Source organism: Loxodonta africana, chromosome 3 (genome assembly GCF_030014295.1).
Source record: "Loxodonta africana isolate mLoxAfr1 chromosome 3, mLoxAfr1.hap2, whole genome shotgun sequence".
Taxonomy (NCBI): domain Eukaryota; kingdom Metazoa; phylum Chordata; class Mammalia; order Proboscidea; family Elephantidae; genus Loxodonta; species Loxodonta africana.
Window position 1 is genome coordinate 67,322,611 of NC_087344.1, and position 119,672 is coordinate 67,442,282.

Consider the following 119,672-nt stretch of genomic DNA (forward strand, 5'->3'; position numbering starts at 1 on the left):
AGGTAGGACAGAACTGTGGCAATGTGGGGACCTATTACCCACTGTGCGGATACCGTACCTGCCCGAGGACAAAGTTCTGCCTTAGGTTTCTCATAAGGCTTTCCTCCTGGGAGGCAGCACATTTGTTCTGCTGAGGGGGGTGTGTGTGTGTGTGTGTGTGTGTGTGTGTGTGTGTGTGTGGCGGAGGGGGGGGACACCGGACCCCTCCCCCACCCAGTCCACCTCCTACCCGGCCTATGCCTAACAGCACACTCCCAGTTCCTTCGTGGAAAAGAGCTTTGGCTACAATGGGGAAGATGGAGCTTACACCTCACTTCCCAGGAGGGAAGGAGAGTGTTAGAGGGTGAGGGAAGAGGGTGAGGTCTGTAATGTTAGGAAGGTTCTATCCTGAGGCAGGGGGTGGCCAGGGTGACCGCCTCATGCCCGGGAGGCCACCCTTCACCTACTTGTGATTTCCAGAAGGTTCTACCTTTGTACTCCTTGCTTCCTCTACCCTACCTACCTCCTCCTCTGCCATCACAACCCACCCTGCTGGGCTAACTTCTCATTCTCCAGGTCTCCTGGGAAAAGCAGATGCACCTGCTCCAGGAAGCTTGTCCTGACACCCTGGCTGGCTCCACAAGCCCTCTGAGACCCCACCGCCCCCTCACAGCTGTCATTATACCATTGGTTATGTACCTGCCTCCTGCCAACCAGCCTGGGAGCATTTAGAGGGCATGGTGCTGCTGTCTCGTGATTGAAGCCAGTAGATCTGCAGAGGAGCACAGGCTTGAATCCTAGCTCTACCTCTGTGGAGTGACCTTGGGCAAGTCACTGAGCCATGGGAATCTAGTGTCCTCATCTGTAAAATGGGAACAGTAACCACCACTCAAGGGGTTGATACAAAGATTAAATGAGGTAATGCCTCAGGCAGACTTTTTAAACAGCAGCTGTATTATTATGCGTCATGGCCTGACATAGGGTTGGGAGGCAGCTTAGAAAATATTTGTTGAATTAATGAGCCCCGCTAGCCCCATCCCCACCTTCTGTCTCAGTCTTGGGAGAGGAAAAGTAGGTATGGCAAAAAGAAGGACTGGGGCCAGACAGAATCGGCGACTGCAAGTTGGGCAAGCAGGGCCTTCCGGCAGCGCTGGGAGCTGCTCCAGCAGCAGCGGGAGCTCGGCTGGAGGCTGTGACCCACCTGTGCCATCATCCTCGTCAGCGAGGTGAGGCAGCGAGGAGAGGAGAGGAGAGCTGGGATCCACCCTGCGCTGGGGTCCTCCGCGGCTTCGCAGCTCGCCGGCACACAGTAGGTGCGCTCTGCAGGCGGAGTTGCCGCGGCATGAATGTGGAATGAACGCGGATAGCATGAATGAAAGCATGGACGCTTGAATGGAGATGGGTGGGATGGAAGTGTGAAGTGGGAGGCGACCAGGAACGAGTGTCCCTCCCTCCGCCCTCCCAGACTTGGGTTGGGAGACACGCAGCGGAGACCGGCCGGGGCTCCCCTCCCTCCTGCCCGCCCTCGCCCCCGGCGCGCAGCCGGCCAGAGCCCCCGCCCGCCGGAGCCACAGCCCGCACCCCCCCGGAGCCACAGCCCGCACCCCCCCGGAGCCACAGCCCGCACCCCCCTGGAGCCACAACCCGCACCCGCCGGGGCCACAGCCCGCACCCAGCCCAGAGGCTCAGCCAGGCAGCGCAGCCCTGGGCGGGGGCTGCCCGGCCCTCTCCCCTGCCCCGGCCCCCCGGGACCAGCCATTGGGACAGGAGGCGAAGTCCGGGGGCAAGGGCCAGAGTCCAGCAGCCAAGGACGCAGGGGTCCCGGAGCCAACAGGTGAGGGACGCTGGGGGCCCCAGTCCGGGGGTGGGGGTTCCAAATAACCCGCGGCGGCGGACGGCGGAACCAAGGGTCACCAGAGGATAACGTGGGCGCTGGGAGGCTGGGTCCCCAGCTGGCGCTGCCCTCCACCTGCAGGCTCCTTGGAACCCCCAGCGCCCTTCCCTGCTCCGCAACCCCTCCAGTTCCCAGATGCAGGAATGTCCCGCTTAGGGAGCGGGTCCGCTGGCCCGGTGGGGGTGGGTGTGAAGCAGTCCAGTCTCCCTGCCCGCAGGGGTCTCCAGGGACCGACCACCCTCCCTCACACGCCGGGGGTCATCCCTGCCGGGTCAGGGAAGGGAGTATCTGAGGGAGGCAGGAGAGAGGGGCGGGGAGCCAGGCCGGATTTATGAATGGAGAGAGCGGCCTGCGCGCCGGCCCAGGGACCCCTGGCGGCCGCTGAGGCGCATCGCGGCCCCTGGCATTGAAGGGGAACTGGAGGGGGGATTGAGGGACCCGGCCGCTGGGCGAGGGGCACTTCTCTAGCTCCCAGGGAGGTCGTCAGTCCCTCTCCGCCCCCTATCCGGAAAGAGAGAGAGAGAGAGAGAGTGTGTGTGTCAGAGAGGGAGACAGGAGAATCCCCACGAGGGAGGAGCCAGCAAGTCTGGCGGGCAGGGCCTGGGTCGTTTGTACCTCCCCTGACCTTTTTTCAACTAAAAATCCGGACTTGTGAACGGACTCGGAGAGAATATTTGCAATTAAGGTGGCTTCTCCCTTCCAAATCTATGGTTTGGACCTGACTTTGTAGCTTTGTGACCTTGAGCAAGGGGTTCAACCTCTCTGAGCTTCCATCTCCTTGTCGGCAAAGCCAGCTCCCTAAGAATGGTAACCCACAACTTCCGCGAGGTCCCTCCCCATGCCAGGTTCTGGGCGAAGTACTTAGCCTGCATTAGAGCTCAGTACTCTTCGTCGCCGCCCTGGGAGGTAGGTACGGTTATTGCTCCATTTGACAGACGAGGAAAACGAAGGCGGGAAAAGGCTCGGTAAGCCACCCAAGGGCGGCAGAGCTAATGTGTGTGGAATTGGAATGGAACCTGAATCTTCCACCGATCTCAGGCTTACCCTTAACCCAAACGAATACGAGAAATCAGAGGGAAGCGATATGCAAGTGCCTGGCATACTCCTTACTGTTCCCTTCCTTCCTTCAGCAGGTTTAGGGCTGGGATCCCAAAGGCCTAGGCACAGACTCCGGTCCCCTGAGGGGAAGGGGCTGAAGCCAGGCGCGGGCTTCCCTCCCATCGCAGAGCCCAGGATGTCCCTCCTCCGCGGCGCCTCCTGAGCTCATGGAGCCCTCCACCACCCCAGGGGCCCAGACAGGGGTCCCCACTGGTAGCGGAGAGCCTTCCCCCGTGCCCCCTGACTACGAAGACGAGTTTCTGCGCTACCTGTGGCGCGATTATCTGTACCCCAAGCAGTACGAATGGGTGCTCATCGCAGCCTACGTGGCTGTGTTCCTCGTGGCCCTGGTGGGCAACACGCTGGGTAGGTCCTGGTCTAGCCCTGTGGTGCTGTGAGCTTCCCCTAGGGACTGGAGGGGGGCCCTGGGCCTCTCCTGCCCCTTCTTGCCCCTTGCTCCCTGGGGAGGGGGGGGAGTGCTCACTGATGGGACAGAGCTAGAATGGGTGTGACTCTATCCCTGCCTTAACCCTGTCTCTGGCTCCACCCTGCAGTCTGCCTGGTGGTGTGGCGGAACCACCACATGAGAACTGTCACCAACTACTTCATCGTCAACCTGTCCTTAGCAGATGTGCTGGTGACAGCCATTTGCCTGCCAGCCAGCCTGCTAGTAGACATCACTGAGTCCTGGCTCTTCGGCCATGCCCTCTGCAAGGTCATCCCCTATCTGCAGGTGAGCTCTGCCCAGGCCCCCCTCACCACCACCCTGTCACACTGATCTCAACAACCACGGTCTCGGGGACCCTGAGAATTGTCTTTCAGACAGAACACGATGGCTTAGGACCTCTGCATGTCATCTTCTACTGCCAGCAAGGAGAGGCCCCCAGGCATGGCCTTGGAGGAGACAGACGCAGCCCACAGATTCACACAGAGGTCCTCTTCTGAACACACCCATAGACATATGATGCACGGCCATGTGTGAACACACGCACATGTGTTGGGCAAACTCCCTAATCCCAAGGGAGCAGATTTGAGGGAGCCTGAAGGAGCCCTGGTAGCACACTGGTTAAGCACTCGGGCTGCTAACCAACAGGTCAATGGTTCGAACCCACCCAGTGGCTCCAGGGGAGAAAAGACCTGGTAATCTGTACCCCTAAATATTACAGACTGGGAAACTCTGTGGGGCAGTTCTACTCTGTCTCATAGGGCCACTGAGTTGGAATCGACTCGACAGCACACAACTAATGGAGACAGTTTTCTCCCCTCTCATCCCCTCCTCTTCTCTCTCCTCCCCTCCCCTCCTCTCCCCTGCCCTCCCGAGCCCTGGTCTTCCCTCTCCCAGCAGTCAGAGTCTGGATACGTGGTGAAGACCAGTCCAGATGGGGTTAGTGGGGCGGAGGGAGAGCAGACCAGGGGCCAATATGGCTTCTCAGTTGCATCCCTCGACCCTGTATCTATCCGTACCTTAGAGGGCAGAGGGCACCCCTGGAGTCAATACCCACGCCTCTGGCTGAGGCTTATCTCTGCCTCCCAGATGGAGACCCCTTTTCCTAACAGTTCTGGGGAAGGGATGACATTCCACAGTAAACAGAAATGCCTCTTGGATTTCCCCATTTTGAGGTTTTCCATACAACTGATTAACTCCATTGACCCTGAGAATAAAGAAATACAAGCGAGAGAATTCATCTTGGGCGAGTTACTTAACTTTTCTGGGCCTGGGTTTCCTCATCTGTAGGGTTGTTGTGAGGATAATAAGAACAGTACCTAGCACATAGTAAGTTCTGTAAACGTTAAGTCACTATTAGTTCTAGTAGGGAGCACTTGTTATGTGCCAAGACTCCAGATGGGCATTTTCCATAACGATTTCATCTAAGCTCACAAGAACACGCCAGGCAGTCCCATCCTGCTAATGATGCTCAGAGAAGGTGAATGACTTGCTCACATTCACCCAGTTAGTGAATGGTGGAGTTGGGGTTTGCACTGTACCTCACTGCCCCATGTGTCTGGCTGTGAGTCCTCTCCATCACCATCCCCATGTCTCTGGGTGGCCTCCAAGAGGACTGACATTGTGTCCCCATGGGGCAGGCCGTGTCCGTGTCAGTGGCAGTGCTGACTCTCAGCTTCATTGCCCTGGACCGCTGGTATGCCATCTGCCACCCGCTGTTGTTCAAGAGCACTGCCCGGCGTGCCCGTGGCTCCATCCTGGGCATCTGGGCTGTGTCGCTGGCCATCATGGTGCCCCAGGCCGCCGTCATGGAATGCAGCAGTGTGCTGCCTGAGCTAGCCAACCGCACCCGGCTCTTCTCTGTCTGCGACGAGCACTGGGCAGGTAATGGCGGGAGCCTTGGGCAGGCATCCCTGAGGTGGGTGCCTCCAGGGCGTATATCTCTAGAGTTGGCATCTAGCTGGGGGCACCACCAGGGTGGGCACCCCTAGGATGGGCATTTCCCAAGAAGACACCTTAGACTGGGCATCTACCAGGTGCACCCCAGGGTAAGTGTTCATAATGGACATTCTGGAGCAGGCATCTACCAGGGCCACCTCAGGAGTGGGTGCCTCCTGAGTAACATCTATAGGGGTTCTTCCAGAATGGACACCCCCAGGTTGGACAACTCCAGAGCCTCTAATCTGCCATGGTTCCTGTATGTGGCCCAGGTGCCCCCAAGCCTTGCTATGGCCCTAGCCAGGGCAGGGTACGTTACTAACCAAGTCAGGCTGGGGCCTCCCAGTTTGGGCCCAAACTTTGCATCTCTTGGTCCCTGCAGATGACCTCTACCCCAAGATCTACCACAGTTGCTTCTTCATTGTTACCTACCTGGCCCCGCTGGGCCTCATGGCCATGGCCTATTTCCAGATCTTCCGCAAGCTCTGGGGACGCCAGGTGAGACCCACTCTGGTGTCACTGTCTGGGCTGGGAGGGGATGGTGGGCATTGGCCTAAGGAAGCAGACAGTCTCCTGCCCTCAGAACATACCATCCTGGCTACAAGCGGAGAGAGGCAAGGTCCAGGGACATGTAGAAGTCAAGGCTGAAAGCACTAGTGCCCGACCAGGAACCAAATAGTAAGTAACGTCGTTATACTATTAGCAGTTGTCATTTATTGCACCAGTCTCACCCTGCTAATCTTGCGTCCTCTTAATCTTCTGAAGTACCCACTGTTATCTCCTTACTACTATTATCTCCATTTACCGTATGAGAAAGCTGAGACCCAGAGAGGCAAAGCAACTTCCTAAAATCACTCAGCAAGCAAGTAGAAGACCTCAGCAAGTAAGAAGAAGTAAAACCCTAATCTGTGGGATTCCAGTGATCAATTTAGTGCCGCAGCAGTAATAACGACAGCAGCTCCGCGTTGCCTGACAAATTAGGCCCTTTGCACACAATCACAACTATCCAGCAAATGCGGCAACGTTACCCACGTTACCAGTGCTGAGCAAGGGCAGCCAGCCTGCTAAAACCAATGAGTGGCAGAGCCTTTCTGGTTCCAGGGCCTTTTTGCTTCATTACAAACCAACCCACAGAGGTTTGGTTTTGTGTTTTCACTTTTGGAGGGAGTGGGTGGGAGTTGCTCAGAGGCCCTTGGCACTAGCGGAAGTGAGTCCTGGGCCAGGGCCTGGGCAGCAAGAGGATGCAGCCTGAACATTCCCAGGCTCCGGAGGGAATGCTTATATGCTGGGATGCTTCTTACATTCCACAGACAGCATGACCCATGCCCAGGCCACACAGGGCAGTGGGTGGTGGAGACACAGACTAGCTCAGACCCCGGCCCTGCCTTCAAGGAATTGCCAGTACAATGAGGCCCTTTCTGGCTGGCCAGCCTAGCAGTCCACCAAACAACTGACCATCTGCTCCTCACAGGCCCACAGTCAAGCCAGGCAGAATTGGCTATTCCCAGCTAACAGACAGAGAAACGGAGGCTCAGAAAAGGAAAAGCGTGCTGACCAAAGTCACACAGCTCACGAATGGCTGAGCTGGCCCTAGACCCCAAGTTTCCTGCACTCTAGATCCTTGCCCCTCTTGTGGGTGATGTGGGGGTCCAATGGTGGGAGAGGCTTTGAGGGTGTCTGTGGTTGCTCCAGGAGCCCAGAACCTCCCTAGGCTTATAAGCACCAACCTAGGCAGGGACCCATGCTCTGAGGCCCAGGCCATCTCCTGCTGCTCCATGCATCTCATGCTCACTCGTGCCCAGGCTCCCCATAGCCTGGATGGGCCACCCCCATCACACCGGCAAAGATGGAGACAGAGATTTAAGGAGGATGGATGGACAGCTGAGAGGATGTTCAGGCCCCAGGATGTGGCACGGGGCCTTGTCAAGGGTTGTCTCCTATCACCAGTGTGGCCTAAGCAGGTCCCCCACCCTCTGAGTCTCAGCTGCCGCAGCTATAACTAAGGGCCAATAACATCTCCCCCACAGCGTTAAAAGGCTATTTCACAAGGAGCTAACGGAGAATGAAAGGATATTGTTAACCCTCGAGACCCGAGTCCCGAGCGTCAGTCTTTATCATGAGTATTAGGTTCCTCCATGTTGCAAAAGGAGCCCTGGTGGCACGGTGGTTAAGCACTTGGCTGCTAACCGGAAGTTTGGCAGTTTGAACCCACCAACTGCTCCACAGGAGAAAGATGTGGCAGATGGCTTCCATAAAGATTAGTCTCGGAAGCCCTATGGGGCAGTTCTACTCTGCCCTATAGGGTTGCTATGAGTTGGAATCAAGTTGATGACAACAGTTTTTTCCTATTGCAAGGGTTTGTTCCCTTCACCCATCCCCACCCTACCCTAGGGTTCATGCTGGAGCAGGGCCCAGCAAAAGAGAGACCCTCCCAAGGAGCCCTGCCCAGCGCTGCTGTCTCTGTCTGCTGGACAGATCCCTGGCACCACCTCGGCCCTGGTGCGGAACTGGAAGAGGCCCTCAAACCAGCTGGAGGAACAGGGCCAGGGCCTGAGCACAGAGCCCCCACCCCGGGCACGCGCCTTCCTGGCCGAGGTGAAGCAGATGCGTGCTCGGAGAAAGACGGCCAAGATGCTGATGGTGGTGCTGCTGGTCTTCGCTCTCTGCTACCTGCCCATCAGTGTCCTCAATGTCCTCAAGAGGTGAGAGCACGAGGGCAGTGGCTGGGGCCTGGGAAGAAACTTGGGGGTCAGAGGAAGGAGCTCTCTCTCTGCTTTGGAGAAAGACCTGGCTCCACCACTTATCCACTGTGTGGCCTTGGGGCAGGACTTTTCTCATCTCTGGGCCTCTGAACCTCAGGTTTTCTCGCCTGTAAAATGGGAATAATAAGTCCTTGGTTCCTAGGGTACTCGTAAGAATTCATTCATTCACTCAGTCGTCAAATTCTGGGGGCAGAGAGTACAGTGGTGAACAAGACAGAGTCCCTGCCTCCATGCAGATTACATTCTAGTGGGAGAGGAGGGAAATAAATAGAAAAACAAATAAATATTTACCATAATGTCAGGCAGTGATAACTTCCATGAAGAAAAATAAAGTCAAGAAAGAGAACAGAGAGTGACAGGCATTGGGTTTTGTTTGGTTTTGGTTTTAGATAACCAGTAGAAACCAGCTGCCACTGAGTCGACTCCAACTCATGGTGACTCCAACTCTTGGTGACCCGTGTGTGTCAGAGTAGCGCTGTGCTCCACAAGGTTTTCAATGGCAGAGTTTTCAGTAGATCCCCGGGGCTTTCTTCCGGGGTGCCTCTGGGTGGTCTCAAATCTCCAACCTTTTAGTTAGCAACTGAGCACATTTTGCACCGCCCAGGGACTCCGGTTTTTCTTTGAGTTTTTTTTTTAAGTCCTCTCTAAGGAGGTGACATTTGAACAAAGGCTTGAAGGGAGTGAGGGACCAAGCCCTGCTGGTACCTGGAGGAACAGCACACTAGACAAAGGGAACAAGTGCAAAGATCTCGAGGCAGGAGTTTGGCATGTCCAAGGTACAGCAGGATTGTATGAACAGCAGTATTACCCACAGCCCCGCTGGTTCTCCAGCACAGGGCTGGTCCGCAGGAGGAGTGTGCTCCCCTCCCGCTGTACACTGTGCCCCAGACTCAATGTTCCAGGCCGTCCACAGCCCTGAGCCCTCTCTGTGAAGCACTTTGACATCAATCATCTTAACAATCTCTGAGGAGGCAGCTGAGGCCCAGAGAAGTGAAGTGACCTGCCCAGGGGCACCGCAGTGAGGGGTCATAGGGTGCAGGGAAAGAACATGGGTTATTTGACATGAGACAATCTCAGTCTGAGTTTGTGCTCGGCCACTTTCTTAGCACGTTGTTTTACCTCTCTGAGCCTCAGTTTCCATATCTGAAAAACGGATGTCTACACCTCATCAGGTTGCTGTGAGGATGTGTGAGAAAGTGGAGGGGGAGCCCTGGGGGATGAGATAGACAGTGACTGAGCGGATGTACCCTGGTCCTTCTCCTCAGGCCCACCCATGGTCACACTCCTTTCTTTGCCTGGGAACCAAAAACTGTGGTCAAGACCCCAGAAAAGGACTGCTTGGTGGATGGTGGGCTGTGGGAACTCTGGTGCTTTACACCTTGCAGCTCAAGCACTGTGAGCAACACCCCTCCCCTCCCCATCTACCCCATTTCTGATGCCCTTGACCCTGGCCCTAGGGTGTTTGGGATGTTCCGCCAAGCCAGCGACCGAGAGGCCGTCTATGCCTGCTTCACCTTCTCCCACTGGCTGGTGTATGCCAACAGTGCTGCCAACCCCATCATCTACAACTTCCTCAGTGGTGAGTGGGCTGCGGAGGCAGAGAGGTTGTGGGCGGCCACCAGCCCCCGGGATGAACAATTCCCCCAACCTCAATCCAGCGCCCAAATAAGGGATGGGGTAGGGATATATCTGCTCCCACCTAGGGATTGTGACCCTGGTCTGGGAAACCCCACTCCCAAGGAAGCCTTGGCCCTGCCCAGGGGCCCTGGTCTGAGTGACAGACAGACCATATCCCAACAGTGGCCGAAGAAAGCTGACCAACATCCAGGATTCAGCTTTGCAGATGATATAGACCAGGGATAAGGGAGGGTCACCAGTAGAGGCAGCCCAGGGCTGGGAAAGGGCTTCCCCATGCCCAGCTAGACACACACTGGCAGAGTGGCCAGACTCTTGGGGACTAGCCCTGTGTCCACCTGCCCCAGTACCAGCCCTCTCCCCTCTGCAAGTCCCCATACCAGTCCCCAGGCACCCCCATACCTCCAGGCCTCCTCTTCCCTCTGGACCATACGCCCCTCTACCATCTCAGGGTGGTAATGCCCCAGCTCCTCAGACTCAGCTCGGCAGAAGTGTGGCTCACCAGACCTCTGACTTTGGGGTACAGACAAGGAATCAGATGAAAACTGCTCCCAAATCAGAGTTCTAGTGAGTCACACTTCTGCTGAACTGAGCGCTCAAGCCTGGACACAAGCAATCTTTGAGAAAAGGTTAAAAGGCTAAAGACGAAGGGGTTAGGGGCTAATATTATAACCCTGAGAGTTGACAAAGGCTGGCTGGCTGGCTGGTTCCCAGCTCAGAGGAGAGAACACGAGAAGGGATGCGCTTTGCAGCAGAGAAAATGTCAGCGGAATTTCTTGCCGCTCATTCCTTTGTTTTGTCTGCTATGTGCTGGGCACCGAGGGGTCTGGCAGGATGATAAAACATGTTCAGAGGTTTCAATTCCAGACAAAGGCTGTTCCCCTGGAATGCTGTGGCTGAACAAGGTGGTTGTGGCAGTCTCTCCCTCCCCACCCCATCCTCCTCGTTAAGAGCAAGGGATTTAGATTAAGAACCAAGTTCAATGTCTGGCTGGGTGACCTTGGGCAAGCCACTGAGCCTCTGTGAGTCTCATCTGTGAAGTCAGGATAAAGGACTCCAGCCTCTCAGGGTGTTGGATGATCTGGGGGGACAGAGGCTGAGACACCCAGCACAGTGCCTGGCAGTGTGAACACCGTGAGCAAGGCTGCTGCTGTTTTCGTTATGACAGGTGAGGTGGGGAAAGCCACCAGCGCCCCTCTGCATACAGGTCAAGATGGGCAGAGGTGACCTAAGGCCCCTGAGCCAGACACCACGTTTTGGGCCAGGTTCTGAGCCAGAGAGCAGCCAAGGAATCAGACGAAAATTGCATTTCTCTTTGGGAACCTGCTCTGGGGCCTCTGTCCTTGCTCTGCCTGGCAGCGAGGTCGCCTTGGGGCTCTCTCTGCCTTAGCTCTACCCTCCCTCCATCCCTCGCCCCCTCACAGGCAGTTTGGCTGGATTTGCGTGGGTGTCCCTGGGCCCAAGGTCCCTGCCTGCAGTGTCTCCTCATGGCTCTTTGTCTCCCAACCAAGGCAAGTTCCGGGAGCAGTTTAAGGCTGCCTTCTCCTGCTGCCTGCCGGGTCTGGGCCCCTGCGGCTCTCTGAAGGCTCCCAGCCCTCGCTCCTCTGCCAGCCACAAGTCCTCGTCCTTGCAGAGCCGGTGCTCCGTCTCCAAAGTCTCCGAGCACGTGGTGCTCACCAGCGTCACCACAGTGCTCCCTTGATCAAGGGCTGCCCTGGGGGCTCCGGGAGGTGTAACCCGTTCTCTGTTGGGGCTATTCCCGTGAAGGCAGGCAGCTGTGCTGTGGTAGACAGACTGCTAGATGAGAGGAGCTAGGCTCCAGGCCTGGTTTTCTGCCTCTGTGACTCTGGGCAGTCACTTCTTGTCTCTGTGCTTGTGTCCCTGAAGAAAGGTTGATGTGAGGATTACCCATGCTAAAGAAAGCAAAAGCTCTTTGTAAACTGCAGGGTGTCATGGACATGATTATCTTGTATTACTCTCACTTGGCCATGCCCCACAGCATCATCCATCTACATCATCCTTCTAGAACCTGGCCTTCCTCCCAAACATCCTTCTCCTACCCAATTACAGGCCTTCCCTGGAGTCTGCTGTAAAGGCCCCAGTGGGCATTTCCATCTGGCCCAGTGGCTCCCTAAAAGCCCAGGGCTGCACTTGGCCAGCCGCTCAGTTGCCCATGAGCGAATTTGGGCCCAGCCCTCCTCCAGTGGTAGCGCGGGCACAGCCCCGCCCTCACCAGGTACCCAAGTGCATGAACCGTAGCTGGACTCTATTGGCTTTGTGATGGGACAAAACACTCTCCATGTGGCCATTTGGCACGGAGGCCAGCCGCCTGAAGCAACTGTAATTAAAAGCCTGGCACTGAATGCTCCCTTTCCTTGTCACTGCACAAAATCTGCGCTGCTTAGGCTAGGAGCAGAGGAAGGTGGGAAGCTGGAGGGAGGGGAGAAGACAAGGAGGGGCTGAAATGCTATCATCTGTGACCACCCCACCACTCGGATCCCAGTGGACTCATAGCCAGGCCTCAGAGCACGTGGTGCTGTCTCCTCACGCGCTGCCCTCTGATGCCCGGGGCCCCGACCCCCAACATGTCTGTCCGCTCCCTGGCCTGATGGCCTGCAGATGGTAAGGTGGGGGTGGGGAGGTGGGTAGACAGCAGGATTTACAGACTGATTCACTGTTATCTTCACCTTCTTGGAAGTCAGGGCTCGCATTTATTTTCTATGAACTCACAGGATAAAAAGAGACACAGACTTGGCCAGACATGCTCCGTCTGCCACCAGGATGATTAGAGGGCTGCCGGAGGGCCTGATCCTTGTTGCCAGAGCAGGACAGGGTGTGCAGTCTGAAGTGCTGCTCTGCTGAGAAGAACCGAGACATCTGGCAGGAGCCAGGCCCACCAAATGCACCACCCGTTCTGCTTAACGTGATTGATCGGCCTGTGGGCTCCCTTGGATCTCACCTGCTAAGTGGGGAGGGCGGGAGGGTGGGGGGGGGCAAAAACACTGTCCTGCCAGGAGGGCACCCAGTTTTCCTGGCACATGTGGGAGGTGTGGTCTGTGTACGTCACCCCTCTCAAGATGACACGACAGCCCAGCTCTCCATGGGCTGCCCTGCCCATTCCGTACTCTCACCGGCCTTTGTAAAGGCTGTAGCCGAGGTTAGAGGTGCGGTGTGTGGCCGAGGTGTGGGGGCTCAGAACCAATCATGCCCACAAGGGTCAACCCAGGTCCTGGGCTCCTCAGCCCCAGCTGAGCCCAGGGGGAAGGTGGGAAACTATGATTGGCATCCTTCTAAAGACGAGTTTTAATAGACAGTTGGCTCAATGGGAACAAAGATGTGACCTAAGCTCCTTCCACCCGGAGTTCTACCATACCCTCTGCTGGTTGAACCCAGCACCACGGTGGGCCTTAGGCATCCACTCTGGAGGACTCAGATGAACTGGAGAAAATTCAGAAGAGGTGACCAGGATGGCAAAGGGAACTGAAATCTTGCTGAAGGGCCTGGGGCTATCCAGCCTAGGGATGGGAGAACTTAGGGAAATGTGGTGGCGGTCTCCAGGTATCTAGAGAGCTCAAGGACGGAAAGGGGTGATGTATATTCTGGATGTCCAGGGAGAGAAAACCAGAGACAATGGTGGTGGTTTCAAGGTGGCAGGATTTAGAATCCACACTAGGAAAAAATTTCTACCAGTCAAGGAGGAAACGGGCTGCCTGGAAAGACACTGAGCTCTCTGTTATTGGAGGCTGGCAAACAGAGGCTGGACTCACAGGGGCATGGAGGCGATTCCAGCTCTGTATGGGCGCTAGCCTCTGGGAGCTGGATTTCATCCCATACAGCAGCTCAGAGAAGAGGGCTGAGCTGGCTGAGCCCAACATACCTGCTGGGCCTCACTGAGCTGCAAGACAGTCACAGCTACTTCCCCCAGCCACCCACTGCAGGAACAGGAGCTCTGCTTAGGGCCTCAAGCTCTTACCTTTATCTCAGAAAGTCAAAGGATAATCCCAGCATTCCCCAGGATAAGTAAGCCCCCCAGGCAAACTAGAAAGTCTGCTGTCTTGGCTTTTGACTGAAATTATGTCAGCTCACTGTAGATGGGTTATCATGCTGATCTGAGGCTCCAACTAGCAAGTACGTATGTCCATGCTTAATAAAAATGGGAGGAAAGGTACAACTTAATAAATTTGGTTTGTCTGGAGTATAAAACCAGGGCCTGAGGTAATAAGAAGAGCATACTGTGAAAAGTTTGGGGTGGCTGCTCCAGTGCCTCTAGCCCAGAATGCCAACCAAAAGACTGCTATGGTACAGCCTGCTTCTGGAGCTGCCCCCAGGCTCTATGGCAATGAAGCTGGCAGGCCCTCCGGCCAACCTGCTGCACTATGCTTCAACTGCACCCTGGCAAATGAGAGCAGCCCCACTTAGGTCACACCCTCTGAGCACCTTCTTACTGCAGAGTTTGCTCTACAGCATGTACTTAAATATCCCTTGAATGAAAGAATAAATGAGTGACTGAATGGAAGAACGATGAACCTGTAGCTGGGAAGGCATGATGGAAAACGTGGAACTTCAGAGTGTCATTCTTTTATTGAAGCTTACAGTTTCACTGGACTTTTGGCCCCAAATGAAAAAACGGCAAATAAAAATGTTGGCTGTGGGACGTGGCAACTGTCCCCTGAGGACTGAAACCAAGCAGAGCATGGCAGACAAGTAAGAATCCAAGCTGGGAGAACAGTAGCCTGGCCAAAGATACCCAGGGAGCACATTGTCCAAGTTCCCCAAGCAGGGACAGCCTCCAGGCAGCTAGAAGTTAGTGCACAGGACTTGTGGGTGTGGGTGATGGCGATGGTGATGTCAAACACACTGGTCCCACAGGCATACCTCTCTCATGCTTGGTCAGATTCCACTTCGGAGAAGCTGGGCTCATCTGACAGGATAACATGGCTGAGGGAACACAGGTGCTAACAGTGTAACGAGCACTTCCCACTGGGGTCAGGGTGGGGAAGGGAGAGCGCTGCACTGACCAGCCTCTCCTGCTCCTGGTGTGAGGCTGTGCCATTTAGATGTTCACGGCTGTAAGGACAGTTGATGTCTAGTCCTGTCCTCATGTCTCACTCCTACCTGTGGCCTCGGTGACACAGGACTCCTAACTCTTTTTGGGAAGAGTGCTGCATCAGGCAAGAGAGAATCTTTTTCTAGGAAGGGCAGGAAAAGGAGAGAGGCTCACATGCTTCTTCCACTCTCATGAGCCAGGACAGGTCCCCAGTGCATGCCACTCTACAGATGGGTGGGGTCAAAGCATCCGAGAGGCTGTCATGGTGACGAAGTCCTCGAAGCTGAGCCGAATGTTGCCCTGTACAGCTGTGTCTTTCTCCCTGAAGGCCTCAGTCAGCACTTGCAGCTGGGTACACACCTGGATGAAGCGGTCCAGCTGCATGGAGGGATTGGCAGAGCGCGGGCAGTAGCGGGAGACCAGGAGCTGGGTAAACTGCGGGCTCAGGTTGTAGCCCATCTGGGACAGAGCTGGAGAGGAGGGGCACACAGGGCAGAGACACAAAAGTCTGCTGTGAGCACCTCCACTACTCAACGCCCCAGCCAGCTCACAGAAGGGGCCGGGTGTGGGGCTGCGCTGAGGGCAGCATTTTGTAGTGCAGCTGGCACATTGGGGAGTAGAAGCTAGAGAAAACCCCCTTCCTTTGCCCTAGGGAGAGAAAAGTCGAGCTCTGCCCTGCCCACCATGCCCCTGCCACAGCCCTCACCTTGCTGCAGCTCCGTGTAGCTGATGGAGCCTGAGCGGTCCCGGTCATACTGCTGGAAGAGGTTCTTCCACTGCTGGATGAATTGCCACAGGGCAGAGAAGCCGTAGACGTCGATGCGGCCTGACTTGGTCTTGTCAAACATATCTGAGGGGAAGGTGGGAGACGAGGGGAAGATGGCTTCGAAACAGAGGGCCACTGAGGCAGCCCTTCTCCCCGGGCTAAAGCAGGAGACATTCATGGAAGCACAGGCCTTGGGCCCAGATCTCTCTCACCCAAGACAGACCCTCACCAAATGTTGCACCACTCTCCACCTCAGCCACCCTCCAGCCCCACCACTTCCAGGGTTGCACCCAGAATTTTCTCTGCAGGCGTGTTAGCTAAGCATCAAGACCCTGATCTATGCTGGTGCCCTTCCTACCATCTCCTGCTGGGACAGGGAATTCCATATTGCAGAATGGGAAACTGAGTCTGTGACACAGCAGGGTCTAGAATTTGAGAAGATCTAAGGGACAGAGCTCTCAGTCTAGGGAATCTCACCTTGAGCACAGCTTCTCCCCTGAAACCCTCCCTAGCCAAAGGCGACTCTTCTGTCAGAGTAGGTGCCCACCCACCTACTGTCAGACCGCAGGGGGCTCTAACCAGCTCAGGCCACAGGAAGGGCTGGGACTCACTTATCATCATGAGGCATGTCTCGTCATTGAATGAGGACCAGTTGGAATTGACCAGAGCCTGCTTCAGTTCCTTGATGGAGATGTAGCCACTGTGATCGGAGTCAACCGATTGAAACCAGGAGTAGGCCTCAGGATCCACATTGGGAGGGGCGCCACCTGGAGGAAGCAGCACAAACAGGGCAGCCAGACCCAGGCCTGAGGGCCAATCCAGGCATCTCAGAAATGCTGGGAAGGGCAGGCCTCAGAGCCTCCTTGGCTACAGGTTTCCCCGTCCACAAAGCCTTACAAATCTACCTACCTGCTGCTTCCCATCAAGCCCACGTCCTTACTCTGATGGACGATAGCCTTAGGTGCAGACTCATAAATATTTGCAGTTGATTTCTTCAGGTGCTTCCTATACTGCTCCAGTCACTTCTCTATTTAAGTTTCTAAGGACCAGGAGGAGTCTTCGGGTGGCACAAACAGTTAAGCACTTAACTACTAACAGAAAGGTTGGAGGTTTGATGCCACCCAGAGGTGCCTTGGAAGATAAGGTCTGGCAATCTGCTTCTGAAAGGAAATGGCCTTGAAAACCCTAGGGAGCACAGTTCTACTCTGCACACATGGGCTTGCCGTGAGGTGGAATCAACTTGATGGCAATTGACAACAACAACAACGAACAGGGGCTTGTTCCCCTCCAGCAGCAGCAGAATTTGCTGAAAAGGAGAATTTTATCTTCTCCACAGACTGGGGACCTAAAAACTTTTGCTGAGCACCTAACATGCACAGCCCAGAGCCAAATATTTTAAGAGCCACAGCAGTGGGGAACTCTCCAGGGTGGGAACCATGTCTGATCCATCCAATTTCCCTGTGCCTGAATCAGGGCCCGGCACAGTGAACATTTGACATCTTCTATTAGGAGCTGCCAGAGTGTGGGGGGCCTCCCAGCTCTACCTTTCCTCCTTCCCCATCATCTCCAAGCATGCCCCCATCTCCAATCTCCCTGAAGACATCTTTGACACCTTCCTTGTCCCAAACATCCAAACAGCTGCCCAATTCTGTCAGTTCCACACGCAGGTATCTCCTCCTCCCTGTTCCCACTGCCCCTGTCCTGGTGCAGACACCACCCATCTGGACCACTGTAACAAACAGAATCTTTATCAAATCATCCTTGCAGCTACCCTCTACCATCCTTCACTTGCTACAAGAGTAAACTTTGTAAAATCTCTATTCTCATCACCACCTCAACTTAAAACTCTTCAGAGGCTCCCTGCTGCCTATAAAATACATCCAACATCTTCAGGATAGCATTCAGGAGTCCTTACCTGGGGTTCACCCTTGTCCACCTCTCCAGCTCTACCTCCTGCTCTATCCCCACTACAGTCCCCTCACGACTCTGCCCCAGCCCCAGTGACGCGCTGTGCTTGCTCTTACAGTACACTCTGCAAGCTCCCATTCTGAGCCTTTGTTCACCTGTTCCCTCCGCCTTGTGTCCACCTCCCCCTCATCTCTTGGCCTCCATTTCCTGTGCATCCTTCGAGGCCCAAACAAAATGCTGCTCCCTCCATGAAGCCTTCCCCATTCTCTCTGTGGACATGACTCCTCCCCCTCTCTTTTGCAGCCCCTCCCCCATCTCTCTTATGGCCCTGACCACTCTCCACTGTGTACATGTCTCCAACCCCTACCAGACTAGATGTAGAACAAGTTGTGGGTGGGATCCCAGCCTAACTCATCTCCAGACTCCCAGGACCTAACACAGGGCGGGGCACAGGAAGGGAAGATGCTCAATCCATGCGCACGGAGTATCTGAGCACTGACTCTGGAGTCAGCTTCACAGTTCAAATCCCAGCTCCCCCATTTGGTGATCTTGGTTAAGTTACTTAAAACTCTCTGTGCCTCAGTGTTCTTATCTGTAAAATGAGAGCAACAGCAGCACCTACTTCATAAGGTTACTGTAACGATTACATGAGTTAACACGTGAAAACCCTTGAATCAGCACTTGGCACAATCCAAGTACTATATAACTGCTGATTATTATTGTTGAGTCATGGTTAAAGTAATTTTCTGTGTAGGGAGATTGGTGGAAAGTTGCATTCATTTGGAAAGATAAGCAGGAGTGGGTTGGAAGGTAAGGGCAGAAGGTGGTAGATTAAAGTGAAATAGAAAAAGAAGTCTATCTAGGAAAAAGCCAGAGTTATGTGGTATTGGTAAACCTACTGACTTTACCTACTGGCAAAGCTAATGGCCACAAACACAAGGGAGTAAGAGAGATGGCTTGAGCAGTTGTGTTGTGTTGTGTTGTTGTTGTCAGGTGCCATTGAGTCGGTTCTGACTCATAGCAACCCTATGTACAACAGAATGAAACACTGCCCAGTCCCGCACAATGCTCACAATTGTTTTTATGCTTGAACCCACCGTTGCAGCCACTGTGTCAATCCATCTCGTTGAGGGTCTTCCCCTTTTCCGCTGACCCTGTGCTTTACCAAGCATGATGTCCTTCTCAGGGACTGATCCCTCCTGACAACATGTCCACAGTGTGTAAGATGCAGTCTCCCCAACCTTGCTTCTAAGGAGCATTCTGGTTGTACTTCTTCCAAGACAGATTTGTTGGTTCTTTTGGCAGTCCATGGTATATTCAGTATTCTTCAACACCACAATTCAAAGGCGTCAATTCTTCGTCTGTCTTCCTTATTCATTGTCCAGCTTTCACATGCGCATGATGCGGCTGAAAATACCATGGCTTGGGTCAGGCGCACCTTAGTCTTCAAGGTGACATCCTTGCTTTTCAGCACTTTGAAGAGGTCCTTTGCAGCAGATTTGCCCAATGCAATGCACCTATGATTTCCTGACTGCTGCTTCCATGGGTGTTGATCGTGGATCCAAGTAAAATGAAATCCTTGACAACTTCAATCTTTTATCATGTTGTTTATCATGTTTATCATGATGCTGCTTATTGGTCCAGTTGTGAGAATTTTTGTTTTCTTTATGTTGAGATATAATCCATACTGAAAGCTGCGGTCTTTGATGTTCACCAGCTAGTGCTTCAGGTCCTCTTCACTTTCAGCAAGCAAGGTTGTGTCATCTGCATATCTCAGGTTGTTGATGAGTCTTCCTCCAATCCCGATGCCCTGTTCTTCATATAGTCGTTTCTCAGATTATTTGCTCTGCATACAGACTGAATAGGTATGGTGAAAGGATACAACCCTGACGCACACCTTTCCTGACTTTAAATCATGCAGTATCCCTTGTTCTGTCCAAACAACTGCCTTTTGATCTATGTACAGGTTCCTCATGAGCACTATTAAGTGTTCTGGAATTCCCATTCTTCACAATGTCATCCATAATTTGTTACAATTCACACAGTCAAATCCCTTCACATAGTCAATAAAAAACAGGTAAACATCCTTCTGGTATTCTCTGCTTTCAGCCAGGATCCTTCTGACATTAGCATTGATATCCCTGGTTCCACGTCCTCTTCTGAATCCGGCCTGAATTTCTGGCAGTCCCCTGTCAATATACTGCTGTAGCCACTTTTGAACGATCTTCAGCAAAATTTTGCTTGTGTATGGTACTAATGATATTGTTTGATAATTTCTCCATTCAGTTGGATCAACTTTCTTGGGAAGCGGCATAAATATGGCTCTCTTCCAGTTGGTTGGCCAGGTAGCTGTCTTCCAAATTTCTTGGCACAGACGAGTGAGCAGTTCCAGTGTGGCATCTGTTTGTTGAAATATCTCAATTGATATTCCGTCAACTCCTGGAGCCTTGCTCTCTGCCCATGCCTTCAGTGCAGCTTAGACTTCTTCCTTCAGTACCATCAGTTCCTGATCATATGTTACCTTTTGAATGGCTGAACGTCGAACAATTCTTTTCGGTATAATGACTGTGGATTCCTTCAGGTGTGGACCACAAAAATTACTGCCTCTCCCAAATAGTGAGGGCAGAGAAGAAGGGTTTGCTTGACCAAGTGACTGGTCTGGCCTCCTTGGAAGGGGAAATCCAGGCAGGCCCCACCCACTGTCCTAGAGTAGCAGCTGTGTCCTAGGGGAGCAAGCGCCCACAGTCCTGTGGAGAGTCTCCGTAATATGTGTGGTCTGGTGATTTGTGTGGAAGAGCTCAGGCTTTGGAATCAAAGCAGAGCTGGATTCAAATCCTGACTCTGGTCCGTACTAGCTTGTGTGACCTTAGGCAGTATGTTTAATTTTCTGACTACTGATTTCCCTGTTCCTAAAATGAGCCCACTTTTCAGTGCTGTTGTGATGATTAAATGAGACAACAGCAAAACAAAATTCTTAGCGAAGAGCTTGTCTGTCAGACACATCTCCACGGAAGAAGGGACATTACAACTGGGTCTGAAAGGATGATAAGGAATCAAGATAAAGAAAAGTGTGTGGCAAAGGCAGAGAGTATGTTCAAAGCATTCTAAAGAGTCTTGGGTTGACAGAAGGGAAGGAAGGATGGCAGGTGAGGAGGCTGGAAATGCCCTTTGGGCTCGAGTGCCTTAGGATCTTCCCTGTGGGCAGTGAGGTACCTTGAATAGCTTTTAAGTGGGAAGGGATATGGTCAAACCTGTCTGCCAGAGCAGTGGTTCTCAGACTTTATATTCTGGATTCAGTAGGCCTGACAGGTGGCCTCACAGGTGGCTCTGATGCAGGTGATACACAAAGCACACTTCAAGAAGTACAGCTCCGGAGTGCCACCAGCTGCACTGGAGAAGAGACAGGCGGCCAGGCGGGAGGAAGCTGCCACAGAGGCCGAGCAGCCACAGAGATCACGGCTGGCCTCAGGCCCCTCACAGTCAGGGGTCCTATTCTTTGCAATGACCTCATGTGGGCTCAGAGACAAGACTTCAAAAAGATGATGAAATCCACCATGAAGCTGCTGAGCTGAAAGCAAAATGCCAGGAGCTCTGGGCTCGGCAAGATAAATGCCACTGGCTCACAGTTCTCAGAACCCCAAGGTTGAAGCACCTCCCTCAGGAATACCTGCCTGGGCATAGATGCTAAGATGCTAGCTTCCCAGCAGTGCCAGCCCCTGGAGGCCCTGCAGATGCACAACAGTGGTCCCAAGTTCCCTTGCTGGTGACTTGGCTTTCCGGGAACAGTCATTCTACAAAGGGGCTGACTGAATTGAGGGGAAGCAAGGGACTGGCCAGCTACCTTCTCTGCCCCTTCATCTGAGACTACTCAGAAATCTTCACTAAAGCTGAAGCCTCGACCCAGGACTCTCTGCTTCTACTGGATGTCCAGCCCCCTGTCCCTCCCCTGTGCTATCCAGAACCTCACCTTTAGTATCTCTGCTCTTTATCTTCCCCCTATTCCACTCTCTTTCTCCCAGCTGTCTCAGCATCTTTTAGTAGAAAGGCCCTTGCCACGTCTGCTACCACATTAAATGCCAAATACCTACTGGTAAACCTTCTTTGGTGAGAATGGCACTCTCACAGGGCATTTTAAACACATAATTAATAAAAGGTACTGTTTACTAAGTCTTTAATATGTGTCAGACACTGTGCCCAGTGCTTGCCTGCACCTTCTCATTTAAGCCTTGTAATAACCTTGAGATAATGGCATTGCCCCCATTTTACAGATGTGAACACTGCTACGTGAAGAGGCTTAAAGAAGTGAAGTCATTCAATTAAGTCAGTAAGTGGCTTTATCTCAAGGGCCCACTAGCGATATCAACAACTAGGCTACCTCGTTCTTCTATACGTAGTGCCAGTCTCCCTTACACAGGAGTGGGGGACTGTATTATTGCCTCCAGTTATTTCCTAACCCCCACTTCCCTGTAAGCATGGTACATCCTCTCCCACCGGTGATGTGCAGAGCCCTCCTCCAGGGGAGGATACACTCCCACCCTGTGGATGTCAGGTATGACTGGAGGAGGTGCTTTGGCCGATAGAAGGTAAGTGGACAAGGCAGACAGTACTTCATGCATCTTGCTAGCCCTCCTGCGCTTTTCCGCTGCCACAAGAACAGCATGTCCCAAACAGGGGCTGCTACTTCAGTCTGGGTCCCAGAACAAAAAGACACGTGGAACAGAACTTCAGCAGCCAACCCATAGCTACCAGTATTTAAGCAAGACTAAATCAAGTGTGAGTGTGAAATGTTTCCTACTGTAAGCCAAAGGGATTTAGGGTTGCTGTCACCACAGCAAAGCTAACCAACAGATATCTCGTTCTGCTGATTAGCAAGCTAAGGCAGGATACAAGATGCTAAGATGCCAGAGACCAGGCTGCCTACACACCCACAAGAAGGGCAAGTGTAGGCCCTGGATAACTCAGAACCAGGTCAGAGAAACCCAGAGTCTAGATCCCTACTTACCTGGAGGAGGTCCGTGCCCATAAGGCCCAGGCTGTTGGGCACTGTAAGAGTTTGGAGGTGGCTGACCATAGGGGCTCCCTGGGGCTGCACCACCATAAGGTCCTCCTGGAGTTCCAGAGGGGAGTCCTCCAGGGTTGGGGTGTCCGTAGGGTCCTCCACCAGCTGGTGGTCCATAAGGTCCCCCAGGGGCAGGGCCCCCATAACCACCACCAGGAGGTACTCCACTTCCATACTGCCCTCCACCATGGGGGGGCGTAGGGTAGTAGCTACCCGGAGGAGCTCCGGGTGCTTGTCCTGCAGCTCCTGGGCAGCCCTGTGAGAAGAGCAAGATATCAGTCAGAATGGTGGAGCCAGACATTAGCCACAGCATGGCACTTCACAGTCATAAAGCACTTTCCCTGCCATTCTCTCCACGCATCCTGTAGGCAGGGCAATGATCCCATTGCTCAGATGGGGAACTCTAGGCTCCTAGATGAGCTATGACTTACCCAAGGTCACATCGTCAACGACTTGCAGAGTTAGGGCTGGAATCCTACCCTCTGGACTCCTTTTTTCCGTACATCAAGGGGCTCCGCAAGGCCTGGGATCATGCCTGGTTTGCCACTTCATCCCCAGCCCCCGAACCCCCAGTGCAAAATGGATGGTCAGTAAATACTTATTATTATATGGGTGAGCAGACAAATGAATAGAATTACAAAGCCGCACCCTGTGGTGCCCAGCTTTAGCTGCAGAACCCACAGCACGAATGTGGTCTCCACCACACAGCCCCTGATCCTTATCAGTATAATCGAAGTATCCACAGCATGGGCTACCTAGAGCACATCTTCCTTGCCTACTCTACCTTATGGAGCTAAAACACTCCCCCATCCTCACTCATGGCTCTGTGAGGCAGGCAGGGGAGAGCCTATCCCTAATGCAATACAGTACAATAGTTAAAGAGTCCAAATGACCCAGTTCAGGTTCAAGTTCTGCCATCTAGTTAACGGGACTAATGACTTACCTTCTCTAAGCCTCAGTACCCTCTGCTGTAAGAAAGGAATAATAATAGCCCTACCACCCAGATTGGTACATGACTGAAGTAAAACCAGTCACATGAAGCACTTCAACACAGGCCCTAGCAGAATAAGCACTCGATACATATTACCTATTAATAATAGCCCCTGCTACGGAGAAGGAAACTCAGGCCCAGAAGTCACACATACAGACTGCAGGGAAGGGCTGGCATTTGTGCATCAGAGCATACATGGGGCATTTCCTCTCTGGCCCTCGGGCTCCCCCCACCCCCCCCCCCACCCCAGCATCCCTGAGGCTCAGAGTGTTGGGCTCCATCTGTCTAAATGGCCAGCACAGGGCCTGGTAGAGCACAGCCCCACACATCTGCAGACAGGCTGGGCTCAGAGGCACAGAGGGCAACTGGGTCTGGCTCTGAAGGCAGTACCATGTAGACATGTTCTGGATCAACCTGTAAGGCACACCAGTGGCCTAACGACTGAGAGCCTGGCTTTTCTCTCTTTTCTGTGTTTGACAGCTTCTGAAACAGTTAACCTCAAGGCTAAGGCCAAATTCACACTTCACTGAAAGGCAGGCCCAAGGAACGGGGGCTTCTTGGGGAAGGGCAGGCAGCAGGCCTTCCACTTCCTACTCAGCATTGCGGGAGCTCTTCCTCCCTGGAAGCTGCCATCGTTAGTGTCAATAAAGTCCTTCACAATAAAGTCAAGACAGATCTCGGTTCAAAACGTGCTCTCACCAGCTGAGGGCATGACCTTAGCCCAGTGGCTTAATCTCCGTTTCCTCACAAGTAAAACATAATAATCCTTTTATCCTTGGACTGTTCTGCGGATTACAAGAAATACATGCAGCAGACTTTTGTTAGTTTAATTTTTAGTCCAAGAATCCTTTTGATAAAATAAATAAAACTGATAAAGAATGTTGCTCTGGCCAAGGCAAGGGCATCGGGGTACAATCTAGAGCGCTGACTGTGTGGGGCCTCCTGCCTTGCTAGACTCTGAGGGGCTTGGCAAAAACCTCATAGCAACTCAAAAGAATCTGAAAATCACTATGATAAGAAAAGTAGTCCTTACAACAATGCCTGGCATAAAGCAAACAACCAGTAACTCATAGCTGCTACTGTTATTATTGTACTAAGTATTATCAGCAAAGCCCTGGACCAGGTAAACTCTGTAGGGTAAACTATAAAGGTGAGAGAGACATCATCCCAGCCCTGAAGCGGCTCACAGTTAACAGGAGAGGCCTGGAAACAAACATAAGGCATAAGGCAACCAGTGTTTAAAATGGACATAAGCCAAAGGCCACGGGGCTGCAAAGCAAAGAAGGTAAAATCGGAGGGTTTCTGCAAGAAAGTGGCATTTGAGCTAGAACTCAAAGAATGAGGAAGATTCCCAGGGGTTTCAGGGAGGTGAGATGGGAGAGGTACCCAGGAGGCCAGTCACTTAACCTCATTTTACAGATGGGGAAACTAAGCCCAGAGAGGGGAGCCCAAGTCACACTGCAAGTTGAAGGCAGAGACAGGGTAGAACCCCAACCCCCATGTCATGGCTCCCACTGCCTCCTACTACAGTGCTCCTTCCTTAAGCAACAGAGCACAGACTCCAGTGTGGGAGGGAAGGTGGGTGGGGACTCTGCAGAGTCTGGGCACGCCCAGAGCACAAGCTGGACACCAAGCCAGGAAGTAGCTGCTCTACTCTAAGTCCCCTGAGCAAGGCTATAAACTGTACCTGGCTAAGCTCATGGGAGGCACAGCTCTCCCACCTGAGTAATGCCCCCAGGTCAGCAAAGCAGGTGCAGCCAGGCAGGTGTCTGACCTTCCCGCTACCACATTCCAGGGACCTGCTGGGTCTGGTGCTGTCTGGCAGCAACTAACCCCTTTCCTTTCTGGCTTGAATCAGAGCCCTCACATATACAGTTTACAAAGCACTCTCACATACACAAGCACTGCTTGCTGAACCCTGCCAACAATCCCCTGACAGAGAAGAGGAAGGTGTTGACCTTGAGGCACAGTCATTCCCCACAATGCAGATGGGCAGAAGAAAGCAAAGGCACAGACCAGTGAGTGAGCACAGTGTGGGCAGGGAATGGGCTAAAGGGCAGGGGTAAGAAGAAGGCGCAGTGTGAACCCAGAAAGACAGGCCTCTCCACACTCCTCAGCCAAGTAGCTCTCCTGCTGCCTGTCAGTTAGCTGGTGAGTTATTAGTGTTTTGGTGTCTGCCTCTCTGTCTCCCCCACCTGACAGTGAGCCCCCCGAGAGGAAGACACTGGGCCTCATTCATCACAGCACCCTGGGGCCAGCACAGTGCCTGGCACCTGCAAGTCTCCATCAATATCTGAACAAATGAACACCACTCTAAAGAGTTTGGGCTTTATGCTGGAGGAAACAGAGTGCCATAGAAGCCACAGAAGCGTCTCCAATAGGGGAGGAACGTGATCAGAGCCTTGTTTAGAGAATCAACCAGCAGTGGTGAAGGGGATGAGCTGGGGGCGTGGGGATGGGAGCTCAGGTGCCGGACAGGCAAGGCTCCAACCAGACAGCAGACGTGGAGATGGGGAGGACGGGGTGGATTCTGAAGCTGTTTCAGAGGTAGACTAGACATGACTTGGCTACTAATTAGACTGGGGAAGAGGTGGAGGAGGGAGTGAGGAAAAGGAAGTGTCTAGAATGACTCAGGTTTCTAGCTTGGACAAGAAGATAAAAGCAAACGGAGCCACCAACTAAGGCAGAATCCAGGATGGGGAGGAAGTCTGGGGAGATGGTGGAACGGTTCCCAGGGCCACCGAGTTGTTAGTGAAAGTCTGAACCAGAAATGAAAACCAGAATCCCTGATTCCACATTCCTCTGTCCTACTCCACGCTGCCAATCCTTTGGAGAGTTTTCCTGAAAGTGCTTCATACTGATAAACACAAGCCTGGGGGAAGGGAAGGGCAGGAAGAGTTCACAGCTCTCAAAGCACCACTGAAAAGCTATCCCTAGGTCTTCAGCAAGGAGCCCTGGTGGTACAGGTGCTCAGTCACTAACTGAAAGGCTGGCGGTTCAAACCTACCAATCAGCACCACAGGAGAAAGACCTGGCAATCGCCCCCATAAAGATTACAGCCTAGAAAACCCTATGAGGCAGTTCTACTATCACATCGGGTCGCTATGAGTCGGAATTGATTCAACGGCACCTAACAACAACAACTGATTAAAAATAAACCATACGCGATATATTGGTGGGGGATGGAGCGGGCAAGGGAGCCATTAACGATTATTGAGGTTCTGCTAGGTGCTTCCAGTTCAGCTGGCTCTCACTGGTCCTCAGTCCTGTGAGGTAAGGGCTTTTATCCCCATTTAACAGATGAGGAAACTGAGCTTCAGGGAGTGTAATAACATGTCGGTGCAATTGGCATAACTGTTTATAAAGAAAATGTCCCACGTCCTACTTTGGTGAGCAGTGTCTGGGATCTTAAAAGCTGGTGAGAGGCCATCTAAGATGCTCCACTGGTCCCACCCCATCAGGAGCAAGGGAAAATGGAGAAAACCAAAGACACAAAGGAAAGATTAGTCCAAAGGACTGATGGGCCACAACCACCACAACCTCCACTAGACCGAGTCCAGTACAACTAAATGGTGCCTGGTTACCCCCACTGACTGCTCTGACAGGGATCACAACAGAGGGTCCCAGAGAGCTGGAGAAAAACGTAGAACAAAATCCTAACTCATAAAAAAAAGATTAGGCTTACTGGTCTGACAGAGACTGGAGAAACCCCAAGAGTATGGTCCCTGAACACCTTCTTAACCCAGTACTGAAGTCGCTCCTGAGGTCCTCCCTTCAGCCAAAGATTCCAAAAACCAAACGAAACCCGTTGCCATCAAGTCAGTTTTGACTCATAGTGACCCTATAGGACAGAGTAGAACTGCCCCACAGAGTTTTCACGGAATGCCTGGTGGATTGGAACTGCCAACCTTTTAGTTAGCACGTATAGCTCTAAACCACTATGCCACCAGGGTTCCTAGCTAAAGATTAGACAGGCCCATAAAACAAAATTAGACTAAAGGGGCAGCACACCAGCCCTGGGGCAAGGACGAGGAGGCAGGTGGGGACAGGAAAGCTGGTAATAGGGAACCCGAGGTCGAGAAGGGGAGAGTATCGACATGTCATGGAGTTGGCAACCAATGTCACAAAACAGTATGTGTATCAGTCATTTAATGAGAAACTAGTCTGTTCTGTAAATCTTCATCTAAAGTACAATAAAATAATGATGTGCAGGTGATCACGCAGCTGGAGTGGGCCAAGCTGGGCTTCAAAACGGGGTCTGCATAACTCAGAAGAACCTTATCTTTTTCCTCCCAGCACCAGACCCAGTTTGAGAGCCACAGTATTTGAAGAGACCTCAAAGACTCTCCAGTAAACCTCTCAGTTGATGACGGAATCCCTGAAGGACCACCTGGAATCTGTTTACACGCCTGCAAGAGGTGGAGAGCTCACCCCTTCCCAAGTAGCCCACTCAGAAAGTTCTGGACTTTCTTTTGGCTCTAAGGGTTCATTCTTCTATCCCAACACCTTTGTGAAGTCCAGAGGTATCAAAAGTTGGTCCATGCTGAGTCCTAATGGGGAAGTGAGGAGGTTGCATTACGGACAGAAGCCTATGTCCCTGAGCTAGCCCTTTACCACGTGCCTGCTGGAGCCCATGCAGACGGGTTAAACACTCTCAGGAAGACAGCAGTGGCTGCAACATTCACCAGCAGAGCCTCCCAAAATATTTAACAGCCAGAAACCTGCAACCAATAAACAGGGAGCCAAGAACTGTCCCATGACTTCAATTACCACCTCTGCTGACACTCCAAAATCTCTCTCCAGCTTCCTACCTCCTGAGCTGCAGACCCACATGTCCAGCAGCCTCCCAGACGTTCCTGCCAAATCTATTCCTCCCTCTCTGCTCCTATCTCAGTGAACGGTACCTCCTTCTATTCAGTCACCCAAACCTAAAACCCTAGTGCCTCCCTGGACACCTCCTCTCCTTCACCTCAGTTAGTTTTTCCAATTCTACCTCCCGAATACTTCCCAAATCCACCCGCTTCTCTCCATCCTCCCCGGGTCACTGTTCTCTCTAGCCTAGATGATTTCAACCTCTTCAAAACTGGTCTCCCAGCCTCCAGTCTCTCCCGCTTCAACCCCTTCTCCACAGTACCCCGCAGTACTAGCTCCAGAGCACCGATGGGACAAAGCCCTTCCGCGGCTCCCTCGCTACTCTTAGGATGAAGGCCACACTCCCCAGACAGGCACGCAGGCCCTGGGGGATCTGGCCCTCGCTTGCTTGCCTTATTTATCACCCTTTCTCCCTCTTTGCTGTAGCTAAACTGATCTCTTTAAAGTCCCTCTGAAGTACTGGGCTCTCTTACTTGCTTTCTGGCCTTTGTGCACGCTATTCCCTCTTCTGGAATACCACTCCTTTCTTCATCTAGCTAATTTCTTCTAGTGATTTAATTTTGGCCTTCCTTTAAGAAGCCTTCCTGTACCCCTAGACTGAGCTATGTATCCTTCCAGTGCTTTCCTAGTATCTTACACTTACCCTATTTAATATCACACTGATCCTACAAGGTATCACTCTGCCATCTGAAGTAGTTCACTATATGTCAAACACCACAGCAAGCACTCTTACATGGATTATCTCACTTAATCTTTGCACTAACTCTGAGGTTGGTACTGTTACAACCCCATTTTAAAGAAGGAGAAACTGAGCCTCAGGCTTTTACAAGAAACTTCTGCAAGAAAGTGGCAGACAACAGTGAATCCCTGATGGAGCAGGAGAACGGTGGGATGAAGACCTCAAGCTCTCGTAAAAAGACCAGACTTAATGGTCTGAATGAGGCTGGAGGGACCCCAGAGGTCGTGGTCCCTGGATCCTCTGTTAATCCAAGACTGGAACCGTTCCCGAAGCCAACTCTTCAGACAGGGATTGGACTGAACTAGAAGACAGAAAATGATACTGGTGAGGAGTGAGCTTCTTGGCTCAAGTAGACACATGAGACTATGTGTGCAGCTCCTGTCTGGAGGGGAGATGTGAAGGCCTAGGGGGACAGAAGCTGGCTGAATGGACACAGGGAATACTGGGTGGAGAGATGGAGTATGCTGTCTCATTAGGGGAAGAGCAGCTAGGAGAACATAGCAAGGCGCGTATAAGTTTTTGTACGAGAGACTGACTTGATTTGTAAACTTTCACTTAAAGCACAAAAACAAACAAACAAACAAAAAAAGGGGCAGCACTGGGATTTGACGCTAAATCTATCTGGTCTTAGAGACCAAGCTTTTAAGCATGGAAATTCACCATGCTGGCTCCCCCACAGGGCCAAAGGTGGTTGGGTTTTATTGCTCCAACACTTGGTGGAGGCTGGAGTGCCCCAGGGCTGGAGGCAAAGAAAAGTTACAGGAGGTTTTACTCCTAACAATAGGCTGGAATCCTCTAGCACCGTGTACTGAGTGTATAAGAATGGCGGGACAGGGGAGAGTGGAGGACAGGCGCCGACTGAGCCTTTGGGTGCTTTAAAACAGCCCACTTCCCTTCTTACTTTGTACCAGTAACTGGATAGGCGGGTGAGGGTATAGTGGGGAAAAAATATTTTTTTCTCTTTCTGTTCCAGATACTTTCTCTTTGTGCTCCTTTTCAATAATTCACCCTGAGCATAAACCCAGGCAAGATGACATGATAACGGCAATCACGGCAGCAAGAGCTGCCACCATGGCTGAATACATACCGTGAATTAACAATGTGCCAAGTTCCCTAGAGACTTTATCTCATTTCATCCTCACTTCAGTTGTGTGGTTGTTGTGAGCTGTCAAGTGGATCCTGATCCCAGGCGACCCTATATGAGAGTAGAGCTGCCTCATAGGGTTTCCTAGGCTGTAATCTTTATGGGAGCAGATAGCCAGGTCTTTTCTCCTGCAGAGCCTCTGGTGGGTTCAAATCGCTGACCTTTGGGTTGGCAGCTGAGCACTTAATCATTGTGCTACGACGGCTAGGAAGTATGATTTCTTTTTACAGGTGAGGAAACTGAGGCTCAGAGCCCTTACATGGTTTGTCCAAGGGTATACAACGAGTTAAGTAGTAGGGTTAGAAGTCTAACCCAGTTAGAATTCTGTCTAACCTGGAAGCTCAGGCTCTTAATTTCTACATCACCACTTCTAGGATGGATAAACATTACCCAAAAAGCTTACTAAAACGCAGATTCCCAGGCCCTTCCTTGGCAGAGAACGGGTCTGAGGTGCGTCCAAAGTTGTGTTTTTTTTTAAACAAGAGCCCAGGGGATCCTGATGCAGAAGACCAACCTCTGAGACACAATGCACTATGGTAACCAAAGCACGTTCCGCAGGATCACTGGTGTCACGAAAAAGTTAACTGGTATAGAAAAGGAAGGTTCCGTGGTTAAGTACATTTGAAAAAATACTACCATATTTTATTCCTCTCTGGCAGATATACAATGCACATTAAGAATTCTGAGATGTCCTGTAGTGAACAGACTTTTTCAGCTGTATTTAACAGAGTATTTCCCAAACTTATTTAACTACAGAATTCTTTCCCTATTAACACCTCACAAAACTCAGCCAAGAGAACAGAGCTGGAGAAACAATGCTAAGCAAAACTTCCTTCCTCCTAACCTCAGCCACTTTGGCCTCTCTCCTTCCTCCCTCTGCAAAGGGCGCAATGAAAGGAGTTCTAGGCTCCAGCCCTGCGCTCACCCTCACCTGCTATGTGTGGCCTTGGGCACATCACTTAGCCTCTTTGGGCATGTTCATTCCTCAGTTGTAAGTTGGGAGTCATAATTCCTGCTAGCATGCCTCTAGGGCTTTGATGACTAAGATAGCAGAGGTTCAAATGTTGGATAAACTGTACAGGGCTGCAACCTAGAAGAGTTCTTGCTACATCTTTTGAACATGACTATACTCAGTCACCACTGTCTGTCAGTTTGTCATACTGTTGCATATTGCTATGATGCTGGACGTTATGCCACCAGTATTTCATACCAACAGGGTCACCCACCACGGACAGATTTCAGCAGAACTTCTAGACTAAGACAGGCCAGAAGAAAGGCATGGCGATCTACTTTCTGAAATTAGTCAATAAAAAACCTGTGGAGCACAACAGAATACTGTCCACTACAGTGCTGGGAGGAGCCCTAGCAGAGCAGTGGTTAAGAGTTCGGCTGCTAACCAAAAGGCTGGCAGTTTGAATCCACCAACTGCTCCTTGGAAACCCTATAGGGCAGTTCTACTCCGTCCTATAGGTCCGCTATAAGTCACAATCGAATCGACGGCAACGGGTCAGGTTATATTGTCAGAAGATGGGCCCCCTAGGTTGGAAGGCACTATACAATGGCCTCAACCATGGACTCAAACGAACATGAAGATGGCGCAGGACCAGACAACATTTTACACTGTACACAGGGTCGCCATGAGTCAGCTGACTTGAGGGCAACTAAAAACATACTCTGTCAAGTGCTTTGTAAAACCCACCTGCTCTTTTCCCAGTTTTTCCCACATGTGTTTTATTTTCTAAATTATTGTGTGAACTCTTTGGGCTTCAGATTCCTCCTCTGTAAAATGAAGGACTGGCTGATATTTGAGGGCCCTCTCAGCACGGGCCTTCTAGGAAGCTAGTAAAAATCATAATACTAAAAGGTAACTCTGTACTCTTACTCTGTACCAAAGGCTTTACAAGCATCATCTCATTACTACTCATAACAGTTCTATGAGGTAGTAGACCCTGTTATTTGGCCCTGTTTTACAGAGGCAGAAACTTCAGCTCAGGAAGGCAAAATAATTTGCCTGAGGGGACAAAGGTATTTAAGAGATAGAGCTAAGACTTGATTCCAAACTGCACTTAACCACCCCACTATACTGTCAACATAGGGTTCTGGACACTGAATCACCTTCTTTTGGTGTACTCGGCTGGATCAAGATGGGCTAGCAAGTGGGCGAGAGATACGTGCAGGCCGCCCCAGGATCTGATCTCAGCTCTGCTGCTTAACTGCCTGGTGACTTAAGATAAACTCTGGGCGTTCTCTGGGTTTTACTTTTGGTATGTGTGAAACGGAGGTGTTGGACTAAGTCAGTAGTTAAAAAGAGCTCACTTGTGGAGCCTGCTAAAAACCACGGTTTATCCCGAACATTCTCAGCAGTACGTCTGGGGCAGGTCCGGGAACGTATTTTTAATCCGACGCCCAATACGACAGCGACTGAACCAGTGCTCTAAACGTCCCGGTGACCGCGCCCGGTAACCCGCCGGAGCCTTGAAAGGATGTAAGGTCCAGGCCTGTCCCAGTCTGGATCTGTGGGATCCAATGTCCCCAAATCCTTGCGTGCTCCACGTCGGGGGGTGCGCGACGCGACCTACCAGACGCTCGGGGCTGCGTGACGTGGACAGGCGGGACTGACCGTCCCTTTTCCCTTCTCTGCCCCGCAAGGCCTCGCTGAAGCGAAACTCAGCGCGGGAAGGGCGCGGAGAAAGGAGATAAAGAAGAGCCGGCGGGCTCCGGACGTGGATCCGCGGGCCCTCACACACTCACCTGCCCGTACGGATAGCTGGACATGGCGACTCTGATGTCACACGTCGGCGAGGGGCGGGGCCTGCCGTTCTCCAACCCACCCAGCGCATGGGCCTGGGGGCGGGCCCGCTTCTGACTGGATGTCTGCAACTGTCAATCGGGGAGGCAGTCGGTCGGCGGATGTGACGCTACAGGACAGGGTCGCGAGCTTCCCCGAGTGGTCCGAGCAGCTAATAAGCGTGCGGAGGTTTCCGGAGATCTTGGTTGCTGAGCTGGCGCATCTGGTCTTCCCTTTCCTAAGCTAGAGTGGGCCCCATGGCTGGTCAGGCCCGGGTATTTACTGAGAAGTCTGGGTGGGGTGTTGCTGCGGCGGCCATGTTATAACCTGGCAAATGGGACGCGTGGTTATGGCGTAGTGACTGTCGTCACTCCACGTTTCTGCCCGAGTACGGCCCCGGCGGTTGCCGTGACAACGAGGAACCGACCAAGGCCTCCTAGGAAGGATGGAGGCCGGTGGCGGAGGCTTTCTCCGATGTCAAAACACCTCGGTGCCAATTAGTAGCATGGAGTGGAATACACACCTGTAGTATTTAGAGAAGAAAATTTCAAACCGTCACACTGGGAGGAAAATTAGGTTATCTTATAACTTTAATGGAGCCCTGATGGTGTAGTGGTTAAGAGCTTGGCTGCTAACCAAGAGGTCGGCAGTTTGAATCCACCAGCCACTCCTTGGAAATCCTATGGGGCAGTTCTCCTCTGTCCTATAGAGTCCGACTCGATAGCAATGGAGTTTTTGTGCCTTTATTTAATAAAGGGGAAAAGTGAGGTCCAGAGAAGCAGTGGTTTGCCCTAGTTCACAGTGGGTTAGTGGCAGTGTGGCCTAGATCCGGGGTCAATGGGTGGCCAGTTTTCAGCAGGAAAGTCTTGACTGGCCCCCATAGTAGGACAAATTCTGTTTACTAAGTGACCTCCCAACACGATGTTCTATGCCTTTTCCATAGTTCAGCCTCTACACTTGTTTGTGTGCTTATTTCATTAATTCTCCCACATGGGCAAGAATTGTGTTTGTTTTTGCTCACCATTATATCTCCAGCGCCTAGAACAGTGCCTGACACCATTTTTGTTTTGTTTTTAATAAATAATTAGTGTTATGAGACGTTACCCAGTCCAGCCTGACTAACCAGCCACCCAGCGCTGATCATACTACTTTCCCGTTCAACAAGCTGCAATGACTCCTCTTCATCCACACCTATAAAATAAGGCCCCATTTCTTCATCCTGGCGCTTCACCATCTGGCCCAAGATCATCTTTCCAGGCTTCTGTCTTACAGCCCCAATCTGTCTTCTACTTTGTATCTCCTATGCTGGATCCCACCATTCAGCACTTTTGCTCCAAGGTAAGGATCTTGGTTTTACCACTTTTCTAACTTTATGACCTTGATCAAGTTTCTTAATCTCTCTGAGTCAGTTTCCTCAGCTGTTAGAAATATGAACATGTAAAGAGGTTTGAAAAATAAGGTTATTGCTCCTGCCGGTGCTCACACCTATGCTCAAACCACTTCTTTCACCTGACCCAGCAGCCTTCCCATCTTCCAGCCCCTCCTCCACATAACCCTCCCACATTTCCTTCCAGAGCTTGTCACACTCTCTCGCCTGTCTCCCTTTGTACTTTGTACCGTCACTGTGCTAGATATCATCTTGTCTGGTATAAGAGTTCTCTTTGATTTTTTTTCTATAAACCGGTTTCTCTCCTCCTTCATCTCAGAAAATTCACCCAGTTGCTCAGTTCAAATATTTAGGCTCATTCTTGAGTCCTCTGTTTCCTAACCACCCCCCCGCCAAAACACATACGTCCCATTTACATTAAATATACCCACATCTGCCCTGCCCGTTCTTCCCTGTTTGCACTATCACCCTAATTCAAGAAACCATCTGTGGCCTATATCTCTACAATAGCCTCCTGACCAGTGCCCCTGCTTTCACTCTTCCTTCCCCTCCCACTCTGTTCTTCATAGGACAGCCATAGTAATGGTCTTAAAATGTAAATCAGACAATGCCATTCCTGGTCTTAAAGTCTTCCAGCAGCTTCCCATTACTCTTACAACAAAATCTAAACTCAACCATGTGACCTTCACAGCCTTATATGACCTAATAATAAAATCTAAACTCATACTTATGACTTTCAGGGCACTACGCAAGCTGGACTGCCTGCATCTCCAGCCTCACTTCCTGCCACTCCTGTCCTGTGTTCACTCCAATCATGATGCCTGCTCTCTAACCCTGGAGCAGAGCAAGCTCATTCTTTGGATTAGCTCTATCCTCTGTCTAGAATGCTCTTCCCTCAGCTCTTCACTGGCTGGGTCCTCCTTATCATTCAAGTCTCAGTTCAAATATCTCTTCCCTGGGGTGCATTCCTTGACACCATATTTAGATAGCGCGTGCACACACACACACACACACACCCCAGTCAGCTATCACTATGTCTTATTTTTTCATGACACTTGTCACTATTTGAATTGTCCTTTTTAAGGTTTACATGTGTATTTTAAGGTTTATGTGTATGTTGCAGGACACTTCTTTTCTTATTCATGCCTGGCATGAATTCAATAAATGTTAGTGGTTATTATTATTATCATATATAGAAGGTTTATTAAGGTGCCATTGTCATAAGTACTACATGCTCAATTTTCACCATGATCCTTTAAGATAAGTACTATGACCCATTTAAAATGAGAAGCCGAGGCTGAGAGAAGCTATCAAATAGGTAATAAAGGAAGAAATCATAATTTGAACCCAGGTCCATACCCTTTTAACTACTCAGTATCTGGTAGTTGATAAGTCATATTTTCTTTACCTTCGTAACCCTCTGAACAAAGACAGGTTCAAAAAATATTGGTGGAATTGAATTGCAAAATCTTGGAAAAGAAGATGTCCTGATGTCTAGGCTGAAATTCAAGGGAACATTTGCTGGGACAGAGAATAGTGACACCTGATTTGCAAACTGGGGTCATGTGACATGCACTCATTTATTCCACAAATATATGTTCTTACTGAGTTCCCACCACTTGCCAGGCTTTGTTCTAGGTGCTGAGGATACGACTCCTAAGGTTAGATAGCTGGGCTGGACTGCGTAACATCTCAAAACACTAATTTATTCACATTCCCCACTCCCTATCCCCCAGCTCCCTCTGCCCAGTAAAGGTCTCTTAGGAGAGCTTTCTGCTGGAGCTCTGTGTTATTGGGGGACAGGGGCATGCGAGTCTTCTCTCAGGTAGTTAGAGACCAGCCCAAGCCAATGCCTCCAGGGCAGTGTCTCTGCAGAACTGAAGCAAGCTCAGCTTGTTTATTTTGGACAGGGCTGGATCAAAGGGAGAGAAAGATCTCCCAAAGACTGAAAAACAATCAACTTGTTTCCAAAGTTTCAACTACCTGAGGCAGACAGAGGTGGGTGGGGAAGTTCCTGTTATTATTTCAGCTTTAGCCAAAGGGGAAAACTTGGATTCCAGCCTTTTTTAGGCTGGAGCTCATGGAAGCCCTGTGGTTGACCCATATGAGGTGAGGCAGAGCTTAGTAATGGAAGACCCATCCCCTGGAGACACATCATCCCCTGGCCTCCTGGCTCAGCTCCAAGCTCCAGTGTTGCTTACTAAGAAGGGATACCAACACCCACCTAATTATTATGGAATTATTTCTGATTCCAACTAGATCCAATTCCCAAATTTAAATTCCAGTTGGATGTTGTGGATCAGAGGGCAAGATGCAGTTTTCCAGAGAACCAGAAGAACAATGAGAACAGCAGACTTGGCAACTAGGCCACATTCCCTCTCCGTTTTGGGATCGTATGGAGAGTCCATTTATACATTCTATGCCTATAAATTATTAAGGACAGCAATAACAACAAGAAAAGACCTACTCTTGCAAGAGGTTAACACACCACGTGTGGAGAAAGAGTCTAAAAAGATTCTGTTGAATTCTGATGATGGGGAAAATGTTATGACAAAAAGCCAGGTTTACATTCCAGAAGGCATCAAATTTGGGATTTTTCTCTGCAGAGCAGATATGTACCAGCTTTCCTCCATCTTACAGAGCAGAGGATCTCTCAAATTAAGGCCCCTCCAGTCCATTCTTCACACTGCCATCAGTGAGCTCACTATTAGGCAAACCTGACTTGGCACATCCAAGTGGCTTCCCACTCTATCTCCCCTGCTCACGCTCCCAATTCCAACCAAACCGCACTGCCTCCAGTCCCTCCATATGCAGGGCTCAGTCATCTCCGGACCTTGGCACATACTGTTCCCTCTGCCTGGACTGATCTTTCTCTTTCCCTCTGTCCAGACAAGGTTGGGTCCTTCAACTGTGTGCTCCCCCGGCACCTGGTACTGTCCCATCAGCCCATTTTTATCATAATTATGTGTTTAACTGTTTGCTTTCCCCCATAGACACTGTGGGGGCAGGAACCCTATCTACTTTGTTTGCCTCTAAATCCCCAGAGCCTAGTGCAGTTCCTGGCACAAAGTAGAAAGAGGAAATGGACTCATCAAGCTAGACTTTGCCAATCTGAATGATCTGTGTGTTGCCTTTAAAGCCTCGAATAGACTGTGAAGACAGAAGAACAATGGCAGGCGGGGGAGGGGGGATGATGAGAAAGGTGCCTAAAAGAATTGGAAGGCGGGCACCCCTCCTTCCTTTCTCTTCAGCTTCTCCAGCTCCCGAACTTATGAGCAAGATCCATGGATTTTTTGCTGACCATGGCAACAGAAGAGACTATAAAATTCAGCTCTCCATCTGGTTCTTCATGATCCAAGAAAATACAGCAATTTCAGACTCCGGGGAGGCAAATACTCAAATCATGAAAGCTTAAACCTAGCCTATCGCAGAATCCCCTAAGAGCAGCATGAATTTGACTCAGGAAGAAAAGTGGAGAGCGCATCATTTACTCGGTAAGAATTGATTCCCTGGTGGTCCTCAGAGGGGATGAGCTGGAAGTTCCCTCATAGTGGTTTCCCCCTCTGGCCTTCAAAGCCAACCTGCTCAACCTAACAGCTGGTCCTTGCTTCTCTTCGTTTCTACTCCCGGCAACATGCTACTTACCACGAGGCCCATTATCGGTTAGCCCACGCAGCAGCCTGGGTTGAAAGTGGGAGCTGGCCTTCCGGTGGGAGCACTAACATCTGTCCTCCTCCGCTATCCAAAACCTGGCTGCTACTTCAGTGCAAAGATGGTATGTTTGCTTCTTAATATGTTACGTTAGGACCAGGGTTAACTGAGAATCGGCGGTGAGGGATGAACCAAGAACTGACTCCTTTATCTAAAAACATCATGTGAGACATTCAGGCATGCTCAGGAGTCTGCCTGATTTCATTCCTCTGCCACCAGCACACCTTGCTTCTGGCAGGAAAAAAAAAAAAAAAGAGGGCAAAGGTTCTGAAAAGCCAGCAATAGGCTGGGCTGATGGTATTTGGGGCCCAACCGGAACAGGGAATTTTCAGAAATGTGCTGGAAATGCCAGCTCTGGAGAGATTTGACAGCTGGTTTGAAGGCTGCAGGCAGTTTGGATAAGCATATGAAATATGGGTGCATTCTGAGCCTGGTCTGTGATCCCTTTGAAGTGTATCCAGCTCAAATAATCCTTCCAGAAATTGGGGGCCAGTAAAAAGGCTTTCTTTGGAAGCCTCTCTGGATGCACTCTTGCTTTCTCATAGCCCACCAGGACGAGAGAAAGTAGAGAAGGAAGAGGCTTGAGACCGGATGTTTCTGTAACATTCTATTTGCTGTCTTGATTTTTTCTTTAAGTCTTTATACAGATGAAGGAGACAGCAGACAGATTACCAAACTCCCAGGGGACTTGTGGGGCCAGGAGCTTAGATCTGATTGTGGCTCTGGCCCCTTTGTACTGATTCCACCTGACTGGTTTCTGAAGGCCTAGGCTAAGATCTACAAGAAAAGCACTTCCCAAGCTAGAATAACAACAAATAACAAAAGGTGCCATCTGCAGTGTAGAAAGCCATTGCCTGAAGCTCCGCTGGAGAGCTGACAACAGGGCCATGGATTGGTACAGGTACAAGAGGTTCCATCTCATTTCCCGGAGAAGCATTCCCTGATTACCTCAGCCAGCGCTGGAGCCTATCTTTCCCCATTTGCACAGCCTCTCTAATCGAAGAATTACTGGAGCATCGAGAAAAGACTGTGTGCTTGGAGGTGCTTCCAGGCAGAGGAACACAACTCAGCACTGGGTGGAATCTCCTAAGCCGCAACCTGGTTTGGTTTTGGGTCACACGTGTAAGAAGTGAAGAGGGTCGGCAGGGTGTGGGTAGGGGACCAAACACCTGCTTCTTTAGGGCAGCAAATAGGGAGGGGCCTTTCTGAGCGGGAACTGGAGTCCTCAAACTTCCCTTTGGCTCACTTGCAGGGGACTAGGGGCAGGCTGAGTGATGCCCCCTCTCTAACTTGAGAGAAGTGTGCTGTGAAGGACAGGACACCAGGTCCCGAGGACCAAAGGGTGACTCAGAACCATCTGGAGAAAAGAGCTGAGCAGCATCCCACAGCTTCACTGGCTGACCACAGACAATGAGGGAAATGCCCTTGCTGACCCTGGGACCAAATGTCAAAAGGAGAAGGAAGACAGGGAGATGCAGCTGCCGCACCAGAGAAACCCCACTGGAAGTGGGACTGCAGATAGTTTTTAGTTCTTTATTGTTAAAAAAAATATTAATGGCAATTAAAAAATAAAAACATTCACAACTCATCACAGAGTCCTGGAAGCTTTGGCATGTGTTTTCAACGGAGTCCTTCATCTAACAGTCAATGGTGATTTCAGCCAAAAGGCCCCTTCATGTTTTTCATGGGTGGGTACTGCTGCTCCATTGGCATAGCCCCAAAGCAGTCGGAGGGGTTACAGTGGCCAGTCTTACCCGGCTGGCCCATGGGACCTGGGGGCCCAGGGATGCCAGGGATGCCTTGCTGGCCCATCGGTCCGGTTGGGCCCATCTTGCCATACCCTGGAGGACCTTGAGGACCTAGGGAGGGAAGAGCCAGAGAAGGAAAAACAGGAGACACAAATCAGAAGAAATAATGGTCATAATACATACTGCCTTACATTTGATGAATACTTCTCAGGTTATAACATAGTTTCATGAAAACCTAATCTGACATTAATCTCACATTAATTCAACAATAGCAACAATGCTACTGTTGTTGTTGTTAGGTGCCCAAAGCACTGGCTGGTCCTGTGCCATCCTCACAATCATTGTTCTGTTTCAGCTCACTGTTGCAGCCACTATGTCAATCCATCTTGTTAAGGGTCTTTTCTTCACCGACCCTCTACTTTACCAAGCATGATGTCCTTCTCTAGAGACTGGTCCCTCTTTATAATATGTCCAAAGTATGTGAGACGAAGTGTCACCATCCTTGCTTCTAAGGAGCATTCTGGCTGTACTTCTTCCAAGACAGATTTGTTTGTTCTTCTGGCAGTCCATAGTATATTCAATACTCTTCGCCAACACCATAATTCAAAGGCATCAATTCTTCTTTGGTCTTCTTAGTTCATTATCCAGCTTTTACGTGAACATGAGGCGACTGAAAATGCCATGGCTTGGATCAGGTGTACCCTAGTCCTCAAGGTGACATCTTTGCTTTTTAACACTTTAAAGAAGTCTTTTGCAGAAGATTGCCCAATTCAATAGCTAGTATTATTGATAGCGTCTATATGCCAGACACTGGGATAAGTGCTTTTTTATGCATCTTTCACTTAATCATCACAACAATTCCCTGAGAAAGGAACTATCATCTCATTCTGTAGATGAGGACAAAGGCTCAGAAAGGTCACACATCTGGTACATGGTGAAGCTGGGTCTCAGAGCCGGGTCATTGGGCGTGGGCATCATCTTTTAGGTTATACAACCAAGCATGCATCTTAGAGAGCTACTCTGAGGGGTTCAGTGACCTCCTCAAGGTTACACAGCCAGGAAGAGTCCGAGCAGGACTTGAACATGCATTCCCTGGCCCACATCTTGCCTAGCTCTCTTCCACTGTGTCATGCTAGCACAGCTTAAGACTAGAGGACAGGGGCTGGACCTTCCCCTTTTTTCTTTCTCCCACAGGTCCTAGCAGTGTCTTGCACACAGCAGTATTACCATAAATGTTGTTGATTGGCCTGTAGTTATTTGGGATTCTAGACAGACCACAAAGACAGGGGGTCTCTGCTGCTCTGGATTTGTTGCCTCAAATGTTGGCTTTTCTTACCCGGGGGGCCGGGGAGACCACTTTCTCCTGCGATGCCAACACCAATGTCTCCCTTTTCACCTTTGGTACCGGGTAATCCTGGGACAAGATAAGTAAAATAAATTTTATTCCTGGGCAGAAAAATGACACACCCACTTGGATTATTTGAAACACACACACACACAAATGCTATAGTCACAACAGACCTCAGGTAATGCTCACGCCTGTCCCAAAGAGCTACGTGGGCCCCTCAGGGAGCCAGAGGGCAGAGGTACCTCTCATTCCTGGCAAGCCCTGCCGTCCTTCTCTGCCAATCTGACCAGGGAGCCCAGGCGATCCTGGAGCTCCCGGCCGACCTGGGGAACCGTCCTTCCCTGGGGGCCCTGGTCGTCCTGGAGCTGCTGCCATCTCTATGGGGAACTGCATCCTGGAGGTATAGTAAGCCATCCTCTCTGTAAGAAAAGGCAAGGACAGGTCACGGGGTGTCCCGAGAGACCCAGAATGACTGAAGATGCTGCAGACCGGCCACCAGCATGGAGCCCAAAGCCGCCTTTCTTTAGAGGAAAGTCAGGGCAAGGACTATGGGAGCCCATCTCCTCAATGGTCTCCCGTGTCCTCGCCTCTACACTACTTCTGATGGTGATCTTTTTGGAGCACAGGTCTGATTATGCCATCTCTCTTCTCAAACACCCTTTATTGGTTCACCACCGGCTTCAGGATAAAGTCCAGAATCCTTGCCTGGCGTTCAAGGTGCTTCCCAAGCTTGATGTCGAGCCCCCTCAGGACAGGGTGCTTGTATCCCAGTACAGCATCCCCAAACCCCAGCACATCAAGGTGAGCTCAACAAATGCACAGAACAGTCTTACACAGGAAAGAAGCTTTAAAAAGCCACCAACCATCCTGCAGCTGCTGCTCATCCCTCTATTTAGGGCCCACTTCATACTGCCCCGCGTGATAGCGATTTACCTGTCTCCTCTGCTCGAGTGGGGCCTTAGGGAGGGCAGGAGGGAATCATTTTATCTCTGAATGGAGCAGGTGAAAGGAAGGTCTGAAGTGTAATTGCATGTATGCCTGCCAACCCCCGGGCTCTAAGTGTTGTTGGGGGTGGGCATTGAGCTTTAAGGAAAAGAAGGCCAGGACAGGGGGGAGAAGCAGCTGGGAAGGGCAAGCGACATCCTCTGCCACCCAGCCAGCTGCCAATTACCATCAAACATTTTAATGATCTCTTGTCTGATGAACCTCTTGATTTCATCATAATTCACCATGTCTCCCTGAGGAAAGAGAAGAAAACCTGTCTCAATCATATTTCCAAGCCTGGGGCTTTCCACCTGGGAAAAGACTTCCATGGAAATAAAGATGGGGAGGGGCCTCCTGGGGGCCCTGCTGAAACGGTACTAAAGATTTTGTATGTAAGTGCATCTTTCTGGGAAGGGGGGTCTCACCTCCCTCCTCCCTACCCCACTACTCTCTCACACACAGTTAAGAACCACCATTATGGGGATCATGCTCTTTCCTGCAAAATGTCAACAGGAGCTTCTGAAATGACCCATGCTCCACCCCACAGGCCTGGCTGTGGACAGTGCCCATGGCCGCCAGCCTTCCCCCTTACCATGGAGCCGGGCACACCAGGCAATCCAGGGCTCCCTGCAGGCCCCGGAGATCCAGGATGGCCTCTTTCTCCAGCAGGACCTGGTGGCCCAACAGGCCCCATGGAGCCACTCTTGCCAGGTCCTCCAGGCATTCCAGCTCTCCCCTTCTCTCCTGCCTGGCCCTTCTGTCCTGAAGGCCCCGGATCACCCTACAAGGACAAGAAGTCACAGTCCAGCATCACCAAGTACTGTCAATCTCCCTACGATGTCTCAGCAATCTGTCATTCCACAGCGTTTCCCTCTGACTGAATCACAGCATCCTGATGGGCCACCCTGCCTCACTTCCCTCCTGCCATTCACTCTCTACACCGCCCCAGGGCAGTCCTTGTAGAAAACAGTTCTCATGGTGTTACTCCCTGCTTAGGAATTCTGATGGCTCCCAACTGCCCTCAGGATAAAGGCCTAATTCCCTGGTCAAACATTTAAGACCATTCCCGATGTGGCCCTGATCATTCCTTCTCTAGCCTCATCCCCTGTCCTTAAGCCTCCATCCATACCTCACTGGTTATAATTCTCTGACTTGGCCATGATGTCTCAGTCCTCACTGCCTTCATACAAGCGGTTCTCTTGCTTGGGATGTCTACCCCCACTTGCCTAGCACGGTACGCCTCCTACTCAGCTGCAATGGTCCTATTCTTAGGCAGCCTCCCCTGATTCCCCAGACTGGGCTGGGTACTCCTCCCCTCTGATCCCACAGTGCTGACTGGCCCTCTTCTGTCAAACTTGACAGACTCTAGTGTAACTGGGACTGGACAATAGTGAGCACCTATTGGTCCGGGGCCTCTATCTGTTTACCCAAGACCAGGACAGAGGGTCTGAAATGCAACAAAATCAAGTGGATGCTCTTGGGATGAATGAATTAATGACTCAATCAATTAAGCAATGAGTGAATGACCTAGAGATTTCCATTCCCCAACCAGAACTAAGAACCCTGGAAGAGCCTCATGTGAGAAGTTTTCAGAGACAAGGCTGCTCTAAGTCCTGCCCGCTGGCCTTCCTGTGTCTCTTCTCCAGGTCTAAAGTCAGAGCTCTCTCAAACCCAGGCAATGCCCACTCACCTTTGGACCTGGAGGTCCATAGAGTCCCTGTTTTCCAGGGGGTCCCTAGAAGAAAGCAGAAGTCAAAGGTCAAGGTCAAGTACAGACAGCATCCCTGAGCTATCCTGGATAGGCAGGTACAGTGGAAGGACCACCTTCACAGCCTCAGGCCCCCAGGCTGTATCCAGCTGGGCTATGACTGTGAGAAATGACAATAGCCTCCCTCCAACAGAGGGCTTGACAGCCTGCAAGGGAGAATGATGTCCCCTGGGACATGGCCTTGTTTGATCATGTTAGCTGCATCCCTTGTCACAGATGAAGGGAGGTGAAAAGAAGTCAGAACGAGAGGGCTGATCTGTGACATATTTGGGGTCCTGGTAAGAGCTGGTACCCAGGAAATGTTTAGAGCTTGTCATTATTATAGTTTCTTTTGACCAGGTAAATGGTAAAAAACAAACTGAAAAACAAATCTTATTCCCATCGTTGCCCCCTAGTCCTCAATGCCTTTCCCCAAGAGCAACAAGGGTTTCCAGTTTGCTGTGTATCTGTCCAGAGACAGTCTGTGCATGCTGAATGGATAAAGAGGGGTCAGGGAAAGGTGGGGAGCAAGAAGCAGCACCCCCAAGAGAAAAGGAGAAGCCCAGCACAACAGTACCTCTTTGCCAGCTTCACCATCTGCACCAGGTTCACCCTGGGGAGTGGAGAGAATGGGAGATGTGATACACTCCAGCCCACCTTGGGTCACATGCCTCACCTTGCTCACTGGGCATGCCCAGCCTCCTGCCCCACAAGAACCCACCATCCTCCAGTCCTCACCTTCTGACACAGGCTGTGGCACAGGCTGCGGAAACTTAGCCCCCAGCTCTAGGCCCATCTCATACCCCAGCCTGGTGCCAGAGCCCCAGTGGATAGCTCCCGGCCACCCTGACTGTGAGCTCTATGAGGGAGGAGCAGACTGTGACTGCCTGGCTCTTTGCTTGAGACCTGGGCACCTCGCACACTTCCTGGCCCTGCGTATGTTGTGCTTGCTGTGTGAACGCATGAACTGTAAACAGGATGTCTCTGTCCTCCTGTGAGGTCCCGGAGATCAGCCAGGGTGACCTGAGCCTGCTTCCTTCCCCAGGACAGGAGAGGCTGCCCCTTCTGGGAGGGTGCTGGGAAAGAGGATTCTGATTGCATGGAACAGTAAAGTCATCCTGGGGCACTGGGGGCTCCTGAGCCTGCCAGCATGGAGGGAAGGGGAGTATAGGATCTGCCCAGGGACCTTGGCAGGAATCACAGTGAGTAGGAATGGCAAGACTGGGACTCTGGGCAGAAGGGCTGAGCGATCATCTCTGCACCAGCAGGAGCCATTTACCCCATTCAGGCCACCAGCTCAGGGCCGGGCAGGGACCTCAGTCATTGTTACCGCTCCCAAAAGCTAGTCTACTTTGCTGAAAGCACCCTGAGCTGGGGGCTAGGAGACCTGGGACCCTGCATCAGCTCTCCCAAGAGACTTCCGGCCCTGAGACTAGCTATCAGGTCCACTTAATGTAGCTCACCTGTCAGGAACTTTCAAAAGAGATAGTATTGCAGAGTGGCTAAGGATACAAGTTCTGGAATCAGGTGGACTGGGGATCTAGTCAGAGCTCTTCCACTCACTAGCTATGTGACTCTGAGCAACCTATTTAATCTTGCTGAGCCTCAGTTTCCTCATTTGCAAAATGGGGACACTGAGACCTACTAAATAGAGTTGTGGTACAAATTAAATGACACAATGCATGCTGAGCACTTGGCTCAGTTAGGTCCAGCACATGCTCAGTGACCAATATACCATAGCTCTTAAGATAAAACAGTAGCTGAGGGCGAGGAGTGGTTTCTGGGAAGCTGAGAAAGCTACAGCAGCAGGTTTCTGGTTCCTGACATTTACAAAGGTTGTCTGTGGTTACCAACAAGCTCCCCTGGGGAAGGGGCGGGGGCTGAACAGGGCCCAAGTCTCCTCTGTCCAGTGAGGGATCGGCAGAAGTCTGGTGTTGGTCCATCTTAGAGGCCGTGATCTTGTGTGCAGTTGGCCCATAAGGGCTTGCCTTTTCTTCCCAGTAGGATGTGGTCCTCAGCCACACGTTCCATCCTGCCTTCTGGCCATGCTGTTGGCCCCTGACTGCCTCTTCCTTCGTGGAGAGCCCAGATCTGCAGTGCTGAACGCAACTGGCAAAGCCAACTGGCTCTTTCCCCGTGGGGCTGTGCCATAGGATGTGGGATCTTACCTGGGGGCCAGGGTGTCCAGGTGGGCCAGGCGGGCCTGGAATGCCTGCAAGACCTCTTTCTCCAGTGGCTCCTCTGTCTCCTTTCAGGCCCTAGAGAACAGGAAGATGGATGGTGAAAGGGAAGGAAAGTGGAAGGGTAGGCCCCCACACAGCCAAGGGCATCGTGTGCCAGGGACCATGTCCCCCACCTCCCAGGCCCCATAGCAGGAAGTGGTGCTGTCTGAACTTGCGGCAGGGCCCTCACGTGGCCTCCAGCCCTCTCTGAAGGTCTTCACCACATCCCGGTTAGGGAGATTTTTGGAATCAGAAGAGGCTGAAGCCAAGGGAGGAGGAGGATGGGACACTGTTCTCACTTCCTCCTGCCTCTTGTGAAAGGATCCCACAGCAGAGCAGGACAAAACTGGGACAGAGGGACAAGAGGAGGCACTCACCATTGCTGAGATCCCAGCTGGCCCTGGCTGGCCTGGAGGCCCTGGTGGCCCCTAAAGAGAGATGAGTCAATAGGATAGAAAGAGGCTCCAGGAATAAAGCCCCCAGGGAGGCAGAGAGTAGCTGACAGCAGGAACAAGCCCTAAACATCAGCAGCTCCATTCCCTTCCCTTAGCCCTTCCTTCTTTCCTGGTCCTGCCTTTGAACTGCTCCCAGAAGATTCGTTCCAAGAGCCCAGGGCTGCGAGGCCCTGAGCACATAGGACCCTCACTCCTCCTACCTCCAGGGACCTGCTGAAGGGGTGATCTGGGAGACACAAGCAGAGGCCAAGTGCAGGGGGCAAAGGCCAGAGGGAGTTAACTAGGTAGGCCTAGTGTCTTCTGAAGGCTCCCACTTCCTAAAGGTAGCCCCACTTCTTTCCTGCTCTGTGGGAGGAGTGAAGACCAGGAGCTGGGTCTGAGTAGCAGCAGAGTAAGGGGCAGGGGCTCAGCACCAACCCCAGTGTCCCCACAGATCAACTCTATAGCCTAGCACCAGGCCCTTTCTGCTGGTCTCCTACTGTTCCCCTTGCACTTGAGAGCAATGGGACTCCTTGGGGTTTGTAAAAAACACGCAGGACTGCTCCTGCCGTGCCTGGACTGGGGCTGTGTCTGAAATACCAACCCCCCCGCCCCCGCCATGGTCCACATTCTTGTCTTTGAGGCACAGCTCACACGTCCCGTCCCTGGTCAGAGGTGACCACCTTCTCTGAACCTCAGGGCATTCATCCCTGTCTCAGACCACTGCCCTCCATACTCCCAGAATGAAAGTTCTGGGGGCCAGGAACTCTGTTCTACTCCTCTCAAGTCTCCTGGGGTGGAAAATTCAGCACTGGGACTGCCAGAAGAGAGGGGGGGAACCCTGCGCCCTCTCTGCCCCAGCCCCCCATGAGCCTCCAATGAGGACACAATTCAGAGTGTGTGGCCCTGGACACATCATTCCCTTTTGTCATCTGTAGCCTGAGGCTAGGTCTGGGGTTACCAATTCAGGACCCCTGGACCCTTTGAGATCTGTAAAAATAGTGACAGGGCCCTGAGAATTACTTTTTTGATCATGAACTACTTTCAACATTTCAAAAAGCCTCCTGGAAATGGTAGAGCCAGCCACATGGGGCTGGAATAAGATTCCCGGGTGTTATTCAGCTCGGTGTGGTCATACTTATCATAGGCGTCGATAGGCAGTCACCTATGTTACTGATGAGCAAAGTAGACAGGAAACTCTTTATTCCTTAATAAATGTCCTCTCCAAGTCACCCTATCTCGGTAAATGACACCACCCACTCAGCCAGTTGCCCAAGCCAAACACACGAGTTCTCTCGTTTTACCACTTCCCTCCACCCCATCCAGGTCATTAGCAGTCCTCTACCTCTAAATACATCCCGAACCCGTCCACTGCTCCTCTGTCCACTACAACCAGCCATCCACTGTGGCAAAAGCCTCCTACTTCATATCCCTGCTGCCAGTTGCGTGACCTCTCCCAAACTATTGACCATGCCCCAGGGGCTCTCCCCACAATCCCCATCATGTCCATGTCCTTCTCTCTAAGCTCACCTCGCCCCATCCCACTCCTGGCCTCTGGCACTACCCTCCAGCCACACTGGTCTTCTTGGGGTTCCTCAAGCACACCAAGCTCCTCCCTGCCCTAGGCTCTCTGTATGAGCTGCTCTTCCACATGTAACACCCTCCCTCCAGGCTGCTCAATAGCTGGCTCCTTCTTGTCTTGCCTCAGATCAAATGTCACTTCTCCAGTAAAGGTTTCTCTAAAGTTGCCTCCCAGTCCCTCCCTGTAGAGTCACATCATTGCCTGATGTTTTTGCATTAATTTATTGGTTTGCTGTGCCTACACAAAAGCTCTGTGAGGTCCGGGGACCTTGTCTTCCTTGTTCATGCTGTGGCCCCAGTGCTTGGAATTGTGCCTCCTATAGAACAGGTGCTCAAGAAATAACGTGAGTAACCAACCAAATGCCCCTTGTCGGGTAAGGGAACTCTAATGTGTGCAAACAATACGAAAAAGGGGAAAAGCCACTGGATTGGTGAGCCTGGAGTCCCTTGCACTGCTCCTGGGGTTGGTTCTTTCACCAGCTTGCCCCCCACCACCCCACCCCAGCAGGATCCTAACTCTTAGAGACTAAAACAATTTAAAACAGTTTAACTCACAAGATGGCCTGGGGAACCAGGTCTTCCCTGAGGTCCCATGGCACCCGGCTCACCCTGCAAGAGCCAGACAAAGAAAGGAATAACACAGAAACAGACTTACTTGTGCACAGATAACCATCACGCAGGAGAGGGATGAGCAGAGCAGGTGGGAACTCCGATAGCCAGAGAAGCCATGCCAGGCCCCGGCCTCCAGACCCCAGCCTCCCAGGGTTTGAGGGGCTGGCCTTGCCCCATGAGGATGGCCCTGCTTTTCTAGGTTGGTGACCCAACAGCCTCTAGGGAGGGTCACCCTTAAGAACAGGAAGAAGATTCAAGATGTGCTGTGCTGGGTGAAACATTCCCAGAAGGTTGAGGAGAAAAGGCCCTTACCTCTGCTCCAGGCCGGCCACTGCTGCCAGGGGGACCCGGTTTGCCACAGTCACCCTAGAAGATAGAAGGGCAGCTAGAGCTCTCAGACCTCCACTTGGTGCCCTCTACCCCAAGGTGACCCAATATTGGATGGACCCTGCCATCTGCCTTGGCTCTGGCCAGAGGCCCTTTTATGTTCTCAGGCTAGCAAATGGAAAAGCCCTGACCCAATATGCCAGGAACCGGTGGCCTCAGGAGGCTTGGATGCTGGGTTGGCATCTCAGTCAAGGGTCTGGTGGCACCTCTACCCAGGCTAGGCTGCTAAGTCTGTCTGGGGTCAAGCCTCGCAGAAAGCAGAGAGAACCTACCTGGTAAAAGCCACCAGGCCCTTACCTTAGGTCCTGGGAGGCCAGGATGTCCCGTTTTCCCTTTGAAGCCCTGGAAGAAAAAGCAGGGAACTGTCATGCTTGTCTGCCCCTCATCTTAACTAGAGGCCTCTCCCCACTCCTCCATCCTCAGTAAACCAAAGTCATAACATGATATCCATGGAGGACCTGGATTTGAGCTACCCACCCACTCAGGCAGACCCTGCAACTTCTCAGCCTTTGGGACCATGGAGCTCCCAGTTCTTTCCTGCAGCTCAACTTACCGGAGGTCCCATGAGTCCAGGGGGTCCAGCAGGACCAGGGTCCCCCTAGGAAAAGAGACCAGGCATTGAGGCAAGAGTCTTATCCAGCTTGTACCCAACTCATTCACTACTGTCTCCCCCTTTTTTCAACCCTCCTCCCCCAGGTACCCTGGGTTGGAGGGAATGTCATGTGGGGCTGAGGGAAGAGTCCAAGAGTGGCTGTGGATGCTGGGTAAATCTTGGCCCTGTGCTGGGCCTTAGTTTTTCTTCTTTTGGGTACAAAAAGGGGTTGAACTTAATGTTCTATCCTTTACCATGGCCCCATGCCTTTCAGATTCTACAGCAAGACCAGACCCCATGAGCCAGGGCTTGCCTCAAGTCCTTCCATACCTGCAGCCTGATTCTTTCTGACATCCAGCCTAGTTTCTTTGGCTGTCTACATTTCTGGATATAAATTTATTTCCTTCATAGTCCTGCCTTTGATGATGCTCAGCATATCCAACCAGGTTAAGGCTACCAGGAGAACTGAGAAACCAAGTGGATCTAGTGCCAGCAGGGAGGTAGGGTGTGGTGGGAGTCACATGAAGGGAAGATGTGGGCACCCCCTGGCAAAGGTGAGGGGGACACTTGAGTTCCCTTCATCAGGGTTCCCTTGACTTTGCTCCTGGAGAAGGAAGGAGAAGGAATAGGGTGTCTGCCCTCCCCAACCGTCGTCTCACCCTCACACCAGGCTTGCCGTCCTTCCCATCCAGACCATCTAAGCCGGCAGGGCCCTGGAAGCAGGAAAAAGAATTTCTGCACGCCTGTTGGAGCCCTAGGAAGTGGGAGGCCTGACCCAGCCCCTCAGCTCTCTTCACCTCTCATTCAACTCCCTCCCTTACCAAATGCACACACACATATACCATACGCCTGCCAGGCTAAAAGGGCCCACACTCACCTGAATTCCAGGAGGTCCTGGTGGGCCAGGGGAACCAGGTATACCTGATGAGCCTGGAATCCCTTCACTGCCCTGAAAACCAGCCCCCCAACACAGTCAGCAGGGCCTTGCCCCTCCTGGGGACTAGGCTCTTAGCCAGAGGGAGGAAGTCTGGTGACTACTGGAAGTCAGGACATCTGGCTTCTAACCCCACTTTTCTCCTGGCCTAACTAGGTAGATTCCACACACCCTCCCAAAGGATCTATCTTCATCTGCAAAGGATCTCCCTTCGTGGCTTCTCTGTGGGGAACGGACAGAGCCTATTCAGCTCAGCAGCTTCTTCAGAACCAACCCAGGCACTGGCTCAGGGTGCTCAGTAATATGTACTGAACTGAAAACACATTCAGCCCACACTGGTCCCAGTAACGTGCCAAGCACTATGTGAGCTCTGATGTCCCCAAGAGGAATAAAGGGGGAGGTGTTCTCCAGGAGTTCAAAGTCCAGTGAGAGTCCCAGGTCCACCACAATCAAGGGCAATGTAACAGTCTATGTTGAATAAGTGGCTAGGTTAGGGAGTGTCACAGAATTGTCGCCAGATGCTAGACTCTGAAGAATGTCTCAGATTTGGGCAGGTGAAGGAGAAAAGGGCATATCAGAGGGAACCACAGAGAAAAATAAAGGTTTGGAAGTGATAACATGCCTGGCCTAGCCAGGAGGCCCGGGGGAGCCTGTGTAAGAGGGTGAGGTGGGAGAGGAGGCTGGAGGAGTTAGCCTGATTGGGGGGAGCTCTGAACGCCGTGCTAAACTTTATTAAGCACAATAGTGGTTTGAAAACTGTACTTCTCAGTGCCCTGGGAGTTCCTGAGGAGCCTTGAGGACTGGGGATACAAAGTGAGGGACCAGAAGGTAGGGTTCCAGGTCCCCTACCCTTGCTTTAGCCAGAGTAGCTCCACTTATATCTGTTTTACAGATTGGGCTTTCACGTGAAGATGGGGCTCCGGACTACAAAATAAAGTCTGAAAGTCATGGCTATTGGGACTGGGGACCCATTGAAGATTCAAAGCAGAGGAGTGATGAGAGCAGACGTGTGAATTAGATTGTTCACTAGAAAAGGGAGGGGGAGGCAAAGAGGCCAGTGGGGAGAGGGTGGCTTCCCTGGAGCAGTGGCTATGGGGTGGTTGGGGGGAAGAGAAGAGAGCAGAGACCCAGCAAAGGAGAAAAAGAACGCAGGGCGGGGGCATTGCAATGCCACCAGCCACCGGGAGGGGACAGCAGAGCCCCAGCAAAAGTCAGCCCCCACTGGGAGCTGGGGCTGAGAACCACTGGCCAGATGTTTGAGATTCTCCGCAATGACCAGCCTAAGGAGAGCAGGCAGCTGTGGGGCACTGAACCCGCTGGCTCTCTGGGGCCCAGTGGGTTCCACCCAGGTCTGCCATAGAGAAGGGAAGGAGCTGACATCCACAACTGCCCCTACTATGGCCCTGGCTCTGGGGAGGCAGTGAGGGTCCCCAAGACTCTCCTGGACTGGGAGGAAAGTCTCAGCTCTGCCATTAACTGGATGTGCACTATGGGCTGTCCCTGGCCTCCCTGGGCCTCGGTTTCCTCACCTGTACAAAGAGAAGTTAGAACAGGGAGGTCCTTCTACCTAGTACCTTCCAGCCCTGAAGCACTGTGCAGTGTGTGTTTTAGAGGAAAGAGGTTCCCCCTCTCCCCCAACCCCTCGTGAGGCTCCAGGCCTACTGCCTCTCCCTCTGGGCCATGGTCAGAGGTCAATCTTGGGAGCCTCTTACCCCTCCCCCCATAACATGTGGGAAGCCAGAGGTTGGGCTGAGATGGGGTGTCAGTCCCAAAGCAAGGCAGAACTCTGTCTCCAAAGTGCATCAAGCAAGACCGAGGTGCAACCAGTCTGGGGCTCCTCAGACTGCTGCTCCTTCCCATCCTTGTCACCAGAGCACAGGCCACCCCCTGCCCTCTCTGGGTCCTTGGGGACCCCTGAGCATGGCCACCTGGGAGGCCCACTCCCCTTCCAAGCTGGCTTCCTCCACCGTTGTTAGACCCAGAAGGCAAACACTCAGAGTATTTGCTGCGGTGGGGTGTAGGGGGCTCCCAATCTCCATGGGCTTCCTCTTTCTTTCAACTCCTTGCCCTTCCCCTTGAGGAGGTGAAGCTGGCCCAAGCTGACCTGTCCTCACTGCATTCTAGTCGTCCACCTCTCACTACACCCCTCTGCCTCTTGCCCACCTGCCCTTTCTGCCTTCCCCCTCCCCATCCCCCAGTAGACTGGGACCTTGGCTGCACAGAGGCTGGCAGGTATCCTGGGCCCAGCTCCCACCCCTGGAAGCCCGCTGGTCTGCCCAGCCCCTGCTGCTGCCCTGCAGTGGCCCCATCCTGAAGGTCTCTTTCCCTAGAGCCAGTCTTCAAATTCCCCAAAGGCCTGCAGCTAGGGGTGGGGCAGGGCTAAAGGGCTCAGATGACTGCACTTTGGCCAGCTCAGACTTCTGCTCACCTTCTCGGCTTGGGGGCCAGGTGGACCTGGTGCTCCAGCTTTGCCTGGGGATCCAGGAGGACCCTATATCAACAAAGGAACAGGCAGGAATGAAAGTGGGCCTGGAGAGGGCAGTTCTCCCTTCTTTCTTCCTCCTGTTGGTGCTGTTCTTAGTTGCCGTGGAGTCAATTCAGACTCACAGTGATCCATGTGTACAGAGTAGAACTGCTCCATAGAGTTTTCAAAGCTATGGCCTCTCAGAAGCAGATTTCCAGGACTGACTTCCGAGGTGCCTCTGGGTGTGTTCGAACTGCCAACCTTTCGGCTAGTGGTCGAAAGGTTAACCATTTGTGCCACCCAGGGACTCCCCTGTTTGCGTTACGCTGTTGCTAATATAATATATATTGGAACTTCTTAGAAACACCACCAAGGAGGTGGGATCTGGCTCCCTGCCCAGCTGGGTTGGGGCCCATCCAGGAGTCCCTGTTCTCTAGGTCCTGGCTCCTGGAATCAGGCCTGGCCACCCAGGCCATCCTCCCTGTTTCTTCCTTCCCCATCCCAGGCCCATCCTTGCCCAGCCTGGCCTGGTTAGGACCGCATCAGACAGGGCAGGCTTTGTGTCTCCACTCACCGGCAGGCCTGGAAAGCCTGGCTGGCCTTGAAATCCCTGTGGGAAGAAGCAAGGGACAGTTTGCTATGCCGCCCCCTCTCTCCTGCCTGGCTGCCCAGGTGGAAAGAGTGAGTGAGGCAGCCCCAAGTCCCAAGGGCCTGGGCAGGGAGGTAGCCCAGCCCTCCTCTCTGCCCAAGATGGATGGCAGGTGAGGCTCTGGGCATATAATGGGAGGTTACAACTCCAGGATGGGTGGGGATGGAGAGGCTTGAGCTGGTCACCCCTCCACAGTAGGGTGTCACCAGGGCAGAGGACCCAACCCCTTCCCTGGCTCTCCAAGCCATCTAGTGCAGGCAGGACAGCCAGTTTCAGTCACCCACTCACCTGGTCGCCCTTCTCTCCCGATTTGCCTTGGGGTCCTCTCTCTCCTCGGGGACCCTGTCACCCACAAAGAACAATGCAGCTAGAACTCAAATCTTCCTTCTCTCAGACTCTGGGGCAGGACCGGGAGTCCCCGTGTCCACAACTCCCTGCCCCCTCCCTCACTCACCACTGGGCCTTGGGAACCTGGAATGCCTTCAGATCCTGGGGGGCCCTTGGGACACATAGGAGAGAATTAGTCACTTTGGCTCGGGGGAGTGGGACAAGGGGGGATGGAGGAGCAGGGCACAGAGTGGAGGCAGGGAATGTGGCAGAGGCCCCTCTAAGTTGGCGGGATCCCTGCCCTGGTCTGTGCAGGCCTCGCCTCTCTTGCCTAAGCTGGTGAACCAATCTCCTCAGGAGTTCCACCACTCCTAGCTCACTCCAATCCAGCCAGCAAACAGCTGCCATCTTCTCTTCCTCAGCACAGTTCTGATTTTATCACTGTTTTGCTCAGAAACCTTCTAGGGCTTCCTCCATTAACTGAAATGAGGGGCAGACTCTCCACCAATGCTGAGTTCTGCCATCTGCCTCCAACTCCCCTTTCCTGTTTCCTGTCCCCCTCCCTTTCTTATCTTCTGCCTTGATCTGCTCAGACTGTACTGATCCCTGAACTTGCTCTGCACGTCCACACCTTGGAGCCTTCGCATGGGGTAGTCCTGAGGGGCCCCGGTCCATGGTCTCTCCCTCTGGAATTCCCCAGGACACACAACCATGGGGTTCCCTCCCTCACTCCAGTCAGTACTCAGCTCAAACTCCATCTCCTCAGATAGGCCTTCCTGACCCTCCATCTAAACAGCACCCTGCCCACAGCCCCAGACCCTTACCCACTCTCCGTCCTTCCCTGGACTTCTCCCTCATAATGAACATGTACTTGTTTATCCATCCGCCACCTGCCTTCCCCCTGGGATGTGAGCTCCTTGAGGGCAGAGGCTTGCCTGTGTTGTTCACCACAGTGCTTCCAGAACAGAGCCCAGCATCCAGCAGGCCCATGAGAAACATTTGTTATTGAATAAATACATGACAGGGTTTGCTGAATGCCACCGCTGCCTCACTGAAAGGTGAGACTGGTCCCAACCTGGCTGATCCCAGGTCTGAGATTTGTCACCTCAGACAAATCCAAGTTTGTCATCAGACGGGGTTGGGTTCAAGTCCAGGCTCCACTACTAAGTAGCTGTGGGACCTTGGGTGAGTCATATCACTTCATAAGCCTTGCTGTCCTCATCTGATAACAACCCAGCTGCCGCACTCAGCATGGAGCCTGAAACACACTACCAATAAAGTGACCTGCCCAGGAGTGGAGGCTGTAGAGGAGCCCTGGATCTCTTGCAGGCCTGCTGGCCAGCTTGCCTTTGCAGGGGAGAAGGTTCTCTGCCAGCTGACTCCCAGCCCCTCTTCCCTTTGGCAGCCCCAGCTAGCCTGTCTCCATGAAACCTGCTGGGATTCTCCACACAGCTTCCACCTCCGCAGCAACCAGCCTACACTGACTGCTTGAGACACAGCTGGAGCAACTCAGGGAGCAGGGGAAGCAGGGGTCATGGTCTCCTCCTTCACAGGCTGCTAGGAAAATCTCCAGTCTGGTGGTGGAGGCAGCAGGGAGGGGAACGGCTCCCTTTGAAGCCTTTTCTGCCACCCCCGCACTGAGCTGCAACTCACCGATTCTCCCTTCTCTCCCGCCGGCCCGGTGTAGCCCCGCTCTCCCTTGATGCCCTGACAAGCAAGCAGAGAGAGAGAGCAGAATTAGCCCTGTGGCCTGCACTTCTTGGCGCTAATGTGAGGGGTGGAGACTGCAGATGGCACCCAGACTAGCACTTAGAGGCAGATGCCACCGAGGAAGTGGCTAGGGAGGAGCAAGGTGGGCTGCTCTGAGGGCACCGCCGTGGTCCCACCTGCCGCCACCGTGCTTTAGTGGACAGCGAGAAAACCCCCACCCAGCGGGCTCCTGCCTGGGGTGGCACCTCCACATTGTCTCCCCTACCTTCCCAACCCCCCGTGGGAAGGCAGACTTCGGTTCTTGACGTATCTGGGGTCTCTCAGGGTGCTCTGAGAGTCTGGCCCTCAATGTGCAGCAGCTGGAATAGGCCCCCCTTGAGTGATGGGGCCAGGTCACGCTACCAAGGGGGCCCACATGTCACAGGATGGGTGGCCAAGGCAGAGGCAAAAATGCTTGGAAATGCTTGGAAAGGAGGGAGGTGGGCTTGGAGGGTGCCTGCTAATAAATGCCCAAGCCTGGTCCTATCCTGATCACCACTCCAAGGCTCTGATACCCCAGGGCCAGGATTGGATCCCCTTACTCACAGGCAGTCCAGGGGGGCCCATGGCTCCTGGGTAACCAGGCTGCCCTGGAGGACCCTGCAAAGAAAAATCAACATAATGGACCAGCCCTCCCTCCGCCCCCAACAGGTGTGTTCCCACCTCCTTGGGGAACAGGATGCCAGAGCCAGAAAATCAGGACCTGCCACCCAGCAGGTGACCACCCACCCCAGTACAGCCACTGTGTTGGTCCATTTCCCCATGCCCCACGTTCCTCAGCCATGACCACCACCAGCAGGCCTGGGGCTGGGTGGTAAGTGCCAGCCTGACTGGGACCCTGGGAGCTGAGTAGAGGAGAAGGCCGGGGAGTATGGATGAGGACCAGGGAGGAGGACGTGGGAGGGGCAATTGATCACTGCAGGAAGAAGGCGGGAGAACAGCCCCAGGTATGCTGGTGGAGGACGGGGGACAGGGAATCGGAAACAGGGAGATCAGCCTCCTCTGACCCTGAGAGAAGCAGAGGTGAGGGGCACAGTGTCTGTAGAAGGAGTCCCTCCCATCTGTCACTCAGTGGCCGCCCCCACGGCCCAATGCCTGTCTCCCAGGGCTCTTCTTCTATCTTGATCCCCACAGGCCTCTTCTTACCGGTTCACCCTTGTCTCCTGTCAGGCCCCTGAGGCCTCGCTCACCTTGAAGACCCTTGGAGAGAAAAATCATGAAAAACTGCAAGGAGGGTAGTCCCCACCCAGCCCCGGACTCCTTCCCCCTGCTCTGCAGCCCTCTGTTTCCACTCTAGGAAAAATGTCAGTTGCTGGTGCCCCACAGAGTCCCTAGTAAGGTGACTGTAAGGGGTGTGTCCCAGAAGGGTGACTGCCGAGGTGTAAGTCTCCATACATGAATGTCTCTCAGGAGCATACTCCCCAGATGATATCTGCTCCTCAGGTAGGTGAGTCTCAGAGGGTACCTCTCAGGCAGGTGACTGTCATTGGCATGCCCTTCAGTGGTAACTGTCTGGGGTGCATCTTTAAGAGGGTGACAGATGTGTGCTCTCCTAAGGGGCAAATGTCAGGACAGGTGCCCCCAGGGTGATGTTCCTCAACAAAATGTATCACCAGATACCCAACACTTACCTGTCCAAGCCACCCCAAAACCAAAATTCATCTTCTTTTAGGGATGAAGGGAGAGACATGGAAGGCTCCCTCCGAAGCAGTCCCTGTCACTTTGTAGGGTGGAGGGGATCTCAGTCTCCGTCAGAGCCAGGGCTACCACCTACCCCTTGCCCGGCCTCACCATTTCACCGCGCCGTTAGAGTACTATGTCTACCCCTTCTCCCGCCTGCCCTCAGGAGACGGCGCCCACACCTTTCCACAACACAAGACAGATGGCTAGACGGACAGATGGCCCCTTCACCCAAGCAAGCAGAAAACAGACAAGGTCCCGCCAGAGATGAGGACGTGGGGACAGATGGAGCTGTGACAAGGAGGGGCCCTGCTCCCTAAGCCTCCATCACCAGGCCTGGGAGGAGAGGAGCCAGGCCCCCGGAACACACAACCTGACGAACAGGAGGTTAGTTTCCATGACCCAGGGGGAAGCAACAATGAGGATGGGGGTGATTTAAACACACCTGTGACGATGACAAGGCAGAGCAATTAACGACACCTGGCAGAAGGAGCAGGCCAAGGCGCCGGGCACAGAGGGGCAGGGCCACACAACACCCAGAAACCCCACTGGCTGATATCACATCCCCAGCTTTGGAGCAGACTGGGACTGGAGCCAAGGAAAAGGAGAAGAGGAGGAAGCTGAGAGTTTCCTCTAGGATGATGGGAAAGGTATAGGCATGGCTGCCTTTAAGTCCCCGGGGTGTCTCTGGCCAGCCCTGTCAAGCAGCAGGGCACCGAACCTGTGCCAGCCTGCAATGTGAAGCCCTAAAGCTTTGGCATCTCTGCCAGGCTCTGGGCCAGGTGCCTGGCAGGGCCCCAAGAACTACGTTCAGCAAATCTTCAGTCAACATCAAAGGTAGGAAAAGCAAGAGGCAAAAGTGAGAAGGGGAGGAATAAAAGGGCCCCGAGAGGCACCAGCTTAAAATAAGAAAGTAAAGCAGCTCAGGGGGATTTAGGGGGAATGATGTGAGATTGTGGATTGGGGACGAAAAGGGAAACTGAAGGGGATAAAAGAGAGAAGATGAGAGGAAGAAAGCAGGAGAAGAGAGAGAGGAGAAAATGGAGAGAAGTCGGAGACTGGGAGAATGTCCAAGCTGCTGGGACCTCAGGGAGCCTGTGTCGTTAGCTACCATGCCTGAAGGGGGACAACGGGACACATGGAGGAGGGAGGTGAGGCCACAACAGGAAGGGAGACACGCAGAAGCCACAGAGACCTGGCCGGCGTGGGAAGGGAAGGAGCGCTATGTTCTTACAGGCAATCCGGGGGAGCCAACAGCACCAGGAAAACCTGGGGGGCCCTGGTGGGAGAAACAGGCAGGTCACATCTCTCAAGCACAGCAACCTGGGTGGTCTGGGTCTGGAGGTCAAGGGGAGAGGAGGTCGTGGGATTATTTTCAACCCCGCTGGAAAAGAGACTCGTTGAAGGCTTGGCCCAGAAGACCTCTGCTCCTCCGCTTGGCTCCAGGAAGAATGGCTCAGAGGTCAGCCGAGATGGGAAACACGTTTAGAGTCGGTCAGTCCTTCCCCCCTGGCTAGTGGAACACCCTTGCTGGAGTGGAAGCCCATTTCTTTCTGTCTTGTCCATCATGCCTGTCACCTGACCGCCATAAAAATGGCTCTAAGACGGCTCGCACCAGCCATTTCCCTACAAAGAAGGCATTTTCAGCTCTTCCAATCTTTCCAAGTCGTGTCCATTTTCCTGCCATATCAGCACCACAGTACACTCCAGGGCAGATGCCCCTGGCCTGATGCTCCTGGTCTGGCCTTTGTAGACTTCTCCTAGAACTAGCCCTCCAGAGCAATGGACAGCAGGTTCGTCTCAGCCCCTGGCCCCTGTAGGGACTGTGTCATGGGGGGCATGAAGAGATCTGGCGAGGCTGCCACATGCCTCCCTGGCTGCCAAGACCATGAGCCAGACGCCTAGGCCCTCCTGCCCAGGGCAGCCTGAGCCTACTGTGCAAAACACAGCAGGTTGTGGGGCAGAGAGGAAGCAAAGATCTGCCTCTGAGGGCTTCCCCTAAGCAGGACTACTGCTGGGCAGCAGGGCAGAGCAGACCGATTCCAGATGATTCGTGGTGGAAGGAAGGAAGTTCCCTCCTTCTGACCTGCCCAGCTTCCTGGGAACAAGGCAGGAAAATGGTGTCTGCTGTTATGACCCCTTTGAAAGCTTCACAAGCAGGCCAGGGAACCACAGATACTTACAATAGGGCCTGGAAGACCTGGGGAGCCCCTCATGCCAGGTGGACCCTGCAAAGGAAGCCAAGGGAAATGGGATGAAGAGGCTCATTCTCCCTGATCCCCAAAACTAGAGTCAGCAGAAGGCAGCTGATGTCAAAGCAGGACCATAGTGTTAAAATGGCCTTTCATTCCATTCATTCAACAAACGCTCATTGAGTAACTGTTATGCAGGTGCTGGTCTAGGTGCTGGGGACACAGCTATAAAAAAAACAGATAAGAATCCATTCCCCACAGGGCTTACATTCTAGAGGGAGAGGTGGACAGTAACAAACAGAACAAGGGCTGACACATAGTTGGTGCTCAATAGATACCTGCAGAATGTTCCAAGAATGGAGTCAATACACAGTATATCAGATGGCGATGAGTGTGATGAAGGAAGGGGAACTGGGAGCCCGGGGGTAGTTGTGGAGGGTCCAATTTTAAAAAGGATGGGCAGGGAAGGCCTCCCTGAGAAGGTGACATTTGAGCAAAGAGCTGAAGAAGGAAAGAATGAGCCACGAGAAGAGTATCCCAGGCAGAGGAAGCAGCTAGGCCATGGGGAGGAAGAACAGCAAGGAGGCCAGCACAGCAGATGGGGTCAGAGTGAGTGGTACAGCCTTGGTGGCCACTCAAGCACTTCCAAGACAGATGGGAGCCACCGCAGGGACCGAGTTGAGGTCCGGCAGGAATGAAGTGGCTTTCAGGTAACTGAGGGCTACGTAAGTGGAGGCACCAGCCCCTCGGGGTCCTTCCTGTCTGGAGAGGGTCTTACCTCTTCTCCTCTCTGGCCTGGCAGTCCCGGAGCACCAGGTAGGCCAGGGCTCCCACCACAGTCTGGGTCTCCTTCATTGTGGTCCCCCTGGAGTGGGGATGGAGATGGTGAGAGTGAGCAGGAGGGCCCCCTCTACATGGGGTGCAGGGCAGGAGCAAGGATAGGGCAAGGGGCCTACTCACCCGGGCCTCCTCGGCTCGTGGGCGCTCCCGCTCGATGAAGCACTGTGGAGGACAGTGAGGGACACTCTGTTAGGGGAAGGCAGCCAGGGACCTCTCTCTGCAAAAAGGCTGCCCCCAGCCCAGGCCCCTACCCGGGCGCAGTTGTCGAGGCCTGGCACGCCAGGGATGCCCTGGTCTCCCTTCTCTCCTTCCTCCAGGATGGATGCAGGGCGGGCCGTCTGCCCCTGGGCACACTCCCCGCAGATGCTCTGATGGAAGAAACAGGAGGGCCGTGGGGCATGGGTCAGAGAAGGCTAGGGTGGGTTGGATGGGGGACCCTATTCAGACCCCAGAACCGGGAGCACCCTGTCTGGCAGTCCACTCCCCACCGCACTCTGCCACTCAGCCCAGGCCTGCAGCAGCCCTACTCCATCCTCAGGGGACCCAACCCCAACAACTGGCTTTGAGTTTTCTCCAAGAAGAAGCTTGGGTAGGGCCAAGCCAAAGCCACTTTCCCAGACAGGCGTGTGGGAGGAGGTGGAGGGGCCTGCAGAGGGACCATCTGTCCTGGCTGTTCCTGCAACCTGCACCCACTGCGAGGACAAGCAACGAGGAGTTGGGCTGGAAAGGTTGGCTCCAAATGTCAGTTTCTCTGCCCAAGGGACAAAGGAAACCGCTGCAGGAGGAGCCAAGCACTTTGCAGACACTCCCTAGGATGGGGCCTGCTCTCCGTTCCCCAGGGTAGAGCCCAGCTGCTCAAGCCTCCCTGGTCAGTTGAGCCAGGACTTATTCTCCGGGCTTCAAGCTTCTTTGGGTCACAGATCCCTCCGAGTTTGATGGAAATGATGGGTCCTCTTCCCGAAAAAATAAAACCAACTAGTAAACATTGGCCTACAATTTCAGAGGACTCAGGGAGTCTGGAGTCTATCCATAGATAGGCAGGGTGTCCATGGACCCATGGCGGGAACCACTGCTCTAACCCTCACTGTTCACTGCAAAGTCCAATGATAATGGCTGTCATTTACTTGGCACCCATGTGCCAGGCACTGAAATAGGCCCTTGAAAATTATCACATTAAATCCTGACAACACAGTGAGGCAGGCAATCCTATAAAGGTTCTGGAGATGAGAAAGTCGACATTCAAAGAGATGCTGTGACTTGTCAAGGGTAAGTGGCAGCCTGGATTGGGTCCTGGTCTGTGTGAGGCCAAAGCTCACACTCTCTCCAGGAACCCAGGCTTCCTTCTGGGCTATGAATGTAAACTCAAACGCTGGCTGCAGCTCCTGGTCAGCACCCGCTTGGGCGCCATCAGACCTCTTCTCCAGACCACACTCACTGTTTGGGGCCTTCTGCTAAGCGCTTGATTTAGAAGCCAACAGATGAACTGCCTCAGGGAGAATTGTCAATTCTGCAGCTGGAGTCAAACAATCACCTGCCCAGGGCCAGGGCTGGGGAGAGCCCAGACTGGCAGAGCCTAGGGGAGGAGAGCTGGATTTTGTTGCCATGGCCCACTATGACCCATCATGTAACCGCTGCCAGGAGGTTAACCCGACCTCAGGCTGCATCTGGAAACACCTGCTGTCCAGAGCAGGGCCAGGGCAGGCAGTCCCCATAATCTGCCCTGACTAGCACCCAGTGGGATAGTGGGATGTCCACAGTACTGACTAGCCAGTGCCAGAAGAGGGTGGTCAGCACAGGGGGGCTCTGGGAACTATGACATGGGAGGGACCCTGAGGATGCAGGGCTGCAAGAGAGAAGAGTCCAGGGACACAAGGGTATTTAGAGGTGGCTTGGGAGGTGACTATGCTCTCGTCTCCAGAGGTGAATGAGTGGGGAAGGACTACATGGTCCTTGGTCAGGGAAGGTCCCCAAGGAAATCCCTGCCTAGCTTAGGAGGCCAGACTAGGCCATGGCCCTCTCACCTGGCCCTGATGCTGCCTGTAGGCCCTGACACAGGCCAACTCTTCCACCAGGCCCCAAGTCTGCTCTTTCATACCACTAAAATTGCTTCTCAAATCCCATCTCTCCTTGAATTCTTTCTGGACTTATCAGAGATGGGCTGGAGCCTTCTTCCAGACCCCCACCCAGTCTCATCATTGAACATGACCTTCACAGTCCCTGCCCCACTACCCTGGGGGTGATGCACCTCGCCCCTCTGCTTTGGAAGCTGCTGAGCCTGCCTGGCCTGATAGGGTTGTACTGGGCCTCACTTCTGGCCTGACCCTGTTCGGGCCTCACACCCAGCTGCTGTGGGCCATTTTCAGGGTTGGATTTTGCCAACAGCATCTACCACATGGGTAACTTCACAGGATTGTTCAGACATTCACTCAGCAGATATCATCAAGTGAGGGTCTGTTACGGGCCAGGCACCGTGCTAGGTCCTCTTAGGTAGAGGCTTACAAGCTGTCTCTGTAGGTGCCACAGAGCTGAGCCCTTACTATGAGAATCCCTTAGGAGACTACCCCTCCCAGTTCCACTCCCTTCTCTCTTACCCTCTTACCTTAAGGAGTTGCTGTTCTATTGGCAAGGATCCCTGAAAGAGACAGACATCTGGGCTCAGGCAGTTGAGTGGAAGAGGAGAAGGGAGACCTATGGGATCAGGGAGAGGCTTGGGAAGCGTCCTGCCATCCTGGCTTCTCTCAGCCTCAGGAGACAGACAGGGACCTCCACTGTAGCTAAAGGATCCACAAGGCAAGCGCAGCCCTGGGAAGGGCAGGGAGGGGGACGGACCTTGAGGCCTGGCCTGTACCTACCAATTCTGCAGTCAGCCCAGGCTGTCCTGGCAAACCGTTGTTTCCAGGCACTCCCTGCAGCCAAGGAGAAACAGTGAGTGTACTCCTCTCTAGCCCACTGGTCACCCTGCATCCTTATCCTCCCTGCTGCCTCTCCTCCTCAGCCTGCAGAGCTAAGAGCCTTGCTGGGCATAAAGACTGACATCTGATCTTAGCCCGAAAGTCGCTGGACCCTTGGAAGTGGAAGCCAAGGAGGCCCAAGGGGGTGACTCCCAAAACCAGTCCAACAGGGAGCTTTTCCCCCATAGGTCAGGGGCAGCTCAGAAATTGGGCAGCAGATCTTTTACATAGTAAGTAACTATCATTTCTTTGTGTGCGAAGTTTTTCCTATATGTTGTTATGCAGGTGTTGTTTATCTCCGTCTTAAAATGGAAAAAAAGAACTCAGAGAGGGTAAGTAACTTGCCAAAGGTCAAAGGAACAGCAAAGCACAGAGCTGAGATTCAGAGTGAGGCCCAGTGGCTTCCAACGCCCCTTTAACCATTATTTCAGCCCTTCTCCAGGCTATTTATGCATACAGCAAGGGCGGATGCTTGGGAGTCAGATCCATCTAGCTGCAAAACCTGACGACTTGTATAACATTTGGAAACCCTGAGTGATGCAAACAGTTAACATGCTTTCGCTAGCCAAAAGGTTGAAGGTTCCAATCCACCCAGAGGTGCCTCAGAAAAAAAGTCCTGGTGATCTACTTCCAAAAGGTCACAGCTATTAAAACGCCATGGAGTGCTGTTCCACTCTAACACGCATGGGGTCATCACGAGTCAGAATTGACTGGACAGCAACCTGTGGTGCTGACGGTGTAATGTTTCACAGGTTACTTAAAAAAAAAAAATCCGTGCCACAGTTTCCCCGTCTGTGAAACGGAATGTTTATCACAAGGCTTAAAGGAGACAATGACTGTAAGAAGCTTAGTACAGAGCCTGGCACCCAGGATGCTCACGTTAAATGTTTGCCATGCAGACTCGTTCTTCCCCTTCGAGATTCACAATGGCATTTGCATATTAAATACTACTCCATGGAGGCAGTGAGTGTGTTACACTTTAAGCCCCCATTGCCCAACAAGGAGGAGGAGCGCATTAAATACTCATTGAGTGAACGCTCCACTGCTCCCCCTGCTTGGCTCGCTAGGATATCTGGCCTCCCTTCAAGCCCCAGCTCCCAGCAACAGAACATAGCACCCCACCACCACCACTACCAGCCCTCCTGATTTCAGGCTGGGCACTCCCAGGCCTCAGTCAGACCTGGAGTCAGCCCCTACCCCGCTGCCTCCTGCACCTCCAGCCATGCACATTCTATGTCCTAAATGAGTTACTGTGTGTAACGTGCTTAGAACAGGGCCTGGCACAGGGAAAGGACCTTGAAAGTATTCGTTATTATTACTGTTGTTGTTAGTTGCTGTCAAGTGGATTCCAACTCATGGTGGCCCCATGTGTTACAGAGTAGAACTGTAATAAGGTTTTCCTGACTGTAATCTAACGAAAGCAGATTTTCAGGCCTTTTCTTTTGTGGTAGTCCTAAACCAAAAAGAAAAAAAAAAGAACCACTGCCATTGAGTTGATTCCGACTCATAGTGACCCTACAGGACAGAGTAGAACTGCCCCGTAGAGTTTTCAAGGAATGACTGGTGGATTTGAACTGCTGGCCTTTTGAGTAGTAGCTGAGTACTTAACCACTGTGCCATCAGGGCTCCATGCTACTCGTAGGTAGGTTCCAACCACTAACCTCGTTATTCAGCCCCCGCTCCTCTCTACACTGCCCTTGTATTAGTTCAAGCCTCATACTTCATGTTTCTTTCCTGCCCTCCCAGAACTAAATACCCCACCTGTTCTGCTGTAGAAAACAGGGCTTCAAACCAGTTTGAACCCATTCAGTCATGGCTGACAAAGTGAAATTGGAACAGACTCAAATTTTTACAATTTGGGTGAACTGCAAGGGGAAAAATTATGGCTTGAAGCCCTGGAATGGGAGACTGGAAAGAGGTGTAGTGAGCCCCTTCCGAAGCCTGATGCACGAGACTGGATTATCGGCAGGACTGTGGAGAGCAACCCGCATTCAAAGCTGATTGGTCAGCCACCATCTTTGAGTGGGGCACTACTGTTTTCCACTCTGTGCAAAATCCGACTGGCAAGAGATCTGATTGCTATGGACCTTGTCTTCTAAGAGGGAGATTAAGTTTCTAGCAGGGCTTTGATCTGTAGTTCTGGTTTACCTAAATTCTAAAAATTCAGGTCTGCTCTGGTATCACTTCTTCAGCCATGACTGAACCGGGAAGAATTAGTTTGAAGCCCTGTGTAGAAATGAAGAGTGTAGGGGCTGGAGTCAAATTCCCCAGATTTAAACCTAAGCTCAACTGCCTACAAGCCATATAGCCTCAAGCAAGTTTCTTAGCCTCTATGCCTCAGTTTTCTCATCTGTGAAATGGGTGAGGATTAAATGAGGTGACAGAGAGTTGTGACTATGTGACATGATCTTGGGCAAGTAGGTACTGTATATCTTGGAACCTGAGAGAGGAGATGCAAGCCTCCCGCAGACAGATTCCTGTTTCCTGGTAGTACCGCAGGACTCCAAGGGCACTCAGCAAAGGTGTGGCTGGCCCCTGGGGGACAAAGAATGGGCTCCGGTTCAGGGCTCCCGACGAACAAAGAGAGGCTCCCATCAGTAATGGTGGCTCACCAGAGCAGATCTCAGCCCAGGTGGCAGGGCAGAGTCTGGCTGGGGTGGGGATGGAAGGTATAAAATCATTGAGGCAGAGGAGAGTCTTCTGTTAAAAGCTTCCATGTGATTCTGCTCTGCTTCCTTCCCCCTTTTTTCAGGTGAGAATCACCCTTCCAGGACCTGGGAGCCTAACACCAGAAGCCACTATCTGTGCTTCCCAGGACCTCTGGAAAATGCGGGCTGGTATGAAAATTTGGGGGAAGTTCTGAAAGGCCGTGGAGGGGAGCAGGAGCCCCCATCCAGCACTGCCACTTCTTAGCCAGATGACCTTGGACAAGATACTTCAAGAGCCTCAGTTTGCCAGCTGTAACCTGGGATAACATGCCCTTTCTATTGAGGTTGATGTAACGCTCAAATGAAGCAAAGAATGGGTGTAAAACAACAATAGTAACAGTAGTAATGATGGCTAATGCTTTCTAAGTATTTACTATACGCCAGGCAGAGTTCTATGCATTTTGCATATATTAACTCATTTAATACTCACAAAAGCCCTATGAAGTAGGAATTGTAATTATCTTCATTCAACAAACAAAGCAAAGGCGACTTAGAGATGTTAAGTAACTTGTCCAACATCACACAGCTAGCGCATGGCAGAGCCGGGACTCAAATTCAAGTCACCTAGCCTTAGAATCCAGGCTCTCATCACAATGCCATACTGATCTCAACGTCTACTCCTCTCTCCTCACTATCTCTGGCCTCCTTGCTATTCCAAACACAGAGGTACATTCCCACCTCCAGGCCTTTGTACCTGCTGTTTTCTCTGCCAGGAGTACTCTCCCTCCAGATACTCAGAAGGCTCACTCCTCATTTCCTTGATTCAGATGTCACTTTCTTGCCTTAAAACCTCATCTTTCTTGCCCTCCGCCCATTTTCAGCCCCATTCCCTGCTGACCTTTCTCCTTAGCATGCATCACTTTCTAGCCTACTATGCATTTTATTTATTGGTCTTGTTTGTTGTCTGTCTCTCCTACTGGAATGCAAGCTCTAAGAGAGCAGGAATTTCTACCCATTTGGGCCACTGCTATATCCCCAGCACCCAAAGCAGTGCCTGGAAAACAGCAGATACGCAAAAATATTTGATGCACAGTTGCAAGCTGAAGGTTGCTCCAAAACTGTAGAGCTCTGTGTAAAGGATTTTTATCTGACCCAGATTCTGGGCTCCTGACAGCTGGCCAGGGCCTGAGCACGACACTGTCAGCGGAGTGCCTCTGCTAGCACGCGACAGGGCTTCCTCAAAAAAGGGGCTGGGGTGCCCATAGTCTGCTCTAAGGGATCAGTAGGTTCTCCAGGCCACTCTGGGAAGCAGGAGCCCAGGGAGTGAGAAATGACATACGGGTGTGGTTGAGGCAGAGCAGCACCCTTGGGTCCAGCTGGGAGGAGCCTCCCTGACCTCATGAGCCTCCCTGACTCCCAAACGTCTTATTCTCTTCTCCCTTTACCTGCAGCCCAGGCACTCCAGGAGGGCCTGGTGGTCCGGGAACACCCGGGGGACCCTGAGGGAGAAAAGGAAGAATCAGACCCAGAAGAGAGCTCTGCCCTGTTGCTGGGCATCGGAGTAGGATGGGCAAGCGGTGGGGCACTGGTGGATGGAGAGGAGAGGCAGAAGAGACAAGCGACACACACCTGCGGACCCGGCTGCCAGGAGCTGCCCATCCAAAGTCCCGGAGCACCCTGGGTGGAGGTGGGGGTTGCAAAAGAATGGGACAGGTTAAAGGCGATGTCCACACCAAGCGCAGGGCTGTGTGAGGAGGCAGTTGGCTGCGGCACGAAGCCCTGCAGGGCCCTTGGCACGGTGGGCATGAGGCGGGAAGCTGGACCTCTCCCCCAGGCTGGGGGTAGAGACCTCAGCACGACTTACCGGCATCCCAGAGAAGATGAAGTCTCCGCGAGAGGGGCAGGAGCACTCCCCTGGTTCACCCTGAAAAGACAAAAGCCTTCATTAGAGAGTGGGAAAGAGAGGGCTCTAGAGGATCTGTCCCTGGGCAATCTGTTCAGCCTCTCTGAACTTCAGTCTCTTCATCTATGAAATGGGGATAATAATACCAAACACATAGACCATCATGAGGATAAAACGGATTAAGGTATCTAGAGCTCCCGCCACGTGGTAAGCATTCTGCAAAAGGTAGTTCCTGCTATTACTATCGTTTTCCATTGTATCTTGTCTGCTGCTGCACAGGCCTTCTCACCTCCAGGATAGTCACAGCTTGGCCCAGCTGCAGCCCCACTTCCTTTGGCCTATGCCCTTCTATCCCTGCCCTTCACCTCTCTGCCCTCTCAGCACCAGTCCTTCCCAACTCAGTTCCCCTCCCTGTGTCTGGCTCTTCCCCATTTAAGCAGCTACCCTCATGGAGGCCTTGGAGCTTTCTGGGTCTCCTGTGATCTCAGTTGAGCCCTGGGCCAGCAACCACACAAAGAGGGGAGTGTTTAGGGTCCCTGCTCCCTGGAACCAAGGTGCTGCTTGGGATGGCTCCTCAGCTCCTATCCTCCAGTCCAGGGCAGCTACCATGTGCATGTCCCTTAGCCTAGGTTCTCCTGGACGGTGGGGTTTTAGGGGCTGCTAATTCCCCCAGAGTTTTAGTCTCAGATCCTAGGGACTCACCTTCTCTCCCTGAGATCCCTTTTCACCCTGCAGGGAGGAAACACAGGGAGTTGAGTGGAGAGGGGCACTGAGACAAGGACAGCTGTGGCTTCCGGCTGCCCCAAGATGCTGTACTCACTGGCATCCCTCTGGCTCCTGGAAGCCCGCTCTGTCCTTGCTGCCCATCATGGCCCTGAAGGGAGAGAGCCCAGGGTCAGTGGTCGAGGATGGACAGAAGCCAGGCATCTAGACTGCCTTGCCTGCAGAGAAGGGCAGTAGGAAAAACAGAAGCAGCCCCAGGCCCCTCTGGAGCCCAAGCCCCATGCCCACGTTCTAGAGGAGGAGGCTGAGGCACAAAGGCAAGAGGAGGATGGAAGGAAGACAAAGACTGACATTTCCTCAGTCCTTCTGGGTGCAGACACTGGTCAAGCACCTGTCGGACAGCACAGAATGGAATCCCCACTCCCAGCCCTAAAGAGCGGTGTTTTTCTGTTTTACAGGTGAGGAAACTGAGGCTTGAAAAAATTCCATAATAGGCCTAAGAACACAACTGCACTCAGGTCTGTCCAGCCCCACATTCCCTCCTCTCTCCTCTCTATCTCCAGCAGGCACTTGACACACATTCTTTCTGTCACAAAAGTTATCCCAGTTGACTTAACTGGGAAGTAGGAATTTCAGTCCCTGATTTACTAACAAGGAATCAGAGACTCAGGTGTCACTTGGCTAAGGGCACACAAGCAATGAGCATGGGACTGGGATGGAATGCCTCCTGGGTCAGATTCAGCTTGAGGAAAGAAGGTCTGGAGAACATTCCCGGAGGGGAGCAGCTTGAGCAAAGGCACAAAATCTGCTTGGGCCCAGAGGGCTGGCCTGGCAGCATGGAGGGTGTTCTGAGGGCTGCCTTACCGTGGGACACTCCGCTTTCTTACTGGGAGGACCAGGACCATGTCTCTGCCTTTACTCTGGGGCTCCTGGGAACAGCAGGGATCCTGACTGGTAATACAGACTGGCTGTGTGGGCTTGGGCAAGTCCCCGCCCCCCTGGGCCTTGGTACACCCTTATAAGGAAGCCATGAGTGATCCCCAAAGCAAGCGGAATTTCTCTAGGGATCCCTAAGGATAGAAAAGGATACAGTCCACTGGGTGATTTTTAACCTCACCAAAAGCCCAAGAAAAATTATACATTTGCCCATGACCCAGCAGGCACAGGCTGGCTAAAAGGTAGGCTTTCTTTGATTTCATCTAGAATTATATCAACTTGTGAAATTCTAGGGGGTTCATGTGGTGCAGAAGCTGGCTCTTACGTGGGTCTTTGATGAACAGAGATGAGGAAATGCATTTATTATTAGTTAATCTATGCAATTTGTTCAATAGACATATCCATGAGAATCACTGGGTGGGGACAGTAATAAAGAGCCTTTGTGGGTAATAAGGGCAGAAGCTGCTGTCCAGTATGGTAGCCCTTAGCCACATGTGGCTATTTAAACTTAAAGTAAGGAAATTAAACAGTCAGTTCCTCAGTTGCACCAGCCCCATTTCAAGTGCTTGATAGCCATGTGTGTCTAGTGGTTACCACCTTGGATGGCAAAGAATAGAGTACTTCCATCATCGTACATAGTTCTACTGGGGCAGCGCTGGTCTAGCTGATCCCTAACCACACTAAGGTTTGAAGGCTTTGAGTCAGACTGACCTGGGTTCACATCCTGGTTCTGCCTCCTAACCTCGGTTTCCTGGTCTATGAAATGGGGACAATAATAGCACTCCCCTACAGTGCTGTTGTGAGGATAAGTGAATGACTGTGTTTAGAGCTAGCACAGGGCCTTGGCATAGCTATTGCTCAAAATGCCGGTGTTGATCATTATTGTTCTTATTCATGTGTTCCCCCCCAATACAACACAGTCTTCCCTCTTCTGAGGTTGGGCAGAGCCGAGGCCACTCTTCTCCCTGTGCCCTCTTCCCAGCAATGACCTTAGGGAGAGCCTCAGCCCACAAGGAGCAGGGAGCACAGAGGGGACCCTTACCGGAGGCCCGGACACACTGGCACCAGGAGGGCCTACAGGTCCGGTGGCTCCTTTCACCCCTGGAGGTCCCTGTGGATAAAGGACACAAACTTGAAGCTGGCTATAATCCACCAGGTGGAACACATCAGACCAGGCCTTGGGTAGCCCTCTGGTGGGCACCACTCAGCTCCCATGTCTTCTGCACCCTCCACTAGGATCCTCTGAGGCACTGCAAGCCCAATGCCCAAGGAGGCAGAGGCTCACCTTGGCACCCTTCTCTCCGGTGGGGCCAGGTGGTCCCTGAGGTCCTGGAAGGCCCTGCAGATGGAAGCACAGTTAGTTAGCCCTTATCCTAGAGTGTCCCCCTCTTGTCTGCAACCCACCTCCAGGCCCAAGGCAAATGTACCTGAATGCCAGGCAAACCCTGGGCTCCAGGCTCCCCCTGCAAGTCAAAAAGGAGACTGGGGGCACAGCGGCCTGGCTGACCTGGTCTGGGGTAGGGCATCTGCCAACCCAAACTCAGGAATATTCCCCAAGGAGACCCTAAGGGCCAGAGAGGCAGGAAAGGGGAAAAAGCCAAGGTCCCGGCAGAAGCAATGGCAGAGCAGGGCTGCTGCCCAACCCCTCCCCCAAGCTGTGACCATGAATGTCTGGGGCAGTCAGAGCTCTGTGGTCTTTGGAGCAGATGAGAGTGGGGAGCTGGCTAATGGAAGTGGGCAGGGGGAAGGGTGGGAGGTCAAAGGTAAGGCTGGAGACTCACCTGAGGCCCCTGGATTCCCATTCCTGGAGGCCCTGGCTCTCCCTGAAGAGGCAAAAGGACAAACTCTGGCTCCAGGTTCCCCTTCTACCCCTCACTTCCTCTCCAGTCCTCTCCCCGGCCCCTTCTTCTTCCCCTTTTCCACTACCACCCTCTCCTGACCCTGTGGCTCATCTCTATTTCCCACTCCAGGCCCACTGCCCCCATCTCCCTGCCCCACCCTCGCCCACACATACTGCAGCCCAGGTCCCATATTCACACCTACCTGTGTTCCCTTCAGTCCTCGGGGCCCCTGAACTCCCGGTAGACCAGGCTGGCCCTAAAAATCACAAGGCAGCCCATGGAATCCCCACAGGGGTAAGGGAGGAGGGCAGGAGGAGGAGAAGGCAAAGCCCAGGCAGGGAAGGGCCAGGGGACAGGCAGCCAAACTCACCGGTTTACCAGGCCTGCCCACACCTTCAGGGCCTGGCTCTCCTTTGGGGCCTGGTTTCCCAGGCAGTCCAGCCATGTTGGTCATCGCCCCCTGCAGGCTGGGGCAGGCAGTGCAGCCATCACCCTGGGCAGAGATGGGAACAGCCCAGAGCGTGTGAGCAGAGCTGACAGACGGGCCAGGAAGGGGCATCAGAAAGGGGGTCCTTGTGCCCTCCAAGAACTCTGCCCTCTGATACCCCTACCTCACCCTGGGAAATCAAAATAGGTTTCCGCGCTCCTAGCTCTCCTTCTCCTTGGCTCAGGGAAGAGCTGAGGAGCCTCCGCTGCTAAGGCTCACAGCCCAAGCCCGTTCCTGATCCCACAGTCCTTCTCTTGTGAGCACTCCACCTTATTTCTTTTGACTCATGCAGCAAGCTAGACCTTGCCTGACTGACCTTTTCTCCTTTTGGCCCTGCAGGGCCCCGGACCCCAGGTTCTCCGGACAGTCCCGGCTGCCCTGTGGTGCCTGGTATTCCAGGGTCTCCAGGATTCCCCGCTTCACCCTGTAATGAGTAGGGGTCGAGGAGGGCAGAGGTGGCCCAGCTGGGGGCAGGTTGCCCTCCTGGGACCTGCAGGCACTCACAGCCTTTCGCTGGGGCTGAGAACTGGAGCTGGAGGGAGTGGGGAGTGGGCCTAGGCCATTAGGAAAGGAGATGGGGGGACTGAGAGGAGGTGGTTGGGACAGTCCACCCAGGGGCCCACTGAGGCTCTCTCACCTTCTGCCCCTTCATTCCTCGCTCTCCAGCCTTGCCCTGAGGAGGAAGAATTTCTACAAATCATTCTTTCATACCAGACACCCCTAAGTGCCCAGCACTGTGCTAGACCCAGAGGACACAAGAGTAAACAAAACAGACAAAAACCTCTGCTCACAGCCTGGTGGAGCAGTATTGCATAGGTTAAGAGAGTAGACTCGATTCAGACTCCCTGCCTGAATGACTCTGGGCAGGTTGCTTAAACTCTCTGTGCCTCAGTTTCCATATCTGTCAAATGGGGATAATAAAAATAGTATAAGGTTCTAGCCCAGAGGGTTCTTGTGAGGATTAGACGAGCTAATACATGTGAAGCCATGCTTGGCATGTAGTATGTGCTGTATCAGTGTCTGCTGTTGTTATTAAAGCAGTAACAACAATAACTACAGTGGTAGCTACCAACTCCTGAATGCCGACTATGTGCCACCAAGTACTTCACACATACCTTTACTAAGTTTTATAACAACACTATGTGTAGGAAACTAAGGTGCCAAGAAGAAAAATTAATTGCTCAAGTTAAAGATCTAGTAAAAGGCAGACCTGGAATCTGACCCCAGGCCTGGCTGCTCCCAGGTTGATGCTCTTTGTACCCACTCCACCATGCTGTGTCCCAGAGTAAGGGTCGAGGCCTGCCAGCCAGCTCCCTCTAGAGACAGAGTCACTGACCCCTCCACACACACTCCACCTACGCCCCCCACTGCCCAGGAAACCTGGCCCGGAGCCAAGAGACCCAGGCAGGCCCATCCCTCGCCTCTCTTGAGCCCTTTCTGCTCCCTGGCTCCAGAAGCCCCGGAACTCACTGGTTTTCCTGGTAGGTTGAGGCCTGGAGGCCCAGGGTCCCCCTTCTTTCCAGGCGGGCCAGGCAGGGCCACCACATGGCCATCCCCATCCTGAGGCTTGGACAAGACTGTACATGGCTCACAAGGCTCCCCCTGACAAGCAATGGCATGAGGTTAGGAGATCCGCACGCCCTGGTGAACAATGCACCAGCGCCAGGCTCAGAATCTGGGGCTGGCAGTGTAGCCTGGTCCTGATAGCATCTGTGGTGGGCATGGGGTATCTCAGGAGAGACTGGGGAGAACAGGTGAGGAATGAAGGCGGAAGCCAAGTCCTCAGGAGTCTGGAACACCATGCAAGGAGTCAAACTTTGCCCTCTGGGCAGCAGGGAGCATCAGAGGGTTTAAAGTACAGCAAGATGAGCATGTGTTTAGGAAGCTTACCCTGGCGGCCGTGCAGTGAACAACCCCAGACTCACCTTCTCCCCTTTGGTTCCTGCTGGTCCCACTGGCCCTGGCAGCCCCTACACAAGAAGAAGCCATGTTGATACCCAACATCTTCCAGGCAATGCTGAAGGACAGCCCAGGTCCACCAGCCCTCAGAAGCAAGCAGCACCTCCCTCCTTGTCCTTCTCCCCTGAGCTATTGCCATCCAACACATACTCACTGGGCTGCCAGCTGGCCCTGCATCCCCAGAAGTACCCTGCGAGCAAAGCGGAAAACATAAGGTCAAAGGGGGGATGAGGCATAGTGCTAGAGCAACCCCAAGCCCAGAACTACAAAGTAGCCCTTTGGGACCTCTAAACCACAGCCTCCTTTCCTGGATAGGGAAACTGAGGCCTGGAGAGGGGAGGAAATTTCCACAAGGTCAGCTGGGCCAGTCTGTGGAACCCAGGGGCTGGAGGCCATGTTTCTGCCCCCAGCCTCACTTCACAGAATCCTAGCCGCAGCCCCACACCTGACGCACCACACAAAGATCATTAATTCATTTATCCAACAGCTGTTCACTGGGTGCCTACCACACCAGGCACTAGAATAGAATAGATGCCGGGTATATAGCAGTGAACAACATGGACAAAAACCCCTTGTGGACTTTATATACTTACAGAGGACAATAAAATCTCTCTAAAAGTAAGTATAACTCTAGTAACAATAACTTTAGAGAGTTGTGAGTGTTATAAAGGAAACAAATGAAGATGAGATGCAGTAAGCGAGGGAGGCCATTTTAGACAGTGTGGCCAGAGACATGTTAACCTCAATTATTACTGGCAAGATGAGAATTAAGATAAGCCAAAGAAAGAATAGGGGGAGGGTAGAGAAGAAAAAGGAGTCCCTGGGTAATGCAAAAAGCCAACGTGCTTGGTTTGAGTCTACCTAGAGGTGCCTGGGAAAAAAGGTCTGCTGTTCTACTTCCAAAAAATCAGCCATTGAAAACTCTGTGGAGCACAGCTCTACTCTGACACACATGGCATTGCCGTAAGTCAGAATCGACTTGACAGCAACTGGTTTAGAGAGAAAACACTCACAAGTACAAAATCTAAGGGGTCTTGACACATTCCAGAATGAAACAAGGGCCAGTATGGCTAAAATAAAGCAAGCAATGGGGAGAAGAGTACAGATGAGTTTGGAAAGGTAGGCAGGGGCTAGATCATCCAGGGTATTGTTAGGCATAGCAGGACTTTGGTACAAAGCAAGTCACAGAAGGATGCTACACAGGGAAATAAAGTACAAGAGCTTCAGTGGAGGTGGGCAGGCCAGAGGGGAGGTAGCCACCTACAACCAGGTGGTGCGAAGAGAGAGCTTGTGGGCAGAACTGTCAGGGAGTCAAGGGTGAGACAGGTGTTGGGTTTGAGGAACAGGGATATGCCATTTACTGAGATGGAAAAGACTTCAAGAAGAAGTGGCAGGGAGCAAGAGCTCCATTTGAGACATGACAAGTGTGATTTGCCTGTTAGAGGTGAGTCTGAACACGTATTTCAGAGTTTCTCACACTTAAGCACTGTACACCCACAGAGGCCCTCATCCGAGCAACACTGCATTGTAAGTTCAGTGCTATTACTTGTCTCCAACTCAATCATAAACACGAATGTTAACACGGACACTGAGATTGAGCAGCCCAGCCACTCGGTGACAGACTCAGTTACAGACTCTGGAGCCAGATTTCCTGGGCTCAAATCCCAGCTCTGTGCCCAAACACCTGTGTGACTTTGGGCAATTTATTTGACCTCTCTGGGTCTCCGTTTTCTCATTTGTAAAATGGGAATAATGGCATACTAACTGCATAAGGTTTTGGGAGGGTAATACAAATTAACATATGCACAAGCACTTGGAACAGTACTGAGCACATTGTACATGGTACAGAAATGTTAAATATGATTTTATTATAAGATGGTCTCGAATGTGCTAAAGTGCTTTAGATTGTCATCCAATTAAAAATACAGCATTAAGGAATTCTCTTGGAGAATGGGAGAGCTGTCAGGAATCAAGTTCTTTGACTCAAGTTCTCACTAGGGTGAATTTACACATTTATTTCACTGTTGCCCCCACTTCCCAGCCACCAGCCACCCTCCCCGCCGCTCCCTGTCAAGCAGCCCTGGCGTCTCTGACGTCTAACCCAGGTCTCACCTTCTCTCCTTTTAGCCCTGTTGGCCCTGGAGCCCCAGCTTTCCCCTGCAAAACATCCAAGTCAGAGTCACAGCATTCCCCCAACTCCCACCCCTCCAATATTCCATGGCTCCCAGTTCCACGCAGAAAGAGCAAGGCAAGCTCAGAATTACAAATACCATAACTCGCAGGTAGAGGGACAGTTACTGTCATTATGCAACTAGTAGGCACTCAGGTTCTAACAGAAAGTTCCAGGGTACGCAGCCAAGGGCAGCACAGGAATGGAGACAGGGGCCAGCCTGCAGGCCTGGGACACCTGCTTCCTGGTTTCCCTCCTGGCCCCTGCCCTGAGACTCAGGGCCTGAAGAGCTAGGGAGGCCACCAGTGTGGCAAAGACGGTCTGGGCTGGAAGGAAGCAGTCACTCACCAGAAGGCCAGGCAAGCCAAAGCCAGGGGAGTCCACATTCCCTGTGGCCCCCGTAGAGGGCCTGAATTGCTGGGCCTCCACACCTAAGTTGCAGGACGAGCAGGACTCCCCCTAGGCATGAAAGAGAAGGGGTCAGAAAGGCTCCCAGGTAGTCAGAGGGGAGCAGCGGGGGGATGGGGTTCCCTCACCTTCTCTCCTTTGATGCCTTGGATGCCAGGGTCTCCCTGCAGGGAAAGTTTGTGGGCTGGGAGTGGGTGTGTTAGGGCACCCCAAACTTTTTGTCCGTACATAAGGATAGCAAAGTCACCCCCCACAAACCCTTCAAACACCCAGGGGTCCCTGTGAGGTTCAAGGCCAGTACCCCAGAGATAGGGCTCATCAACCCATGTAACAGATGGGAAAATGGGGCCAGGGCTGAGCCTCCCCAGTAGAAAGCCCCTGTACATACCCGATCACCTTTTTGTCCAACAGTTCTCAGGCCCTCCTGAAAGAAAAGGTCTGTGAGGGAGTGGAGTGGGAAGTCCAGGCCAGGACTCCTGCCCCAGCCCTGCCCACTCCTTTGCCCCACCCCAAACCAATACCCACTTCCAGGTGGAGGGTACAGGCTCACTCACAATAAGGATTGGTTCTACCCAGCTTGCCCAAAAGGCACCCTAGAGCTTTCTCAAGAGCCCTGGTGGTTGCCATGGAGACCTGGGGTGGCCTTCTAGCCCGGTCCTAGGCTCTATAGTTTGGCCCCCTCTCCTTCCCCAGGGTAAGAACTTGGAACCCCTGTTCACAACCTCTCTGTGGTCAAGAGAAGTACCCAGTCTCTCTGCCCAACCCTTCTCTATGACCATGCCATTTTTTTTTTTTTTGTTTTTTTTGTGAGGGTCCCTCAGTGGCCACCATGGGCACTCACCCTGGCTGGTAGAGGATTTCCTGGTTCCCCCTTGGGCCCTGGCTTTCCAGGCAGCCCCACGAAGCTCTGAAACCCTTCAGGCAACGTTGGACACACTTCACAGGGGTCTCCCTAGAGGGAAGGAGAGGCCATAAGTAGACAGTAGGGCTGAGATCCTGGGAAGGAAGAAGCCACATGCCCATCCCAGCTGTAGACACAGGTGGACAAGTGCCCTGCCCCCAATATCAAAGTGAACAGCAAGGTCGATGGAGGGACTTTCTGTTCAACTCATTCATTCACTCAATTTATACTCCCTGGACATCACAAAACTAAATCTTTACGACAAGCCAAAAGGAATTACCGTGACCCCATTGCACAGATGGAGAAACTTTGGCTAAGAGAGAGGCCAACTGACCTGCCTACGTTCACAAATCATGTGTGTGCAGAGCCAGGGTTTGAACCCAGCTATCTAACTCCTGGCCATGCTATTTATGTATCAATCACATATGTTCATCACAGGAACAAAGCAGGGTAGGGGAGGGCACTGCCCTGAGGATGGTCCAGCACCCCTGGGCCCAGGTCCCTTGATGCTCAATCTCACCTCAGGGAGGGGCTCCAACTCCCATCCCAACCTGGGGCAACCAGACCTGGAACTCACCTTCTCTCCTTTCAGCCCTGGCACCCCTGGTTTCCCCTGTTGAAGAAGAAGCAGTGGGCGTTAGTGCCAGGACAGTGGGACCCTGGTGTGTCGAGAGAGGGCGATGCCCCAGCCTCTCCTCCCTCCAGAGGCCTTGTCAGAGCCAACATGGGCATGGTGGACAGTGACACTCTGCCCCACCGGATTGGGGTCACTCACAGGTTTTCCACCAGGACCTTCCTTTCCTGGCACCCCGGAGCTGCCCTGTGGTCAGAAGGAAAGGTTAAAGGGAGATACTCCTGGCCAACGTGACCTCAGCCCATTCACCCCTTGGGCAGCATCCCACCCCCTCTCCGGCAGGGCAGTCTCTGCCAAATCTCCCATCTCCATTGGATCCATTTGGTCAGCCAGTGCTCCCTTCCTGTTGCCTCCTTCTCATGTCTAAGCCAAGCCCTTCTGGTTGCAAAGGAAGGGAGAAAATGAGGCTTTGTGTACCCTTTTCCTGGTTTAGGAGGTTGAGTGGTAACCCCAGAGGAACCATTGCAAACAAACAGACGGACAGACATTGCCAGGGCTTTCCGCTCAAGTCACAAGGCCCTAAAATGAGCTTGGGCCCTCCAGTTAAAATCATTCTGGTCATTACTAGACCTAAGCTTGCCTGTCCCCATGCCTGGATCCCCAAGTCAAAGTTCAGCAAGTCCTGGGTTTGGGGCACAGGCCACCATCAGCAAATACCTGACCCTTCCCTGCAAAATACACCCGCTGCCCAGCTACCCTGTGTGCCTGGGCTTCTGCCTGTGCTTACCTTGTCTCCTTTAGGGCCTGGCAGGCCACCCGGATCCCCCTGAAGGCAGAAATAGGGTCAAGTATTGGCTTCCCGGGAGCCTCTCAAGGCAGTAAAGGTTTCCAGATCTTCTATCCTAACCCCTTCCCTCAGCCAGGGCCCCCAGGACAGAGCCTTATCTCCCCCACCTACAGGCCAGGGCAGAAGTGGGGGCTCTGAGAAAAGGACAACAGGTCGGGCAGAGGGGTACTCACCGGGGTCCCAGGCATTCCTATCCCAGGGGGTCCAGGAAGGCCAGGGGGCCCAGGCTCCCCTGCCAGCCCCTCAGGCCCAACAAAGCCAGGGTCTCCCTGGCACAGACATAAGGTAGGCGTAAGAGAGCTGCTGCCTCAGCCTCACCATCCATTCTCCACCCTACAGACACCCCAGCTCACCTTCTGCCCTTTGGGCCCGATGACACAGATCTCTCCTGGCCGGCCCTGTAGGAGAGGGAGTGTAGGAAGAGTCGAGGCTTAGCACATTCCTGAGGCATCTGCCACTGCCAGGACAGGTAAATACCTACCTCAACGCCCCTCCCCTAAGCCAGATCCCACCCCCAGTACCCCAAGGCCACCCAATGTCAACCTCAGGGCATTAGAGGTCAGAGGCTCTAGGCTGGGAGTAAAGAGAACTAGGTTCAGGGTCTTTTCTGCCCCTTCCCTGCTGAGCCTCCTGGGCACAGCCCCTTCCCTCCCTGGGCCTCAGTTCTCGGGTCTGAGCAAGGGGAGGGGGCTGGGTTCCTGTGGCTATTCTCCAGCATTTCAAGATCCCAAGCTTTCATGTTGGGGGTTATGACTGGGAAGGGTCCCCAGCACCGTACATCTCGACCTGGCTTCCCCGGCATGCCCTTGATGCCTCCGTCTCCCTTCTCGCCTTTCTGGCCCTGGGAAGAAGGAGGCAAGACGATTGGGGTTGAGGGAAAGGGCTGGAAAGACCAGGGTAGCTGCCTTCTAGACCCCTGGTCTCTGTCTCTTGGAGACTGAATGACTTCGGTCACCACGGGAGGGTAGACAACAGGAAGAACTTCCCAGCCTGCCAGGTTACTCATTTAGGGAGCCTATGACATTCCCTCTGAGTCTGGGTGGCTACCTGGACAAGGCAGGAGGACAGGTAGGGATGGGATATTGCTAAAGTTGTACCCACTGACCCCTCCCTCTAGTCTCAGAAAATTAGAAACCAGGTCTCCCAGGAAGATTCTGGACACCTCCCTTCATGGATTTGGGCCCCCAGGCCTCCCTGCTACCCATCCCTCCAAATCCAGGCCTACTACCTTCTGGCCGGTTGAGCCTGGGAGTCCTGAGGGTCCCTGAGATGAAGAAGAGGGCACAGAAAAAAGAATGAGGAAAAGAGGGTGAGGCTTGGCCAGGACCCTGCCAACCCTGCCCCATCCCTGGCCCCATACTCACCAAGGCTCCTGATTCCCCCTTCTCTCCCTTTGGGCCTTCTGCACACTGAGCGGGGAGACAGGTGTTGAGAGGGGCCCAGGGCCACCCCATGGGCTGCTGAAGGCACAGCCCCCACCCCAGGGGCCAACCCCATACTGGCCCTGAAGCAGGCATCACCTCCAGGTCTTACCTGAAGTGGGGCATCCGGGGAGATTTGAACACAGTCATTGCCCTGGGGGATGGAACAGGGGATCAGGGAAGGGTGGGGCTTCCTAGGGGAGTCACCCTAGATGTGTTCTGAGAAGCATCACCACCAGTTGCCCTTGAGTCACCGTGACTCATGGCAAGTCTGTGTGTGTCAGAGTAGAAATGTGCTCCACAGGTTTACACGGTTAATTTTTCAGAAGTAGATCACCAGGCCTTTCTTCCAAGGTGCCTCTGGGTAGACTCAAACCTTCAACCTTTTGGTTAGCAGCTGAGTGCATTAATCATTTGTACCACCCAAGGACTCTGAGGATAGGCCCAGGAATCCCACCGTCCCAGGTGTGCCTGGAAAATTGAGGCTTCTACACCCTAAGCTCTAGAAAGATCCTGGCCCTCATCCTGTGTGTGGGCCAGGATGCAGGCTTCCAGCTGGGAGGATAAGGATGGGGTGGTGGCTCATCATCCTACTCCACCCCCGGGTACCACTGGGAAGGGTCCTGCAGTGGGCCTGGCTGAGGCACTTACCCGAGCTCCCTTCTCTCCCTTGGGGCCTGAGGGACCAGGCAGGCCCCGTTCACCTTTCCCTCCCTGTGAATGAGACAAGAATGGGGGCTAGGACCAGAGGGGGCATATGGAAGCCTCAAAGGAGCTCCCTGCCCCCACTTCTGCCCCATCTCCTCCGCCCACCCCAACGCATGTGGGTATGTAAATGTGCACACGTAGGCAGTGCCCAACCCTGCCCCCGCACACAGCACATGGCTTCCATAGGCATTCCTACACATGCACCAGCCCCACCCAAAGGCTACACTTGGCAAATATACAGTCTCACAAAGAGGGTATCTCTTCCCCCACCTCTATCCCCGAGCATGTAGCGCACATGCCAACACACCCAGAGAATCTAGCACACATGTGCACGGACACACTTGTGGGGTGGCAGAAACACACGATGACTGAGTGTCAGCCTGCCTGCGTTCACATCCTGCCTCCACCACTTGCTAACATGTGACTTAGTTTCCTCATCAGTAAAACGGGGATCATGTCAGCACTTAGGTTGAGGGGTTGTGGTAAGGACAAGATGTGATGCCGCACATAAGCTTGACTCAGGGGCTGGCACATAGTAAGTGCTCCATAATTACATGACACACTCACAAGCTCAGCCTCACATTTGCACACGTGCTGTCTGTCCCCTCACACACAAGCCCCTCGACCAGTCAGGCCCACAGGAATATGGGTTCACCTCCTTCTGCCCTATGGGTCATACATGTGCAAAGGTGCTCAAGCAAACAGCGGCCCAGAGATGCACATAGCCACACCCACACACAACCACTCTGACACACCCAGTCACACACATTGTCACAGCTGGGCCTTGGTTTCCCCTGTAGTAAAATGATAGTACTTATCCCACAGGGTGCTAAAGAAGGTTCAGGAAGCTAATAGATGTACCCATGTGGCCCAGAGCCTGGTCACACTAGGGCCTCAGAATAGGGCAGCTCTTAACATTCTTTTACACACACAAAACCCCCTGCTCTCTCCAACACACACACATACACACACACACACACGCACGCACGCACACACACACAATCATCTCCCACACAGCCATGCACAAGCTCAGGTAACCATAATATGAACACACAGTCACAAGGAAACATGCTCCAGGGAGGACCAGGGCCATTGAAGAGGGCAGGAGTGTCCCTGGGACTTACCTTGGGGCCAGAGGAACCAAATGTGACCTGAACGGACAGAGGAGAGAACATTACACCTCAAGGAGGGAGAAGAAAACCAAGGGCCCAGAGGGCCAAGCAATTTAGCCAGGGTCACACAGCATGGTGGCAGGACCAGCAGCCTCAATCCCAGCCCTTGTTCTGCCTCCCAGGCCAATTTGCACACTGACTTTATTTCCTAAAGCTGTAAAACTTGCAGATGGGGTCTTATCTACTTCCTTTAACCTTTCTGGCTTTGACTGTCTCTGCCCGCCCAGTTACTAGGAAAATAATGGCTATTCAGTTGTTGTGGAAACCGCTGTACATCTGGGGACCATCAGCCTTACCAGATTTGGAGGGACTGAATGGGAACAGGGGTAAGCAGCAGAGGGGGACAGCCTGATGTCCCCCATGGTCAGTGAGCTTGGAGCTGGGTGGAGCTGGGGGTGTGTCCTGCGTGGGCCAACATGGCATGCCGACCCAGAATGTCAGGGATGGCTGTTGGAAATCTCAGAACGGCTGCAGGAAAGCAGTGACTCATGCTGCCCACGGAAGAGGCACAGTTGGGTGCCAGCTGGGCTTCCAATGAGCCCCTCTTCCCTGGTCATTGTGGACTCCCAGAAGGAGGCTGGGCCAGGGCCAGCTGGAAGGGGGAGAGGAGGGGAGTATGCTCAGGCTTGGAGCAAACATGTGGTTTTGGGGGCCAGTGTGGGTTATGAAACCCTGGGCCAACCCTTCCCTGTCTCTAGGCCCCCAAGATGACTCATGAAGCCTTCCAAGCAGAGCAGGCCTCACTCCTTGTGGGAGCAGGAAGCTGGGACCGGCAATTAAGGTCCTGACCTTGCATGGCCACCACCTACCACCACTCCACCCTGGGTCCCAATTCATGGCCCAGATCATAGAGCATGAGGTTTCCTTTCCTGCAGCCCCGGCTTGGTGGGGCTGGGGGCGGGGGAGTCGAGCCCAGCTCTCGGGGACAGGCAGGGTGGGTCATGTGAATTTAGACAAAGACCCTCTTGTCCTTAACCAGGAAGCTGCCGCCCAACCTACACTATGCCCACTCTCAGCCTTGCCTGCCCAGACGCCCGAGCCCCAACCCCCATGCACACCCTCCATTTACTCACATTGCTCTCCTGGGCACTGTGGGCACATGGTGGGCACTGGAAGGGAAGAGCAAAGCTGGAAGGTCAATTCTGAGTCCCCAGGATCAGCCCTCCCTGTCCTCATGCCCCTCAAGCCGACAGAACATCGCATGTACTCCGGGAGGACTCTCAGGCCAGCCATGAAGACAGGAATCCTTGCCCTCCAACTCCCACCAACCCAGACCCAGAGCCATTTTTCAGATGAGGAAACAGAAGCCAGATGAGGCCCAGCAGCCAGGTTCTGTGTCCGAGGCCTGGTCTCTCCCCATGATGCCTGTGGCGGTTTGCCTCGAACTTAGCAGGAGTGTCCAGGGCTATCCCCACCTCCAAAGACAGGCAGCAGGCAGACAGGGCCCAGCATCAGGCTCCTAAGGAAGGCTAGGAGCTGTGTAGTCATCCGGCCACCCCATACTCAGGTTCCAGTGCCAGAGCCTTGTCGAAAATGTTCATGCAGGCACCTCCTCAACCGAGACCTTTTTGCCAGTCCAGATGAGGGCTTACCTCGCCAGCTGCTGTCTCCTGCTGGGCCTGGGAAGAGGGAGGGCACAGGAATGGGCATGAAATTCAGAGAGTCAAGCACTGCTTCCAACACCCTTACCCAGAACCACTAGGGGTGGATGTCCTAGATAGTGCCAGGGTGCTGTTTCTGATCTGTACCCATTCATCCTTCTTTCTCAGAGCTGGCACCTACATACCCTAAGCTCTGCCCAGGAGGACAGGAAGCTGGGAGTTGAGTGCCTTATCCAAGGGGCTTACAGAGGGCAGGGGGGCAGAGGAAGGGCTCCTCCCCACTTCCACCATGTCTACCTTTGTTCCCCTTTCTGCCTTCTGGCTGATTCTTCCCGACAGCTGGGCATCTACCTGGTAAGATACAGTAGAGAGGAGCCCTTGAGAAGGGGGATGTTCTGGGGCCCACACTGGAAAAGAGCACTCCGGCAGAAGGCAGGGACACCAGATACCCCCTCGGCCTGACATTTGGAGCTTCCCAGGGCACGAAAGGCCTGATTAGGCACCTGGGGCCTCCCCCACAGGCCCCCATCTTTCTTCTTCCTTACCCCCCTTCCTCTTCCCCCCATCCACGTGATGTCGGAGAAAACAAGGCCATGAATCAATGGGATCCTATGTTCCTGTAGCCAAAGGCTGGGCATGATGCCCAGGTGGGCAGGGAGACTGCCCAGCCCAGGGTGCGGCTAAGGGAAGAGTGGGTTTCCCTGCCATCCCCAAAGAGCCCGGGCATGGACAGGGCAGCTGGCCATAGTGCTGGGCATAGAACCAGCCTGGCATTGGTCAGAGCTGGGCCCAGGAGAGTGAGCGGGCCCTGGGGGGAACAGTGTGGCCTGGCCTCTGACCCCAGGTATCCCTGTCTTGGAGGAACTGCTTTGGTGTGCAAGTCTGTTCCTGCCCTCACCAGATGGGTCTGAGGTAGCAAAGGCAGGTGGGCATAACTCAATGCCGAGGCAGGCAGGCACAGGGTCACCCAGTGGGCTGTCCTTCAGCCTCCCTGAATCCTATAGGGGTGGTATGCAAACAGGCAAGGCTCCCAGTGCCCTTCCTGCTCTGGGCACATGGGGGGCAGGGCTCAGTCTGATCAGAGGAGAGCAGTCTGGCTTATGCTTATCTGTGCCCATGTCTGCCAGCCCCGCCCACCTACCTTGCTGTTTTGTGGCTCCTCCAGGCAGAAGCAGCGGGTATAGACCTTGCCCTCAGTCTGTGGATTAATCTCAATGAGCTCATTGCTCTGGGTGTCCCGGCGGGCCTTGGAAGTCTCTGGAGGGCACTGTCCAGAGTGGGGGAGGGGCTGAGTCACTACAGAAGGTAGACATCCCCTCACCCACTCATGCTAAAATCTCAAGGCATCCCTTTCCTGGCCCCCCATCTCCAGCACACCATCCCCTGGGTAGTATCCGCCTAGCTGTGCCAGGGTCAGACCACTCACCCCTCCGGGTGAAACTTCACAGCAGCCCTCTTCCAGTGCAAGCTCTGGGTCACAGTAGATGTGCACCTGCTGAAGGTCAAACTGCGGGGCATTCGCAAGTTAGTTTCACTTCACTTTATCAAATAGATCAGTGCCCAGGGTCTCAGTGAGACACAGAGATGACGCCACCCCAAGGTCTGACCTTAGGGGGTTTCCAGTCTGGCCTGGGAGACGATAGAAAATACAACTATCTTGGAACCTGGGTAACAAAAGTGGTTTGCAACCGGCTGTTAACCCAAAGGTGGGTGGTTTGAACCCACCCAGCAACTCCATGGAAGAAAGGCCTAGCAAACTGCTTCTGTAAAGATGATGGTCAAGAAAACCCTATGGAGCAAGCTTAGTTCTACTCTGTAGCACACGGGGTCATCATGAGTCGGGGGCTGACTCAACAGCTGCTAACAACAACAAGATGGCTGGGTGGGACAGCTCAGCTGAAACAAAAATACAGCTATCCAACGACTGGCCCTGCCCATTGGACAAGGAGGTGAAAATTATCGTGACTACAGGCAAGCAAACAACAAAGAATGCACAGCCCGCCTGCTGAGACATAACCAGATAAAACAAAAAAGCAAGACAAAACAAACAAATTTACAGTCAAGAAACGAAGAAAATAACTACTGAATGTCCTGAAGACAGCAGACAATATCAAAACATAAAAAAACAGGACAGGATGGGTCCAGTAGGTATCCAAAATAAAACACCAGATGACTTTCCAGTAGAAGAAAAGGCACTAGAACTACATGACAGGAAATTCAAGTCTCTAATATTCAGAGCAATCCAAGAATTGAAGCAAAAAGCAGACAAAAAGGAGGAAAAAAATAGACAAATTTTTGGAAAAGGCAAACAAATTCTGGAAAATACAGACCAAAAAAAATGGAACAATTCAGAAAATTATTACAGGAACAAAATACCAAAGTAAATTCACGACTAGAAATCATTCAAAATCAACAATCATAAATCCAAAAGATAAACAAGACTTCAGAAATGGACAGCGTCATAAAAGGGCTGAGAAGCAGGTTTGAAATGATGGAAGACAGAATCAGTGGAATTGAAAACAAACACTTGGATACAACTCTGAGGAAAAATCAGAAAAAAGAACAAAGGAAAATGAAGAAGCTCTGAGATTTATGTCGGATACAATCAAAAGCAAAAATTTGCTAGTGATCAGAGTTCCAGAACAGGGAGAGAAAACGGAAAACACAGAGAATTGCTGACAGAAAACTTCCCTAATATCACAAATGATGAAAAGCTGACCATCCAAGAAGCTCAACAAACCCCATATAGGATAGACCCCAAAAAGGAAAACACCAGGGCATATCATAGTCACACTCGCTAAAACCAAAGACAAAGAAAAAATCCTGCAAGTAGCTCAAGAAAAACAAAAAGTCACATAGGAGAAACAATAAGACTAAATTCTGATTATTTGGCAGAAACCATGCAGGCAAGAAGGCAATGGGATGACATATTTATAAAACCTTGAAAGAAAAAAATTGCCAACCAAGAATAATATATCCTGGAAAACTTTTGTTCAAATATGATAGTGAAATTAGGACATTCCAGATAAACAGAAATTAAGGGAATATGTAAAATCAAACCAAACTTAACAATAATTTTTAAAAGGAGTCCTTCAGTCTGAGAACAAACAACATCGGACCACAGCCTGAATCTAGGACATGAGATTGTGCCAGCCAGATAACAGTGCAGGAAATGAACTCTCAAGGACCATCCAAAACCAAAACAATTGCAACAGGGAACCAGAGAGGTTAATTTGTAAATGACAACAACACCAGAACAATAAAAGAGGGAATAAACGATATAGGGGTAGAGCTTTCTAATGGAGAGGAAGGCAAGGGGATACCAAATAAAAACAGACTGGTTCAAACCTAGGTAGATAAGGGTAAATTTCGAGGTAACCACAAAGTTAACAAAACTATTCACCAAAATAAAGAAGAAAAACAAAGTCTCAATAAAAACAAAATCTACAAAAACAAAAGAAATGAAAAGGAATCCGCAAACAAAAGGAAATCAGCACAGGAGAGTAAGAGGAACAAAGAAAATGTTAGCACCACAAAAAAAAAAAAAAAGCACTACAAAATAATAGCAATAAACTCAACAATAAAGAACAGCAATGAATCTGTGAAGCATCTCATAACATGGATGCAACTGGAGGACATTACGCTGAGTGTAATAAATGAATCATAAAAGGACAAATATTGCATGAGGCCACTACTGTAAAAACTCATGAAAAGGCTTACATACAAAAAGAGACAATCTTTGATGGTTCCGAGGGAGGGGAGGGGTGGGGATGGAAAAATACTTAATAGACAAAAGATAAGCGGTAACTTGGGTGAAGGGTAAGACAGTACACAATACTGGGGAAGCCAGCACAATCTGTACAAGGCAAGGCCACAGTAGATCCACAGACACATCCAAACTTCCCGAGGGACTGATTTGCTGGGCTGAGGGCTGTGGGGACCATGGTCTCAGGGAACATCTAGCTTAACTGGTATAACAGAGTGTATAAAGAAAATGTTCTACATTCTACTTTGGTGAGCAGTGTCTGGGGTCTTAAAAGTCTGTGAGCAGCCATGTAGGATATGCCACTGGTCTCACCCCTTCGGAAGCAAGGAAGAATGAAGAAAACTAAAGACACAAGGGAAAGATTAGTCCGAAGGACTAATGGACCACATCTACCACAGTCTCCACCGGACTGAGTCTAGTACAACCAGGTGGTGCCCGGCTACCACCACTGACTGCTCTGCTGCTCTGACAGGGATCATAACAGAGGGTCCCAGACAGAGCTGGAGAAAAATTTAGAACAAAAATTCTAACTCAAAAAGAAAGACCAGACTTGCTGGCCTGACAGAGACTGGCGAAACCCTGAGAGTATGGCCCCTGGACACCCTTTCAGCTCAGTAATAAGGCCACTCCTCAGGTTCGCCCTTCAGCCAAAAATTGAACAGGCCCATGGAACAAAAAAAATGGACACACCAGCCCTAGGGCTGGGACTGGAAGGCAGGAGGGAGGGAATAGGAAAGCTGGTAATAGGGAACCCAGGGTTGAGAAGGGGGAGTGTTGACATGTCGTAGGGTTGTTAACCAATGTTATACAACAATGTGTGTACTGATGTTTGATGAGAAACTAGGTTGTTCTGTAAACCTTCATCCAAAGTTCAATTAAAAAAAATAAAAGAAAACAGCTATCACCAAAGGCAGAAAGAAATTGCATATGAGGGAAAGAAGGATAGAAGGGAAGACTGCTCATTTTGGCCCAGGGCAACAGGAAGGAGGTTCCATTCAAGCTGGGCAATTAAGGAATGCAAAGAAAGGCATTCCCGGTGGAGGTGACAACATAGGCAAAGGCATGGAGGTATGAAAGTGCTAGGAGGGCCGATGAATAGGATGGATTGAGCAGAGCAGAGCTCCACAGAGAGGTGTAAGATGCTGCTGTAGACATTTATGGAGACTAGATCACAAAGGGCCTTGAAAGCCAGATTAATAAACTTAGGCTGCAGCTGGAGGGTAATGGGGAGCTACAGAGAATTCTGGTCAGAAATGGGCTCCAGAGAGCTCACTCAGACTGCCAGAAGGTGGGAGCCGAGGCCAGGGGACAACCTAGTACTCACGGAGACAGGCTTGCCCTGTTCAGCATCCAGGCCCAGAAATACATGGCCCACAGGTTGCACGGGTTGCCGAGGCCCCAGGGGCTGGGAGGAGGCCGAGGTGCAGTCCACATGCACAGAGGCCACACGTCCAGCCACACTCAGCACCAGCTTGTGCCAGCTCAGGTCAAAGAGCTGGGGCACTGGGAAAATGCAGGACACAAAGTCGCCATCTTGGCCCCGGGCCCGGAGCTCCAGGCTCTGCTCTTGGCTGTTGACTTCTAGAGAAATCTGTGTGAAATCGGGAAATGAGGTAGGGCAGAGAATCAGAATCCCTAAGCCATAGCATGGCAAAGCCAAGGCCCCTCAAACTCATTTCACAGGAGGGGAAACTGAGGCCTAGAAGGGGAAGAACAGTGGCTAGGGTCACAGAGCAGTACATAAGAAAGAATGGAACAGTTACTGAGAGTGGACTTGAGGGCAGGCACTGGGCTGGAGTGGGGAGGTTCCAGCAAACACAAGTTGGGATGGAGGTTGGGCCAGACTGGCACTGCCTGATAGCCCAAGTGGCAGTGTGGGTGAGAGTTGGGGGTGGGGCCCAGTGGGCTCACCTGTGGGTACCCATCTCCATCAGTCACTTGAAACAAATACCACGTGTTCTGGTGGGTGTGTTTCTTCAGCAATAGTGTCAGCACCAAGGCAAACTCATCCGGGAGGCCTTGAGGGAATACCCGCCTGGGGGTAGAGCAGGGAAGATGCCCTGATGCTCAGGTGAGGGCCCAACTGGTGCCCACCTTGGTCCTCAGGTCTGCTGAGCCTACATGAGACACATGCAGGTGCACACGTGCTGACACACACACATATACATTCCTTCACTCTACACATATGTTTTGAGGGCTGACTGTGTACCAGTTGGGGTCTGGCCCCTGGGGACACAGTGTGAAAAGACAGAGAAAGTGCGGCCTGCATGAAGCGTTCAGTCTGATGAGGGGGACAGATCGTAAGTAAAGAATCCCCAGAAGGACTATTGCATGACCATTTCATGCCCTGGGGAGAGTGACAGGGGCCTGGGATGTGGGGGGAAGTGTCCTGGAGGACTGTTGTTTCAATTGAGCCACATGCTCTTCTGGTCACTCTCATGAAGACAGTAATTGAGGGAAAGGTAAGCTTTCCTGGAAAAGGAAACAGCAAGGTGAGCTCTCATGTGGGCAGAAAGGTACTGAAACATAATGGTGAGGGTTCAGCATGACTAGAGCAGCAAGAAAGGAACGGGAATATTTTGGAAGTTGAGGCTGGAGAGTTTAGCAGGGGCCAGATCACCCAGGGGCTTGTGGGAATTTGGACTTCACACATATGGGCTTGTACACACACACACTCAGACACACACATGCATGCACACATGCATACACTCAGACACACGTCTCTTGCCAGGTTCCCACTTCCATCCTGGGGTTCTCGCAAGGCTCATAGGATGCAGACCTGTCCCCACCCACTGCTAGCCAGAGATAGGGAGGGGAAAAAGGGCAGGTCTGCCAGCACCCCCTCTCTGCCCACCCTGCAAGCCCCACGGGTGGAGGCCAGGTTGACATGTGACAGGTGAAGGTATGAAATTATCCACAGAAGGGCTCCTGGGCTTAGACCCCTCATCCAAAGTTTCTGGGGAATGTGGCTGAGGTTGGTATTGACCGCCAGTGGTCAGGCTGGGGTCTTTACCACAAGGGCTGGGTCAGTGGGGCTGCACCCAGCCTCAGGATGAGAGGCCCTTTGGGGTTACGGATCTTCTTGATGGCAGACATCTTCATGAGGTTGAGTCGGCGGATGAGGTTGAAGCCTTCAGGGAAGACACCAGATGGAGAGCTCAGCTGGGCAGGTGAGGAGGGGCACAGGCCACACCAGAAAGAGGGTGGAGGGGGGACAGCGGCATGAGGGAGGCTCACCTGTCACGTTGGATGATAAGTCGCTGCTGTGTTCCAATTTGAGCCCTTCTTGCTGTGAAGGTGGGCACTGCTCACCTGGAAGAGAATTGGCAGGGGGCATCAGGTGGGCTCAGGCTGAAATAGCTGCATAGCCAGACTCTTAGGAAAACTAAGGAGCAAGTGTATAGTCTGCATTCTGGACCTTCAGCCAAGCCCTGCCTTGGGCCTGCTTAGACCACCTGCTTTCTGACCCTGACTACTGCGGCAGCCAGGAGGACCCCCATCATACAGATGAGAAGAGTGACCCCCACAGACTGAGGCCTGGCCCAAGGCCACCAGGTGAGTCTACAGCAGAGCAGGACCAGAACTCCTGGAACCTCAGTCCCCCAAGAACCCAAGTCAGGGGCCAGGCAAGCAAGAGAGAGAATGACAGGTCTGGACAGCCCTAGAGCTCACATGGGGTGGGGAGCTGTTATATACTGTGCTCCTTTCAGGGACACACACCCAGGCGAAGGGCAGAGGAGCACTTTAAGAGCAAGAAAACATCAAGTTCATGTGCAGTTGTGTTATATACAGTTACATGTGCATGTTTGCCCATTTGTGAGTTATAGATGCCCGTGCCACCAGAAATGCCATGCGTGGCTGGTACATGTGTTCTCAGTGATGGGTGGGGCTCGACTTCCCATATCCAGAGCAGACAAGCAGGACAGACACAAGTCTGAGCCAACAGAATGACTTTTCACCTGGATAGCTACCTTGTGAAGCGGTGAGAAGAGACTGAGGGCCTGAGGAGACCACAAGCTCAAAGAAACCACCAGGGCCTTGGGGCTCCCTCCAGATAGGGCATATTAAAAGGGATAAGGACTCCTGGAGAAGGAGATGGTTTAATTCAGGTCCTTAAAGCCCTGAAGGGACAGGTGGGCATTTATGAACCTGCCTTCTCTCTGGGGCTGACTGACCTGAACGGAAATGTTGAGGGAAGTACTACAACAGGAGGGATCGATGCTAAATCAAAAAGGCCTTCCCATCAGTGCAGATAGGGTAGCTGGGACAAGACATTGAAGACAGTTCCCAGAAGCTGGGCAGTGGACTCCCTGGCTGGCCTGGTAGAAAGAAGGAACCCTGGGTGCCTGGGCCCAGTGACACCACTGGAGTCACCCTCCCCCAGATCTGGCCAGAAAGACCATCACTGTCTTCAGCATCGGCAGCAGCAACGGGTGACTCACCCCTTGGCCATGGGCCCAGATTCCTTACAGATGTTGAAATTTTCTGCGCCAGCCCCCCAGGAGACCTGATAAGGCGTGCGCACGCACACACACAGAAACACACACAAGCAGACACACATACGTGCGCACACACATGCAGCACATACAACCCGCAGACTGTCACGTGCACCCTGGGGGCACACTCCTCTGCACCTTGGCTTCCCTGTCTCCTTTGGCTGGATTTGGGTCCTAGGAGTTCTGTTTCTGTTCAGCTGGACAGCTGAGCTACCAAGCCGCCCAGAGGGCACCCATCAGGGCCGGGCAGGGTGCCCGGTCAACTTCCCCTGGCTTTGGGCCTTGGAAAGCTGCACCCTCTTTCCCATCCAGAGTCTGGGCCCTGGAGCAGGCCCTTTATCTGAGATCCAGGGCCAAACGCAGAGGAGGAGGAGCCCGTGGGCTGGAGGATGGATTCTCCACCATGAAAAGGATTGGCGGGGCCTGGGCCTCATTCAAGATGCAACTTTCTTCTGCCAGGAGAGCTCATTGCCTGCCTCTTCCCCCCTTCACTGGTCCTGCTAGCACTCTGTACACAGGCTGGCTGTATGTATTGGGGTGGGGTGGGGGCTGTTCTCTCGCACACAGAGACGCAGGGATACATACAGATCACAGAGAGACAATGAGATGCATATATGGAGATGCTCAGAGACACAAAGACACGTACAGACAGAAACACACTGACACTCCAGCTTACCCTTCCACAGGCTCGCATATTTCAACACCCCAGGTCTCTCTGAATCTCCCACAAATGCCCACACGACCAAAGGCAGGATCACATAAGTACACAGGGCCCCAGGACTCCAAGGAGCCAGTTGCAGGCCTATGGCACCCTGACCCTCCGGTGTCATCTCACCTGTATATGCCCCATGGCTGCAGGTGGCCCAGAGACCCAGCAGCCACAGGCCAGGAGCCCAAGATGCCAACATCCTGGTCCAGAGAGGTCGGCCACAGGCACAGCACCTGAAAACCACAGAGGCTGGGAGATGGATTCCTGAGCTCACCCATGGGTGAGAAGTGGCCAGCCCATGGGGCCCAGGCACCGGTATTGGGTGGCTGGAGGTCTGGCCACGTGTCAGTCCCTCTCAGGAGCCCATTCACAGCCCTTGGGCTAGGGTTTGGGCATGGGTGGTATTCAAAATATTTAACCACTGGTATGGCACAGACACAGACCAGCCAGAGCAGACGGTTGGCAGGAGCAGTGACACAGGGTCCAGGCGGCACCTGGCTGTGCCAGTGGATAATTGCTAGATGGTGGAGAGGCTCTCCTGGAAGGCCAGGACAGTTGGAATAGTGAGGGGGGCTTGAGGCAGAGACTGTTTACCAAGGCATTTGGAAACGTTTCAGTATTTTAACAACCTGTGCACTGTTCTGGTATATACTAGCCTGGTACCTGGCCAGCTGCTCTCAGCTCAGACCAGGCTGCCCTGCCAGGCACCCACAAGGTCAGGGGCTACCAACTGGGTGACTCTCCTGGCAGGCATCACGGGTCATATGTGGGCCAAGGAAGCTTCCCCATAGGTACAATGAGCAAGTGAGAAGGTCACAGGGCTCAGGACCACATTGCCAGGCTCTCCTGCTGATGGATGCTCGTATTTTAGTTTTATTAAATCCTGATGGATGGGCCCAGATAAATCAATGCAGGCTCAGCAAGCACCAGCAGAGCCATACATCATCCGGCCTCCCCCGGGACAGGCAACTCGACACGCACACACACAGCCACGCACATGTCCACAAGACACACACAGATACATAGGCATATATACACACAGACACATATATGCCATTGTATGCACGTGGGCATGCTCCAACACACAGAGATGCATGCACACCAATATACGTGAACACGTCAGCTTACACATGCACAGTCAGCCTATGTGCACCCCTCCTTAGGCCTTTCCGTTGAAAAGTTCTTATGCAAGTCTGACTGCATTCCCTCCAGCTGTAATGGAATCCTATTCTCCCTCCCTCTGTCCTGGCTAAGGAGTGAGGACCAAAAGGGGCCCACATCCCAATATATTCAGAGACAGGACTCCAGTCCCCTCCTCTCTGGGGAAGAACTGGGCCCCCACGCTACTCACTCCCCATCCTAGCAGTGTGCACATCCCATCTCTCAAACCCTATTCTGGGCTCCCCCTCCTGCCAACCCGGGGAAGGGCTGCCAGCTGTGGAAGGCACGTGGATGCATGTGGTGGCATGAACGTGGATGTGCTCCTATCCCCTTCTGACTTCCTCCACTCCCCAGGCCCCAGCCAGGGTCGGGGGCTACAGGGACAGAGGAAGAGAAGCTTCCCAGAAGATGATCATCCCAACACAGAAGGCATAGAGAGATTTGGGGGCAGGGAGAGTCTGAACCAGACAGAGCTTAGAGCTCATCCCCCTATACAGGAGGTGACTGAGGCCCAGAGAGCGGAAGCCACTTCCCCGAGGTCACACAGCAAGCCAGTGCCAAAGGGGGCCCTGAAGCCCAGAGCCCGGGGGGGCATCCCACTCCACCCCCACTTACCGGTGGCCGGGGGTCCCCCCACCTTACTGAGCAATCCAGGCAGCCCAGGGCACCCCAGCCAGGGAAGGCAGGGCCCGGATTCCTTAGACCCGGCAGACGTCCTCGATTTCTGCTGGCCCCAGGTTCCCAGCTTCCTCCAGGTCGACGAGTTCTCCCGGCCGAGGGCTGCCCGGCGCACTCCTGCCTGGGACTGCAGGCCACGCTGGGTGGAGGAGAGGGGGCGGTTCCAGGGGGCTGGGGGCCTGCCAGGGCCGCTAATGGAACACAGCTGGACCGGCCCGCCAGGCAGTGAGGGCGGGCGGGCCGGGAGGGGGCTCCAGCGGCGGCGGCGGCAGAGGCAGAGGCGTCAGGACGCGCAGCCCGGCTCCGGGATGATCCCCGGCCCGCCCCTCCCACCACCCCGCCAGGTAAGCGAGCGAGCGAGCGAGCGTGCAAGGCAGGACCCTGCGTGCCCAGAGCTGCCCTGGAAGGGGACTCCGGCGGGCAGGCTGGCGGGGAGGCCCCGCCCTTTAAGAGCTGGGCCGGGAACTTGAAGGGCCTCCCCTGTGCCACCCCTTCACCTCCCCTGGCCGGGCCCCCGAGAAGGCCGGGGGCGGGCGGAGACCCTCCTCCCCAGTTCCGTGGCACCCTTGACGTGGCTGTCTCCCAAAGCTCCGTGGTCAGCTTTTTCCAGTTCCTCACTCAGCCTAACATTCCCAGTCTGTCCCTCTGTCTGTCTGCACTGGGCGGGGGGGGGGGGGGGGGGGAGGGAATGGGTAGGAGTACTAAATTAACCCCTTCCTCTCTGGCCTCAGTCCCAGAGAGGTAGAACTGAATGAGTCCCCTTATTCCTCCTTACTGTATGAGGTTAAACCAAAGCCAAAGGATACGCTGCAGGACAGAGCGGAAGTGCCCCACAGGGTTTCAAGGCTGTAAATCTTCATGGAAGCAGATTCCTCCTGAGAGGAGAGGCTGGTGAGTTTCAACCACCAACCTTCTGGTTAGCAACCAGATGCTTAACCACCGCACCACCAGGGCTCCTTCTCCATGAGGTTAGAAGGGTTCAAAGCTCTGTCCATCGCTCTAGTTTTGTGGCTAAGAACTTATTATTTAACTCTGCCTCCATTTTTTATCTGTAAAATGGGATAATGATTATACCTCAGAGCTGCTGTGAGCAGGAAATGAGTTAAAGGCTGTGAAAGTGCTTAGCATAGGGTCTGGCGCATAGGAGGAGCTCCATAAACATTCCTTGTTATTACCATTATTGTTGCCATCCCTAGCGGCCCTAGCGGAGGGAGTGTGCGGCCTGGGATTCTAGCTTCTGCTTTAGTGATGGGGAGGCGTCACTTTATACTCAGGGTCCATAGAAGTGAGAGGGAATGAGGTTGGATGAGAGATTGGACTTCTGAGGAGGAGAAAGAAGGTAACGTTTCTAGTTCTGCCCAGAGGCTGGGGGATGATCAGGCTCTGACAAAGATCTCCCCTTGGAGGTGGCAAACAGATTCTGGTCACCAATGCTGAGAAGCCATGAGAAGTAGGTTCAAGAGTCCCAGGAGTGGTGGGAGTGGGCGTGGGGACTGAGGGGAGAGCAACTGGGGTGCTCTGAAGTGAGGGAATCCTGTAGAGGCAAAATGGTGCAGTGGTAGCCCTATGGCCCCATCTAACCCAGATTGGGATGGGGGAAGGCCTGGGATTTCCCACCTCCAGGCCCAGAGATGCTGAGTCAGTGGAAACCCTGACCACGGCCATGGAGGCGCCCCAGTGTGGTCCCTGCCCGGAGCCTAGCCCAGATGTGGTGGTGGGGCCTGGGAAGCGCTGAGTTCAGCAGGCAGGAAGTGGCAGGGGCAGGGCTTTGTGGGTGCTATGGCCTGAAGGGTGAGTAGGCACAGGCCAGGTCTTCCCAGGGGGTGCCACTCCAGTGGTGGGCACTTGGAAAATAACGGGAAACACATATAGGGCAGGCTTTGTTCTAAGAATTTCACATAAGTTAACTCCTTTAACCCTTGCAACCCCACCAAGCAGAATTTTATTCTTTGCCCCATTTTACACATGGGGAAACGTGAGGCATAGGAACCTTGCAACTTGCCCAAGATCACGCAGCTAGTCGGTGTGGAGCTGGGACCCACACCCAGTGAGCCTGGATTCACAGCATGAGCTTGTAACCACTGTGCCATCCTGGGCAACTCCCACCCTCCCCCTATTTTTGTCCCAGACCTGGGTTCTCCCAGGCAGAAGGGGAAGGCTAGGCCCAGAACAGCCAGAGCCAGGGATGGAGAAATGTGAGGAGTCCCGATGTCTTCCCACCCCAAGGATGCTCACAAGAATAGCCACACCCAGAGTACTCCCTGTACCTGGACACACTATCATAGACACAGTATAGAAATGTGCTGTGTCCCTTCCTCCCTCCAACACATACGTGCACACACACAGAAACATGCAGTCAGATATGCTCTCTCACAGCACATGCGCGGGCATATGTAGACACTTATGTTCACACAGACACACCTGACTCCAGAAACATTTACACACACACACACATGCACACACACAATACATCTCCATGTAAACAGGCACACAGAGACACATTTATGAGCACAGATGAATCCACATAAACAGACAAATATATCCCTGGACATAAACAGACAGGTGCATAATTCTCAATGCACCCATACAGCACTTCATGTACTTGGATATGCGTACACAGACGCATGCATGCATGCATATACACAGAAACACACGTGTACCCGCAGACATATTCATATATGCAAACACAGTGAAACCTGCAGACCCACAGCGCATACACATGTGTGCACACAGACACAAGTGGCCACACGGACTCAGCCCCCACAGAAGCATCTACTCAGGCATGCATACCCTGACACACATACCCATATACATGCAGCTAGCTGACACATTTACATGCATTCAGCCCCAGAAAGCTCTGCACACCAGCAAGCAGGGTACCCTGTGGGGCTGGGCTCAGTGCCCTCACCCCAGATGGCATCACCACGAGGTAATCAACTCTGCTAATCGCCACCAGCTGCCCTGGAGCCTGCCTGCCATTGCCAGGCGGGGCTGCCAAGGCCTCCTGGGTCTGCAGTAGTATGCCCAGATGTCAGGTAGTACCCAAGGGCTCACCCACCCCACTGCCCCAGCTGCGTGCCCACTGGGGAATCCCCATCTGGCAGGAGCAGCGCCTGGGGCTGGGAGATGGTGCAGAGCCAGGGACAGGGCCTGGTTCCAGGACAGGCCCAGGAGCCCCATGTAGCCAAGTAGAGGTGGTCTGAATATCATGGCCTAGTACAGTGGACCTGGGACTCCATGTGCATACATGCACACGTGGGGCCTGGCGTGTGTACGTATGGCTACAAACACATACACACACACACACGCACACACACAGGCTTATCACTCATGACCAAAACAGACCTCTTGATTACATCTGCTGATCCCTGCCTTCCCCATTCCAGTAAATGTCACCACAATTCCTTCAGTTGCTCAGGCTGAAAATCTAGGAGTCATCCTCAGCTTCTCCCTTTCCTCTGCCATCCCCATCCAACCCTGTCAATACTGTCCCCCAAACACAGTCCACAGCCACCCACTTCTCTGCACTTCTACTGCTGCCATCCTCGCCCAAACTACCATTATCTTTTGTCTGGACTGTTGCAAGAACCCCCACCTCATCTCCCTGCTCCCTTGGAACCCTCTACTTCTTCTGCCCACCCAATAGCCAGCCGGACCTTTCTAAACCTGTATCAGTTGATTTCACCTTCACACTCAAATGCTCCAGTTCCCTTTCACCCAGAATACAATCCAGAGCCTTCCTTCGCCCTGTCTAGTCCTTTGTGATCTGGTTTCTGCCTTCATGTACAGCTGCCTCGCCTCAAAAGCTGTAGCCCCACTGGCCGCCTTTCTGAGCCCTGAATTCGCCAAGCTGGTTTCCCTTCAGGGCTTCTGCCCCAGCGCTTCCCTCTGCCTGGAAGGACTTTTCCTTGATCTTTGCTGGCCCAGCCCTTACCTCATAAGTCACTTCTTCCGAATGGCCTTCCCTGACCACCAAATCCACAGGAACCCCGAGTCACTCCTTATCACATCATCCTGTTTAAAATCTCTACATGTTGTTGTCATTGTTAGTTGCCATCCAGTTGGCTCCTACTCGAGCAGACCTTATGTATAACAGAGTGAACCATTGCCCAGTCCTGCGTGCCATCTCCATAATCTTTGGTATGTTTGAGCCCGTTGTTGATGCTATTGTATTAATCCATCTCATTGAGGGTTTTCCTTGTTTTTGCTGACCCTCTACTTTACCAAACGTGATGTCCTTTTCTAAGAATTGGGGTTATCCATAAGATTTTCATTGGCAAATGTTCTGCAGTAGATTGCCAGGCTTTTCTTCCTAGTCTGTCTTAGTCTGGAAGCTTTGAAGAAACCTGTCCACCACGGGTGACCCTACTGGTATTTGAAATACTGGTGGCATAGCAACACACAAGCCACCACAGTATGACAAACCACAGTCTGCCAAAAAAAAAAAAAGCTCTGGTATTTTTCTGTTTATTAGTTTTTTCTCCACTAATAAGCACAGAGGCTCTGTTAGGGGCCCTGTCCACTGACTGCTACTCACTGCGCAATAGCTGATCCTGACACCTCAGGGTACCCACTAGGGAATTAGTAGATAAATGTACATGAGCACTGTCCAAGCACTCAGACACAGACATATATCCCCACCAGCACCCGCTGGAAGCCCAACACACAAGCACACACGTGAGAGTACATGTATGCGGAGATGTGTGCCCCCACACAAACATACACACAGGCAGCATCTGGATCACAGAGGAGTGACTTAAACCAGAGGACCGTGGTCCCTCTGCCTGCCTCGGTCTCTCTAGGTCTTTCGGTCCTGTCTCTGTTTGTCTCTCCCAGCTGTCTCTGTCCTCTTTTCTCTGTGTCCGTGCCCCGAGACCTCTCTGGCTTCTGGTTTTCTGATAGTTCTCTGGCTCTTTTTTCTCCTTTTCTGTGTCTCTGTCTTCTTTCCAGTCCTCATTGCCTTTGTCTCTCTGTTTCTTGCTCTTCTGTCTCCCTCTATTTTTGGATCTGTGTCTCTGCATCTGTGTCTCTGTCTCTCTGTATCTCTTGTCTCAGTCTGTGTTTTCTCACACTTTCTGCATCTTTATGTCTCTGTCTTCTGTCTCCCTTTATCTCCGAGCTTCCCTGTCCCTGTCTCTTGGCTTCCGTATATATGTCTCTGCACCCTCTCTCTGTCCCTCTGTGTGTCTCCCTCTGTCTCTAGCTCTGCCTGTGTCTGTATTTCTGTACCTGTGCCTCTATCTCTCTGGCTCTGTATCTCTGCATCTCTGGCTGTGTTTGTCTCTCATCTTCCCTCCCTCCCTCTCCTGCCCTAAATCAGCCTTGCCACCACGTCTCCATGGTTGTTGGCGTCCCTGTGGCAGGGAGACCTATCTTTCACCTCTGGCTGGCAGCTTTATGGTCCCAGCGTGCAGGCCAGCACTCCACTCCGCTAATGCCCCACCTCCCCTGCAGGCAAACGGTGAGCTCCACACTGACACCCAAGGCCCTGGGACTTTAGCCAGCTGCAGGCCCAGCCAGGGCACCTCTCTTCTAGCTCATGGCACTGGGCACCTGTGTGGTTGATTTGCCCTGGAGATTCTAGAGAGCTGAGCCCAGACCCTGATGGGCACTGCTGTGGATGTGTGTGTCAATGGCCAGGGTAGGTGGGCCCTGAGGGGGGAAATGAGAACACACCAGGTATCCTGGGCCCCAGCTTGGTTGCCCCCTGGCCTCTGGCCACCTATTCTGCGGGACCTGTGGAGAGGCAGCAGACACAAAAGTCCTGGGTTCCAGTCCTACTTCTACCCACTATGTGACTCTGGGTCCCAGTCTCCCAACCTACAGGTAAACCACCTAATCGGGTGGGTTAAAGCACTGAAAACACCTTGCCTGACTACTGTACTTCAGTAGTTTTCAGCCGGGAATGATTTTGCTCCCAGGGGACATTTGACAGTATCTGGAGACATTTTTGTTTGTCACAACTTGGTGCTGAGTGCTACTGGCATCCCAGGGATAGAGGCCAGGGATACTGCTGAACATTCACAATGCACAGGACAGCCGCCCTCCCCCAAGCAAAGAATTATCCAGCCCAAAATGGCAATAGTGTGAGGTTATGAAACTCCAAGGAGAAGATTCTGCTTCTTAAAATTCCCACATTCTTTGACCTCCTTTAAACTCTTCATCATATTCTGACCAGGGTAGAGTAAAGGCCTTTGGAAGACTTGGGACACCAGTGTTTGATCCTGGCTCTACCTTAAACAACCAAAACCCAAGGCCGTCGAGTTGATTCCGACTCCTAGCGACCCTACAGGACAGAGTAGAACTCCCCCATTGAGTTTCCAAGGAGCGCCTGGTGGATTCGAACTGCAGACCTTTTGGTTAGTAGTTGTAGCTCTTAACCACTGTGCCACCAGGGTTTCCTTAATAACAGCAGCTAACATTTATTGGTGAGTCCCTGAGTAGTGCGAACAGTTAATATGCTTGCCTACGAACCAAAAGGTTGGCAGTTTGAGTCCACTTAGAGGCACATTAGAAGAAAGGCCTGAAAATCTACTTGCAAAAAAACTGGCCATTGAAAACCCTGCGGGGTACAGTTCTACTCTGACACACATGGGGTCACCGTGAGTCGGAATTGATGCTGTGGCAACTGGTTAACATCTACTGAGCTCTTCTAAAGTGCTGGGCACTATACTCAGATGCTCCTTTTAGTCTCATAACAACCACATGAGTCCGAGACACTATAACCATCCCCATTCTAAAGATAAGGAAATGGGCAAACAGAAGGTGAGAAGATAGCTCAAGTCTCACAGCAGGCAAGGATGGAGCCTAGGTGTGAACTGATCTTTTTGGGACGTGCCCACAGAGTAGGATCCCCTATGGAAAAGAACACTCACAGCAGGGCCCTCTCTGAGAGTCCATTTTCTCATCTGTCAGATGGGGTCTGTTATCTCATTTAACAATCCTAGGAGGTAAGGCACTGGCACTGATATCCCCTTCATTTCACAGGCTAAGAAAGCGAAGAATCAAGATCTAAGTCTCAAGATCACACGGCTGGGGAGTGGTGAAGTAGAGACTTGAACTCAACTCTGCTTTCTGCCTGGGGCACCAGGGCCCTGCAGTCCCCCCAATACTATAAGGCCGTAGACTAGGAGTTCTCAAGCTTGAGCATGCAGCAGGAACTCCTGGAAGACTTGTTAAACACAGATCGCTGGGTCCCATCCCCAGAGTTTCTGGTTCAGTAGAATTTGCTTTTCCAACAAGTTCCCACGAGATGCTGATGCTGCTGGCCCAGGGACCATATTTTGAGCCATTTCTGACAAATATAAAATAGATTCTTCCTTGAAGAAGCCTAAATGACAAGACCTAATATGTAAAGAAATAAAACCAACCGGAATATTTGCCAGCTTTGACTATTCAGAAATGGTGTTTACACTGGTATTTGGACAAAAGAGGGAGGTGGTTGGAAAGTAGGGAAAGAGCCCCCAGCTGGGGACCTGGGTTCAAGTCCAGGGTCTGCCCTAATGCATTGTTTGACCTATAGGGTCCTTGCCCTTTAGCAACAAGGGAAGACTGAACTTGGGGATTCTTGTGCCCCTTCTATTCCCCAAATCCTGCAGTACAGCATGGTATTAGATCACCTGTACCTGGGTTCAAACCCTGACTCCAGCTCTTGCCAGCTGTATATATAAAAAAAAAAAAAAAAAATTTTTTTTTTTTTTTTTTAATTTGGGGAAATCACTTAACCTCTTCATCTGAAAAGCAGGGATAATGACAGTATCTATCACACAGGGATGTTGAAAGGATTAAAGGAGGCAACAACAAAGAGAAAGCCCCTCTTGTGATACGGGCACCTAGTTTGAGTCAGGCCTCAACTCGTGGTGACCCTATCCACAAAGGAATGAAATGCTGCCTGGTCCTGTGCCATCACCCCGTGATCTGTTATGAATAGGATTGTTGTGATCTGTAGGGTTTTCATTGGCTGATTTGCGTAAGTAGCTCACCAGGCCTTTTTTCCTAGTCCACCTGAGTCTGGAAGCTTTGCTGAAACCTGTTCAGCATCATAGCAACAGGCAAGCCTCCGCTGACGGATGAGTGGCGGCTGTGCATGTGGTGTACTGCCCAGGACTCAAACCAGGATCTCCCGTGTGGAAGGCGAGATTCTACCACTGGCACCTAGTAAACCCCCGAAGGAGCTGGTTTTGCTACTATTTTATCCCCAGAGGCCGTGACGGAGACTAGGTGCTTTACAAATATTTGCAGCATGAATGAAGGAAGGGGGCCCAGCCACTTCTAGGGAGAATCTCCCCTCCAGGGAGTACAAGCCAGGGAGTCTCCTGGGGCTGAGGCATGATGAGGAGGGAACATTTAGGGATTTGCTGGCATAAGGACCCCCAACACAGGTGACTCCCCCACTCCACAGCCAAGCTGGAAACTCCCAGAGGACAAAGGACTAAAACTTCTTCCCATATCTACCTGCCACCTCCCCAGGCCTACCCAGGGAAGGACACAGAGATGACATCTTAGAACAGGCTCAGGAGGGGCGGTGAAGTATGACCCACATCTCTAGGGCATTCCAGAATGTCTCTGCCCCATAACACAGGACCTCCTAGAACAGGGATGAGGGTGAACTCAGGCTGGACCAGCCCACTTGGTGGTGGTAAGGACCCCCAGTCCCGCCCCACCCCCGTGATCCCAGACCTCAGGGGCAAGAGTTGGCCTCCCAAGGCCCTGGCTGGATAGTTTGTATTCCTTTACCCAGGCATTCCTTTGGTACCAACCAACTCAACTGCTATGCTGTGTTACCTTGAGACAATCCCTAGGCCTCTCTAGGCCTTCATATCTTCACCTGTAAAACACGAATAAGAGCCCAGCATAGTGGCTAAGAGTAGGGGCTCCTGCCTCCCACCCCAACACTTGGGTTTAAACTCTACCTTCTACCATGTACCGGCTATGTGACTTTTGCCAAATCACCTCACCTCTTGGAGTTGATAAGATAGAATTGTCTCTAGCTCACAAGGATGCTGCGACAATTACCTAAGATGACACATTTAAAGTGCTGAGCACGGGTCCTGGAACTCAGTACATGCCAGCTATTTTGTACATACTTTTATGACAGTATATGGAAACGCTGGTGGTTTAGTGGTTAAGAGTTTGGCTGCTAGCCAAAAGGTCAACAGTTTGAATCTACCAGGCGCTCCTTGGAAACCCTATGGAGCAGTTCCACCCTGCCCTATAGGGTTGCTGAGTCGGAATCGACTCCACAGCAACAGGTTTGATTTTTTTTTGTTTATGATGGTGTATAACCTCCACCACCCCACCACACACACTCTTTTCATTGACCTCCTCTGCCCCCCAACACGTTTAAGTTTGGCTGTCTCCATCTTCCTTCCCACTGGGGCTAGAGGAGTGGGCAACTGGGAGCAGTCTCCCAGAGGCGGTTAGATCTGAACAGAAGCTTAGGGGTGGAAGGGGTGTAATCAATTACATGCCACTGATTTAAGTGTCCTTGTGCCCTGCTAGACTGTAACCCCCAGGAGGAGCTCATGTTGCTACTATTTTATCCCCACAGCCTGTAACAGAAATAAATACTTGCAGCATGAATGGAGGAAGGGGGCCCAGCCCCTTCTGGGGGGAAATCCCCTCCATGGAGTGCAAACCAGGGAGTCTCCTGGGGGCTGAGGCTTGCTGAGGAGGGAACCTTCTGGGACTGAGTGTTCTTTCTTAGCGTGCAAGAGCTTCAGACAGTTGGAATCATCAGAATTGTAAATTCTTTGAATCCTGGAATCTCTGGGTGGAGAGAGGCGTTGGCTGCTGCCCAGCCCCACCTCCTCCCAGCAGTACCCGGGGCTGGGTCCAGCAAGCCAGACAACCTGGCCAGGAAGGGAGGCTGTGGGCATGGAGAAGGGAAGAGAGAGTTCAGGGTGAAAACCCCAGCTTTTTCATCAAAGGAGGAAATAAAATCAAAGCTCAGAGATGGTTTCCTCCTGGCTCTGCTACTTCCTGGCTTTGTTCCCTTAGGCAAATTCCTTCACCTCTCTGAGCCTTAGTTTCCGTATCTGTGAAATGGGGTGATAATAATAACACCTAATCCCATGAAATTGTTCTGAGGATTAAATGAAATAATGCATGAAACTAAGCCAAACATATCATAAGCACTCAAAAAAGTTAACTATTATTAACATTATTGTTATTTGGGGGTGCTAGTGAGTCACCAGAAACCCTGGTGGCATAGTGGTTACGAGCTGAACTGCTAACCAAAAGGTTGGCAGTTCGAATCTACTAGGTGCTCCTCAGAAACTCTATGGGGCAGTTCTACTTTGTCCTATAGGGTTGCTATGAGTTGAAATCAATTTAATGGCAATGGGTTTGGTTTTTGATTTGGTAATGATTGACCAGGGACTTTTGCCCAGCACCTCACACCCATGTTTGTCTCTGACAGTCCCTCCAGCCAAACTGTACCCTCCTCATTCTCAGCAACTGAGGCCTTTCTGTCAAGAGTACTGCATGTCACCAATGGCGGAGGCTGGGCAAGGACGTGGGTTTCAGATAATCTGGACAGTCATGGAAAGACTTCCTGTGAGTGGAACATACCTGGGCCAGGGAAAGATAGACAAGCCTGCTTGGGACTGATCCTGCCTATATACTGTGAAATTTTGGGCAAGTAGCTTAACCCTCTGAGCCTCAACTCCCCATCAGTAACTCGGGGGGTATAACAGTACCTTCTTTATGTGTTTTTCAATGAAAAAAAAAAAAAACCCAAGCGTGAATGTTCTAGCCACACGGTATTTACAGCAACTCATGTTATGAGAATAAACATGACCCTGCCTCCAGTTTTGATATTCACATAGCCAAGATCATGGGGCTTCCAGAGATCAATGACATTTCTGACAGATATAAAATAGGTTTTTCCATGAAGAGCCCTCAGTAACAAATAATACACAAAAAATAAAACCAAATGGAATATCCATCAGCCTTGACCATTCAGAAATGGTGTTTATACTGGTGTTTGGACACGAGAGGAGAGGTGGTTGGAAAGTGGGGAAAAAGCCCCCAGCTAGGGAACCTGGCTTCAAGCCCAGGATCTGCCCTGATGCATTGGTTGGCCTGGGGCGGGGCAGGGCGGGGGACGGGGAGTCCCCATCCTTTAGCAACAAGAGAAGGCTGAACTTCGGATTTCTTCGGCCCCTTCTATTCCTCAAATTTGTGGGCCTTAAACCTAAAATCCAAGCAGGCTCCCTTCCCGGATGGGGAGTGGGGTGAGGGGAGCCAGGCCAGTCTGAAGCCCAGGTTGCCCGCCATCCAGGTCCAGAATACACCCCAGGATATAGTGTTCCACATCCTCCCGAGCACCCCCGTGAGCCTGCCCCACATCGCCTTAGCTGCGCCTCTCTGGGAAGAGCGCACACCACACCACACACCACACCACACCCATTAATCCTGCTCTGTGCAGCCCCAGGGGAAGGAAAACAGGTGCCAGACGCGGTAACTGACTTGCTGAGTAGGATTGAACCCAGGTATGTGTAACTCACAATACACCACCACTGCTTTTTTAAAATTATTTTAATCGATAAGACAATCCTAACTATGTATCGTTATTCCCATTTTACAAACGAATGAGCCATAAACCTGGTTGTCATCCCCAACTTCAACATTTTACAGGTAAGGAAGCTGATCTGAGAAGGCGAGCAAGTTGTGTGTTAAGAGACAGAGCTGGGATTTGAATCCAGGACTATCACAGCATACTCTGCTGTATGATGGGCCCTGTCTTGGTCACCTAGTGCTGCTGTAACAGAAATACCACAAGTGGATGGCTTTAACAAAGAGAAATTTATTCTCTCACAGTCCAGTAGGCTAGAAGTACGAATTCAGAGTGCCCGCTCCAGGAGAAAGCTTTCTCTTTCTGTCGGCTCTGGAGGAAGGTCCTTGTCATCGGTCTTCCCCTGGTCAGGGAGCAGCTCAGGTCCAAAAGACACGCTTTGCCCCCAGCACTGCTTTCTTTGTGGTATGAGGTCCCCGTCTCTCTGTTCACTTCTGTCTTATATCTCAAAAGAGATTAGCTTACAACAGTACCTAATCTTGTAGACCTCGTCAATATAACTGCCACTAATCCATTTTATTATGTCATAGTGATACGATTTACAACATATAGGAAAATCACAGAAAATGGTGGACAATCAGAAAAAATGGTGGAAAATCACACAATAGGGAGAATCATGGCCCTGCTAAGCTGACAGATATTTTGGGGGGCACAATTCAATCCATGACAGGCCCCATTTTCTCTTTAGGACTCAGTTTCCTCATCTGTAGAATGGGGGTGTTAGCTCCAGAACATCTAAGATCCACGTCGGGACCGCTGCTGTTCCAAGCCTAGGTCCCCACCCAGAAGCCTAGAATAGCTCTTGGGCCTGGGCGGGAGGGAAGGGCAGGTGCAGGCCTGACTATCCCGCCAGGCGGGGGCGCCGCCGCCAGACGCACAAAAACAATCAAATAAATCAGGCCCGGGAACTCCTAATCCTTGCCGGCTGTGGTTGCTACCGCTCGCCCGGTCTGGGCCGCCATCTCCTGGCCCGCTCCCCGGACGTGGGAGCGGGGCATGGCACAGCCAAAAGCTCAGAATCAGGCCAACAGAGTCGGAGTGATGTCTGGCCATCAAGGCGGCCTCGGCTCCCGTGGGGGGAGGGGGATCTCCCGGCAGGGTGACTCAGGCCTCCCAGACCCCCCTCCTGAGTGGGCACGATCCAGCGTCTTGGTCTATTTTTAGAGCCGGCTCCAGGCCTGAGCACAGACGGCCAGAGAAGGGGGGCAGGGCCACGTGGGGGCGCAGGCGCCTGACCAGCTCCCTGTCATCGAGGCTCAAGCCCCAGGCCCTCCATCTGTTTCTCCAGAAAGGACTGGAATCACGTTGGGGGGAGGGTTCATCAGCTGCGCAGGGGGTGAGGAGCAGGCCCAGAGAATGCGCCCCTCTTCCTTTCTCCCCTGGCAAGGCCTGGCAGTTACAGGGAACGGGGTGCATCCCCTCCCAGGAAGCGACCTCTTTTAAAGTGGGGCCGGCAGTCTCCCCAGGGTAGATCTGTCTGGCTATTGGATTGGGGGCCAGGGCAGGCGGGGCTGCCGGGCAACCGAAGTGGGGTCGCGGGAGACCAACCCTCCTGGTCGGCCACGGCCCCTGCCCCCACTCTGACACCGCCCCTCAATTGGTTATGCCCCTGGTTCCGCCTTGGACCACACCCACGGGCTGGGTGCCTTCCCTGACTCCACCCCAGACCCCGCCTCCTATACAGCTCCGCCTAACCCTGGCCGAACTTAGATCCTGTCCCCAAAGTCCCTAGAGGCCCAGATGCTGGGTATGTGGCCGTCTGGGACTGGAGCTGGGCCTGGCCCTGGGAACAGGGACAGAAGTGAGAGGAATGAGGGCCTCTTCCCCAATGTGGGGTTGGAGAGAAGAAAGGCTTCGGGGGGCGACAAAGACACCATTGACTAGGAAACCTCGAGGCTGCAGGACATATCTGCGGGAGCCGGCCAGTCTTCGAGGCTGACGTGACTGAGGCGGCCCCAAGTAAGGAAAGAACTTGTATACGTCGGCAGAGAGAACCACCGAGGGCCTGTGCGGGGGTGGCTGGCACAGACAGGCTGATGCTTCCAACACTGAGTCCTAGAGACGGAGGCCTCAGTCATGGGGAGTGCGGGCAGCTGACGACCCAAAACACAAGCGCCCCGGTGACCTGTTGAGGGGCGCAGGGACGTGGTGAGAGGGGTGGGTACAAGTCGAGGCCCACCCCTTTGGGGAGAGGGGCAGGAGGCAGAGTCCGGTCTTCTAGCACCAGCCCGCCATCTAGCGGGAAGTTTGGGAATGGCGGAATGCAGGGGTGGGGGAGGGGCGTCCCCCCAATCTCCCTCCCACTCCTTCCTCTCCCTGGGTGTCCAGCTTTCCCAGTGGGCATCACCATCATCCCCAATCTGCTCCATCTTGGGGATTCACCCCAGATAGAAAACAGGAGACATCCTAAATTCTGACCTCCCCTCTGTCCCCCAACTCCAAGTCCTGAGTTCTGTCCCTTCTTCAACATTGTCTCTAGAACGAGTCCTCTTCTCTCCATACTGGGCCACTGGTCCAGCCCACCACTATCATTTACCTGGATCCCTGCAGCACCTGCCAGTGTTCTCCCTGCCTCCAGTCTTACCTCCTCCACCATCATACTCCATAGCCAAGCAGAAATCTGCTGGTGCCACTTCCTTGACTAAAATCTTTCAATGGCTTCTCATGGTCAAGATGAAACCTTGGCTTGGGACTTCCAAGGCTCTTCACTAGCCAGCCCCAACTTCTTCATTCCCAGCCACTCTCACCTTCAGCTCTGCTTCCTGGACACGCCCCTATGGGAACCTTAGATTCACAGGCTCTTTCTGCAAGTTTTAGCTCCTCACACCCCTTTTTGCTCTCACTATAAAGCCTTCACTCCTGCTGCTCTCTTTCCCTGGAACACTCTTCCCGGCCTAATCCTGGGTGTCTTCAGGGCTCCCTTCCTTGGGAGGCCTTTCCTGACCCCCAGGTGTGAGTTAGGTGCCCCTCGTCGTTAGGTGTCCCACGGCCCCCAGTGCACACCTGCCCCTCTAAGAGCACTCACTGCCTGGCCTCTCGTATTTATTCTCGTGGCAGGATAGTTTATTGAGATATTAATTGGTTTGCTCCCCTGTACTTTCCTCTCCCAGTTCCAGGCTGGTACCAATCCTTTTGATTTTCCTAGCCTCAGGGAAGTTGTGTAGGGCTGAACACAAAGGTCACTTGAAGTCTGATTTTTGAAAAAGCTACACTCCTGGAAGCAACTGTGCTAGGTGTTCCCGAGGGATGGGGAGGAGAGACAGGACAGGCCTGTAAGGACAGTGACAGAGGAGAGATGACAGCTGGCTGCAGGGGGCAGGGATGAGGGTCCTGTGAGTGATAGGGGCCTGTGCCCAGCATCCCTTCCCCTAATAGGGGACAGGAGCTGTGGGGGATGGGGTGGTGGTGACCTAGGGAGGCTGGAGCCGGCCCTTGCCTCAGTAATGATGCTGGTATCCCAAAGTGGCAGAGGAACAGCCAAGTCATTGGACCTCAAGGGACCAAGTGGCCTAGGACATCAGGCATCTCTGTGGTGATCAGTGTAGACCAAAGACAGGAGGCGCCTCCTCCATGCTTAGGTGCAGGTGGGACTAGCAGATCCTTTAGACTAAACTAAGTGGAGATAGGCGGGGGCCCCAATAAGGGGTGAGAGAATTTTCAGCCACCTTGTAGGAAAGGGCTTAGAGTGAATCACTTGGAGATGATTTAAAGAGAATTCAGAAGCAGGATATTTCTTGCACCCTTGGGCTTGTGTGCCAAGATTCCCACCTGCTACACCCGTCTGTATGTATCCCCAGTACAGGGCTGGGACTGTGTGTCTCATTCAAAATCATATCCTCAGCACCCAGCATGGTGCCTACCACGTAGTAAGGGCTCAGAATGTATTTGTTGAATCCACTCCTCCTTGGTAGCTAAGAAATCCTTCTAAAAGCCATGTCTTGCCTGTTTAAAACCTTCAGTGGTTCCCTGCTGCCTTCACAACAAAATCCAAACCCCTGTCCTCGGCCTTGAACCTGCGTCCCTCTGCGGCCTCACTCTCTGAGCCCATTCTCCCTGCACTCTCCTCTCGGCCCTGAACCGCAGTATTTCCAGTTCCCCAAACTTGCCAGGTTGTTTCATGCCTCTGTGTGTTTGCTTACGTGGCACGCTCTACCTGGAGTGCCCTTTCCCCTTTCTCTGCCTGCTGAGCTTTCAATTCGTCTCCAAAGCTCAACGCAAGTGTTTCCTTCTTTAAGAAGTCTTCCCTGACACCCTCCCCACAGGAAGAAGACCCCTCCTGCTGTGGGGCCTATTATTCAGGTCCATGTCTTCTCTCCTCCCTCTTGTCCAGCTCCTATTTCTCAGACTGTGGGCTTCTTCAGTGTAGTGAGTCCCCAGTGTCACCAGGTATACCATGGGTGCTCAATAGATGTTCGCTGAGGGAAACACTCAGGAGACCTAAGCTCTAGCCCTGATCCTCCACCACTCATGGTGTGGTCTCAAGTAACCTTTCCCCTCTGTGGACCTCAGCTTTCCTCTACGTACAATGGGAGGGAGTGGAACTCAACGGTCTCTAAGGGCTCTTCCTTCCCTCAGCTGGGCTTGGAAGTGATGGTGTGTAAAATACAATCCATCTGTGTGCACTGCATATCAGGACGCGAAGGGCATGCTCAGACATGCAGCTGTGCCCATGGCACCCATGTGCGGCCACCTGTGTGCAAGTCCCTACCTAAACAGCTGCACATGACACACACAGAAGTGTACTTGGCCTTCTGAACGTGGTTGCTCTGTCTTCCCAACCCCCAACCTCAATCAACCCCTGGCCCTGACAGTGAAAAATTCAGCAGAAGCCAGGGCTGTCTATCCAGCAGTTAGTTAGTATTCAAGGAACACGCCTTCTGTAATATGCATGCCCTGAGGCTGGTGTCCTACGGGGCTCTCCCCTTCCTAGGCGTGTACACGCAGTGCCCCCCAAACGTGCAAGCGCATGCCCACACACACACACACACACACACACACACATAGATACAGACACAGTCTGCCTAGGGCAGGGTAGAGGGCCAGACCTTCAGCTCTAACTGCTTCCTGGACAACCCCCACTAGATGTCCTATGGGAACCCTAGACTTTACATTTTTTCATTCATTCATTCATTCAACAATATTAAGTTCCTACTTTGGCAGGCAATTGTATGTACCGCAGTGAATACAACCCTGTTTTGCTCTCAGGGGCTCACAGTTTAGTGGGGGAGACAGACAATAAACAGGAAACAGGTGATTTCATTTCCGATGGTGAGAAATAGTGCTGTGGAAGGAAATAGGGTGATGTGACAAAAAATTACTCAGAGGGGAAAAGGGTAGTTAAGGAAGGCTTCTGAGGAGGTGGAAATGGGGTGTCAATCAAAAGATGAGTAACCAGCAATTCAGACAACTGGGGTAAGAGCCTTTCAAGTGGAGAGTACAGCAAATGCAAAGGCCCTGGGGTAGGAGAAGCCATGATGTTTGTTTAAGGAGCAGAAAGGAGGCCATGTGGCTGGAACTCAGTCAGTGAGAGAAGGCGGCAGGAGACGTGGTCAGAATGGTGGGTAGGGGCAGGGTCATCCCCACCTCATGGGCCATGGTGAGGAGCCTGGACTTTATTCTAAGAGCAATGAGAAGCTGCCAGATGGTTTTGAGCAGGAGAAACAAAGCCTACTCCCTTCCCTGCTCCTCCTCCTTGGTCTCTTTCTTAGAGACTGTCTTCTTCATCTTTACATTGTCAATAACCAGCCCAGGGCCTGGCACATCATTGGCATCATGTCAGTGAAGAAATGAACAACCAAGTCAGGCTCTCCTGGCTCAAGACTTGACTAAACAGTTCAGAGAGGGTCAGCTGGGCCAGTGAGGAGTCCATGAGCAGCTCATGACTGGGGTCAGCTGAGCCAGATTAAGACATTTAGATTCCCTACCCACTGAAAGGCGTCAGATGTTCCCCATACATAATTCATAATAGAAATAACACTAATCCATGAAGCATAATCTTTACTTGTATGATGAAAACAATTTCTTTTTGGATTTTCCAATTGCAAAATTCTGGATAAGTTCATCGAAGCAGAATGTCTTTCCTGCTTATGTGTGTACGTGTGTTTGCCGTGCCTTGCCGGTGCCCCAGGCGATATTCAGTCTGCCCATTGTGCCACCAGTGCTAGGAGGCAGGGCTGGACCGACTGTCCCCGCAGTGACATGGTCTTGGAGATGGACTCAGGAAAACGAGGGGCATGAAGGTGCCCTCCTGGCCCAGGCCTGACATTGAGCGGCCCACAGGTAGTAAGAGATAGCAAGATTGTGGGCAGCTGCTCAGTGTGGAGGCTTCCTAGGGAACACCTCGTTAGTCCACTGAGGCCTCCCCTGCCTGTTCCTGGCCCTTTGAAAACTGTACAAAGTGACCAAGGCTCTAAGAGGCTTCTCAGAGGAGGAAACTAAGGCTCAGATAGGTTATTTAACTTGCCCAGGGTCACACAGCAAGTTGAGGATTGAGTTGGGTTTTGACCCCAAGTTTGGCCTCCAAAGTAGGCCCTGTTCCCTTCCTGAGAGTGGGGGAGGGGATGGGCTGGGGAGGATGCCAACAGGCACAGCCCGCCTGCCCATAACTGGATCCACAGAGCTGACACAGCACAAACCGTGGAAGTGGGCCCAGTCCAGTCTTGGGGCAGGTCCTGCCCTCCCCTGGCCCCCTCTTTTGCTGCCCAGGTGGGCTCTAAGCCTCCAAGCTCACTACCCCAAGCTCCTCTCTGGGCCTAGAAATGGGCCCTGGTCTCAGGGTCCTCACATGGGTTCCACATGAGCACGTGGGTTCCGCATGAGCACGTGGGCACAGCACTGGCACCCACGAGGGGCTCCAGAAGCCTGAGCTTGCCCAGTCTTGGGTTCTGGGTCTCAGGATTTGCTTTAACATCTCTCCCATGGTAGTGCATCCCACAGGCTCTATCCTTCCACATTACTTCTCTCACTCATTCCATCCTCCACCTCACCTGCTCTGTATCTGGACCCCACAGACAAATAGACTCACCCCCTACCTGGAAGAAAAGTTGACCTCTCCGCCCTCCCCAGGGGTAGGGCTCTGGGAACTCAGACAGTGCAGACCAGTGATTCTCAGGGAGAACGGGATGCTGGGTGGCTTGGGGAAGCGCCCCATGCAGTCCAGTCTTCCTGTGCCAACTCCAGGCTGAGCTCAGCCTCCACTGGGTCCCAGCACCCCCCACCAGTGGGTAGGAAGTGACAAATGAACCTGAGGAAGTGGAAGGGGGGAGCTGGTGATCGATGGCATTAACATGGTGCCCAAAATTAAATATTGACTTTCTTGGGTGACTCTAGGGATGCCTAGATTGATGGCTGGGGTTGGGCTGTGCCACCACAGGGGATGGGGACTTACCAGCCCAGAGCAGGCCCAGTGGGGGAGCTGACGCTTGTGGGGGAGGGCTCAGCTGTGCTCCTGCTTGCTCAGGAGGAGCAGGGACAACGGCTGCAGAGGGCCTGGGACCCCGTGTATGCATCTCCATCTTGTGCCCTGGGAGTTCCCACAGAGTCCAAAGTTCTCTTCTCCCAGAAGGTCTTAGAGACGAGGTTTGTCGAGTGCCTACCCACCTGCTTCCCACCCCCACCCCACCTTCAGGAGTTGTGGCTGGCCTGAAGCCCAGCAAATGAGTAGAATCAATCTCTCTGATGATAGCCATTCTGGGCCTCAAGACCCTGCCCCCCCCCCCCACAGGGTGGTGGGGCTGGTTATTTTTGGTCCATCATTATGTAGGATCTTACAGAGGGGGTAAGGGCAGCCTCTCCATTCCTGGAAAACTTTCATCATTCTCTCCAGCTAATCCACCTTCTGAGCCTACAGCAGACCCTGAGCTTCCCCTCACCCTTTTTATAGCCCCACTTTAAGAATTGTCTATACCGTCTGTTCCTTCACCACCCACTCACTGTACAGCCCACTCCGATCTGGCTTCCTGCTATGTCAGTACTCCAGCCCAGTCCCTTTGCTGAGTTCCAGTCGTGTGTGTCCAACTGCCTACTTCTGATGTGCCATCTCCCCTTGGCCATCTCAAGAGTATCTCAAGGGAGATGATTGGGATCTTTACAGATGTAATCAAGATAAGGTCACGCCCAAGGTCAAATTCACAGTCATCTCCCCCAAAGCAGGTCTTCTTCCTGTGCACCTCCAAGAGCACCTCCATCCATCCAGGTGTGCAAGACAAGCCTGATCCACACCAGGGGCTGACATTCTACCCATAACATACATATAGATTCCATTCCCCCTCTCTGTAGCACTCCTCTAGTTTCCTTTGTAAGAATGGTCTCTTGGCATCCACCTTCACTCTTCAGCACACAAACACACATTCATTTCCCAACCAGCAACCGGAGCAATCCTATTAATACAGAAATCTGATCACATGGGTCCCTACTCAACACCCTTCCTTGGCTTTCCCACTGGTCTTAAAGACCAAAACCCTTACTGTAGTCCTAAGCCTCTGAAGGGCCTGCTGGTCTCCCTAGCTTCATCTCCTGCATTTCTATCTCTCATTTTCTATGATTCGGTCACACTGACCTTTCAGTTTCTGGAACATTCCATGCTCCTCTCACCCCAGGGCCTTTGCACATACAGTCCCCTCTGTCTGGAATACCCCTGTCCATCCCACTGACTGTGTCTAGCTCATACCTACCTCCAGTTAGAGCTGAGATGAAGCATCACTTTCTCCTGATGCCCCAGTCTGGGGTGAGTTGCTTTGTTTTCTGCTCCTTTCCTTTAGTTTGTAATTGCACATCTATCCATGTGCTATCTGAAGTCTGTTTCCTCCACTAGACCATGATCTCCATGAGCGGACACCATGTGTATTCTATTTTGTTCTTAACTCCCAGCACATTCCTTGGTGTGTAGTAGGTACTTATAGTGGTTGAATTGTGTCCCTCCCAGAAGATATGTTGAATCCTGGTAACTGTGAATGTGACTTTTTGGGAAACAGGGTCTTTGCAAATGTAATCAAGTTAAGATAAGGTCATAAACCCCCCAAAAAAAACAAACCCGCTGCTGTCGAGTCGACTCCGACTTATAGCAACCCTACAGGACACAGCAGAACTGCCCCACAGGGTTGCCAAGGAGCGGCTGGTGGATTCGAACTGCTGACCTTTTGGCTAGCAGCCAAATGCTTAACCACTGCACCATCAAGGCCCCAGATAAAGGTAATATTGGGTTAAAAAAACAAAAAAATCAAGCCCAATGCCATCAAGTCAATTCTGACTCATAGCGACCCTATAGGATAGAATAGAACTGCCCCTTAGGGTATCCAAGGCTGTAGTCTTTACAGGGGCAGACTGCCACATCTTTCTCCCATGGAGCAACTGGTGGGTTTGGCCTGCTGACCTTTTGGTTAGCAGCCAAGTGCTTAACCACTGCATCACCAGGGCTCCTTTACTGCATTAAAGTGGGTCCTAAATCCAATGACTGGTGTCTTTGTGAGATTTGGATAGACAGACACAGAGAACACACACAGGGAGGGTCATGTGATGATGGAGGCAGAGACTGGAGTCATGCTGCCACAAGCCAAGGAATGCAAGGATTGCCAGCAATGACCACAAGCTAGAAGCAGCAGGGAAGGATTCTTTCCTGCCTCCACCGTAATTTCAGACTTCTAGCCTTTGTTGTTTTAAACCACCAAGTTTTTGGTAATTTGTTATGGCAGCCCAAGGAAACTAACACAGTACTCAATATTACGGACAGATGAATGGTTTCCCCTCCCCCAGGAGACTGCTGGGTTCTCGTCCCAGTGAAGACATGATTCTCCACCCAGTTATCCAAGTCGGAACCCAGGCCATCATCTTTGATGCCACCTGCCCCTACCCAGTCCCTGCATTCATCTAGTCTGGTCCATTCTACTCTTGCATGTCTCCAGAAGCTGCTTCTTCCACACCGTGCCCGCTAGTCCTAATCCCTACCATCTCTCATCTGGGTTTCTACAGCAGCCTCCCCGTGGGCCTCCATTTCCACGTTAGACTATCCTATTTCTTTTGTATAATGTTGTTGCTTGCTCGAAGACTTCCTATGGCTCCCTACTACTTACAGGATAAAATCCAAACTCATTGCTCAGGTGTCCAAGGCCCTTTGCTATCTGGCTCCAACATACTTCTCCAGTCTCCTTTACCTATGGTCTTGTCATCCCACCCAGAAGGTGATCTCCTTCTTGAACGCCCAGTGTGTGTATGAGTATTTGCACATGCAGTTCCTCGTATCTAGAACACCCTCCATGTTCTCCTTCCTCCAGTCTATCTATCCACCTCCTCCAGGAAACCTCCCCTGATCAAAGACTATCTTAGTTTCTCCTGAGAAATTAAAGCACTTCTGACTTACTGTCTGTACCAAATCTCATATGCAGCATCACATGATAGGATTCTAAAACGTCAGAGCTAGAAGGGGCCTCAGAAGTCTTCTACCCCAACCCTTCCCATATCCCACCCTATTTTATAACTGAGGCCTACAGAGAAGTGTTGTCCTCGGGGTCTTCCTCCCTTACCCCACACTTTCCTCCTTTGCATGTGACTCTGGCCTCCCCACAGAAAAAAGATGCTTCAGCTAGGAATGAACTACACTGTCCCCTTCTCATACAGCAGAGCCTGGCGTCTCCTCTGCCCTGGGCATATAGCATGTATTTTCAGGGCCTGAGAGGGTTGGGGATGCTGGGGGAGGGAGGGCCTTCCAGGAGCAGATGGTCTTGGAGGAGTGGAGGGAGGAATATAGGAGGTAATGGGGATAGGTCCTAAGAAAGTCCCAACTGTGGGACCCCAGGAGCTGCCAAGTTTGGCTTGAGGAAGCCTGGGGGGAAGAGTCCAGAGAGGCAGAAGTCAGCTGCTCCCTACACCCAGGTCCCCCCTCAGGCCACCCAGGACACCTAATTTCCTTTTAATTGGTGCCTCATGGAAGTGAATTAAACCCAACTGTATTTTAATGTGCCTATTCAAGTGCCAGTTCCAACCTGCCTCTCCTCTCCTGGGTCTGGGCTGCAGGTGGGGGAAAGGAAGATAGGTTGTAGGGGTGGTGAGTGAGGATGGGGGGTACCCTTCCCCCAGATTTTCTGAGGTAGGGCTAATATCAGTCCACAGGTATCCTTAAGAAGTCTACAGGGAGCTCCAAATTGCCTGCCTGCCCTGGTTCAGGGAAGGGTATACTGCATTCTGGCACTCTGCTGGGAGTTTTCCCTACATCTCCCTGAACCCTCACAATGGCCCTTTTCTCAGAGAACACTGAATTGACTTGCTCAAGGTCACTGCCTTTGTCTATCCAGAGACGTACTGTCCAACATGGTAGCCACTAGCCACATTTGGCTATTGAGCACGTGGAATGTGGCCAGACTGAATTGAGAATGTGCTATACATGTTCAACGCACACCGGATTTCAAAGACTTAGGGGTGGAAAAAGAATGTAAAATATCTCACTGGTAATTTTTATATTGATTATATGTTGAAATAATATTTTTTACATTCTGGGTTAAATATATCATTAAAATTAATTTCACCAGTTGCTTTACTTTTTAAAATGGTTAGTAGAAATCTTAAAATTACGTCTGTGGTGTGCATTATGTTTTTACTGGACATTCCTCAGGATCTAGTCTCATGAAAGGAGGGGCAGCCTGCTCATCCTGGACCCCACCACAGACTGGAAGGCAAGGAAAGGTCACAGCTTGGCTGAGCCTCTTAGGGCTGGCTCCTTATCCCTTGGGAGGTCGGTGAGTTCCTTTCAGCACCCGGGACAGCAGCCAGGGCGGGCTTCCCATCTGGGCTTCTAGGGTAGCATGGAGGTCAGGGAGGACTGACTAGGGGACTGGTAGTTAACACCAAGCAAAAATGCTCCCCACGAATCGGCTCAAGTCATGCTCCGGCTGCCTGTGAGGAAGCCTGGGTAGGGATTATCGTTATCCCCACTTTCCAGATGGGAAACTGATGCTCAGAAGGATCGGTGCATTTCATCCATGAACTAAGTAAAGATCCCCTGGTGCTTGCTCCACGTGCGACCCTGAGCTGAGTGCACAGACCTGAACCAGGTAGGCATAGGTAAGAGCAATTCTGTGTGATCAGCACGTTAAGTGTGAACCCAGGACCGGGGAGCACAGCCTGTGCCGACTGCTGAGGGGTGGGGAGTTCAGGGTCGGATCACAGAGGGGGCCTGACTGGACCTGGAAGGACAGATGGGAGCTTGCTGCATCAGCAAGGATGGAATTACAGTTTATGAGCACAGCCATGAGCTGCGAGAGTCAGGAGAGGGAGGCAAGGGCCACATCTAGGCTAATTTGAAGACCCACGGGAAGCTCCTGAGCAGGGCGGTGGCCTGGCTAGAGACCTGCATTTTGGAAAGTTCCCACTTGGGCCATGTGGATGAAGGCCTGGAAACTGGCGGCAGAGAGAATAAGGAGGATGATGCAGTGAGACATTTGAGTCCAGGGGAGAAATGACGTTAGCTGTTCACGCAAGTGGAAGGGATTTCAGCCAACTTATTGTACAGATGAGGAAACCGAAATCAGACAGGGTCCAGTGACCTGCCCAAGGTCACACAGCAAGTCAGTGCTGGGGGAGTGGGGACTGAGGGGCAGGGAGGAGCAGTCCCCCCACCCCAGGAAAGCTCTGTCCCTGACCATGGAAGTGGTCAAAGCCCTACGGAACCTCTGCTGGCAGCTGTGGTTGCTGTTTGAGCAGAATCAGCAAGGTGAACACAAAATCTCTTCCTCAAAACCAGATGCAAAGCAAGAAACTGTAGTGGGGCGGGGTGGGGGGAGGGGGCAGACATCGCAGCTCAGCCCCCGAGAGCTCTGAGAGCTGGTGGTGAGTGGAGCCCAGGGCTGGGGAGGAAGGAGACTGGAGGACACGAGGGTTTGAATGAGGGCAGGAAGCAACACAAGGGAAGGCCTGGTTGGGGATGTGGGGTGGGGTCTGCTAGTACAAGGTGAAAGACTGGGAGCTTTGTCAATATGAGCCCATTATCCCCTTCCAGGACTAGCCCCCTTCTTTGGGAGACCTGCCTCGTTCCCAAGGGGGTTGCCAATCACAGTTCCCTACCCCACCCCGGGCTAATCACAGCCCTTCCTTGGGGGTTTTCTAATTGGAATTCAAGAGAGTTTCTTGCTCTCTGAGGTCAGAGTTGAGTGATGAGAGCCGGGAGCAGGAAACCTGGTAGTGGCCCCCCAGATGAGGGTGCCTGCCTAAAAGAATGAAGCTGACACATGGAGAGCCGCTGGGAGGGAACGCAACACCTGGCAGCACTCTGACCCTGCATCTCAGCCGGCCCACCACAGCTGGCTGCAGCTTATACTCCTGAATGACCGAAGTCCTCTTTGCCTAAATTGGCCGCCATCGGGATTCTGCTACTCCTGACCACAAGTTCAATGCA

General features: G+C 52.5%; 3 protein-coding genes and 1 long non-coding RNA gene across 12 annotated transcripts; 2 read left to right on the plus strand and 2 right to left on the minus strand.

Annotated features, from left to right (window-relative positions):
- The first annotated feature begins 3,138 nt into the window (after positions 1-3,138).
- HCRTR1 (hypocretin receptor 1) lies at positions 3,139-11,767 on the plus strand. Its single transcript, XM_003415454.4, has 7 exons — positions 3,139-3,337; positions 3,526-3,704; positions 5,057-5,300; positions 5,737-5,852; positions 7,830-8,056; positions 9,574-9,695; positions 11,263-11,767. The coding sequence occupies exons 1-7, from the start codon at positions 3,139-3,141 to the stop codon at positions 11,451-11,453; spliced, it is 1,278 nt and encodes a 425-aa protein (XP_003415502.1). The 3' UTR covers positions 11,454-11,767.
- Positions 11,768-14,313: 2,546 nt separating this feature from the next.
- On the minus strand, positions 14,314-33,307 carry PEF1 (penta-EF-hand domain containing 1). Its single transcript, XM_010595155.3, has 5 exons — positions 33,029-33,307; positions 22,475-22,787; positions 16,176-16,331; positions 15,505-15,648; positions 14,314-15,268 (listed from the first exon to the last, which is right to left on the minus strand). Exons 1-5 carry the CDS (start codon positions 33,050-33,052, stop codon positions 15,039-15,041), a joined length of 867 nt encoding a protein of 288 aa, XP_010593457.1. The 5' UTR covers positions 33,053-33,307; the 3' UTR covers positions 14,314-15,038.
- A 6,335-nt stretch (positions 33,308-39,642) lies between these two features.
- On the minus strand, positions 39,643-95,344 carry COL16A1 (collagen type XVI alpha 1 chain). Of its 9 annotated transcripts, none has more exons than XM_064281624.1 (72): positions 94,678-95,344; positions 93,001-93,107; positions 90,907-90,981; positions 90,683-90,800; positions 89,581-89,704; positions 88,994-89,260; positions 85,330-85,410; positions 85,041-85,170; positions 84,201-84,250; positions 83,895-83,921; positions 83,376-83,411; positions 82,255-82,281; positions 81,074-81,136; positions 80,535-80,576; positions 80,366-80,410; positions 80,230-80,265; positions 79,780-79,842; positions 79,355-79,399; positions 79,175-79,270; positions 78,942-78,980; positions 78,356-78,400; positions 78,158-78,193; positions 77,521-77,631; positions 77,068-77,103; positions 76,808-76,843; positions 76,620-76,730; positions 76,214-76,258; positions 74,256-74,291; positions 74,068-74,112; positions 73,613-73,744; positions 72,780-72,815; positions 72,459-72,566; positions 72,026-72,148; positions 71,858-71,911; positions 71,596-71,637; positions 71,242-71,277; positions 71,100-71,153; positions 70,857-70,925; positions 68,976-69,029; positions 68,858-68,884; positions 68,117-68,176; positions 67,882-67,929; positions 67,698-67,751; positions 63,506-63,559; positions 63,253-63,285; positions 60,905-61,021; positions 60,774-60,815; positions 60,592-60,678; positions 59,805-59,849; positions 58,856-58,900; positions 57,088-57,141; positions 56,488-56,541; positions 55,846-55,899; positions 54,320-54,364; positions 54,154-54,207; positions 53,791-53,826; positions 53,181-53,243; positions 50,696-50,767; positions 50,478-50,531; positions 49,780-49,824; positions 49,524-49,568; positions 49,152-49,205; positions 48,783-48,836; positions 46,590-46,640; positions 46,159-46,248; positions 44,568-44,603; positions 43,934-43,978; positions 42,836-43,024; positions 42,431-42,497; positions 41,502-41,678; positions 41,248-41,325; positions 39,643-40,022 (listed from the first exon to the last, which is right to left on the minus strand). In XM_064281624.1, the coding sequence occupies exons 2-72, from the start codon at positions 93,071-93,073 to the stop codon at positions 39,820-39,822; spliced, it is 4,878 nt and encodes a 1,625-aa protein (XP_064137694.1). In that variant the 5' UTR covers positions 93,074-93,107; positions 94,678-95,344; the 3' UTR covers positions 39,643-39,819. The 9 variants fall into 9 exon arrangements, with proteins under 9 accessions (XP_064137694.1, XP_064137692.1, XP_064137693.1 ...); XM_064281622.1 differs by having other exon boundaries at positions 94,673-95,344; XM_064281623.1 differs by having other exon boundaries at positions 94,651-95,344.
- A 76-nt stretch (positions 95,345-95,420) lies between these two features.
- On the plus strand, positions 95,421-102,097 carry LOC111752044 (uncharacterized). Its single transcript, XR_002787032.2, has 2 exons — positions 95,421-95,604; positions 101,701-102,097. It is a non-coding gene; the product is annotated as an uncharacterized LOC111752044 (long non-coding RNA).
- The last annotated feature ends 17,575 nt before the right edge of the window (positions 102,098-119,672 follow it).

Bases quoted from the DNA above. Each gene is read 5' to 3' on its own strand.
- HCRTR1 (XM_003415454.4), top strand. From the start codon at position 3,139: ATGGAGCCCTCCACCACCCCAGGGGCCCAGACAGGGGTCCCCACTGGT. The intron at 3,705-5,056 runs GTGAGCTCTGCC...CCCATGGGGCAG, and splicing joins AGGTCATCCCCTATCTGCAG to GCCGTGTCCGTGTCAGTGGC. The intron at 5,853-7,829 runs GTGAGACCCACT...TCTGCTGGACAG, and splicing joins GCAAGCTCTGGGGACGCCAG to ATCCCTGGCACCACCTCGGC.
- PEF1 (XM_010595155.3), bottom strand. From the start codon at position 33,052: ATGTCCAGCTATCCGTACGGGCAG. The intron at 16,332-22,474 runs GTAAGTAGGGAT...TGCTTCCTCCAG, and splicing joins TGGGCACGGACCTCCTCCAG to GTGGCGCCCCTCCCAATGTG. The intron at 15,649-16,175 runs GTGAGTCCCAGC...CCTTCCCCTCAG, and splicing joins GACATGCCTCATGATGATAA to ATATGTTTGACAAGACCAAG.
- COL16A1 (XM_064281624.1), bottom strand. From the start codon at position 93,073: ATGTTGGCATCTTGGGCTCCTGGCCTGTGGCTGCTGGGTCTCTGGGCC. The intron at 61,022-63,252 runs GTAAGAGGGTAA...TTCTTCCATCAG, and splicing joins TAGAACAGCAACTCCTTAAG to AGCATCTGCGGGGAGTGTGC. The intron at 41,326-41,501 runs GTACCTCTGCCC...ATCTTGTCCCAG, and splicing joins GGGCTTGCCAGGAATGAGAG to GATTACCCGGTACCAAAGGT.